Source organism: Perognathus longimembris, chromosome 4 (assembly GCF_023159225.1).
Source record: "Perognathus longimembris pacificus isolate PPM17 chromosome 4, ASM2315922v1, whole genome shotgun sequence".
In the NCBI taxonomy this organism is placed as follows: Eukaryota; Metazoa; Chordata; class Mammalia; order Rodentia; family Heteromyidae; genus Perognathus; species Perognathus longimembris.
In genome coordinates this window covers 53,306,911-53,418,305 of record NC_063164.1, presented here as the reverse complement: position 1 = coordinate 53,418,305, position 111,395 = coordinate 53,306,911, and the positions used below count along the sequence as shown (strand labels likewise).

At 41.6% G+C, this 111,395-nt stretch overlaps 4 protein-coding genes and 2 long non-coding RNA genes across 9 annotated transcripts in view; 3 read left to right on the top strand and 3 right to left on the bottom strand.

Moving 5' to 3' along the window:
- Positions 1–7,205: 7,205 nt before the first annotated feature.
- Positions 7,206–32,055, bottom strand: Cfap210 (cilia and flagella associated protein 210). The gene is made up of 9 exons (XM_048345280.1): positions 31,923–32,055; positions 25,623–25,849; positions 21,843–22,016; positions 21,554–21,747; positions 17,093–17,249; positions 14,126–14,265; positions 10,961–11,153; positions 8,972–9,136; positions 7,206–7,587 (listed from the first exon to the last, which is right to left on the bottom strand). The coding sequence occupies exons 1-9, from the start codon at positions 31,969–31,971 to the stop codon at positions 7,243–7,245; spliced, it is 1,644 nt and encodes a 547-aa protein (XP_048201237.1). The 5' UTR covers positions 31,972–32,055; the 3' UTR covers positions 7,206–7,242.
- Positions 32,056–32,141: 86 nt separating this feature from the next.
- Phospho2 (phosphatase, orphan 2) lies at positions 32,142–46,727 on the top strand. Of its 2 annotated transcripts, none has more exons than XM_048345274.1 (4): positions 32,142–32,402; positions 33,733–33,765; positions 37,608–37,793; positions 45,689–46,727. In XM_048345274.1, exon 4 carries the CDS (start codon positions 45,715–45,717, stop codon positions 46,438–46,440), a length of 726 nt encoding a protein of 241 aa, XP_048201231.1. In that variant the 5' UTR covers positions 32,142–32,402; positions 33,733–33,765; positions 37,608–37,793; positions 45,689–45,714; the 3' UTR covers positions 46,441–46,727. The 2 variants fall into 2 exon arrangements, with proteins under 2 accessions (XP_048201231.1, XP_048201232.1); XM_048345275.1 differs by having other exon boundaries at positions 32,143–32,283.
- On the bottom strand, positions 39,198–39,608 carry LOC125350580. The gene is made up of 2 exons (XR_007210771.1): positions 39,534–39,608; positions 39,198–39,306 (listed from the first exon to the last, which is right to left on the bottom strand). It is a non-coding gene; the product is annotated as an uncharacterized LOC125350580 (long non-coding RNA).
- Positions 46,728–57,118: 10,391 nt separating the features above from the next.
- Positions 57,119–78,756, bottom strand: LOC125350577. Its single transcript, XR_007210770.1, has 3 exons — positions 78,688–78,756; positions 64,697–64,702; positions 57,119–57,219 (listed from the first exon to the last, which is right to left on the bottom strand). It is a non-coding gene; the product is annotated as an uncharacterized LOC125350577 (long non-coding RNA).
- Positions 60,382–91,939, top strand: Klhl23 (kelch like family member 23). 2 transcript variants are annotated; one of them, XM_048345272.1, is made up of 5 exons: positions 60,382–60,522; positions 61,423–62,637; positions 67,435–67,587; positions 76,692–76,911; positions 91,634–91,939. In XM_048345272.1, exons 2-5 carry the CDS (start codon positions 61,425–61,427, stop codon positions 91,773–91,775), a joined length of 1,728 nt encoding a protein of 575 aa, XP_048201229.1. In that variant the 5' UTR covers positions 60,382–60,522; positions 61,423–61,424; the 3' UTR covers positions 91,776–91,939. The 2 variants fall into 2 exon arrangements, with proteins under 2 accessions (XP_048201229.1, XP_048201230.1); XM_048345273.1 differs by lacking the exon at positions 91,634–91,939 and having other exon boundaries at positions 76,692–77,539.
- An 11,448-nt stretch (positions 91,940–103,387) lies between these two features.
- Ssb (small RNA binding exonuclease protection factor La) overlaps positions 103,388–111,395 on the top strand; it is a 14,862-nt gene continuing 6,854 nt past the window's right edge. The window contains exons 1-6 of one of the 2 annotated variants that reach the window (XM_048345266.1): positions 103,388–103,512; positions 106,039–106,120; positions 109,292–109,395; positions 109,547–109,721; positions 110,768–110,875; positions 110,961–111,061. In XM_048345266.1, the coding sequence (XP_048201223.1) occupies positions 106,055–106,120; positions 109,292–109,395; positions 109,547–109,721; positions 110,768–110,875; positions 110,961–111,061 (554 nt within the window). In that variant the 5' untranslated portion in view covers positions 103,388–103,512; positions 106,039–106,054. The remainder of the gene's footprint in view (positions 103,513–106,038; positions 106,121–109,291; positions 109,396–109,546; positions 109,722–110,767; positions 110,876–110,960; positions 111,062–111,395) is intronic. The other variant, XM_048345265.1, reaches the window with a different exon arrangement.

The window sequence follows — 111,395 nt, the reverse complement described above, 5'->3', positions numbered from 1 at the left end:
GTTTGGAATTTATTAAATACCCACAATGGATTATTTTCAATTTTTTTCTGATGGTAAAATTTAGTAGATGTTTATTATAAACCAGAGCGATTACGTAAACACTGACCACAGACCCATATTAAGGTCTCAGTGTCCAAGCTGTGTCATCTGTTATATACCCTAAACAAATTATTTGTCATAAGTTCAATAAATTGCATTTTAAGATGTGTTAAATTCTTTGAGCCTCAACAAAACTTAAGAAAGGAATTTAATTTCTATATTTTTAAAGACCATGCTAAGTTAAAATACTTTGATGTTGTTGGTCTCGAAGGTCTAACTGGTTAGCATTATATAGGCAAGGACCTTCCAAATCTTAGAAGTTTTCAAAAAGTAATCACAGGACTGGGAATATGGCTTAGTGGCAGAGTGCTTGCCTAGCATGCATGAAGCCCTGGGTTTGATTCCTTAGTACCACATAAAAAGCTGAAAGTGGCTCAAGTGGCAGAGTGCTAGCTTTGAGCACATAGAGGCTCAGGGACAGAGCCCAGGCCCTGAGTTCAAGCCCCAGGACTGACAAAAAAAAAGTAATCACTGCGGGAAAATTAATTTCTATAGATCCTATTTTCTGGGTTATGAAGAAAGCAACTTTATGGTAAGCATTATTTATAGGCCTGTTTCTTTTTCGCCTTGGGAGCTGTTTTTCTAGAACAGCTGTGGTTAAACAGATGAGAGAGGACAATCAATTAAGACTATTTTCAGAGTATTTAAAGAACAGTTCGAAATTAAGCAGCATTAGTTGTATATTAAGACCCACTATTTCATTTTTATTCCCTTACATTTTAGTAGTTGTGCCATTTTTAGTTTTTCTTATATATTGTCCCAAAAGCCAGTTATTTGATTTTTCCCATCAAATTGATCTTAGGGTAATATCTTGAGTTTATGGTTCACTTGCAAGTGTCTGGGTGTGTGGGTGTGTCCAGTGTGGAGGCTTTGAACTTGTACTTTTGCTCAGCTTTTCCACTAACAACTCGCACTCTACCACTTGAGCAGTGCCTCCAGTTCTGGCTTTTTGCTGGAGATTAAAGACTCAGATTTGTCTGCCCAAACTGACTCCAACCCTTGATTCTCACTTATCTGTGTAAGCAGCACCCAGCTTTGACTTTTTAAAAGAAAAATCTTAGGCTCAAAAAAAAATACTGTTTTTATTGCTTAATTGGCAATAATTTTTTAGCATGTAGAATTTTCTTGACTGAATTGTTTTTCTGGGTAAGCTGTGGTGCAGAAATTGATACTATAAATTAATGGAGTAGACAAAATCTACTGCATTGCTCTAAATAACTTTAATTATAGTTGGTGGCCTCATAGAGCTATATAATTGCTCTTAAGTTACCCTCAGGTGTTAAAAAAGATTTAAGTTTGCAAAAATGAAGCTGATACATGTTGGCTTTGCTGAATCACCTTTGAAGATGTGAAACTAAAATGATTCTTGATACTACAGACATGCATACATTGGGTTTCTGATATTTTGGGTAATAGTATTAATGCTAATTTATTGTCTAGTTAGTATTTGGAGTGAGTTACTGTGGGTTTTACTAGTTTGTTGTACTTTGCGCCCAGTGGTCCTAGTTTTTATCACACTGATCTTACAGTAAATTTCTGCAGAAGCTGAATGGGTTTTTCTTCATAGGAGGGGACTTCTATTAATGGATACACAGACACAGTGGGTTTTGTTGTGTGTCTTGTTTGTTATGTTTACTACAATTATTCCACGTAGAGTTCATGCGTTTATAGTTTAACTCTCCTTTGTAGGATAATTGATTTATTGTAGAAAGATGAGTTTTGTTATAAGTGCTTGTTTAAAATAATAGTGGTAGGGGCTGGGAATGTGGCTTAGTGGTAGAGTGCTTGCCTTGCATGCATGAAGACCTGGGTTAAATTCCTCAGCACCACATAAACAGAAAAAGCCAAAAGTGGTGCTCTGGTTCAAGTGGTAGAGTGCTAGCCTTGAGCAAAAAGCCAGGGACAGTGCTCAGGCCCTGGGTCCAAGCCCCAGGACTGGCAAAAAAAAAAAAAAAAAAAAATACTAGTAAAGCCAGTCTCAGAAGTGCAGTGTTGCCTATGCATGTGCAGTGAGCCTTCATCTGCTTTGGAAGGATTTAGGCAAATGCAAACTCTAGCTTGTGTGTCAAAAAAGTTCTGTCAACAAGGTTGTTGAAAGCTGTTGAGAATGGTGGTGTTTGTCAGTGTGGAGGGTGTAGTAGGGTTGATTTATGTTTGTATTTTTTAATTATTATTTTTAAAGCAAATCTCTTGTTAGCAAAAGCACATGCTGTATATTTTTTCCCCTTTGTGTTTTTAGCATTGTGAGAAACGGACAAAAGAACTGGGGATTTCTATGTGGTGTGTGAAGCTGGGGCTGCTCTCTTGGAAGGGAAAGCATATTGAAGTTAATACACTTCTTTTCCCAGCTCAAAAGTCACTGTGATGTATATTTTTAAATGAAACTTAGAAATAAAATTGTTGTTGTCTCAATTGTAAAATTAGTTTTAAAATGCTGCTTCATTAGTAACTATTGAACTGTTTTCTGCAAACTGCATTTTACAAAATTTAAACTTCAAAACTGTATTAACTTTTATAGTTAAACATTGTATTAAATAAAGTATACTATAATAAACATATTGGGGTTGTCTTTTAATTATTCAAACTTTACTTAAAAGTAATAAAAAATAAAATATATTTGTATTTTAAGAAAACCAAATAGTTCAACAAAACCAAGCTTAAGACTTTATTCACTGTTGGTGATTTGTGGGAAATAAACTAAAGTACATGGTTTAAGGGGCTGGGAATGTGGCTTAGTGGTAGAGTGCTTGCCTAACAAGCATGAAGCCCTGGGTTTGATTCCTCAGTACCACATACACAGAAAAAGCCGCAAGTGGCTCTATGGTTCAAATGGTAGAGCATTAGCCTTGAGCACAGAAAGGCTCAGGTACAGTGCCCAGGCCCTGAGTTCAAGCCCCAGGACTGGCAAAAAAAAAAAAAAGATTATGCTTCAATTTACAATGTGGATTTTTTTTTTTTTTTTTGTCCCAGCTAACTTGGAATGTACATTACTATCTTTTTTTTTTTTTTTTTTTTTGGCCAGTCCTGGGCCTTGGACTCAGGGCCTGAGCACTGTCCCTGGCTTCTTCCCGCTCAAGGCTAGCACTCTGCCACTTGAGCCACAGCGCCGCTTCTGGCCGTTTTCTGTATATGTGGTGCTGGGGAATCGAACCTAGGGCCTCGTGTATCCGAGGCAGGCACTCTTGCCACTAGGCTATATCCCCAGCCCACTACATTACTATCTTAAAATACTACCACTTGCCTTTTACTCTACAGATTTTCTTATCACTATGAGTATGTCTTATGAGTATTTCTTATACCTCTCAGTTGTACTGTAACTTTTTTAATGAGTTGTAAAGCCATATAAAAATGACTTGGAAAATATCTTGGTTTTATTTGGTTTTTTATTTTAATTTATACATTTCAAGAAAATGTGCCTTTTAGTTATTGGAAAGATAAAACATTCTGGGCTAGGCACTGATGGCTTATACCTGTAATCTTAGCTTCTCAGGAGGCTGAACAGGATTTGGACCCAGCCCAGGCAGACAATCCATTAACCAACAAAAATCTGGAACTGGAGGCATGATTCAGTAGTAGAGCACAAGCTTATGAGCAAGAGTATGAGGTCCTGAGTTCAAGCTCCAGTACAGGATTACAGTACAGGTGTGAGCCACTAGTGCCTGGTTTAGAGGTAACATTTTTGTTTTTTCAATTACAATCCCAATTTATTTCTTTTTTCGGCTTTGGTTGGTCATAGAGCTTGAACTCGGGGCCTAGGCAATGGCTTGGAGCTTTCTTGCTCAAGACTAGGTTTGAGCCACATCTCCACTTCCTTGTATGACCTTTTCAAAGTGCTAATTCCATTTTCACATCTTTTTTCCTCTCACCTGAGACATCAAATTGGGAGAGTAAGCTTTTATGCTTTTGTTGGTCTATGTACTGTACTACTTAGCTCTTTTCACTTAAATTGTTTTGTAATTTTTAAACATTCACATAACGTTTTGTGAGTGTGGTGATTACCAACCAGTCCAGCCTGGTTTGCATAGACCTCCAGGGAGAGAGAGAGAGAGAGAGAGCCAACAGGAGAGAAGAAAATTGAGACCTACTCCCAGGCACATCTTGGTGAAGCTGCACAATTCCAGTAATAAACAGAATCATAAGAGCTTCCAGAGAGAGGAAAGTAGTAACCTATCTGGGAACAAGAATGTGGTTGACACAACCCAGATGCCCCTCGAGAAATGGATCAGGAAAATGTGGTACATATACAGAATGGAATTTTATGCTTCTATCAGAAAGAATGATATTGCCCCATTCGTAAGGAAATGGAAGAACTTGGAAAAAAATTACACTAAGTGAAGTGAGCCAGATCCAAAGAAACATGGACTCTACAGTTTCCCTCATAGGGAACAATTAGCACAGGTTTAGGCTAGTCACAGCAGAGTATCACAAGAGCCCAATAGCTATGCCCTTATGAACACATAAGATCATGCTAAGTGAAATGAACTCCATGCTATGGAAATGAGTGTTATATCACTGTTGTAATCAATTTCAACATGCCATGTGAAATCGTAGCTTTTTTTTTTTTTTGGTTCCTCTTGTATCCCCTTCCTGTGGTTGTGCCCGTACTATCACTGTATCCATCTCATCTGAGTACCCTGAATACTGTATATACTTGTATTAGAACTAGGGAAGGGAAAAGGAATATCAGAATCAAGAGACAAAGGATAAAAAGACGAACGACTCCAAAGCAATACTTACAAAACCATTTGGTGTAAACCAACTGAACAACTAATGGGGGGAGGGGAAGGAGGGGGAAATGAGGGAGGAGGTAACAAGTTATACAAGAAATGTACCCACTGCCTTACCTATGAAACTAACCCCTCTGTACATCACTTTGACAATTTTTTTTTAATGCAGTTGACAGCACACTTACCTCTGGGTACCTTAGATGCTAGAAGTCAGTGGACCAGTATCATTAAAGTTCTACAAGAGGAAGGCTTTGAACCTAGAATTAGGTATTCAGCCAAATTGGTGTTCAATTGAGAGTAAGACAAAGGTGTTTTTTGATACTGAAGAATTTAGGAGGTTTATTTCTTCTATCCCCTCTGAAGGAATCATTGGAGGATATACTTTACTTCTATAGAAGTTCTTTCCTCCCATTAAAACAGGTCCAAAAAGTCAAGACAAACATGAATCCCCCAAAGTTTTGAATTTTGTGATTCAGCAATTCTGCCTCTGGGTATATATTAAGAAAAAAACTATATAACAGCACTAGCCACCGGATGGAAGAGGAAGTGGACTGTATGAACACACATTTGGCAGACACATGCAAGGGGCTCTTCAGCCTTGAAACTAGAAGAACCTGGAGGATATTATGCAAAGCGAAATAGGTATGAAAAGACTGAAGCCAGGCATAGCAGAAGAGATCTGTAATCCTAACGGGATGCAGAGAGGCCATCACAAATCCAAGGCCAGGCTGCAGTACATTGCAAGCTTCTGTCTCAAAGTCTACTTCTAGAAGGTATCCAGAGTTGTCAAGTAGAGACAGAGAAAGGTAGTTGCCACAGTTGATGAGGAGGGGGATGTAGAGTACTTGTTTAGTGGATGCAGAGTTTTGAGTTGTGGAAGATGACTAAGCCCATAGATGACAAAGCAATGTGAGTATATTTAATATTGAATGGTACACGTGGAAATTAGCTTGAAAGTTAGCATATTAACTTGTTCTGTACATTTTGCCACTATTTTTTAAATGGGACAGAGGAATACAATCATAAAAACACTGAATTTGTATTGAGGTTACGAAACTATATACAAGCCAGGTGCCTGGATACTCATGAGGTTGGGATTTGAGGATTGAGATTCCAAGCCAGTTCCTGCAAGAAAGTCTGTGAGACTCTTATCTCTACTAAACTACCAAAATAAGCCAGAAGTGGTATTGTGACTCAAGTGGTAGAGTGCTATCCTGAGTGAAAGAAGCTCAGGGACAGCGCCCAGGCTCTGAGTTCGAGCCCTAGGACCAGGGGGGAAAAAACCCACCAAAACTCTACATACATATAGAATTATTTTAAATTACTTTAAAGCATAGTAATTTGCACATCTAAGTGAGGTACTCCACAAAAAACAAATTTCAACTGCTCAGTAATCACATTTCTTGGTAGTGAACTGGATGACACAGCAAACATGAATTTTTGTGGAGAAAATAAGTGGTGAAGCTACATGTCAGTGCCTCACACCTGTAATCCTACCTATTCAGGAGACTGAGATCTGAAGATCACAGTTCAAAAACAGCCCAGGTAGAAAAGTCCATGAGACTTTTATCTCCAATAAACCACTCAGAAAAGGCCAGAAATGACACTGTGGCTCAAATGCCAGAGCTCTAGCCTTGAGCACAAAGAGGCTTGGAGACAGTGCCCTGGCCCCGAGTTCAAGCTCCAGGACCGACAGAAAGAAAAGAAAGAAAGGGGGGTGGGGGAGAAAGAAAATAGTGGAATATTATTCCTCCATAAAACAAGTGAATTACTAGTATTAGTGCAGCATAGATGGACCTTGAAATTAAGTGAAGTAAAGGCAGATGCCAAAGCTGGCAGTGTGATTCCACTTTTATGAGGCAGGCAGAACAGAGACAAAGCGGTTTCATTGTTACCAGAGGGTATGTAGAGGGAGAATGAGGAGTGATGGCTTACTAGACTCAACATTTCCTCTTAGAGCAATGTGTAACGATGGCATAATACTGGGAATGTTCTTAGTACCTGTGGAAGTTTATTTTTTTCCCAAGATTAAAAAAAAATCTGAGGGGCTGGGGATATGGCCTAGTGGCAAGAGTGCCTGCCTCGGATACACGAGGCCCTAGGTTCGATTCCCCAGCACCACATATACAGAAAACGGCCAGAAGCGGCGCTGTGGCTCAAGCGGCAGAGTGCTAGCCTTGAGTGGGAAGAAGCCAGGGACAGTGCTCAGGCCCTGAGTCCAAGGCCCAGGACTGGCAAAAAAAAAAAAAAAATCTGAATCATGTAACCTTGGGCATTTATATATACTCAATGGAAATACCTGAAAAATCAAATCAGTCACAATTGTACTGAGATGTAAAGCAGCTCTTTATTAATAGAAATTATAAGCATATAATCCATTTATATTTGTATCTCACTGCAATAAATTTTGTCAATCTTAAAAATAAGTAAAACCTAGCCTTCCCTTACATTTCTGAAAATTATATTTTGTTCCTTGAGAGTTGTAAGAAGGAAGCTGGACTCCAGTAATATCATTTGTCTGATAGCTTGGTCTTAATCCTCCTCTTTCCACAAGAGCTGGTCCATGGCCGCCTCCAGGTCCTTTCTGTACAGCTTTCACAAGAGGATAAGTGAATTTATTTCCTGATTCCAATTCCAATTTAATCACTTCTCTGGCATAATCCTGAAAATCCTTCTCCTTTTCAGCCACAAGAGCATCGGCAGATCTGTAGTAATCAAGTTCTTCTTCTTTTGCTTGTTTTGCATTAAATTTATGTTTAGCCTATTTGGGGAAAAAAAGAAAATACAATGAGAAAAAAAGAATTGGAACTGGAGGCTTGGCTCAAGTGGTAGAGCACCAGCCTTCAGCAATAAAGCTGAGAACAAAAGCCCTGAGTTCAAGCCTCAGTACCAGCCAAAAAATAGATTAAAAAAAAACCCACAGTGGGCTGCCATTTTGCTTTTTAAGGGAAGCCATATTGAGGATTGAACCCAGGGCTTTCCTTGTACATACTAAGTAAATGCTGTACCACTAAGCTATGCTCCAAACCTGAAATGCCACTTGAAACTTTTTATGATGGCTATTTCTTAAAAGAAAGAAAAGCAAGTGTTTGGAAATTTAAAAAAAAGCTGTGCAGCTACAATGAAAAATAGCACAGACATTCATCAAAATGTTCCACAAAGAATTAGCATAGGACTCAGCAATTCTATTCTGTCTTAAGAATTGAAAGGATAGACTTGTGGATACCTACGGTTACAGAAGTACTATTCACAATAGCCACAAGGGGGAAACCCCTCACAGGTCTGTGGGCAGCTATACGGACAAAGAAAGCATGGGCCATTCAACAAGAAAATATGTACTGCCACATACATGAACTCTGAAACCAGTATGCTAAGTGAAATAAGCCACCCGCTAAAGATAAATACAGTATGATCTACTTAGATGAGGTCCCTAGAATAATAAAATACGTAAGATTCAGAAGGTAGAACAGAAGTAGGGCTGGAGGCATAGGGGCATAGAGGGGAAGTTAGTATTCAATGGGTCAGAGTTCAGTAAAGGATGAGGAACGTGCTGTAGAGATAGTGGTGATGGTCAACGTGCATGCACTCATACCTCTGAAGTGTACACTGAAAAAACTGGTCAACACGGGGCTGGAGGTGGAGCTCAGAGCAGGGTGCTTGCTTAGCATGGTCAAGGCCCTGGGTTCCATTCCTAGCACAAACACACACACACACACACACACACACACACACACACCCTGCACACACGTTAAGATGTTAAATTTATGTTATATTTAAACAATAAAAAGTTTAACAAAAATCCCTCAAATAACTGAGAAGACATTTAAATGGACTCAACAAAAGAAGTCACACGAACAGCTAAGGTGAACTTGAGAAGATGTTCCTTATCCTCGGTCATTGGGAAAATGTAAAGTGAAGCCATGAGATAGCACTACAGGAGAACAGCGGCCACAGGATAAGCATTTCTGTAAAGGAAAAACCTAACATGGAACCTCAGCGCAGATGACGCAAAGGCCAACCTTGTCTACTGTTGTAACCATAGCAACCATTCCTAACAAAGGAAACTGCTGCAGACAGGAAACTAGCATGAAAACTACATTACATATTTATCACAAAAATAAATGTATATTGACAGAAATAATTACCATTCGTTGAATATGGTCATCTTGAAGATCTTGGAGGTCCTTACTGACTTTGCTTTTTTTCTCTTTTTCCTGCTCCCTATAAATCTCATCTGCTTTTTTGACAGCCTGCAAGTACTCTTTAGATTCTATTTTTCGTTGTCTTTCTTCTTCCTCTTTCTTTTTCATCTAGACAATGAAAAGGAATTTTTTAAAAATGAAAAGTAATTTTAGCAACCAGCTCTGATTAAAGCAAAACAGAGCTAGAATTCTCCAAGTAGAAAGTCAGCCAGGAATGAAGCATGAGCAGAAAAATACATGCATGTGTTGATATGGCTGGTTTACTTTATTTGTTTTGTTTCCTGATTATTAGGAAATGCCTAATGAAAATATCAGTGAAATAGAATAACTCCTCTGGTTTAAGAAAGAAAATAAAGCTAGGTGTGGTGGTGCATGCCTGGAATCCCAGCACTAGGGAGGCCGGTGTGGGAGGATCTGACTCTGAGATCAGGATTACATAGCCAGTTTAGAGGGAATGATGGAGGAGAAGAATGAAGAGATCGAAGAAGAAAATGAGTGAGGGGGAAAAGGAAGGAAGGGGTGGATAGAGGGAGATGAGCAGAGTGGTGAGGAAAGAGGGAAGAAAGAAAGGAGGGAGAAAGGAAGGAAGAAAGGAGGGAGAAAAGAAGGAAGGAGGGAGAAAGGAAGGAAGGAAGGGCAAGAGGGAGGAAGGAGGGAATATAGGCCCAGAAAATCAAGATCTTCTTAAGGTAGGGAACTATTTGTAGGTAAAAAATTGCTAACATTTATCAATCTATAATTTAAATGTTATGACAGTCGTATAGACAGCTGATTTCTTTAAAAGAGTGCAACTGGATAATTTTTATTTGGTTTGTCAAAGATGTTTAAATTAAAAATACATTAAAGGGGCTGGGGATATGGCCTAGTGGCAAGAGTGCTTGCCTCGTATACAGGAGGCCCTGGGTTCAATTCCCCAGCACCACATATACAGAAAACGGCCAGAAGTGGCGCTGTGGCTCAAGTGGAAGAGTGCTAGCCTTGAGCAAGAAGAAGCCAGGGACAGTGCTCAGGCCCTGAGTCCAAGCCCCAGGACTGGCCAAAAACAAAACAAAAAACAAAAAACAAAAAAAACAAATAAAAATACATTAAATAAGTAACAGTCTTTGCACTTCAGCTGGTACTGAAGAAGATATTGCTACTTTACATCTACAAATATCTGTAACTGGGCTGGGAATATGGCCTAGTGGCAAGAGTGCTTGCCTCATATACATGAAGCCCTAGGTTCGATTCCCCAGCACCACATATATAGAAAACGGCCAGAAGTGGCGCTGTGGGTCAAGTGGTAGAGTGCTAGCCTTGAGCAAAAAGAAACCAGGGACAGTGCTCAGGCCCTGAGTCCAAGCCGAGGACTAGAAAAAAAAAAAATAGGGCTGGGGATATGGCCTAGTGGCAAGAGTGCTTGCCTCGTATACATGAGGCCCTGGGTTCAATTCCCCAGCACCACATATACAGAAAATGGCCAGAAGCGGTACTGTGGCTCAAGTGGCAGAGTGCTAGCCTTGAGCAAAAAGGAAGCCAGGGACAGTGCTCAGGCCCTGAGTCCAAGCCCCAGGACTGGCCAAAAAATAAATAAATAGTGGCTGGGGATATGGCCTAGTGGCAAGAGAGCTTGCCTCGTATACATGAGGCCCTGGGTTCGATTCCCCAGCACCACATATACAGAAAACGGCCAGAAGTGGGGCTGTGGCTCAAGTGGCAGAGTGCTAGCCTTGAGCAAAAGGAAGCCAGGGACAGTGCTCAGGCCCTGAGTCCAAGGCCCAGGACTGGCCGAAAACAAACAAACAAACAAACAAACAATAAATAAATAAATTATATATATATATATATGTAACTGGGTGTCATCCGATTCTAGTTGGAAGTCAACATTGGTTTCAAGAGCATAGAGCCTGAAGGGTGGCAAGATGCTGGAAAAGTCTTAGTTGAATTGTTTACCACAATGTCTCTATATTCTGCAATCGCTTTTAGTTCTGCTTGAGTTTTTTCCTTCTTTTCCTTTTCTCTTTTCTCCAACTCAGCTTCAGCTTCTGCAATATCTCTAGAAATAATCAAATCTTCATTATCAAGTTTCTCTTTCATTAGTTCACTCAGGAAGTTATTTATTTTTTCTCTCCGCTCCTCCATTACCCTATAACAAAAGAAGCAGATTTTTAACAACGCCAAAGAAACTTCATTACGAAGGCTGAGGTATTTTGCAATCTATAAAACGAAAAAGATGCTCTGCTTGCTTTACATTGTTTCAGGTGAATATTAATTTGTCACATATTTTAAATTTATTTAAGTGCCTGAGATGACAAGGAAATTTATTATGTGTGTAGCACATAATAAACTACATATGTATATAAATATATATTTTTGTGTGTGTGTGTGTGTGTGTGTGTGTGTGTGTGTATGCCAGTCCTATGGCTTGAACTCAAGGCCTGAGTGCTGTCCCCGAGGTGGTTTTTTTTTTTGCTCAAGGTGTAGCATCATTTTACCACTTGAGCCATAACCACTTCCAGCTTTTTTTTTTTTAGTAGTTTATTAGAGATAAGAATCTCACAGACTTTCCTGCCCAGGCTGGTTTCAAAGCTGACTTCAGCCCACTGAGTAGCTAGGATTGATTACAGGCATGAGCCACCAGCATGTGGCTAATAAATACATTTTATTAAAGGAATAGGGAAAGGTACCTGGGAAAACATATTTTAATTAGTCATGACAATTCACCAATTTATTCAGTGAGCAAAGTAATGTGCAAGAAATGATGAAAAGAACTAGTGCATAGCCCAAGTCTAAACTATGGAAGACATTTATGCAATAACTATCTAAAGCAAAGAGTGACACATGACATGACAGTTCTAAAAGTGCTATGGACAGAGGAGAAAAAAAGGAAGACTATAGAAAAGGAGGATTTCCAAGCCCTTTACAACTGTAAAGATGCACAGTATACAGACAACACTCCAGGTGCTGAGAACATAATAGTAAATAGAAGCATTAAAACAAAACAAAACAAAATCTATTCTCTTGTGGCAGTTTTATTGCTGCTGGGGAAGAAGGACTACAAACAAATTAGTAAAAAGCAAACCAGTGTTTCACACCTGTAATCTAGCTACTTGGGAAGCTGAGATTTGGAGGATCAAGGTGTGAGACCAGTTGGCAGAAAGGTTCCCAAGACCACCTTCTCAGCCCACAGCGGGAGGCAGTGGTGCATTCTTGTCATGTTCCAAGCCATCCTGGGCAGAAATGCCCACCAGTCTCCAGCTGAAGGTAAGAAGATGGACATGTGGCACATGTCTGTCATCCAAGCTACCACAGGAAACCTAAAATGGGAAGACTGCTGCCAGGAGTATAGCTTGGCAGGAAGCATGACTCTAGCTCTAAAATAAAATGAATGTAAAAAAGGGATAGAGACAAAGCTCAGCAGCAGAGCACCTGCCTACCAAGCACTAGGCTCTGCCTTCACACCTAGTATCACAATAAATTAAATAAATAAATTATAATATTGTATAGCTACCAAACAATGAAATAAAAGAAGGCAATTAAATGATAAATAAAGGAGTTCTGATTTGAATTGTACCCCTAAGGTTCAAGTCTTGAAAGCCTATCACCAGCCTATGTATAGGAGGAGGGGAGAATTGAACCCATAAGAAATGGGACCTAGTGAAGGGAAATTAGGTCACTGGGGTCATGTCCTTGAAGGGGATATTGGAATCCTGGCCCTTTCTCTCCCTCCTCTCTCTTCCTCTTTTTCCTCTCTCCTCTCTCCTTTGTCTCTCTCCCTACTGTCTCATCTCTCCCTCCCCCCATCTCTCTCGGTCTCTCTCTGTCACTGTCTTCAACTGCCATGAGAGCTTCTTCTACCCTGCAGCCCACCATGATGTACTGCAGCCTCACTGAAGAGACCCAAAGGCAACAGGGACTGAACCTCTGAAACTGAGAGCTAGAATAGCTCAGGTAGGGCTGGGGATATAGCCTAGTGGCAAGAGTGCCTGCCTCGGATACACGAGGCCCTAGGCTCGATTCCCCAGCACCACATATACAGAAAACGGCCAGAAGCGGCGTTTTGGCTCAAGCGGCAGAGTGCTAGCCTTGAGCTGGAAGAAGCCAGGGACAGTGCTCAGGCCCTGAGTCCAAGGCCCAGGACTGGCAAAAAAAAAAAAAAAAAAAAAAGAATAGCTCAGGTAATTCGCATGATGCAATTTTATGTTGTCTTACTTCCTCTTTTGTCTTTGATCTACAGGATATAATTTTAAATAAAGGGATTAGGAAAATCCTCAAGGAGAAGGTAATATTTAAGGGAGGATCTGAAAGAGGTAGTGAAAAAATTATATGTACTCTGGAGATGTCTGTTACCCAGACAGTGTACAGGAAGAGTCCAGAGTTGGTTAGAAGAAGTGAAGAGGAGAGTACAGTCGGAAATGAGGTATCAGGAAGGGTATGGAGTTTATGGGGCATTGTAAAGACTAAGGGAGAAATGAAGCCACAGAGGTTTTTGCACAGAGAAAATGCATGATCTAGACAAATACTGGGACTACAATCTGCCTTCCTCCCTTGTCTCTCCATCCATCCCATACTGCACACTAGGTAAAGAAATAACTTGCAAGTCTCATTTTATAAATGAGACACTTGTTTATAAAATCTTAGTCAATTCCTCTATTGATAAGATACTGATAACTGCTCTCCTCTCACTGAAGTGCTCTTCCTTGACATTTCTTTGGTTTTCCTCCAAACTCTGGAAACTATTCTCTCCATTTGATCATTAAATATGGAGTTCCCTGGGGACTAGGCCACCTTCATTTCCTAGCTGTCACCCTAAGTAAACTCACTTGTATACATGGCTGTCACTACCACTTAATGTTCTAATGGCTCACAGAGCCTTCTCCAGCTCATCTCCCCCTCAGAAGACCAAGATTTTCAACCATCCATCCAAGAGAGTCCTTGGAGAGTCAAAGGATAGTTTAACTCTTTTCATGTCCTAACTGAAACCATCATGTCACCACATACCCAATCATGTAAGTAGTGGTACTTTCATTCCTAAAGACCGCTTCCTTAATGCTTGACATACTGGACATAACTTCAGACAGCACTTCATTAATTATACAAGTTACTTTAAAATTCTACCTGTGCATTTCAGCTTCTTTGTCTTGTCCCATTTGCATAAGGCGCTTTTTTGCTATGATCATTTTTCTAATCTTTTCATCTTCTTCTTCCTGCTGCTGCTGTTCTACAGCTTTTATGATATTTTTATCACTCATATGTTCCTTGGAGAAATAAATACATTTTATCATCTCACATTAAAAAAATCTTTTTACTTGAACAAATAATGTTGAGTGAGACAAGCCTAGAACACAGAAAACAAAGGGGCATGATCTCCTTGATATATGACTGTTAAGGTGGTGGGAGACAGTAGAGACCAGGTCTGTGAAACCAAAACCTTCTTGTCAAATGGTATTTCCCTCAGGTTTGGGTCAGCGACACTACATTATGTAACTAAAACCAAACAACTACTCAACATATAAAGGTCAAAAATAGACCTCTCAGTGGATCACAATAGCTCAAAAGCTATGTATGTACGTTCATATAAGACAAGGCTAAGCAAACTCTATTGTTGACGTTACATTTAAAGTCCTAAGTGAATTTCCTTTGGTGTAGGCTATGTGGATACTATATATGTTTATGGTACACTGTGTATTATATATATCACTGTCTATCAAGAACCTTCAAACAGTCTTAGGTTCTAATACAGACATTGCTCTGCAGGAAATATATCCCAAATGAGCAGAACTGTGAATAAAGGAACCAAATACCTCATCTCAAAGTATTTACAATAGACAAAGTTGGAAACAATCTCTAAATGTTCAAAAATAGAAAAATGGTTAAATAAATCATAATTTCAATGACACAGAGAAGAGAGTAAAATATAAAATACTATGGGAGAATTTTCCAACTTCACATCTTGGGCCACAAGGTAACTTTGAGACTACACAGACCTTGTCTCAAAAAAGAAGAATAAACTAAAATAAAATTTTGTTAGTCATGGGACTTGAACTTGGGGCTTAGGGCACTTCCTCTAAGCTCAAGGATAGTGCTCTACCACTTTAAGCCACAGCACCACTTCTAAATTTCTTATGGTTAATTGGAGGTAAGAGTCTTACAGACTTTCCTGCCTGGGCTGGCTCTGAACCATTATCCTCAGATCTCTTCCTCCTGAGTAGCTAGGATTACAGTCATGAACCACCAGCAACCAGCTAAAAACAAATTATTATAGTCTTAAAGAAATCATAGCATATTACTTGTCTTGGAAAATAAAATATTTATTTTTTATTATTTATATATTTTATACCATATTATATCATATTGATATTATATTTATGTATAATTGATAATATTAATAATATAATAATATATTGTTTGTATTATATAAATCTATCTTGTAATTATGATAATGGGGATATGGCCTAGTGGCACGAGTGCCTGCCTCCTATACATGAAGCCCTGGGTCGATTCCCCAGCACCACATATACAGAAAATGGCCAGAAGTGGCGCTGTGGCTCAAGTGGCAGAGTGCTAGCCTTGAAACGAATCCAGGGACAGTGTTCAGGCCCTGAGTCCAAGCCCCAAGACTGGCAAAAAAAAAAAAAAAAAAAAAAAGCTGAAAGTGGAGACATGATTCAGAAGGTAGAGTGCCAGCCTTTAGCCAAAAAGCTAAGTGAGAGTGAGAGTGTGCGGCCCTGAGGTCAAGCCCCAGTACCGTGAACTTGAAAGTGGTTTCCTGCAGGAAGCAAAAGGGACAGTGAAAGAAACTGTTAATCTTCCTTTGAGCCTTTTTTGGTGTGTGGTGTTTTAACTCTGTACATGTACTATTTTAGAATAAGAAAACATTTAAAAGAAAACATAAAAGTTGGGGCTGGGAATATGGCCTAGTGGTAGAGTGCTTGCCTCATATACATGAAGCCCTGGGTTCGATTCCTCAGCACCACATATAAAGAAGCAGGAAGTGGCGCTGTGGCTCAAGTGGTAGAGTGTTAACCTTGAGCAAAAGAAATCAGGGACAGTGCTCAGGCCCTGAGTTCAAGCCCAGGACTGGCAAAAGGAAGGAAGGAAAGAAGGAAAGAAGGAAGGAAGGAAGGAAGGAAGGAAGGAAGGAAGGAAGGAAGGAAGGAAGGATGAAAGTTGTGAAATAAGGGTATGGGTGGCTCACCCCTGTATTCTTAGCTACTTGGGAGGTTGAGATCCAGAAGATTGAGGTTGGAAGCCAGTCAACCAGAATTTACTAGACTCTACCTCCAAAAAAACTTGAATAAAGTCGGGCTGCAGGCATGGCTCAAGCGGTAAATATCAGCCTAGCAAACATGAAACTCTTAAGTTCAAACCCAAGCACAAAAAAAAAAAATAATGATACAAAGTCTCATTTTAAGGAAACTCATTTGAAAAATAAATTTCATTCTTTTTATGCTTGAGAACACATAAACCATAGCAAATACACATTCTCTGAAAGCATATATTCTGTTAGCAACACAACTTAATAGCAACTGTTTTATCTTACACTATTATTTAATAAATTAAAAATTAGGTATTTGACTTTGGAGTTTTGTGTGTCTCTGTATGTCTGTGCGCATGAGTGGATGTATGCGCACACAGTCTTGGGGCTTGAAGTCAGGACCAGGATGTTGTCCCTGAGCTTTATTTGCTCAAGGCTAGTGTTCTACCACTTGAGCCACAGTTCCACTTGAAGCTTTTTTGGTGCTTAATTAGAAATAAGACTCCTACCTGGGCTGGCTTTTTGTTTTGTTTTGTTTTTTGGCTAGTCCTGGGGCCTGCGCTTCATTTTGCTCAAGGCTAACACTCTACCACTTGAGCCACAGCACCACTTCCAGCTTTTTTTGTATATGTGGTGCTGAGGAATCAAACCCAGGGCTTCATGTATATGAGGTGAGCACTTTACCACTAGGCCATATTCCCAGCCCCCCTAGGCTGGCTTTGAACCATGATCTTCAGATCTCAGCTACCTGAGTAGCTATGATTACATATGGGAGCTACTGGTACGTGACATGACATAATTTTTGAGCTCCTACACTTTCAACTTACCAAAAATAGTCTCCTGCTTTCATCTATCTCTTCTTTTCTCTTGTTTACTTTTTTTTTCATTTCTATTTCATACAATGAATTCTGTCTCTTTATCTCCTCAGCATCTTTTTCTTCATATTTTTTCCTTTCTTCTTCTTCTTTTTCCCGTTCCTTCATTCTAAAGCAAAAACAAGTATAACTGGAAGCAAAGCAGTGAACTAGATTCTAATCTAGAATGGACGAAGCTTAAGGTAGAATTTGTGAATGTCTTTGGGGAAAAGAAGAGACATCAAGTAGCAGTGACTAAAATCAAAACAATCCAGAGTTGCCAATACTTTCTTCAAAATGAGATCTACACCAGATTCAAGTGTTCCCTCTCTTTAGAAAGGTCCAGTTAAATAGTAAAGGAGGAAAGTTCCTAATCTCAATTTTGGTATTAGACAATGATGCAACAGATATTTAAACAGGCTTTTTGGTTTTTTATTTTGCTGAAAAGCAGAGTCTCTACTTGGGCCCCTGAGTTAACTAAATATAGGAGAAAAGCTTGGTATGCCTGTTTCCATTTTTCTCTTTCTTTGTCTAAGTCACTCTATAGTCACTTTGCAATCTCCTGGGGATCCAGAAGGACATATTCGTTGATGATCTTTAAGACAAGGAATCAACAATAGCCCTCAGGAACATCAGAGTCTTGCCTCCCCCATAGAACAATTGCCTAAAATGATGAGACTGTCCTCTGGGGCAGGAGTAATATTATAGGTGATTTAGATTGCTCCTATCATATGATGAAAGCAATAATAACCTCTAGAGAATCACAACTGATAATGACCAATCAGGCCATAGACTGGGACTCTTTAAGTATTCCTCTCTCCCCCTACTCTCAGTTCTTTGTCTACTTAAATCTGAAGCTCATGTCTATATCTTGAAATTGGCTGAAGTGCTTACTTTGCCTCTTCCCGAGGCTGCCCATGCCATGCAATAAATTTCCTTTCTCCGCCCTTCACCATTACTGTCTGTTTTGCATATTAGAGCAAGTGACTGGATCTGAGATGTGGAACTCAGAGAGCTGGGTTTGAGGCATACAGTTGTAGTTTCAATGCTATATAAGCTATGGACTTAGGCCCTTAAGAGAATGGTTTTGATGGAAAAAGAAACAAAGGTCTTCTTAACCCAAATGGCCATCTTAGTTGCCATTCTCTCTGTAGCTGCCATTGGCCAGCCATTAATGCCCCCTGAACCACTAGTAACCAAATGCTGGTTGTTCCTGTGGGCTCACAGCATCACCTCTTCAACTTACCTCCTGAACTCCACATCCATCACAAGGAGCTCCTGTTAAAACAGACTCTGGATCCTAAGAACCCCTTACACAGCAGCCAGCTCTCTGCCCAGATAAACATGAAGAGAACTGCAAGGTTTCTGGTTTGGATACCTCTGTGGAAAGGGATGCCATTGGATAGTCCGCTGCATGGGTGGGACTCAGTAATTCTCCAGTATCAGAGATACCTCGAGCCATGGCCTGGAGATGTCCTGGAGGGGGCTGCATATGTGAGGCAGGGCTGGAGGGAATCATATATGGTTACCACATTTAAAGTGGCATTTAAGGGGCTGGGAATATGGCCTAGTGGTAAAGTGCTCACCTTGTATACATGAAGCCCTGGGTTTGATTCCTCAGCACCACATATATAGAAAAGGCCGGAAGTGGCGCTGAAGCTCAAGTGGCAGAGTGCTAGCCTTGAGCAAAAAAGAAACCAGGAACAGTGCTCAGGCCCTGAGTTCAAGCCCCAGGACTGGCAACAAAACAAAACCAAATAATAAAGTGGCATTTAAGTCTGTAAAAGGGCCACAAATCACTTAAGCCTTCCATATGTGATCTACTCCAAGGCAAATGATGGAAAGTTATCCTATAGGGATTTTTTTCCCCTTCTTTTGGGAAGCTGATGGGATTAATAGGCTGGAATTAGTGAGGGTTTTTTTTGTTTTGTTTTGTTTTGTTTTTAAACGCAAGGTCTATGAGCCTCTTCCTAGATGAGAAACTTAACCATCTATAGAGGAATAAGAGTGATGACAATAGTCACTCTGCAACATTTCTTTCCAACCTGTATAAGATTCTTGATCAAAGGTCCCTGTATGGTAGTTGTAATGTCACTATAAATACTATTTATTTCTTCCTGAACTCACACTGGTCAAAGTGCTACAGTGGAATGGGCTGGGTGGGTCTGGAGCCTAGAGACTGTTTAGGAGTTGTGAAAAATCTCACTTTCTTCCAGGCATGGTGGGTCACACTTGTAATCCTAGCTATTCAGAATGCTGAGGATCAAGGTGCGAAGCCAGCTCAGGCAGGAAAGTCCATGAAACTTATTTTCAGTTAACTAGCAAAAAGCCAGAAGTGGAAGTGAAGTTCTTTCAAGTGGTAGAATGCTAGACTTGAGTGAAAAAGCTAAGGGACAATGCTCAGACTCTGACTTTAAGTCCTAGTACTGGCACACACACACACACACACACACACACACACACATACAAAATCATGTTCAGGCAAAGGGCCAAAAATTGTGCAGTGAGTTCAGTAACTGCTAAGTACAGTAAGTTAGTGATAAGAATACTATCAGTGGTTGGGAATGTGGCTTAGTGATAGAGTACTTGCCTAGCATGCATGAAGGCCTCAGTTCGATTCCTCAGGAAGTGGTGCTGTGGTGCAAGTGGTTAAACACAGAGAGGCTTGAACACAGAGAAGCTCAGGGACAAAGCCCAGGCCCTGAGTTCAAGCCCCAGGACCAGCAAAAAAAGAAATACTATGGGGGGCGGCAACTGAGAAGGTGGCTTAGTGGTAGAGTGCTTACCTAGCATACATGAAGACCTAGGTTCAATTCCTCAGTGCCACATAAACAGGAAAAGCTCAAAGTGGAGCTGTAGTGGTAGAGCGCTAGCCTTGAGCAAAAGCAGCTCAGGGACAGTGCTCTGGTCCTGAGTTCAAGCCCCAGGAATGGCAGGAAAAAATACTAGCAGTCAGGTGCCAGTGGCTCATGCCTATAATCCTAGCTACAAGAGTCTGAAATCTGATAATTGCAGGGCAGGAAAGTCTGTGGGACTCTTCTCCCCAATTAACCACTCAAAAACCATCAATGGAGATATGGCTTAAAGCACTAGACTTAAGCACAAAAGCTCAAGGAGAACACCCAGGCCCTGGGCTGGGGATATAGCCTAGTGGCAAGAGTGCCTGCCTCGGATACATGAGGCCCTAGGTTCGATTCCCCAGCACCACATATACAGAAAACGGCCAGAAGCGGTGCTGTGGCTCAAGTGGCAGAGTGCTAGCCTTGAGCGGGAAGAAGCCAGGGACAGTGCTCAGGCCCTGAGTCCAAGGCCCAGGACTGGCCAAAAAAAAAAAAAAAAAAAAAAAAAAAAAAAAAAAAAAAGAACACCCAGGCCCTGAGTTTAAGCCCCACAATAGACAAAAAGAAGAAAAATCTCACCATCCACAGTCACTATCAGTCACTCCCCTGACAGGAACCAGAGAGTGGCTTGCATGGGCAGTTCTCAAGAGGTTGCCCTCAAGGTATAGGGCTGTAGTGTGAAGGCTTTGCTAAGGCTGGATAATCTATTTTCACAACCTGCTGGAAGAGTTTACTTCCTTACCATAGCAAAGCTGCTCTACAGAGTCGAGCCAAGATCAGCCTACCAAGAGATGCAAGAGAAATAAACACTGACAGCTAACTGCCATTATGCTGTGGTTGTTTGTTACACCATTATTACAGCAATAGTAACAACCACATAATCTCTGGGTGAGGAAGCAAAAGTGTTTGCTTTGTTTGTGAGACAGGGTCTTGGCTATATAATACAGGCTGGCCTCCTGCCTGCATCTCTGAGTTCTGGGACTATAGGAGTGCATCACCACCTACAGATCTAACAGTGAGTTCTAACTTGTTTGTACTTTTTGTGTGCCAGTCCTGGGGGGTTGAACTCAGGGCCTAAGTGCTATCTCTGAGTTTCTTTGCTCAATGCTATCACTCTGCCACTTGAGCCACAGCTCCACTTTCTAGCTTTTTTTGGTGGTTAATCAGAGATAAGAGTCTCACAAACTTTCCTCCCAGGCTGGCTTGGATTTGTGATCCTCAGTTCTCAGCCTTCTGAGTAGCTAAGATTACCGGTCGAAGCCATTAGCAAGTGGCCTCTTTATACTTTTTTTTTTGGCCAGTCCTGGGACTTGAACTCAGGGCCTGAGCACTGTCCTGGGCTTCCTTTTGCTCAACACTAGCACTCTACCACTTGAGCCACAGCACCACTTCCAGCTTTTTCTGTTTATGTGGTGCTGAGGAATCGAACCCAGGGCTTCATGCATGCTAGGCAAGCACCCTGCTGCTAAGCCACATTCCCAGCCCCTGTACTTTTTTAACTATTTTAGCATGATGCTTTTATAATCAGAAAACAAAGCGCTACATCAATAATGAGAAAAAGAAGGTACAGAAAAGGTAATTTCTATATACATACTGTTTTAGGTGATCTTTGGCAAGAGCTATTCTTTCTCTATGCTGTCTGTCTACTTTTTCTTGCTCTTCTTTAAAAGCTTTTTCAACACTGAGTTTCAATTGTTCCTCCCATTTTTTATCTGATTTTATGTTATTCTTTTGGAATTCAATCTGGGCCGCACGTTCAGACATAACTCTACTGAGAAGCAGTCCTGACTACAAAAAAAAGTGCAGTATTTTAAGAAAATGAAGCATAAATATTCATAGCTATAATTAATTATGCACGTGAAACACATATAAAAGAAAAGTACATGAAATTTTTTCATTCTTTCTATCTGATACAACTGAGTTTGCTTTGCTTTTTCAATGGCCTTTTTCCTTTCTCCTTGTTTGTATATTTCTTCTTCTACATCAAGGATTTGTCTTTCTGCTTCAATTTCTTCCTCACGCTTCTTTTTGGCTTTAAGTTTCTGTTCTCTCATCCCCTATAAAAAGACAAAAGCACTTTGTTTCTGAGGATCAAACCCAAGGCTTTGTGCATGCGAGGCAAGCACTCTAGCATTGCAGTATACCACTAATCCAAAAGCCTTGTTTTTTGTGTGCCAGTACAGGGGCTTGGATGCTGTACCTTATCTATTTTGCTCAAGGTTGTACCACTGGAGAAACACCTCCACTTCTGGCTTTATGCTGGCTAGTTGGAAATAAGAATCAATTGGACGGGCTGGGGATATGGCCTAGTGGCAAGAAGGCCTAGTGGCAAGAGTGCCTGCTTCATATACATGAGGCCCTGGGTTCCATTCCCCAGCACCACATATACAGAAAATGGCCAGAAGTGGCGCTGTGGCTCAAGTGGCAGAGTGCTAGCCTTGAGCAAAAAGAAGCCAGGGACAGTGCTCAGGCCCTGAGTCCAAGCCCCAGGACTGGCCAAAAAAAAAAAAAAAAATCAATTGGACTTTTCTGGTTAGGTTGGCTTTGAACTATGATCCTTATATCTCAGCCTCCTGATTATAGCCGCCAGGATTACAGCCTTGATTCACCAGCACCTGGCTCAAAAACACTCCTTTGTTTTCATTTTCCAATTTAATTTTGCCAAAACTGAACACTGTTATGCAATCATTTGAACTTCCATTATTGACTTGTGTCATTTTTTGTGTAATTCAATGAGGTTACATTGTGTGTGTGTGTGTGTGTGTGTGTGTGTGTGTGTGTATGCTGGTATTAAAGCTTGGGCTCAAAGCTGGCACTCTGCCACTTGAGCCCCAGCTCTACTTCCAGCTTTTTGATGGTTAACTGGAGATGAGTCTTAACTCATTTCCTTGACTGACTTCAAACCAAAATTTTCAGATCTCAGCCTCCTCAGTACCTAGGATTAAAGACATGAGGCACTGGCACCCAGTCAAGGTTATATATTGTTGTTGTGGGGCTTGAACTCTTGGGCCTGGGTACTGTCCCTGAGCTCTTCAGCTCAAGGCTAGAGCTCTACCACTTGAGCCACAGCACCACTTGTTGTTTTCTGGTGGTTAATTGGAGATAAGAGTCTCACAGACTTTCCTTCCCAGGATGGCTTTGAACCCATTGATTCTTAATCTTTTCTTAGGTCTAATAGTTTCCTTCCATTAGCATTTAAAAAAATTATTCTTGGTTTAACATACTTTAATGATATCCTCAGATCTCAGCTTCCTGAGTAGCTAGGATTACAGGTGCCCAGCATAAAGTTACATTTTTGAGTTAACTTTTTAATTGAATTACTTAGGGAGGTAGTATATCTACACAGTCAAGATGCAAACATATCATAGAAGAACACAATGTGTTTTTCCCCTACAGTTTTAACTTTCATCTGCAACATCCCCTCACTATAATTACTATGGCTAGTTCCTATTTATTTCCAAAGTTCCTTTCTATAGTTATATAATACCCAATTATCTGCTTTTGCTTATCTAAAAACAACACCAACTTATTTTATGTTTTCCTACACTTCGGAGGATTTTATTCAATGAATCATGTCATGAGGTCTTTCTTTTCCTTTATTAGTTATTTGTCTTATTTACCTTGGTATCCTGAAGAGATTCTATGATTTATGTTAAAATATTTCCTGTTTAAATTTAGGTCTTTAAACTTACTAAAATGCTTTTTTTTTCGGCCAGTCCTGGGGCTTGCGACTCAAGCCTGGGTGCTGTCCCTGAGCTCTTCTGCTCAAGGCTAGTGTTCTACCACTTTGAGCCACAGCTCCACTTCTGCCTTTTTGGTGGTTAACTGTAGCTAAGAGTCAGACTTTCCTGCGAAGATTGACTATGAACCATGATCCTTAGCCTCCTGAGTAGCTAGGATTATAGGTATGAGCCACCAGCTCCTGGCTAGAGGGGTTTTTGGGAAAAAAAAGATTTTTTTAATAAAAATTATAATTCTAGGTTGGGAACGTGGCTTAGTGGTAGAGTGCTTGCCTAGCATACATGAAGACCTGGGTTTGATTCCTCAGTACCGCATAAACAGAAAAAGCCAGAAGTAGCACTGTGGCTCAAGTGGTAGAGTGCTAGCCTTGAGCAAAAGAAGCTCAGGGACAGTACTCAGTCCCTGAGTTCAAGCCCCAGGACTGACAAAGAAAAAAATTATCATTCTAGTGCTGGGAATATGGCCTAGAACCAAGAGTGCTTGCCTCGTATACATGAAGCCCTGGGTTCGATTCCCCAGCACCACATATATAGAAAATGACCAGAAGTGGCGCTGTGGCTCAAGTGGCAGAGTGCTAGCCTTGAGCAAAAAAAAATAAAAAGCCAGGGACGGTGCTCAGGCCCTGAGTCCAAGGCCCAGGACAGGCAAAAACAACAACAACAACAACAAAAAAAAATCTTAATAATAATAAAATCATGTTTTAAAAATTATATATATATATATCTTTTCAGTTGCAAGTATTACAAATGCATGCAGTCACTTGTAATAGTTTCACCCTCCCTAATGTTTTCTTCATGCTATAAAAGCCTGTCTAGAACTGTCAACAAGGGGGAGAGGGGAGGGAGGGAAATGAGGGAGGAGGTAACAAATTGTACAAGAAATGTATAGCACTGCCTTACGTATGAAACTGTAACCCTTCTGTACATCACTTTGACAATAAATAATTGTTCAGAATAAAAACTGTCAACAGAGTCAGGTACCAGTGGCTCATGATCCTAGGTACTCAGGGGGCGGAAACCTGGATGACTGAGGTTCAAAGACTGCCTGCCAAGTTTGAAAAGTCTAAGAGACTCTATTTCCAATTAACTAATAAAAAGCAGGGCTGGATGCATGGCTCAAGTGATAAAGTGCTAGCCATGAGCAAACAAGCCAAAGAAGTACAAGATCCTGAGTTCAGGACTTGGCACAAGCAAGGAAGAAAACCAGAACGGTCACAAGAACAAAATGATAAGCAAGACTTATTATAAAGTTCTGCTATTGTTGGTGGCTCATGTCTGTAATTCTAGCTACTCGGGAAGTTGAAATGTAAGGATCCCAGTTTGAAGCCAGCCTAAGCAGAAAAGTCCATGTGACTCTTACCTCCAATTAAAAAGCTGGAGGTGGAGCTGTAGTTCAAGTGGCAGGGCACTAGCTTGGGCTGAGTTCAAGCCCTCCCCGCCCCCCCCAAAAACGAACAAAGAAAAAAAAAAAGAATAACAAATATATTCAACATGAATGAATTTCTCATTGTTCTGAGTAAAACCTATAATATAGTAAAAATAGAAAACTCTGGTGTGATCCATATTCATTATCTTAATTGTAATGATCGTTTTTGAAGTGTATTCACTGTCAAATTGCCAAAAGTTACACTTTGTTTGTTGTTTTTGTTGATCATGGGGCTTGAACTCTGGACCTGAGCATTGTCCCTGAGCTCTTCAGGTCAAGGATAGTGCTCTACCACTTTGAGCCACAGTGCCACTTCAAGTTACACTTTAAATATTGTTATTGTTATCACTACTTATACCCAAATGAAGATATTGAAAATGTGTTACAGTGCATTTTATGGCACTTTAAGCATAAAAGTACAAAAGAGATATAAGGGAATATTAAAATACAAGAGTAGGTCTTCAATATATGTATAGCCCCAGAAGATTAATACTTACTGCATATGTGTTAGTCCAGTGTTTTACTACATTTTGGGATTGTAAGTGCATATCTTTCTTTGCCTTTCTTGCTGCACGAAGAGCTGCTGCTTCCCTTGTCAAACCGTCAAGACTATCCTGAATTCTTTCCCATTCATTGTGTGGAATTATGGTCACCTGCTGAAGATCTACCTTGCTAGGTAAAAGAGGCGGGTAGGAAATTCCATCTTCTCCAGAGTTCTTTATATCTAATAAAATTTAAAACATCACGTTATTAAGATTTTCAAGAGTGCAAATTATTTTTCTTCAGAAATTTCTATATTAGCAGGATACCTGGAATTGGTTTGAGTATTTAATTTACTTGTGTGTGCGTGTGTGTGTGTGTGTGTGTTTGCTGGACCTGGGGCTTGAACTCAAGCCTGGGCACTGTCCCTAGCACTCTACCAGTTGAGCCACAGCTCTACTTCCGGCTTTTGGGTGGTTAAGTGGAGAGAAGAGTCTCACAGACTTTTCTGCCCACACTGGCTTTGAACAGTTATCCTCAGATCTCAGACTCCTGAATAGCTAAGATTACAGGTGTAAGCCACCAGCTGCCAGCTTTAGTCTTATTGTCTTAAGAACAGTTTAGATAAAGTGGAAAAAAATAAGGCCTTGAAGTCAAAGAACCTAGACTCTTTACTTGGTCATTTCCTTCCTATGCAAATTTGGACAGTCATTCAACTTCTTGGAACCCTGATACCCTCACCTTTCTTCTTCTTTTTTTTTTTTTTCTCATACTGGGGTTTGAACTCAGAGCCTTGGCATTTTTGCTCAAAACTAGCACTCTAGCATTGTAGCCACACCTCCACTTCCAACTTTTTTCTGGTTAGTTGAAGATAACAGTCTAACAGACTTTAAAAATTATTAATTTACTTTATTGTTATTGTACAGAGGGATTACCATTACATGAGCCAGGTAAAGAGTACATTTCCTTTCATACAGTGTCTTCTGTTCCTTCATTCTCTCCCAAGCCCTCCCTCTCGTCTCCATCCACAGGTTGGATAGTTCACTTTCATCAGTGTCCAGTGAGCTCCACTGCTGCACTTTTCAGCCTTTTTCCCTTGAGTTCTGTGCCCTACCTCAACCCTCCCAAAGTTGTACTCTTGAATACACCATACATAAAGGATGGCTGAATTTTCAAAAACTAAAACTTTAAAAAAGTCTCTTGTTTCCATGTCTTGGAGTTTGTTTCTGTATGTATATTGTTATTAAATAAATATGAAGAGTCACTTAGGCATAGTGCCTTTTTCATAGACTTTTCTGCCCAGGCTAGTTTCAAACCTCTGTCTTCAGATCTCAGCTTCCCGAGTAGCTAGGATGCCAGGTGTCAGCCACCAGCACTCACCTGGAACCTACATCTTTAAAGTTGATAGCTAACTACCCTCCAGTAGGTCAGTATAAAGGATTTTTAACGTTAACTTTGTGGAAATTCATTAATGAATAACCTTGAGAATATCTATCTTTGGATATTCTTTAGACATTGTGATGTATTCCTACTCTTTCATCAACTGTATTCTTAATTACTAACAAACTCAGTCTCCCTTATTTAATCAGGAATGGAATTCATTATAGAAGATTAGGTGTCCTGTGGAAGACCAGATTCATCCTTGGGAACTGTACATACAAAACTCCATACAAGCCACACGATGAGGTCCCAGCAGAGGCCTATGGGAATGGGCAATGGGGGGAGACCTCGCTCTGCTCAATTTATAAATCACCCACTGGATATCAATACTGTCGCCAGTAATATTGGTACAATATTGCTGCCATTCTCTCAAAAAAATGGAGTCAATATGCTGTTTGCTTCTTTATATTGTTATTTGCAGAATACAGATCTAGCATATATCAAACTAACGGCTGAGTCTTAGGTCTATGTTTGCAGTCTAGTTACAAGGGACGCTGGATAAATGAATTCTGCCTCCTACCTTAAGGAGGTAGGGTTTATAAGTTACGAAATTCACTAAAACCAGATAAGAGATTTGAACATTGATGGGTGGACCAAAGATAATAAAAGTGCAGTGATACTATGGGTAACGTTAGGGACACTGGACTTTTTCTGAGCAGCCTACATACTAACTATATAAATCTAGAGAAAATTGTTTAACCTTTCTGAACATGTTTCCTTCATTGCAAAATGATTATTGGCAGTACCAGTTTTACAGAGTTGGTATGATAATTAAAGTAATATACATAAACAATTTAGAATAGTACCTGGTATATAGCATGCTTGCAACAAATATTTGCTATTAATACTTTCATTATTTTAGTTGAGAGAAGAATGAAACAAGCAGAGAGAAAATCAGGGACAAGGAATATCAAGGCTCTACATGAGAGAAAGATTACTGAAAGAAAAGCTGCTAGGATTGGTTAGTCATCTCAGGGTTTTAATTAAGATTGATGGGAATGAGAAGTAGTTGCTAAACTGAACTGAGTTTAGAACAAGACACTATCTTGCCTACCTGCCTACTTCCCAAGCCTCAATATGCAGAATAAAGCCAATCAAAACTCGAAAGAAGGACTGGAAATGTGGCTTGGTGGTAGAGTGCTTGCCAAGCATGCATGAAGCCCTGGGTTCGATTCCTCCACACCACATAAACAGAAAAAGCCAGACATGGCCCTGTGGTACAGTGCTAGTCTTGAGCAAAAGAAGCTCAGAGAAGTGCCCAGGCCCTGAGCTCAAGCTCCAAGACTGGTTAAAACAAAGAAACAAAAAATAGGCCAGGCACCAATGGCTCACACCTATAGCCCTAGCTACTCAGGAGGTTGAGATCTGAGGATCTCAGTTCAAAGCCAGCCGGAGCAGGAAAGTCCATGAGACTCTTATCTCAAGTTAACCACCAGAAAACCAGAAGTGGTGCTGTGGCTTAAGAGTGGTAGAGCACTAGCCTTGAACTAAAGAGTTCAAGGACAACATCCAGGCCCAGAGTTCAAGCCCCATGACCGACAAAAAAAAAGAAGAAAAAAGAAAACCACTGAAGAGCAGTACAGCGAGTTAATCACTTGCAACCAAAAAGACCCAATCAAAATACATACTTGTAGCATTGAAGAAAATCTCTCTTATTTTACAAAATTGGCAAAACTTTGTGTTATTTTTGTTTTTGTTTTTTGGCCAGTCCTGGGCCTTGGATTCAGGGCCTGAGCACCATCCCTGGCTTCTTCCCGCTCAAGGCTAGCACTCTGCCACCTGAGCCACAGCGCCCCTTCTGGCCGTTTTCCATATATGTGGTGCTGGGGAATCGAACCGAGAGCTTCATGTATAGGAAGCAAGCACTCTTGCCACTAGGCCATATTCCCAGCCCTTTGTGTTATTTTTAAAGAGGCTAATCAAACAGAAATCTCTTACATTAAAACATCTGCCTTTTAATTAATATATCCTTGGGTATATTAACATTTTCCTCTGACTTGAGTTCTTTGTTTAATTATTTCTTTCTTGGCAGTACTGGGAACTAAACTCAGGATCTCATGCTTACAAGACAAGTGACCTACCACTTAAGCCATACTTCCACCTCCTATGTTGGTTATTTTCGAAGTAGAAAATAACCAGTTTTGCTGGCTTCTGGTGGCTCCTATCTGTAATCCCTGCTTACTCAGGAAGCTGAGATATGAGGACTATTGTTTGAAGCCAGCCTGGGTAGAAAGTCCCTGTAAGACTCGTACAATTAACCACTTAAAAATAAAAAAACAGGGGCTGGGGATATGGCCTAGTGGCAAGAGTGCTTGCCTCGTATACATGAGGCCCTGGGTTCGATTCCCCAGCACCACATATACAGAAAACGGCCAGAAGTGGTGGCGCTGTGGCTCAAGTGGCAGAGTGCTAGCCTTGAGCAAAAAGAAGCCAGGGACAGTGCTCAGGCCCTGAGTCCAAGCCCCAGGACTGGCCAATAAATAAATAAATAAATAAATAAAAATAAAAATAAAAATAAAAATAAAAAAACAAACAAACAAAAACCAGAAGTAGAGCTATGGCTTAAAGTGGCAGAGGGATAGCCTTGTGCAAAAGAGTTCAAGGACAGCACCCAAGCTCTGAGTTCAAGCCTCACAAACTTTTTTGCTCAGGTTTGCCTCCAATATCTGCCTCCCAAGGAGCTAGAATTACAGATTTCAACCACCAGACCTGGCTTTTAAAATATATTTTTGTTTGTTTGCCAGTCCTGGGGCTTGAACTCAGGCCCTGAGCACTCTCCATGGCTTTTTTTTTTTTTTCTCAAGACTACTAGCAGTCTACCACTTGAGCCACAGTGCCATTTCCGGCTTTTTCTATATATGTGGTGCTAAGGAATTGAACCCAGGGCTTCATGTATATGAAACAAGCACTCTACCACTAGGCCATATTACCAGCTCCAAAATATATTTTTAATTGACACATAGTGATTGAGCATATTTATAAGGCACAGTGCCTTTTGTTGTTGTTGTTGTTGGTTTGTTGGTCCTGGGGCTTAAACTTAGGGCCTGGGCACTGTCCCTGAGATTTTTCACTCAAGGCTAGCACTCTACTGCTTCGAGCCACAATGTCACTTCCAGTTTTCTGATGCTTAAGTGGAGATGAGTCTCTCACTGACTTTCCTGCCCTGGCTGGCTTTGAACCAGGATCCTCTGATCTCAGTCTCCAGAGTAGCTAGGATTACAGTTGTGAGCCACTGGCACCCAGATCAGTGTCATCTTTTGATCCAGTTCTTGAAGATATGAAATAAAGTGGAAGTGGCACTGTGGCTCAAGTGGTAAAGTGCTAGCCTTGAGCTGAAGAGCTCAGGGACAGCACCCAGGCCCAGAGTTCAAGCCCCATGACAGACAAAAACAAAACAAAACAAAAAACCATGTTATTGAAATAAAATGGAGAAAACTTAATTCACCAACATGAAGGGCTTTGTAGAGCAAACAACCTATACTTGTAGGACAATCCCTATAAAGAATAAAGTAGGGGGCTGGGGATATGGCCTAGTGGCAAGAGAGCTTGCCTCTTATACATGAAGCCCTGGGTTCTATTCCCCAGCACCACATATACAGAAAATGGCCAGAAGTGGCGCTGTGGCTCAAGTGGCTCAAGTGGCAGAGTGCTAGCCTTGAGCAAAGAGAAGCCAGGGACAGTGCTCAGGCCCTGAGTCCAAGGCCCAGGACTGGCAAAAAAAAAAGAATAAAGTGGGGGCTGGGAATATGGCCTAGTGGAAGAGAGCAAAAAGAAGCCAGGGACAGTGCTCAGGCCCTGAGTCCAAGGCCCAGATGCAATCTATGTAGTCCACAATGTTATCCCTCCTCTTGGATATCTGAAGATTAACAAAATTGCTGTATAGTTTTGAGGACCAGAGAAAACTTAGTGGATAATACTACTTAACAATGTGTTTTGTTTTTTAAGTAGCCAGGCAGACCTCTGTATTAATATGGTCACACCCTCTAGAACAGATTTAATTATATGAGTACTGGGTAGGTTCTTTTTGTTTTTAACATTTTCATTCTTCATTTGGTCTTCCACAAGCTGGTCACAAGGCAGTGGCTCAAACACAAAGACTATAACGTGTGTACTCTACAGTAGGCAGTGGAGGAGAATAGTTATACCTTCACTTCACAGTGGACAGAATTGAGTCATTTCCTTTAGAGACATTATTAAGGCTACGAAGGCTGGAAAGTTTGCAACAGACCCAAGTTATTGGCATTTCCAAAAGATATCGCCATCAACTCGGTAAATAACAAAACTTAGGTTTTCACTCTCCACATCTGGATGTAGAAACACCAGTCCGGAAAGTGGAAGTGGCTTGTTAGTTAGGGTTATCTAATTTCTCTCCTTCCTTCCTTCCTTCCTTCCTTCCTTCCTTCCTTTCTTTCTTTCTTTTTCTTTCTTCCTTTCTTTCCTTCTTTCTTTCTTTCTTTCTTCCTTCCTTTCTTTCTTTTTTCCTTCCTTCCTTCCTTCCTTCCTTCCTTCCTTCCTTTCTTCCTTCCTTTTTTTTTTTTTTTTTGTCAGTCGTGGGTCTTGAGCTTTTTTGCTTAAGGCTAGCACTCTACCACTGAGCCTCAGAGCCACTTCAAGCTTTTTGGTGGTTAATTTGAGATGAGTCTCACAGACTTTACTGCCTAGGCTGGCTTTGAATCACGATCCTCAAATCTCAGCCTCCCGAATAGCTAGGATTACAGACCAGAGCCACTGGCGCCCAGCATGGACTTTTTTTTCTTTTCTTTTCTGTTCCTGTTTCTGTAGACTTTGTGTAACTTTCTCGCTTGTCTTCCCAAGGCGAGACGGTCTAACTTCCACAAACTCCGAGGATGCTTTGAATTTAGGACAGATCAGCTTACCAAGCATTTCTCTGGCTTGTCCAGAGCGTCTTCCAAACCGCACCAGCATCTTGCTCCCGAAGCATCCAGATTAGGATATCAAACTATGGCCCAGCGGACTCCAGCCGCTTAAAAGTTTATGGGAACATTTGCTTAGCAACGCCGCCGGAAATAACGTAAGCCGTCGCCGAGGAACGAAGAACGCTCCTTCGTGGGCGGGAGTAGGACTGGACAGCAAGACTGCGCCTGCGCAGAACGTGGGCGCGGGGCGGGTGCTGCGGAGCGGCGTTGGCGGGCCGGCGTGGGAGCGAGGCTGGGGGGACCTAACCCGCCGAAGCCGCGCGGACATCGGAACGGCTAGGGGCGCTGACGCCAGGACCGGGTCAGTGAGGAGCTTTCGGCCGCATCCCAATCTGCTGCTCCCATTCCGGCCTGGGAGTCGCCTCCCGGGGGTCGAACCCCATGTAGGTCCCGACGCCCACCTTCCTGTGGACCCGGCAGGTGTGTGAGCAGGCGAGGCCGAGCCCCGGTGTGTGTGGACCACTGTTGCCCTCCCGGGCGAAAGGTTGGAGCCTTAACTGTAGAAAACTGAGGGCTAATTCAGTTTGGGGGCTTTATTTTCTATTTTATTTTTTTATTTTTGGCCAGTTCTGGGCCTTCAACTCAGGGCCTGAGCATTGTCCCTTCTTTTTGCTCAAGGCTAGCACTCTGCCACTTCTGGCCGTTTTCTGTATATATGGTGCTGGGGAATCGAACCCAGGGCCTCATGTATACGAGGCAAGCACTCTTGCCACTAGGCTATATTCCAAGCCCCACTAATTCAGTTTTAGATTTATTTTTTTGATAACTGAGGCATGGTCAGGATTAAAATGGGCCTGAAGGTTTTGGTTTTGTCGGTCCTGGGGCTTGAACTCGGGGCCTGGGCACTGCCCCTGAGCTTCTTTTGCTCAAGACTAGCACTCTACCACTTGAGCCACAGCGCCACTTCCAGCTTTTTCTGTATATGTGGTGCTGAAGAATTGAGCCCAGGGCTTCATGCATGCTAGGCAAGCACTCTACAACCAAGCCACATTCCTAGCCATTTTGTTTTAATAGCAATATTAAAACTTGAGTGTTGTCCTGAAAACATTCAAGTTAGGACTTTTATGATATTTTAAACTGCTTGATAGTGAGTTGAATGTGTTTGGGGTTCTGTCAGGTCCCTAATGACACAAATCTGTTAAATAGATATAGCACTTGATTTCAAAAGGCTTACGTATGTGTGGACTGGAACTTGAACTCAGGACCTGGTGTGTGTATTTGAGGGAGGGGGCTCCTAAGACTTGAACTGAAGACCTGGATGCAGTCCCTGAACATTTTTGCTCAAGGCAAGTACTCTACCATTTGAGCCACAACTCTACTGCCTTTTTGGTAGTTAGAACTCAGTCTCCTGAATATATGGTTTTAGGCATAAGCCACAGATCCAGATTTTTTTTTTTTTTTGCCAGTCCTGGGGCTTGAACTCAGGGCCAGTACACTGTCCCTGGCTTCTTTTTGCTCAAGGCTAGCTCAAGGAGCCAGAGCGCCACTCCTGACTTTTCTATATATGTGGTGCTGAGGAATCTAACCCATGGCTTCATGTATGCTAGGCAAGTACTCTACCACTAGGCCATATTCCTACCCCCCAAAGATCATTTTTAAACACATTATTGTACAGATGTCTTCATTATTAACTACTTGGTTCTGAGGGTACTATATTTAGTCGCCAAGTTGAAATCACTCAAAATGAAAGCAAGTAATAAGATTTTGAACAATGGAAGTTCTAACACATAGTTGTGCTATTTTTCTTTAGGTTTCTATCAGATGTTCCACTGTAACAATGCTGGTAAGTACAAAAATACCTATAGGCAAAAAATACCTATAGACAGAATTTTATGTATGTATAACATTGTTGGCTCATTGGAAGTAGCTTGAAACATGCCCAAGTACTGGGAGGAGTATAAGATTTGACTGTATTTGCAGGCTAACAACAATCTCATGGATTGCTAGGTCAGACATTATACCAGTGTCCAGAATACCAGCAATTTTGCCTCAGCTCCCCCAAGATGATGCAAATTAAGGCTTAAGTCATGTAGACATGGAGTGTATTGCATTACAGGACAGGGACCCTGAGCTGAGGAACCTGAATATTGTAATGGACAGCAAACAGCCTGTGGAGATTGTTCCTTATATTTGAATCAATAGTCCTGAGCTATGGGCAGTGAGTGCATTGCTTGTTATTGATGCATTGCTTCTAGAAGCCATAGAGAATAGTTCCTCTACATAAAACTTGCTATCAATAATTTGCCAACTTGATAGCGTCAGACATCATTTGACTTCAGATCCTGTAATCATAAAACATAGACATCTACAGACTAGTTGATCTAGAGTTTTTGTTCTTTGCCTACCAGTCCTACTTTTTGTTGTAAATTTAAAAGGTAGAACTTTCATCCAGATCTAGAACAATTTAAGTTATTTTATGGCTTTATTTTCCTTGTTTTACCAAAATCACCAGAAAAATTACAAACTGTAATTGAACCTGTTTTTAAGACCCTACCACTGCACATAAAAACATTCTATGTATGTAAGTGCTCATACTGAGCTTGAAATGTTCAAAAGTTAAGCTCTCACTTTTATTCTGAAGGTTGGTGCTCTACCACTGTAGCCATACCCACTTTATAATTTTTGCTGAGTGTCTTGGGCTCTTAACTGGTTAATTAGAAATCATATATGTGTGTGTGTGTGTGTGTGTATGCACAGTTATAGTGTAAATTCTTTGTTTGTTTGTTTTTTGCTAGTCGTGGGGCTTGGACTTAGGGCCTAAGCACTGTCCCTGGCTTCTTTTTGCTTAAGGCTAGCACTATACCTCTTGAGCCACAGTACCTCTTCTGGCCTTTTCTGTTTATGTGGTGCTAAGGAATTGAACCCAGGGCTTTGTGTATGATAGGCAGCACTCTACCACTAAGCCACATTCCCAGCCCTTTTGTTATGTCTTTGTTTCACCCAAACGGAATGTCTTAGCTTTTATTGGCTGAATAAATGTTCTCTCATGTATGCCCATGCTGAGACTTGAACTTGGGGCCTTATGTTCTCCTTCAGCTTTCTTTTTTGTGCCTGAGCTTTTACACTCAAGGCTAGCACTGCACCACTTTGAGTCACAGGCCCACTTCTGGTTTTCTGGTGATTGATTGCAGGTAAGAGTCTCAGGAACTTTACTGCCCAGACTGGCCTTTTAATGTGATCCTCCGATCTCAACCCCCTGAGTAGCTAGGATTACAAGTGTCAGCTGCTGGCTCCTGACTCCTTCAAGTTTCTTGCTTTGTTTTTTTGCTCTGAGCTGGCACAGTACCACTTGAGCCTCAACTGCTGTCTTGCATTTTGCTGATTAATTGGAGATGAAATCTCTCAAACTGGCTTCAAACTGTTATCCTCCTCCTCTTAGTCTTCTGAGTAACTAGGATTATAGTCATAGCATCCAGCTAAAGAGTTGGCTATTGCACACATACTTTATTTAATCAATCTCCAATGCTTGAATGTATTTTTTTTTTTTAGTTTTTATACTTGTGAGAAGCACATAGTCTGCTCTTACGTTATGGAAACATCTCAGACATACCAGATAGACATTGCTTATAGTTTGGGAGAGAACAGTTAATAGCTGTTTTTGTAATTTTGACAACAGGTTTCAAGATGGATTCACATTCCTTAATTTTTGGAGAATGTTATTTCAAGTATATTACTAAAATCTTTTATTTATTTATTTTTGTTTTGAGAGTTATTTTGTAGCTCAGATTAGCCTCAAAACAAGTCAGCCTCTTGCCTCAGCCTCCTGAGTGCTAGGATTATAGGCATACTCCACCACACTTTACTTGAATGTTTACTGACAGTATAATACAGTATTTCCCCATTAACAAGTTAAAAATAACAACATGAACTAAACATGAGACTACCCCATAATCCAGCAATACCACTCTTGGGCATCTGCCCAGAGCACTACAAGTCAGGATCTTTACTCACCCATTAGAAAATAGTTTGTCATTTGCAAGGAAATGGTTGGCCCTTGAATAAATAATGCTAAGTAAATTAAGGTTCAGAGAGACAGTGTGTTTTCTCATATGTGGAAGCTAGATTTAAAATACAAACACATTATATCCAGGGCTCTGTTCATAGACACACAAACTTATAAAGAGCAGTACACTTACGGGAGGAGTCCAAAGATGTAGCTCCTCTAAACAGCTAATGAACTGTTTATCAAAATGAATACCAGTAAATGGAAAGATGTTTTGAGGGGAGAGCAAAGGGGAGCACAAGAATAGAAGGTGGGTGAGTAAATACAGTCATTGTATTTAGTGGACATTATGGAAAAACTGAACTATGTAACTTGAGGGTAGGGGTTGAAGGGGGAAAATCAGAGAGAATGATAGAAGGGGTAACACTGATCAAGAAGCATTATACTCTTGACTTACGGAATTGTAACACCTTGTCCAACTACATAATTTAAAAAAAGAAAAAAAAAGTCAGCACCGGTTGCTCGTATCTGTAATCATAGCTGCTCAGGAGGCTGAGATCTGAGGATCGAAGTTTTTTGGTTTTTGCCAGTCCTGGGGTTTGACCTCAGGGTCTGGCACTGTCCCTGAGCTTCTTTTGCTCAGGGCCAGCACTCTACCACTTCTGGCTTTTTCTGTGTATGTGATATTGAGGAATCAAATCCAGGGCCTTGTGCATGCTTGGCAAGTATTCTACTACGAAGCCACATTCCCAGCCTAAGAATCACAGTTTGAAACCGGAAAAGTCCATGAGATGCTTATATAAATAAACTACTCAGAAGAAGCCAGATGTACGTTCAAATAAAACTATTGTCGACATACTGTCTATTGTAGACATTACATTTAAAGACCTAAGCGAATTTTCTTGGGCATAGGCCACGTGGCTACTGTATATGTTCTTGGTACATTGTGTATTGTATATATGTCTACCTGACCTAGGAAAGGGAAAGAAAAACACGGTGTAAGATAGCACAAGAAATGTACATACTGCCCTGCTATGTAACTGTACCCCTTTTGCACAACACCTTGTCAAAAAATTTTTGTTTAATAAATAAATAAATTTAAAAAAAAAAGAAGAAGCCAGAAGTAGCACTGTGGCTCAAATGGTAGAGTGCTAAACTTGAGCAAAAGAAGCTCAGGAACAATGCCAGGCCCCAGGACTAGCACAAAAGAAAAGAAAAATGTAATTATAGGAGCAACCTCAAAAAAAGCTTTGAACCTGGAAATCTCAATCAGCTTAACATTTATGTTTTTTTTTTTTTTTTTTTTTTTTTTTGGCCAGTCCTGGGCCTTGGACTCAGGGCCTGAACACTGTCCCTGGCTTCTTCCCGCTCAAGGCTAGCACTCCGCCACTTGAGCCACAGTGCCGCTTCTGGCCGTTTTCTGTATATGTGGTGCTGGGGAATCGAACCTAGGGCCTCGTGTATCCGAGGCAGACACTCTTGCCACTAGGCTATATCCCCAGCCCAGCTTAACATTTATGACTTTACCCACTGAATTAAAAGCTTAGTTTCATATAACATTCCTTGTTTTATATTTCAGGTTATTTGTATTATCATTTTGTTTCTCCCATTGTCAATAGATGCTTTTGATATAAGAAAAAAACCTACATAATTAAACTTCTAAATACTTTTATTAATTTTAGGAGTTAAGAAGTTTCCATTCCTTTGCTTCAAACCAGAAGATTTTATTCCCTGCATACAGAACTAGAGTGATGTTATTTAAAAACAACTGACAACTGGCTGATGTTTAAAACTGAAGATTGTCATGACTGTTTAACTTAAACTCTATGCTGAAACAAGATTGATTATATGGAAAGTAACTAATTTGGGTAAGTATTTTATTATTATTATTAAGTAGTTGTACCAAGGGTTACAATTCCACAAATCAAGTTATGAGTACACTGCTTTTTGATCAGGATCACACCTTTCTTTGTTCTTCCCATTTCCCCCCTTCCATCCCCACTCTAAAGTTTTGTTTTGTTTTTTTTAACATAATTGGGTAAGGCTTTTGTTTGTTTGTTTGTTTGTTTTAAATGGAAAAGATGCTGTGGATGGCGGTCTTATATGTTCATGTTTTTAGCACATCTCTGAGTTTTTCCTTAAGATACATTTCTAAAATTGCAATTTTTAGTTAAAGCAATGAACATTTTTTTCTGTGTACTTGAGTAGGTCCTGGGGCTTGAAGATGGGCCTTGAGCATTTTTCATTCAAGGCTAGAGCTTTTCCACTTGAGCTACAGCTGCACTTCTCTACTTCTGGCTTTTTTTTTTTTTTTTTGTAGTTAGATAAAGATGAGTCTCGCAGAATTTCCTGTCCCATCTGGCTTTGAACTTTGATGCTTAGATATCTGTCTCCTACAAAGAGGAGTAGTAGTTGCTGTTTTGGTGGTTGTGGGGCTTGAATTCGGGGCCTGGGTGCTGTCTTTAAGCTCTTTGTGCTTGAGACTAGTGCTCTGCCATTTGTACCACAGCGCCATTTCCACTTCTGGCTTTTTCTGTTTATGTCATACTGAGGAATCGAACCCTGGACTTCATGCCTGCTAGGCAAGTACTCTACCACTAAGCCACATTCCCAGCCCTCAGTAAGTATTTTTTTTTAATAATTTAGAAGCACTTTATTTATTTATTTATTTTTTGGCCAGTCCTGGGCCTTGGACTCATGGCCTGAGCACTGTCCCTGGCTTCCTTTTGCTCAAGGCTAGCACTCTGCCACTTGAGCCACAGCTCCACTTCTGGCCATTTTCTGTATATGTTTTCTGCTGGGGAATTGAACCCAGGGCCTCTTGTATACGAGGCAAGCTCTCTTGCCACTAGGCCATATCCCCAGCCCCTCAGTAAGTATTTTTAATAAGAGTATGGAATGAATGGTGAGCAAATACTAATAGGAAAAGTTATAAAATTAGTAAAGAGGCTAATGTCCAGAGGACGTTTACTAGAGTCTTGTCTCCAAATAACCCAGCAAAAAGTACAGCCAAGTAGCTCAATTAGAGCTCCAGCTGAGCAAGTAAAACAAGCAAACACAAGGCTTTGAGCCTTTGTGCTAAAGGCTAGCACTTTATCACTTGAATCAACAGCTTCACTTCTGGCTTTTTGGTGGTTAATTGGAAATAAGGATCTCACAGACTTTCCTGATCAGGCTGGCTTTGAACTACAATTCTCAGATCTCAGCTTCCTGAGTTGCTAGGATTTATGGGTGTGAGCCAACTGGCCCAGCCTCAAAAAACTTTTTAAAAGAAAATCTAAAATTAAAATGAAGGGAAACACAGAAGACCCATGATTCCAAGGAAACTGATGCTTAAGAAATACTGCAAATGTTTTGAATTCGTAGAGTTTAGTTCTGCTTCTTTTGTTGTTGTTTTTTTGGCTAGTCTTGGGGCTTGAACTCAGGGCCTGAGCACTGTCCCTGGCTTCTTTTTGCTCAAGGCTAGCACTCTCCACTTGAGCCACAGCGCCACTTCTGGCCATTTTCTATATATGTGGTGCTGAGGAATCGAACCCAGGGCTTCACATATACGAAGCAAGCATTCTTGCCACTAGGCCATATTACCAGCCTAGAGTTTAGTTCTGTACTGCTTGATTCTACTAGATATTCCGCCTTTCAACACACCTAAAATTTTTACCATCGATACTTACATTGAACACATTAGCTTTTACCTTGCTTTTTAGACACTGTTTTTGGGGGTGGAGGGGGCGGCTCAGGGGAAGATATATTTTCACAAAATTAAGGACAGGGTGGACTGGGAATAAAGTGCTTGCCTCGCATACATAAAGCCCTGGGTTCAATTCCTCAGCACCACATATATAGAAAAAGGCAGAAGTGGCACTGTGGCTCAAGTGGCAGAGTGCTAGCCTTGAGCAAAAAGACATGGACAGTGCTCAGGCCCTGCGTTCAAGCCCCAACACTGGCCAAAGAAAAAAAAGAAGGGCAGGGAAACATGACATGACAATAACATGGTAAGGACTGAGAGCTCCACTGTATCAACTGGGCTGCACCATATGTGTGTAAGAATTTAATTTTTTTGTTTTTGAAAAAAAAATTTCTTTGGTGCTGATACTGGGGCTGGAACTCAGGGCCTGGACACTGTCCCTGAGCTTTGTTTTGTTCAGGGCCAGCATTCCACTATTGAGCCACAGTTCTGTTTCTTGCTGTTTTGGTGGATAATTGGCTAGGCTGGCTTCAAAGTGCAATCCTCAGATCAGAGTATCTACGATTATTGACGTGAACCACCAGCCCCTGGCTGAAATTTCTTTTGATTTTTTTTAAGGAGATACTGTTTTTTGAACATGCTTGGTCAAAATGATGTGTAATAAAAATAAGATGGGCATAGTAATGTAGTCTTAAATCATTATGAAGGCTGTATTGTGCTGTTTTAAGATTAATAGCTCAAGAATTTTAGTAATTTGTGGCAAATTAAATCTATACTTCAGGCAGTTTTCAATCAACAATGAGTTACATTAGGAGAAAAAAGTAAACTTTATAATTGAAAAAATTGTAGTGTTGGAGGGTATCAAACTCAAATCCTCACATAATCCAGGCAAGCATTCTACTTCTGAGATACAACTGTAGATAAGGTTTAGAAAAAGAGTTTTCAATTATAAGTTAAAAATGCTCATAAAGCATGCAACTTAAAATGTGCCTGGCTATAGCACTAAAATGATCATCTGTTGTGCTTTACCACTGTTTACTACATTGTTTCCATAGTAAAGTGAAATTTGCACATTTATGTGGGAGCCAGTGAGAAATACCGTTATAGAAGTTTTTTGTTGTGGTTTTTTTTTGGCCAGTCCTAGGCTGTGAACTCAGGGCCTGAGCACTGTCCCTGGCTTCTTTTTTGCTCAAGGCTAGCACTCTACCATTTGAGCCACAGCGCCACTTCTGGCCGTTTTCTGTATATGTGGTGCTGAGGAATCGAACCCAGGGCCTCATGTATACGAGGCAAGCACTCTTGCCACTAGGCCATATTCCCAGCCCCCGTTATAGAAGTTTTTGCAACACAAGGATCCAAAATATTATATACCATCTAAACTCACACAACTAGAGATATCCCTCTAGGTTATTCTCAAGATAGTCTAAATTGAGGTACACAGAATACTTGTTACTATTTGTATCAAGGGCAATATTCTTTTTTATTTTTAATTTATTTGTTTATTAATTGAACACATTTTTTGACAAGGTGTTGTGCAAAAAGGGTACAGTTACATAGTAGGGCAGTGTGTACATTTCTTGTGATATCTTACGTCCTTTTTTTCTCTCTTCTCTAGGTCAGGTAGACATATATACAATATACAATGTATCAAGAACATATACAGTAGCCAGGTGGCCACGAAGGGCAATATTCTGAATTCACTACTACTTATCTTTAGTAATAAACTGGGAAATACATTTGGTTTAATGCCATGGTATTCTTTTCCTTCTAATCTCTTTTTTTTTTTTTTTTGCCAGTCCTGGGCCCTGAACTCAGGACCTGAGCACTGTCCCTGGCTTCTTTTTGCTCAAGGCTAGCACTCTGCCACTTGAGCCACAGTGCCACTTGAGCCACAGTGCCACTTCTGGCTTTTTCTATATATGTGGTGCTGGGGAATCGAACCCAGGGTTTCATGTATGCAAGGCACTCTTGCCACTAGGCCACATTCCCAGCCCCTTCTAATCTCTTTATCTTATTTTATTTTTAGAATTTCTGGCTATTTTCTTATAAAAGTATAAAGTGATCACAAATGTACTGTCATAGCTGTTATATATTTTATTTTGTTCTTAGGCGAGTACCAAGGCTTGAACCCAGAGCCTCACTGGCGCTGGCTTACTATTTAAGTAATGAGTAGTCTTTTAATGTCCTATTTCTTAGGCACTGGAATATTGTACTTAAAATTATGAATTGAAGCTGGGCATCAGTGGCTTAGGCCTGTAATCTTAGCTACTCAGGAGGTTGAGATCTAAGGATCTGATTCAAAGCCAGAAACAAACAACAACAACAAAAAACACACACACACAAAAGCATGAACTTTGGAATCAGCCTGCGTCCAAAATTTAAGCTTGAGCAACTTACCCACTTTAATTCTAACTCATACATTCTTAAGATGGGGATAATAATTATGTTTATTTAATAGTACACGAAAATTAAGCTTAGCTTAACCTAAGCTTTTAGTTTAGTGCCTGGCAAATAATGACCTCTCAAATATATTTGTTATTCTTTTTTTGTTCATGTCCTTCCCCTGTATTCTGTGTAATTGCTAAGGTTCTATATAATAATTTTCATCCATATCATCTCTTGTCCAGCCTGATTTTTCCTTTTCTCTTTATATTTACAGTTAATGACCTTTATTTTCTTCTAGTGAAAACAAAAACTTACTTGTTGCATCATTAGCAATGTGTATTCAGATGATTTGGTACCTCAAAGCTAAACTATCTAGAGATTAAACTACTAGAAAAAAACAAACATGAGAAGTCCTTAACAGAAGTTACCGGGTTCAGGGGCTGGAAATATGGCTGAGTGGTAAAGTGCTTGCCTTGTATACATGAAGCCCTGGGTTCAATTCCTCAGCACCACATATATAGAAAAAAGCCGGAAGTGGCACTGTGGCTCAAGAGGTAGAGTGCTAGCCTTGAGCAAAAAGAAGCCAGGGACAGTGCTCAGGCCCTAAGTCCACGCCCTAGGACTGGCAACAAAAACAAAACAAATAAACAAAAGTTACCAGGTTCAGACTATTTGGGGGAGGAGAGAGTTTAATATTGGTACTAGAGCTTGAATTTATATCCTTTATGGGCTTTCTTGCTCATGGCTGGCACTCTACAACTTCAGCCATGTCTCTAGTCCAGTAAAATCTTCACTTAGTTAATTAGTTGTGCTAGAGATTTGAACCTAGGGCCTCATACATATTCAGCAAGTGCTTTACTAATGAATTCCATCTTCAGCCAAATTATTACACTTTACAAGAACTGGATTGCCCCTAGTTCTTAAGTAGTTTTAGAATTTCAAGTACAACATTAATCAGTTATAAAATTGGCATTTAAACATTAATATCAGGCTAAATATATTTTAAGATACATTATACTATATATTATATATGATATATATCATATAATATATATTTATATAATATATCAATAAAATGTATAAGATTATATACAATATAACTTATAATAAATATAATATGGTATATTGTATGTAATTATATATTATAACAATACAAAATATATACACACACATATATACTTAAATTTTTTTTTTTTTTTTTACCAGTTCTGGGGCTTTAACTGTGCCTAGGCACTGTCCTGAGCTGCTTCTTTTTTTTTTTTTTTTTTTGCCAGTCCTGGGGCTTGGACTCAGGGCCTGAGCACTGCCCCTGGCTTCTTTTTGCTCAAGGATAACACTCTGCCACTTGAGCCACAGCGCCACTTCTGTCCGTTTTCTGTATATGTGGTGCTGAGGAATCAAACCCAGGGCTTCATGTATAGGAGGCAAGCACTCTTGCCACTAGGCCATATTCCCAGCTCCCTGAGCTTCTTTTGCTCAAGGCTACCACTCTACTACTTGAGCCACAGAGCTACTTCTGGATTTTTCTGTTTATGTGGTACTTAGGTTTATGTGGAATCCAGGGCTTTATGCCTGCTAGGCAAGCACTCTACCACTTAGCCACATTCCCAGTACCTTAGGTCATATTTTATAGCTGGGCATCAGTTGCTCACATCTATAATCGTAACAACTCGGGTGGCCAAGATTTTAAGATTAAGGTTCAATGCCAGCTCATGCAGGAAAGTCCCTGAGACTCTTAGCTCCAATTAACTACCAAAAGCCAGAAATGGATGTGTGGCTTAAATGGTAGAGCCTTGAGTGAAAAAGGGATAAGACACAGATCAGAGTTCAAGCTCCGTGTGTGTGTGATAAGTGCTAGTGTCTCATGCCTGGAATCCTAGCTATTCCGGAGGCTGAGATCTGGAGGATTACAGTTCAAAGCCATCCCAACTAAAAAGTTCATGAAAGCATCTCCAATTAGCCAGCTAAACCAAAACAGGGCTGGTAGTAGGTTTAGTGCTATGAGCAAGAAAGCCAAGCCAATTTAAGACCCTAAAACCAAGCTCCAATTCTTGCAAAAAAAAAAAAAAAGATTACATGTATCAAATCGGTTCAGAATTTTGGTTATTATACAGAGTATTATTACTATATATGACCTGTTACTTAATATTCATATATGGTAAAATTATATGGCTGTGCTATGATTGTCCTGTGTTTTTTCTGTCATGTAACACACCTGCAATACTGGCTACTCAAGAGGCTGTAATCTGAGGATCTCAGTTTAAAGCCAGCCCGCATAGGAAAGTCTGTGAGATTCAAAACCAGAAGTGGAGCTGTATCTCAAAGTGGTAGAGTGCTAGCCTTGAGCAAAAGAGCTCAGGGAGGGTTGGAAATGTGCCTTGGTGGCAGAGTGCTTGCCTAGCTAGCATGCATGGGGCCCTGGGTTCATTTCCTCAGTGCCACATTAAAAGAAGAAGAGTGGGACCTAGACAAGGGATGGAAAAACAGGTTGTAAGATATCACAAGAAATGTACACACTGCCCTACTATGTAACTGTACCCTCGTTGCACAACACCTTGTAAAAAATTTTTTTTTTGCTTAATCAATAATAAAAAAATTAAAAAAATAAAAAAATAAAAGAAGAAGAGTGGGAGGAAACCCAGGATAGCACCCAGGCTCTGAGTTCAAGCCCCATGATTTAAAAAAAAAAAAAAAAAGTCACAGACTTTCCTGCCCAAGCTGGCTTTGTACTGCAATCCTCAGATCTCAGCCTCCTAAGTAACTAGGATGCAGGGTGGACCACCAGTGCTTAGCTCACTTATAAATTTGACTGCAAGAGATTGTTTCATGGGGCTGGTAATATGGCCTAGTGTCAGGAGTGCTTGCCTGGTATATATGAAGCCCTAGGTTCGATTCCTCAGCACCACTTATATAGAAAAGGCCAGAAGTGGTGCTGTGCTCAAGTGGCAGAGTGCTAGCCTTGAGGAAAAAAAAAAAAAAAAGCCAGGGACAGTGCTCAGGCCCTGAGTTCAAGCCCCAGGAGTGGGGAAAAAAAAAAAAAAGAGAGAGATTGTTTGATTACTTTTCTTTCTGTCTAGGTCTATAGTTTCATTGTAAATACTCTTAAAGAATTATCCTTATAGCAACATAATGATACAATTTTTTTTGGATACTGTTCTTCAATTCACTTGAAATACTCAAATATAAACTTTGCTTCTTTAAACTAAGAGTTCATAATCTTAAACTACTTAGTGATTAGGTTATAGTTCTTTTAATAAGATAACTTTTACTTCTAGTTTTAGCTAAGTATAAACACCGACTGTTTAGGGAATAATATTCTTTTTGTCCAGGTAACCCAAAGCTATTTCTGTGACAATGAAAATGTTGTTGGTGTTTGACTTCAATAATAAAATCATAGATGACAATAGTGACAGTTGGATTTTACAGTGTCTTTTAATAAGTTAACATTTACTTCTAGATTTAGACAAGTATAAACACAGAATATTTAGGGAATAATATTTCCTTTCCAGGGTAACCCAAAGGTATTTTTAGAACAATGAAGATTTTGTTGGTGTTTGACTTCAATAATAAAATTATAGATGACAATATTGATACTTGGATTGTACAATGTCTTTTAATAAGTTAACCTTTACTTCTAGGTTTAGATAAATATAAACACAGAATGTTTAGGGAATAATACTTCTTTTTTTTCAGGGTAACCCAAAGCTATTTCTGGAACAATGAAAATTTTGTTGGTGTTTGACTTCGATAATACAATCATAGATGACAATAGTGACACGTGGATTGTACAGTGTGCTCCAGACCAAAAGCTTCCCATTGAACTACAAGATTCTTATCAAAACGGATTTTGGACAGAATTTATGGGCAGAGTCTTTAAGTATTTGGGAAATGAAGGCATAGGAGAAGATGAAATGAAAAGCACAATGATATCAATGCCTTTCACTCCAGGGGTGGTGGAACTTTTCAACTTCATAAGAGAGAATAAGAATACATTTGACTGCATCATTATTTCAGATTCAAATTCAGTCTTTATAGATTGGATTTTAGAAGCTGCTAATTTCCATGATGTGTTTGATAATGTGTTTACAAATCCAGCAGCTTTTGATAGCAATGGTCATCTCACTGTGGAAAATTATCATGCCCATTCTTGTGATAGGTGCCCAAAGAATCTTTGCAAAAATGTAGTTTTGGTAGAATTTGTAGATAAACAGTTAAAGCAAGGAGTTAATTATACACGAATTGTTTATGTAGGTGATGGTGGAAATGATCTCTGTCCAGTAACCTTTTTAAAGAAGAATGATGTTGCCATGCCACGGAAAGGATATACTTTACATAAAACTCTTTCCAAAATGACTCAAAATCTTCAGCCCATAGAATCTTCTGTTGTAGTTTGGTCTTCAGGTGTCGAAATAATTTCTCATTTACAGTCTCTAATAAAGGAGTAATGCCAGCAACTGAAATGTGTGTTAGTTAAGGTTAGATTCAGCAACAAAAACTCATTTGCTAGATGGTAGAGGCTTAAAAAGGTGGGGGGAGGGTTCCTCTCACTTCAAAAGAATTCCAGAAGTATCCCAACACTGCTAGGCACTTAGCTTCCAACTCATGAACTGAACTTCCTGTTAAAGCTTCAACCCTCACAGCAACATTCTGGCCATCATGGAAGGCAGTGAGTACCATTAGCTAAAATAGTTAATGCCCCATCTACTTCAAGGGAAGATGGAAAATAATAGCTTTCACCTTATGGAAGTTGGGAAAAGACAGAACTTGGGCAGGTACAACTGCTAGTCTATGCTAAAAGTAGTGATGAGTATATTTTAAATTTTATTCCCATAGAGGTCATGTTTACTCTCAGATATTTATTCCAGAAACATATAGTAGTTGCAGATCTTACAAATAAGCTTTCAAATGTATATAATGTTTTCCTAAGTCAGTATATTTTAAAGATAGGGATGTAGATTGGGAGGGTTTTTTTTATCAGTTTCACTATTTCATTTAAAAAATAGCAAATATTTAAGTTTATACCATAGTAGTGATAGCATATTGTTTTTGTTTTGAGATTGTCTCACTAGGTAGCTTAGGTGGGCCTCAAGCCTATAATTCTTCTGCTTCAGCTCCCTGAGTGCTGGGTACCACCACATCTAGGTTCAATATGCTAATTTAATCAGTGTTGAAAACAGAAGTACAATACTATTGTCATGGGTAATACAACATACAATTTATAGGAATAGTAGTGTTTAGTAGACTTTGATATATTAGTGAAGTATCAACTGGCCTAGAAATTTTTCTCTTTTTTTTTTTTGCCAGTCCTGGGGCTTAAACTCGGGTTCTGGGCACTGTCCCTGATCTCAGCCTCCTAGTAGCTAGGATTACAGGCATGAACCACTAGCGCCTGGCAATATTAAAGCATTTTTTTTTTTTTTGCCAGTCTTGGGCCTTGGACTCAGGGCCTGAGCACTGTCTCCAGCTTCTTTTTGCTCACTTGAGCTAAAGTGCCCCTTCCAGCCATTTTCTATATATGTGGTGCTGAGGAATCGAACCCAGGGTTTCATGTATACGAGGCGAGCACTCTTGCCACTAGGCCATATTCCTAGCCCTGGCCTAGAAATTTTTATAAAGTAATACTGATTTAGGGCTAGATGTATGGCTCAGACTTAGCACTTGTTCAGCAAGCACAAAATCCTGAGCTCAAACCCCAGTACCACCAATTTTTTTTTCTGAAAATTGCTAATTTCTATGCTTATATTTTAGTTATAAATATTCAATATATTTCTGTTAGGATTTTCTTTCCTAAATTATGGAAATCTCCAAAAATAGAAATAGTATAATTTAGTAAGAGGAAAATTGTACTTTTAATTTTTTTAAGTTGTGGATCTTTATTTTGCATTAATAGACTTGATTATGTTGAAATCCATGTACTTTGCTTAAGGACCAAAAGTGATTGTCAATTAGATATAAGAATGGTCCGGAAGTAAACAAGACTTTAAAGGGATGGCAGCTCAGCCTTGAATACTCTGTCTCTGAAATCTAAGGTTTTTAGGGTTCCACTTTGCTTCTCAAGAGAGTAAACTTCTAGGTATGAGAAATAGACACTGTTCTGTGACTCCTCAAACCCCAAGGTATGAGGACAGACTGAACAAACTTCTTTTCTGCCTTGGTATTTTTTTTTTGGGGGGGGGTGCTGTTCAGAAGACAGCTAGGCTTTGCTTCAAATCAATAGAATACCATGTAGATGAGAGAATAGCCTAATTATGATATATTACATCAAACTCTTAAGAGGCTCATTAATTTCAAAGAATTATATTGCTGTTGTGAGCTGGTTTGGGGAGAAGTAGCAAGTACTGAGGATGATCTCTCCTCAGTAGTCAGCAAGAAATACTCCCTTATTCCAGTCAGTGATTGTAAGGAACTGATGTTGCCAACCACCATATGATTTTGGAAATGGATCCTGATACTAATAACTATAATTGCAACCTTAGAACATAGCTAAATAAATAGACCCATCTAAATAAGCTGTGCTTGTACTCTGACCCACAGAACCTGAAATAATAAATGTGTGTTAATATACTTAATGTTTAGGAATATTGTTACCCAGCAGGATAAAAACTATTCCTCCAACTCTGTTCAAAGTTCTGCAAAAGGTCTAGAGTAATAGCTTAAGCAGTACCAGCCTAGCAAGCACAAAGGCCCTGAATTCAAACCCCAGCACCACAAAGAAAAAATGATTTTACAAGTATATTGTAGGGCACCCCTAGGAAGCAACCAGCCACAAAAAGACACATGAAAACCATTAGATACTATTTAAATAGAAATGCAGGATCTACAGTTACTGGAATTTTCAGAGACAAATTACATTTCTGAGGACTTTGGCAAAGAAGTAAAAATTACACTTAATAAAAGTGCAATTTGGAAGTGGCACTGTGGCTCAAGTGGTAGAGCACTAGCCTTGAGTTGAAGAGCTCAGGGACAGCACCCAGGCCCAGAGTTCAAGTCCCACGACCAACCAAAAAACAAAAGTGCAATCAGAGGGGCAACAATGTCTCTCTGCCTCTAATCATATATTTATCTAAATGAACTCTAGGAAATGGGGGGAAAAAGTGGAAGCCAGGGATGGTAGTTTATGCTTGTAATTCCAGCACTTGGGAGAGTGAGATAGATCATAAGTTTGAGGCCAATCTGGTTATGTAACAAAACTCTGAGCCTGTAATTCTAGCTACTTAGGGAGCTGAGATCTGAGGATCATGGTTCAAAATCAGCTGAAAAGACCTGTGAGATTCATCTCTAGCCACCAGAAAACCAGAACTAGAGCACAGGGACAGTGCCTGAGTTCAAGCCCCATGACTGGAAAAAAAAAAAAAAAAAAAGATTCCATCTCAAAACAATAAAATAGAAATACGAGAACTAGAAATCAATTTTTTTTAAAAACCCAGGCTGATCTTGGCCTTGTAGTCCTGCCTCAAGCCTCTGAGTGCTGAAATTGTAGACACTATATTGAGCTTGAAATTACCATCTTAATGGATAGATTCAATAGAACACACATAGCTGAAGTAGTAATTAGTGAATGGACACAAGTCAGAAAAAAATATCCATAATGATAGAGACATAAAATACAGAAGAAAGTTGGGACATAAAGAGTAAGAGGAACTAACATAGAAAATTAGTACCCCCCAGGGGGAGGAAAGATGAGTAATAGTCTGTGAGATGGTAATAGAACTTTACAGATGGAAGAAGACATCAAACTAGAGATTAAAGAACATTAATCAACTAGGCATTTGCAAAGCCCTGAGTTAAACCCCTAGCACCAAATGTCCAATTTTTTTCATTGCATATTTATTTATCCCTTTAATATCAGCCTTTTAGAAAAAAACCTATTAACATGAGCATTATTCTTCCTTTTTCCTTTGTCTCCAGTGTATTAAATTGGTGCTTCAGGGGATGATAGAACCTGTGTCTTTCAGCTACAGGTGAGCTCTGAAACTGGTTTATAGTTCTGGGGTCATTCTATCTAGGCTTACAAAGTTACACCCTACACATGTATGGCTTAGCAGTATTCAACCACAGATTTAAAGAGACAGATTTCCCCTACAGATTTCTGGAACTTTCCCACGTTGTTCCTTTTTTATACCCTGCCATCCAGTATAGGCATCAACCAGTGCAAATGGATTGAAACCAGAAACACTCATAACAGGGTGTTTGGCAATCCTACACTTGCCCTAGATCTTTGTGGGCCAGCCTTATTAATGTCATTTCCATTTCTTCTTTTAGGGCTGGGGATATAGCCTAGTGGCAAGCGTGCCTGCCTCGGATACACGAGGCCCTAGGTTCGATTCCCCAGCACCACATATACAGAAAACGGCCAGAAGCGGCGCTATGGCTCAAGTGGCAGAGTGCTAGCCTTGAGCGGGAAGAAGCCAGGGACAGTGCTCAGGCCCTGAGTCCAAGGCCCAGGACTGGCCAAAAAAACAAAACAAAACATTTCTTCTTTTAAATATCACTGTATGTCCTTTGTTCATTTATCCATAGAGTCTTGTGTTCTGCTTACCTATTTGGAGGATACTAGCAATGCCATATTTGTGATATTTTTTGTATTGTGGAGAAGTTTTATGTCAACTCTTTTTCCATCTGAAGTAACTTTTGTCTATGAAATAAACGGGCAACAGATGCAACAAGAAAAAAGCCATACAAATTTTGTTTTGTTTTGTTTTTTGCCAGTCCTGGGCCTTGGACTCGGCCTGAGCACTGTCCCTGGCTTTTTTTTTTGCTCAAGGCTAGCACTCTGCCACTTGAGCTGTTTTCTATATATGTGGTGCTGGGGAATCGAACCCAGGGCTTCAAGTATACGAGGCAAGTACTCTTGCCACTAGGCCATATCTCCAGCCCAAACCATACAAATTTTATTACATGCCTAAGACATTGGAATGTGAGACTCGGGAGAGGGAAGTTGGTTGAGCCTTATTTAGATCTTTGCAAAGGGACAGTTGTACTTCTGGAGAGAAGGGAGGGGGTGCAGGTTTGGGAGGTTGGGGGAAGAATGTGCACAGTAAACAAGGGTTCTCCACATAAGAACTACCTGGGGGAGGTGTCAAAATCCCCAACTTATTTTTTTTCCCCCAGTCCTGGGGCTTGGACTCAGGGCCTGAGCACTGTCCCTGGCTTCTTTTTGCTCAAGGCTAGCACTCTGCCACTTGAGCCACAGCACCACTTATGGCCATTTTCTATATAAGTGGTGCTGGGGAATTGAACCCAGGGCTTCATGTATACAAGTCAAGCACTCTTGCCACTAGGCCATATTCCCAGCCCCCCCAACTTCTTTTTCCTGTGGAAAGACGTTTCCTAGATGTCAGGGGAGTGCAGGAAGGGAAGCAGGTGAGAAAAGTCTCTGTTTGCATCTGCTGTTGACTTTACTAATGTAGATATATATGTAAATGACTTTTGAAGATGGACAGCCTTTTAGAGCTATTCCTGTTTCTGAAGATGTCTGCAGTTTCTTTAAATACACCAAAGAAATATATATATATTTCAGGTGGGACATTTTACTTTCACAGGATTATATTATGTTAATATAAAATGGTCTTAGTCTTCACTATAAAATATAATCATCTGAATTGAATGTATATCTTTTTATCTCACTATATTGCATTAAAATTAAATACTTGATATACACTAGGCTAAAAAAATGTAAGATTCTTTTTCTTTAAAATTTTAGCCAAAGAACCTTTGTTTCTCCCCCAGAGAGAAGCAGATTCTTTTTTTTTTTTTTGCCAGTCTTGAGGCTTGGACTCAGGGCCTGAGCACTGTCCCTGGCTTCTTTCTGCTCAAGGCTAGCTCTCTGCCACCTGAGCCACAGTGCCACTTCTGGCCATTTTCTATATATGTGGTGCTGGGGAATCGAACCCAGGGCCTCATGTATATGAGGCAAGCACTCTTGCCACTAGGCCATATTCCCAGCCCTTGGCTTTTGTTTTTATTTGATTTGATTTGATTGCCAGTCCTGGGGCTTGAACTCAGGGCCTGAGCACTGTCCCTGGCTTCTTTCTGCTCAAGGCTAGCTCTCTGCCACCTGAGCCACAGTGCCACTTCTGGCCATTTTCTATATATGTGGTGCTGGGGAATCGAACCCAGGGCCTCATGTATATGAGTCAAGCACTCTTGCCACTAGGCCATATTCCCAGCCCCCCCAACTTCTTTTTCCTGTGGAAAGACGTTTCCTAGATGTCAGGGGAGTGCAGGAAGGGAAGCAGGTGAGAAAAGTCTCTGTTTGCATCTGCTGTTGACTTTACTAATGTAGATATATATGTAAATGACTTTTGAAGATGGACAGCCTTTTAGAGCTATTCCTGTTTCTGAAGATGTCTGCAGTTTCTTTAAATACACCAAAGAAATATATATATATTTCAGGTGGGACATTTTACTTTCACAGGATTATATTATGTTAATATAAAATGGTCTTAGTCTTCACTATAAAATATAATCATCTGAATTGAATGTATATCTTTTTATCTCACTATATTGCATTAAAATTAAATACTTGATATACACTAGGCTAAAAAAATGTAAGATTCTTTTTCTTTAAAATTTTAGCCAAAGAACCTTTGTTTCTCCCCCAGAGAGAAGCAGATTCTTTTTTTTTTTTTTTGCCAGTCTTGAGGCTTGGACTCAGGGCCTGAGCACTGTCCCTGGCTTCTTTCTGCTCAAGGCTAGCTCTCTGCCACCTGAGCCACAGTGCCACTTCTGGCCATTTTCTATATATGTGGTGCTGGGGAATCGAACCCAGGGCTTCATGTATGGGAGGCAAGCATTCTTGCCTCTAGGCCATATTCCCAGCCCGAGAAGCAAATTCTTTATGGTCACTTTTCATTGTGCTTAAGTATATAATTAGGATGTTGATGTTAGTTCAATGTCAGTTGAGACGACTATGAAAATCACAACAGAATTGAACCAAAAGTAGAATAGGGAAATGAACTTGTTTTCCACATGAGTTTCTTATAGTTGTCAGAGACACAATCCTAAAATGGTCCCCTGGTTGCTATGTCCTATGTGATCCTAGCAACTTCACACATTTAGGACAATTATTAGCTTGTATTTTACAGCACAGTTGACCTAAAACCAAGATGAGTGGGTCTGACCTAAACATATGGAGCCTTTCAAAATGGAGAGTTTTCTTGGTTGTTTGCTGTTATGACTTAGATATGAACCACCTCATGTGTCGAACACTTTCCTCAGCTGGTGGCGCTATTTTGGGAAGTGGTGAAACTTTAGGAGGTTGCCTCGATGGAAGAAGTAGGTCACAGGGGGACCTGCTTTGAAGGTTATATCTGACCCTCTCTAGCCCTTTTCTTGTCTGCCAAGAGGGGAGCAGCTGCCTCTGCCACCGGCTCCTGCTGCAATGTTCAGTCTCATCTCAGGCCCAAGTAAAGGGAGTCACTGAATGGACTGAAACCTCTGAGACTGTAAGCCCTCAGCCTTCCTACCTAGTCTATGGCAAGTACTCTGTCACAACAGTACAAAAGAAACAACACAGCTAGATAAAAGAAAGTTTGAGAATCAAGGAACAAGAAGAGCTTTAATGTGCCGTTGCTGGTTTAACGTTGGAAGGAGGGATACAGTAAGGAATGTAGGAACATTATCAGGGTGGGAACTTTTTTTCTGCTAAGGACTATTTGGATATTTGTCTTAATTTTTCTTGTTATTGTTTAAACGTGTGTGTGTGTGTGTGTGTGTGTGTGTGTGTGTGTGTGTGTGTGTACTGGAGCTTGAATACAAGGCCCTTCACTGAACATTTTTACTCAAGGCTGTTGCTCTACCACTTGAGCCACAACTCCACTTCTAGCATTTTGCTGGCTATTTGGAAGATAAGGGTCTCTCATATTTGTCTGCCAGGGCTGGATTTAAATACAATTCTCAATTGTCAGCCTTCAAAATAGATAGGATTATAGTCACACAAGCATCATAAGAACCACAAGCACCAAGACCATTTAGGGATACACACACACACACACACACACACACACACACACACACACTGTAAAGAGCCTTATATTGTCATTGGACCAGACATTACTACCCCTGCAAGATTTTGAAAGCAGCTCTGGCTGACAACCAGAAAAAAAGGAGATATCAGTTCTATAAATGCAAAGAAGTGAATTCTGCCAACAACCACATGACTGACAGGCTCCCAGCCCCATATATGAAAAGCCCAGATTGACACCCTGCTTTAAGCCTGATAAGACCCTGAATGGAGAAGCCAGTCATGCCCAATCTTGTAACCATAGAAACTGTATGATACTAAATTTGTGTTTTAAATTACTAAATTCCTGGCAGGTTTTTACATGGCAATGGAAAACTAGTAGGATAGCTAATTCCATCCTCAAGTAGAGGTAGTTTAACATTTACACACATACCTTTTTAAAAATTACATTTTGCTAATCATAAAATAGCAAATCATTTTTATCCTTCTGCCTAAATATTAATGGAAAACAGTTCAGCCAGATCACATGGACTGTATTAAGAGGGGGGAGGCTGAGGGGAGGGAGAAGGGAGGGAGGAGAGGGAGAGAGAGTGAGTGTGTGCCCTGGGGTTTAAAATCAGGACTTGGGTACTGTCCCTGAGCTTGTGTGTTTCTAGTACTCTACCACTTCAGCCATAGCTCTACTTCTAGCTTTTTTGGTGGTTAATTGGAGATAAGAGTCTCATGGATTTTTACTGCCTCAGTTGGCTTCAAAAACAATGATCATCAGATCTCGGCCTCCAGAATAGCTAGAATTACAGGCCTGAGCCACCAGCACTAGGCAAACTACATAATTTTTTGAGGCCTAGAGCAATGAAAATGCAGCACCACTTGTTCAAAAATTCATTAAAGATTCAGGCAGGTGACATATGCCTATAATCTCAACATTTGGGAGGTCTTTATGAGGATGTTGCTAAAGAAGACCTGAGAACAGAACCAACCTCACAGGCTTGTCAGTTATATAGGCCCAATCTTTGAAGTATGCCACTGTCAATTTAAAACTGCTATTTGGGGTTTTTTTTTTTGTTTATTTATTTTGGTCAGTAATGGGGCTTGAATTCATGGTCTGGCCACTTCCCCTCAGCTTTTTTGCTCAAGGGTAGCCTCTACCACTTTGAGCCACAGTTCCACTTCTGGTTTTCTGGTGGAGATAAATTTCACAGACTTCTTACCCAAGCTGGCTTTAAACCTTGATCCTCAGATCTCAGCCTTCTGAGTAGCTAGGACTACAGGTGTGAGCCAACAGCACCTGGCCGCTCTGCTGTCCTTTTTTTGTTTTTTTTTTTTCTTCCAGTCAAGGGGCTTGAACTCAGTGCCTGAGCACTGTCCCTGGCTTCTTTTTTTTTTTTTTTTTTTTTTTTTTTTTGCCAGTCCTGGGCCTTGGACTCAGGGCCTGAGCACTGTCCCTGGCTTCTTTTTGCTCAAGGCTAGCACTCTGCCTCTTGAGTCACAGCACCACTTCTGGCCATTTTCTGTATATGTGGTGCTGGGGAATCGAACCCAGGGCTTCAACTATACGAGGCAAGTGCTCTTGCCACTAGGCCATATCCCCAGCCCCTGTCCCTGGCTTCTTTTTGCTCAGGCTAGCACTCTACCACTTGAGCCACAGCGCCACTTCTGGCTTTTTTTCTGTGATACTGAGGAATCAAACCCAGGGCTTTATGTATGTGAGGCAAGCACTCTACCACTAAGCCATATTCCTAAACCTCTTCTGCTCTTATTTTGAAATTCTTATCACTCTGTGTGTGTGTGTGTGTGTGTGTGTACGGTGTTGCATTTCATTTTTAGGTGGAGATTGAAATATTCTGTTAAAGACAGATGTTTACATGTCCTCTATATGAGCTTATAGGATAACATGTCCGGGCCAAAAATTAAATCTGTTCTATTTGAGTCTATCATACAGACTGGGTGTCTGCATGGTGACAGTTCATATGGAAACAAAATATTACCATGGATGTTTCCTAACAAATTCTTAGAATCTCCCACTGTTTGTACATTACTTAGCAAAAAAAATAGTTTCTCTTTTATATTTAAATGATACTTTTTTCAGTCATGTAAACAACGAGCAAAAATTATTTACAATTAAGTAAAATGCTAGTTACCACATAGAATTTTATAATCCGTACACAATGGAAACTTAGCTCATTCCTACTTTCCTACCACTCTACATCACAATGGGTTTTTTTGTGTGTGGGTTTTTTTTTTTTTTTTGCGTCAATCATGGGGGTTAGACTCGGGTCCTGGACACTACCCCTGAGCTCTTTTGCTCAAGGCTAGCACTTTACCACTTTGAGCCACAGCTCCACTTCTGGTTTTCTGGTGGTTAATTGGAGACAGAGTCTCACACTTTCCTACCTGGCCTTGCTTTGAACCATGATCCTCAAATCTTACCCTCCGAAGTAGCTAGGATTATAGTTGTGAGCCATCAGCACCCGGCAATCACAATGTTGGGTTTTTTTTTTTCATTTTTTGTTTTTGTTTTTGTTTTTTTTTGTTGTTGTTGTTTGCCAGTCCTGGGCTTAGACTCAGGGCCTGAGCACTGTCTCTGGCTTCTTTTTGCTCAAGGCTAGCACTCTGACACTTGAGCCACAGTGTATATGAGGCAAGTACTCTTGCCACTAGGCCATATTCCCAGCCCAATCACAATGTTTTTTACAACCAGTTCCAAACCACTTTTTTTTTATCCTTGGCTCAATAAAGTATATTTTCTTTTGAGACTGGGTCTCACTCCTTAGCCTAGGCTGACTTGGAACTTGAAATCATCCTGTGTTCAGCTTTGAGTGCTGGGATTACAGGCCATGTCAATATGAAATTATATTCTTTGAAAGATCAGTTGAAAAGTTGGCTATTTTTACATTTAAGTCTAGAAAAATATTTTATTCCACAATTTTTGTTGCTAAAAATACTTCATTCACCAAATACTTTTGGGGTACTTACTATATGTGTATTTAACAAAACAATGACCAGTAGAGATATAAGGGATATAGGACTATATCTTACAAAGATTAATAACCTACAAAACATTTCAAATTAGGGGCTGGGGATATGGCCTAGTGGCTAGAGTGCCTGCCTCGTATTCATGAGGCCCTGGGTTCAATTCCCCAGCACCACATATACAGAAAATGGCCAGAAGTGGCGCTGTGGCTCAACTGGCAGAGTGCTAGCCTTGAGCAAAAAGAAGCCAGGGACAGTGCTCAGGCCCTGAGTCCAAGCCCCAGGACTGGCCAAAAGAACAAAAAAACCCCAAAACATTTCAAATTTGATAGAGAAGGTAGGATGTACATATAGGTAATACATAACACTCAGTAGTCAAAAAGAAGTAATTAAGTTGGATTGGTGGTGTAATTCAGTGGTAAAGTACTTGCTGAGCATATACTATGGTCCTGGATTTTATCTATAGCATCAAAAAACAAAACCAAACCCAAAACCTTCCATAGCTCATCTGGTAATCATAGCTACTCAAGAGGCTGAGGTCTAAGAATTGTGGTCTGCAGTCAGCCTGGACAGGAAAGTCTGCCAAATTCTTTTTTTTTTTTTTTTTGCCAGTCCTGGGGCTTGAACTCAGGGCCTGAGCACTGTCCCTGGCTTCTTTTTGCTCAAGGCTAGCACTCTGCCACTTGAGCCACAGTGCCACTTCTGGCCATTTTCTGTATATGTGGTTCTGGGGAATTTGAACCCAGGGCCTCATGTATACAAGGCAAGCTCTCTTGCCACTAGGCCATATCCCCAGCCCTGTCAAATTCTTATCTCCACCAAAAATACATAACTGGAGCTGTGGCTCAAGTGGTAGATCACTAGCTGTGAGTGAAAAAGCTAAGGTACAGTGCAGAGGTCCTAAGTTCAATGTGCTCACATACACAATCATTGCCTTCATGGAATTTATATTCTGTTGGAAGAAATCACATAATGAAATGATAAACAAGCAAAATAGACTATACATGGTTTTCTACTTCTGTGGCAAAATTTGGGGTTTTTTTTGAGACAACTTTTCACTCTAGCAGTGACTGGTCTCAAACAAGCTCATGACATTCTTGCTTTAACATCCCAAGTGCAGGTTTTACAGATTTACCATGTAACATCTTGATTGGAAACAAAAGTGTCTCTCCCTCTCCCCCCTCTCTTTCTCCCTTTCCTTCTCCCTCTCTCTCTCTCTCCCTCTCCCTCTCCTTCTCTCCCCTTTTTTGGTCCTGGGGCTTAAATTCAGGGCCTGGGCTCTGTCCCTGAGCCTTTCTATGCTCAAGGCTAGCACTCTACTACTGGAGCCACACCACCACTTCTGGCCTTTTCTGTTTATGTGGTACTGAGGAATTGAACCCAGGGCTACCTTAATGCTAGGCAAGCACTCTACCACTAAGCCACCTTCCCAGCCCCGGAAACAAAAGTTTTAATTAGTTCCTGAAATAATCTGAAATAAATCTGCACAGGTAACAATATAGCACATTTTATTCAAGAATTATTGTGTATTGTTATGATTTTAGAAGCCCTGGACCTAAATTATGCAGAATCTATGTTCTATGCATTAAACTTGGTATATAACAACTATAACCACAAATAGCTACTCCTGTGCTTTAGAGTCTAATCCTCCATCAGTCACAATTGTGCACTTGCATGGCAACATTGGCATTACCATTATTATCAGGTGTAAAGGATTACTATAATTACAATTTTACAATTAACTAGACTTTATCTTAAGATGAAACCCAGGGCCTTGTGCAAGCTCTCTGTCATTGAGCCTCCACATTCAGAGTTCAAATTTGTTTTGAAAAAATATTAGGCACTAATTCCCAAAACGTGGTTGTGATAGGGAATTAAGTGTAAATATCTTCCACTTTAATGTCCTGTTCTGAGAGCTTTCACATAGATTTATCTTTACAATAACTTGGGTTGAGAAGGTATTTATATTGCCTGTGTTTTACAGACCAGAAATCTTAGGCCTGAAGAAGTTTAGTAATTTATTCAAGGCTAAAAAATAAGTGTCAGAGATGAAACAGGACTGAATCTTAACTCTTTGGCTTTCCTTCTGTAGTACTTAGCTGTTGACCAGATACTGATATGTTAAACCTTTCGTTTTTCCTCCATTTTGCGTCCAACACACAGTCCCTTAACTGTTCATAGCTTTTGATTAGAATGCATACTTTCCAGGTCTGCACTCCAGAGATTGCAAAGTTCTACATAACCAGCATCCCATCTAATTCAATTAAGATGGTCTGATATGTGGAACTAAATACAACCACCCCAAGAAGAACAAACATGCTATTTGTTCAGAACTTGATTTAGCCAAAGAGTCAGTCATCATCACTTGTCTTTGGCAGAGCTTCAAAGGCAGCCAAGGAAGCGAGAAGACTATAAAAATGGAAGTGGGACACAGAGAAAGGGGGTGGGGGGAGAGAACGTTCTGATTGGAGCTTCTTGGCAGGGGAAATAGGAAAGCTAGGGGTGGCTATTATAGGTGACAGGGTTGGATAATGAGTTTGGCTTTCTCTGGTTGTTCCTGGGGTGAAAATAGGGATAAAAAACAAAAGTTGGCAGTAGCTGACCTCTTGCTAATTGTTCTGGTGCACTTGCTACTGAGGTTATGGCTGGGTATTGCATGTTTCTTAGGCAGTTCAGATTTGTGCCATCACTCAGGGTCTGCCCACTGTCATCAGTACATTCTGGCTTTCAACCACACTTGGAGACACCCTGACTTCTTCAGGGAAGGTGCTGGGCTGTAAGCTCCAAGCGGGCTGAGGGTCTTGTTTCAGCACTGTTAACAATATCCCAAACCGCTAGTGAGTGCGCCACGGCTTTGGTGGGGACAAGAAAACGAACTTTCTGGTGTAGACACTGACATATTTTATGTGAACAAAGCAGCTCCTCCCAGCCACTTGTATTGGAGTACGGTCACCTGAAGCCTGGCGTGAGGACTTGGCCTTGACCCTGGCTGTCCTCAGTTTCCCTCAAATCTTCCTGGACGTGCCCAACAGCCCCGGGGCTCTCTCCGCACAGCGCTCTGGCGGGGCAACGAAGGTCCTTCTGACATTTTGAAGTCCTGCCTCGCTTCCCGACACTGGTTTCTGCGCTGGAGGGCGAAGGAGCCCGCACGGATGCGCGCGAGACCGACACGACGCCGGCCTGAGACGCAGAGGTGTGAGACGGCTGGGGGCGGGGAGGGGGGTGTCCGCGGGTGGGCGGCCGCGGGATGGGTTGGCCCCCGCCCCACCTGCTGCGGGGGACCCTTGGAGCTCCGCCCCCGCCGGCGGTTGGCTCGGCGGCCCGCCGCGAGGGGGTGTGTTCGCGCGCGTGGCCCGGTGCCAGGCCGCGCGGGGGGCTGCCGGGCCTAGGCGAGCGCGGGGGCGCGGCTGAGCACCCGAATAGGAGCCGCCTGGGGGCCGGCGCCGCACTCGCAGGCAGCCTCCGCCGCGCCGCGCCGCTTCCAAAGATGGTCAGAGGGTCGGGAGGCGCCCCCGGCCCCGCCCGCCGCTAGCCCGGGCCTGCACCGCTTCCACCGTCGCCGCCGCCGCCTCCGCTGCCGCCGCCGGAGGTGAGTGCGAGGCGGGCCCGCCGCCCGGGGCTTCGAGCGGGGCCGGGAGCCGGAGAGCGAGGCCGCGCCGCCTCCGGAGCCCGCCCGCCTGTTCGCGGCAGCGGCCCCGGCTCTCAGACAATGGGCCGCGCGGGCACAGGGCGGGCGGAGCGCGGGACTGGGGGTGTCCGTGGCGTCCTTCCACACCTGTGCGTGGTGCGGAGCGCGGGAACGCGGGCGCCGGGAGGGCGGGCAGCGCGGCGCACGGGAGTGGGACACCCCCCACCCCGCCGCCGCCGAGGCCCCCGGGCGGGACGGACTCCGGGCGGGAACGGGGGCTCGGGGCCCAGGGCGCGGGGCGCACGGAAGCCCAGCGCTGCGCTCGAAGCCGCTCTCGCTTCTACCCGTCCCGGAGCCCGAAGGCGCAGAGCTTCCCGTGCCCGAGATTTGTCTTCCCTTGGCTTTCCACCCTCCGTTTCGCGGCATCTCCATGTGACTGGAAAGGGGGACGGGGCTAGCGAAAGGGGTTGAAGTGGGGCCGAACCGAGGCATCCAAGATCTGGTGATCGGGATGACCCCTCGGCGCCCCCGGCCCGGCGTGGGGTCGCCTCTGGCACCGCCAGCCGAGCGCGGATTACAGAGATTGGGTCCCGGTGGTAGCTGATCCTTTCAGACGGACAGCTGAGAAATCCGGGGGCCTCATTTCCGGCTCCCAGTTACCCGGGTTTAAAAGGACCACCACTAACGTCACCGAACAAGCCGAACAGGCTTTGTCTTTGTTATTTAGGCACTGAACTTAAGAATAGTTTTGGGGTACCTGTGATGCTAGCCCAGTTCTCATGGTTGGAATATTTAGTATTGATTATTTGAGGTAATGTGCAAAATTGAAAAAAAAAGTTTGTGTTTTTATATTTATTTCAGCCATGGCTCTAAAAGGACAAGAAGATTATATTTATCTTTTCAAGGATTCATCGCATCCAGTGGATTTTTTGGGTGCATTCCGCACATTTTACGTGGATGGGTTATTCACTGATATTACCCTTCAGTGTCCTTCAGGCATAATCTTTCATTGTCACCGAGCTGTTTTAGCTGCTTGCAGCAATTACTTTAAGGCAATGTTCACAGCTGACATGAAAGAAAAATTTAAAAATAAAATAAAACTCTCTGGCATCCACCACGATATTCTGGAAGGCCTTGTAAATTATGCATACACTTCCCAAATTGAGATAACGAAAAGAAACGTTCAGAGCTTGCTTGAAGCAGCAGATCAGCTACAGTTCCTTTCAGTAAAGAAGGCTTGCGAGCTGTTTTTGGTGAGGCACCTGGACATTGATAACTGTATTGGAATGCACTCCTTTGCAGAGTTTCATATGTGTCCAGAACTTGAGAAGGAATCTCGAAGAATTCTGTGTTCCAGGTTTAAGGAGGTGTGGCAACAAGAAGAATTTCTGGAAATCAGCCTTGAAAAGTTTCTCTTTATCTTGTCCAGAAAGAATCTGAGTGTGTGGAAAGAAGAAGCTGTCATAGAGCCAGTGATTAAGTGGACTGCTCATGATGTAGAAAATCGAATTGAATGCCTATATAATTTGCTAAGCTATATCAACATAGATATAGATCCAGTGTACTTAAAAACAGCACTAGGGCTTCAGAGAAGCTGCCTACTAACTGAAAATAAGATCCGCTCTCTGATATACAGTGCCTTGAATCCTGTGCATAAAGAGATTTCCCAGAGGCCCACAGCCACAATGTATATCATTGGAGGCTATTATTGGCATCCTCTATCAGAGGTTCACATATGGGATCCTCTGACAAATGTTTGGATTCAGGGAGCAGAGATACCAGATTATACCAGGGAAAGCTATGGTGTTACCTGTTTAGGACCCAATATTTATGTGACTGGAGGCTACAGGACAGATAACATAGAAGCTCTTGACACAGTGTGGATCTATAACAGCGAAAGTGATGAATGGACAGAAGGTTTGCCTATGCTCAATGCCAGGTATTACCACTGTGCAGTCACCTTGGGTGGCTGTGTCTATGCCTTAGGTGGTTATAGAAAAGGAGCTCCTGCAGAAGAGGCAGAATTCTATGATCCACTGAAAGAAAAATGGCTTCCTATCGCAAACATGATTAAAGGTAAGAGGGGATTTTGTTCTGTGTCTTTTAAGATGTCTGGGCTTAAGCCAGCAGTCTTACTTCTCTGGAAAGGAAGGAAGCTTTTTTTTTTTTTCCTTTTTTTTTTTTGTAGTCCAAAGATTTGTACTCAGAGCCTGGCTCCTTACTAGGCAAGCATTCTACTACTTGAGCTACAGTACACCTCTAGCCCTCTCATAGGTAATTTTATTTTTATTTATTTATTTTTTTTTGCCAGTCCTGGGCCTCAGACTCAGGGCCTGAGCACTGTCCTGGGCTTCTTTTTGCTCAAGGCTAGCACTCTGCCACTTGAGCCACAGTGCCACTTCTGGCCATTTTCTATGTATGTAGTGCTGAGGAATTGAACCCAGGGCTTCATGGATACGAGGCAAGCACTCTTGCCACTAGGCCATATTCCCAGCCCCTCATAGGTAATTTTTAAAGGAATCCATGGAGAAAAAAAAAAAAAGGAATCCATGGAGCTGGGCCTAGTGAACCCAGCTACTTAGGAAGTGGAGGTAGGGCAATGGCAGCTAGAGAACAAACTGAGACCCTATTTGAAAACCTGTAAAAACAAGAATTTAGGGATGTGGCTTGTGTGGTAGAATGTTTGCCTTTTGGCCCTGAGTTCAATCCCCAGTACTGCAATAGATAAAGAAATAAAGAGAATTCATCACTTTGGGATGTCCTCCAGAAATTATAATAATGTTGCACACAGTGTTCCATGTGGGCAGAATAGTCCTTAACTTGTCTGAAAATCATATAATTAAGTACTCAAGCTACAAAAGAAATATAACTCTCTACTTACTCTATGTCCTTAATCCAGATCTTTCTCTAGATATTGCTTCTAGTTTTAGGAATTATTTAATTCAGAGATCAGAAAAGAAGAAAAAAGTGAAGAAACAAATTTGGCTAGTTTTGTCAATTTAATATCTTTAAACACACACACAATTTTTTCAGTTTGATCTAGTGCTTTTCAATTCTGATTTTTTCCCTTTTTTTTTTTTTTTTTTTTTTTTGGCCAGTCCTGGGCCTTGGGCTCAGGGCCTGAGCACTGTCCCTGGCTTCTTCCCGCTCAAGGCTAGCACTCTGCCACTTGAGCCACAGCGCCGCTTCTGGCCGTTTTCTGTATATGTGTTGCTGGGGAATCGAACCTAGGGCCTCGTGTATCTGAGGCAGGCACTCTTGCCACTAGGCTATATCCCCAGCCCTTTTTCCCCTATTTTTAAAAATTCTTTGTTGTTGTTCTTTTTAGACAGGGTCTCACTATGTATCGTAGGCTGGCTTTGAATTCCTGACCTTCCTGTTAGCTTCCTGAGTGCTGGGATTACAGATTAGAGGCATGTTTTAGTATGCTTGGTCTTTTCAGTTCTAATTTTTTTAAATTAAGTAGGTGTTACAATTCCATAAATCAGGTTATCAGTACAATGCTTCTTGGTCAATGTCACTCTTTCCTTCATTTTTCCCCTTTCATCCGTATCCTCAAGTTACACAGTTCATTTTTTACATAGTGTATTTTGAATATAATGACTACATCTGCTTACCCCATTCCTCTCTCCCTTTTTGTGCCCTCTTTGCCCACCCCCCACACCATATTTTTTCTTCCTGATGTTCCTTTTGATAAACAATATATTAGTTGTTCAGACAATTTGGATTCCTCCCCTAAGTATATCCTCCTTTAGTCTGTTCATGTGTAAATGCATTGAGCTCAATATATGTTGTCATGCATAGTTGTGTTTTAGATCTTTTTTAGTAAGAAAAAGAATTTTGGGAGCTGGGAATATGGTAGTGGTAGAGTGCTAGCTTTGAGCAAAAAGAAGCCAGGTACAGTGCTCAGGCCCTGAGTTCAAGCCCCTGGACTGGCAAAAAAACAAAAAAGGATTTTTATTTAAATATTTGTTGTTCTTAAAACACACTGGTCTTGCAAGAAGATCTCATTAAAACTATGCAAAATTTAGTCCCTATGGGATGTAACAAAGTGCATTCTCCCAAGGAACAGAGAAATAACCTCTGCTCTTATCTTATTGCTGCTGGTGTCAGCCCTGGCCCTTGAACTCAGGACCTGGCACTGTCCCTGAGCTTTTTTGCTCAAGGCTAGCACTCAACCAATTGAGCCATAGCTCCATTTACGTCTCTTATTTCTGGTGGTTAACTGGAGATGAGTCTCTCAGGTTTGTCTGCCTGGCTGGCTTTGAACAACAATCTTCAGATCTCAGCCTCCTAAGTAGCTAGGATTCCAGGTGTGAGCCACTTTGCTCAGCCAACCTCTGCTCTTTTTGATGCAGGCTTGTCCCTTGGAACAAAGGAGAGGGCCCCACAGAAACAAGCACAGGCTAGCTCCCAGTATCAGCCTGATAAACACTGTTTTTTCTGTAGTATGTGGTGATGCATTGGCCTTGCTCTCCTTGACTCCCACTGGAATAAAAAAGTTACACTGAAATCTTACTCCATTACATTTATTTATTGGTGCTTGGGAGTTGTATGAAAACAGCTGTAGGTTGTTACCAAATTTGTGTCCTTTTCTTCCAAATGTTTCTTCCCAGGCCTTTCTGTTTCTTTTTTAACACTAGTGAGGGTGTGGGAATTTGACCTGGCCTGGAAATGTGACCTGCTGTGATCCCTGAACGACAAGCAGGAAGCAAGAGGCGGATTGGTCTTGGGATCAGGCACAGTGCTTCAGAAGTTAGACGACCAGGGTCCAAATCCTAGCTTTCCACCTGCTTACTGGTTAGCCAGGTGGAATTGTTCAACCTTTCCAGGCCCTAGTTTTATCATCTGTATTGTGAGGATGACTACACCACATAGCTTAGGGTCATTGAGAGGTGAAAATGAGTTGGTGTTTGTGAAGTGTCTGGCACAGAGTAGGTGCTCAGTAAATGCCAAGACCATCATCCTAGAGGACACGCCAGCCGTGACAAGTCAGAAACCCCTTTCATGCTAAGTCAGGACTGCTCTCATGCATGCTGGCAGGTGCAGCCATGGTGAATAGGTGAGAGAAGGCAGTAGGAACCCCTTGTCATATGCGTTTTGGCTTTGCCTAAGTGTCACTGAGAACTAATTAGGGAGGGGAGTGCTGAATGTCTTGACACCTCTCCTACACAAGAAACACAAAAAGCCAAATATCTTAGCAGCTATTATAAACCTGGCTGTTCTTCTGGATCTCAATGATGAGATGTTTCAATGGTTTTTGTAGTAGTTTAGATTGGTAGATTTTTGTAGAGATGGAAGTATATCACTTCAATAAAATTTTTAAAAATTACATCTGGAAGCCTATTAAAAAAGAAAACTACTGTACTGGTATGTGTACTGTGAAAGAAAGCCATAAGGGTTTTTTGCCTTAGTGTTGATGGAATGGGGGGACCCCACCTCTTTGTCCCAAATCCTTCATCCATCAGCTGGCTCTGCAATCCAGACGTTTATTCTTTTGACTTGAATTTCTCATTCTTGCTTATACCCTGGTGGGCCTAGAAAAGAATATCACTTTGCCAGTGGTTTAGGCTTGTACTGTTCTGATGTGTAGACTCATCCCCAAATTTCAGTTTCTCATTTCTCTCAGTTTGTTTTATTTTGTCATGATGAGGTAAATTAGCAACTTCCCCTGGTGATGAGAGCTTAATTTGGGTAGAGTCAAATTCATTTCCTTTTTTGGTTTAGGGATATGATGTACAAAGAAGAAATAAACACTTGGCCTTTTGGGACCTGACAAGGCTCTCCTTTTCCTAACTGTCCTGTTTATAAACATACTTTTGCTTTGAAGTCAAAATGGACTAGGAGATTAAACAAAACAGGCACATAACAGTGCTCATGAAGGGGCTGGGGAATATGGCCTAGTGGCAAGAGAGCTTGCCTTGTATACATGAGGCCCTGGGTTCGATTCCCCAGCACCACATATACAGAAAACGGCCAGAAGTGGCGCTGTGGCTCAAGTGGCAGAGTGCTAGCCTTGAGCAAAAAGGAAGCCAGGGGCAGGGCTCAGGCCCTGAGTCCAAGGCCCAGGACTGGCAAAACAAAACAAAACAGTGCTCATGAAAGTTGGTTGAAAGACTAAACTGCACATTTTCCACTGCAATGAGCTTCATTGTCCCTCTTCCTCTCCGCTTTCCTGCTCACCTCCTTTCCTCCTCCAGACTTCTCTGCGGCTTCAGGGTCTTCCAGCTCCTTCTCAAGATGCACAATCACACTGATTTATCTTGGACTCAATCTCACCAAGGCTTGTCCCACCAGCATCTGTTGCCTCTGCAGCCTTCCTTTCCTACTCGAAGCCCCTTCTAAATCTGACGCTTGATAGCTCTCACCTGGCTGGCACCCACATCTTTCTGACTCCCTTCCCCCTCCTCCTCCTTCATTATGCCCTCCCTCCCTGTTTAAAAATCCTGACAATTTGGGGGTGATTAAACCTAGACTTCCAGCTGAGCATCAAGGACTTTTGTCTTGTAACTTGCCATGCCAGTCTTAATTTCCTGTGACTACCCCCAGTGTGTCTTTTGCCCGGGAAGCGCTTCTTCTGCCTTTCTGGGAATGCTCTCCTCATCTGCCTGCCTGGGCCTACCAGGGCCCAGGTCCAGTACCCCCACCACCTGCTGCCATTTCTCTCATTGCTCTGACCATTTACAGCACTTTGTCTCCTCCTGTGGTATCATGCTCTGGTTATTTTTCACCTTTATAAGAGACTAAGGAGTCTGCCTCTCATCCCTCACAGTGCCTGTTGTCTACCATCAGTAACAACCACAACAAGCTTGCTCCATATTCATTGGAGAGAAGAATGAATGGCCTAAAGATGTGATTTTAATTGACTTGCAGGTGTGGGAAATGCTACTGCCTGTGTCTTACACGAAGTCATCTATGTCATTGGCGGCCACTGCGGTTACAGAGGAAGCTGTACCTATGACAAGGTGCAGAGCTACAATTCTGACATCAACGAGTGGAGCCTCATCACCTCCAGTCCACACCCAGGTAATGAAACTCGGTCTGCAGTTGTGTATGTTCTGGTGCAGTTGAGAATGGGATGAAAATGTTCATTTGCTTTTCCTGGACTATAGTTTGAACTTAGGGCCTTGTGCTAGCTAAGCAGGTACACTCCCACTTGAACCACACACCTAGCCTTATTTTTCAGGCAGGGTCTCAATTGTTTTCCTCAGACCAGTCTCAGTCAGCAGTCTTCCTATTTGTAGCCTAGTGGGTAGGACCATAGTGGATATCACCATGCCCAGCTTATTGATTGAGATGGGGGGAGAGTGTGTCTTTTTTGCTTAGGCAGTCCTCAAACTGTGATTCTCCTCATCTCTAGGAACTAGGTTTATAGACATGAACCACTGCACCTTGCTATAAATGCTAATTTTATAGTAGATTACATATGAGTATATTTTGAAAGCTCAAAATATTCATATATTGATTTAACAAAAATCATGATTAATTCTGATTAGGTCATATCAGATTTTTTTCTTCATTGTTCTTATACAACATGTTTTAAGCCTGTGTGCTTAAAAGCAGTAGGTTCATTTGCTTTTCACATTCTTTTTTGTGCTTTTCCTTTTCCATAGGGAACAGTTAAAGGCATTAGTCTGTCCATCAGGCAGTCAGGAATTGTACCTGAAAACTGAGGTTCAGCAGGAGATCCTTTTCATCTTTTGGAAGCTTGGTCTTTGTAGACTTCATTTACTAGTAAGCACAATTCCGAGGCTCTGTAGAGCCCTGGGTTGATGTTACCCAGCAATCATAAAGGGGAAATGTTCCTTTGTGATTTCTTGTCTCACTTGTCTCTTTGTGAAGAACCCAGAGGGAAACATAATTTTAGCCTGGTAATGGGTTGGGCTCAGTGGTTGAGTATGTGTATTAGAATGTGTAAGGCCCAAGATGAGAAGAAAAAAGTCTATGCCTTTAAAGTTATAACATATGGTTAAGATTTTGAACCATGTTCCATAGAGACTGGAGTTGGCAATGAAAATCCACAGGTATGCACCACTTGGGAATAGTGGTTGTAGTGAGTATTCATGAGCACATGCAGATAGGTCATGTTTAGGCTTAGCACTTTGAATGAAAAACTATCTTAGATTCTCACTGAAACTCTGCGAGCAGGTATTGTCTATCACTAATTTATATATTTGGAAGAGGAGGTTTGCAAGTTAAAGTGGATAAGTAACTTGCCCAAGGCCACAAATTTGGAAAGTGCTGGGCCAGGATCTCCATTCTAGCACTCTTGAATAACCTGTGCTGTGACCACTGAGCGGTCTGCCTCTCCTTAAGTGAGTGGACTCTTCTGCTTTCAACCCAAGTGGCTACCTCCACCTCCACAATGTCTTTCTCATTTGTGGTGCTGCTGGAACATACCTGGATCTGGTAGTGCACCCCATGTACCACAGGCTTTGCATTGGAGGAAACTTTATCCACAGACTGGCCTGGCTCTAAAAACTTTATAGAATGTATAGACAGCCTACACATTCTAGTTGTCCACATGTGTCATCCTAGACTCTCTGCCACTTACTTATGTGATTTATGAAGTTACAGTGGAAAGTAATCATTATAGGCACACTGAGTAGTAAGTAGCATTTACTCAGGATATGCTAGGCACTACTATTCCAGTAATTTTTTTGGTGGGGGGGGCCTGGGGACTTGAACTGAGAAAGATAGCATTCTACCACTTGATCTATAGCTCCGCTTCTGGCTTTTTTTTTTTTTTTTGGATGGGAAGCTACTTAATCGGAAATAAGATTCTCATAGACTTTTCCTGCCTGGGCTGGCTTTGAACCATGATCCTCATATCTCAGCTTCCTGAGTAGCTAGGATTACAGGCATGAGCCACTGGTGCCTGACTCTATTCCAGTAATTTTACATGCATTCATTTGTTTGTCAGGTTCATGTTACTCCAACAAAATAGCTGCAGCAACTATATTAAAAGAAGAAAATGCTGCCTGGTGCTGGTGGCTCATGCCTGTAATCCTAGCTACTCTGGAGGCTGATTGCTGAGGATCGTGGTTCAAAGCCAGCTGAGGCAACAAAGTCCATGAGACTTATCTCCAATTAACCAGCTGAAAACCAGAAGTTAAGGGGGCTGGGAATATGGCCTAGTGGCAAGAGTGCTTGCCTTGTATACATGAAGCCCTGGGTTCGATTCCTCAGCACCACATATATAGGAAAAAAAGCCGGAAGTGGCGCTGTGGCTCAAGAGGTAGGGTGCTGGCCTTGAGCAAAAAGAAGCCAGGGACAGTGCTCCGGCCCTGAGTCCATGCCCCAGGACTGGCAACAAAAACAAAACAAATAAAAACCAGGAGTGGAGCTATGGCCCTTGTGCAAAAATGCTCCAGCACCCAGGCCCTGAGTTCAAGCCCCATCATCATCAACAAGAACAACAAAAGGCTTATTTAATTCACATTTTAGAGGCCCAAATCCAAGATTGGGTAGTCTATTGGCTTTGCCTCTCAAAATAAAGGAATGGCAATGTTAGAGAACAAGGAAGCAGAATGAAAGAGAACTGGTTAGAGTCCCACAATCTTTCTCTCCCCTCAACTGACCTCTTATAAAGCCCCACCTCTTAAAGGACCATAGCTCCTCCCAGTGCCAGTACTCTTAGGACTAAGTGTTTATATATAGTCTTTGGGGAAACACTACCCATATTCAAACCATAGCAATCTTGTGAACTATGCAAGACTGTTACTAACTCCTTTTGCAGGCCACAGCCATAAAGAAACATTAAATAGATTGCCTAAGGTCATCCAGCTACTGATTGAGGTTCAGCTTCCGGCAGTCTGGCTTAGAGCCCTGGTTCTCAACTTCACTTATCCAACCCTCATGTTATAACGTGTGTGTGGGGGGGGGGGTTAGATAATATTTTGTGGGCAGACTTAGCTTTTTTGCTAGTCAGGTGCTTTACCATTGAGTCACATCTTCACTGCTTTTTGCACTGGTTATTTTGAATTAGGTCTAGGTTGTTGTATGTGAGCACATCTAAACCACAGCTTTTTACACTTTTTACTGTAGCTGGGATAACAGGTAGATACCATCCCGTTTTCTTCCTTTGAGGTACAGGATCTTAGGATCTTTTTGCCCAGGCTTTCCTGGACTATGATCCTCCTAACCTCACCCTCCTTCATAGCTGGGATACCAGGCATGTACCACCGTACACACTATGTTTTGCTGGGCTGGCCTTGAAACTTGATTCTCTCCATCTCAGCCTCCTGAGTAGCTAGGATGACAGGCATAAGATACCACACTAGAGTGTGGTCAGATTTATCTTTCCAAAGGAAATCAAATACGTGAAAGTTCAGAGTGACAAACTAGAGAACAGTGCCTTACACTGTAAATTTAGTATGTGTTTTCCTAAGAGGATTCCTTTAAAAATAAGTCACCTATAACATGGATAAGTTGCATAGAGCTTATTAACTGGAAACAAGTGTGACTTAAGACTAGTATTAGGCTGGGCATATGGCCTAGTGGCAAGCATGCTTGCCTTGTATATATGAAGCCCTGGGTTCGATTCCTCAGCATCACATATATAGAAAATGGCCAGAAGTGGTGCTGTGGTTCAAGTGGCAGAGTGCTAGCCTTGAGCAAAGAGAAGCCAGGGACAGTGCTCAGGCCCTGAGTTCAAGGCCCAGGACTGGCAAAAAAAAAAAAAGACTAGTATTAGAAGCCATGGAAAATTAAAAATCAATGTAAAACATTACATCACAGCATAAATCAATTGGAACATACATTACACATGTAAACTTTTCATTTATATTGAACTTTTTTTTCCAGATGAAATATTTGAAAACAATCAGATATTATAGCCCCTTATATGATATGTTCTAGTTGGCTTTTGCACTGTTAAGAAATTTTTTAATTGTCTCATTAGTAATATTTAAAATTCAGAGATTTAAAATAAAAATCATAGCTTCTGGCCTTTAAAAATGTATTGGTGGGGCTGCCTAGCATGCATGAAGCCCTGGGTTCGATTCATCAGCACCACATAAAAAGAAAAAACCAGAAGTGGTGCTGTGGCTCAAGTGGTAGAGTGCTAGCCTTGAGCAAAAAAGAAGCTCAGAGACAGTGCCCAGGCCCAGTCAAGCCAAGGACTGGCAAAAAAAAAAAAAAGTGTTGATGGCAGCAGTGTGTCAGCAGAGCCCAGTAGTAGTTGTTCTTGTAGATAGGGCTTCCAGTCTCCATTGTGTTTCAGTGTCTCCAGTTCTGCTCCATCACAGATGGCTTAGGCCTGCGCTGTTTTTTCCTGGCCTGCTCCTCTCAGCTGCCTTGCTGTCTCCTTGAACTATTGAAGGCATTTGCTTCTGCATTTGTTCAGTTGTAGTCAGGCATTTTTCCCCCACATTGTTTTAATTAGCATCAATTAATTATAAACAGGTGGAGAATCATTTAACAATTTCCATATATGCATACAGTGTACCCTAATCACAAACTCCTTCACTTCACACTCCCTCATCCTCTTTCCTCCCTCCTAAAATCTCAATGAGTGTAAGTGTTCCATTTTCACACATATACATAAAGTATTTTGGTCATATCTACCCTTCTTCCCACTTCCATTTGCCCTCTCCCCTTCTGCTATTACCCACACCCCTTGTTTTACAATCCTATCCTTCTTTTTAAATTTTGTCGTGTATGTTGATTTTTTTAGAGGCTTTTCATTGTGGTTTCGTATGTAATACTTTTTGGTACTTGGGACTTTTTGGGGGGAGGGTCTGAGGTTGATGTACTGTAGTTTGAACCCAGAGTCTCACACTTGTTAGGAAAATCTACCACTCAATCATTCCCCACTGTGTTACGATATTATATTGTTTCCCTACTCTGGTGATGATAGTATTCTAGTAATTATGTAAGACACAAAAATAATTAAGGAATTCAGGACTTAATAAGAATTGCCTTATACTTAAGAGAAATACAGGACAATCCTTAGAAAATGTCTGTATAAATGTTGAAATTGTTACAGGGTTCGAGGGAGGAGATTCCACGTCCCTCCAAGAGTCCACCACTCAGAGACAGCCTCAAGCAAAAAGATGGATTTATTGGGGAAGCAAAAAGCACAGACCCGGGAGCTGAAACTGCAACCCTAAAAAAGCGGGCTGACTGGCCAGGGACACAGTGCAGACTCAGGAGCTAACACTGTGACCCTGCAGCAGTCCTCGAGCTGGGGTCTATAAAGGCAAAAGCATAGCACAGATGTAGGAAGTTGACATATGGGGTAGAGCAAGCAACAAACAAGTTAAGCAAGCATGGAACAGAAGCAGAATTTTGGGGTCAGGTTGACCCAATATTTAACTTCATTTTAACAATTGTTACCATGTTTCCTTAATCAAGATTGAGTCAGCTCTACTCCCCCCAATATTTATTAACATGTTTTCCTAATCAAGATGAAGTCAGCTCTACTCCCCCCAATATTTGCTACCATGTTTCCTTAATCAAGATGGAGTCATCTCTACTTCCTACAATAGAAATTTAGAATATAGACTGAGCACAATGGTTTATGCCTGTAATCCATCTACTTGGGAGTCAGAAATCAGAAGGATCATGGTTTGTGTCAAGCCCTGGTAAAAAGTTGAGACTGTAGTAACCAATGAGCTAAGCATGGTGGCACACTCTATAATCCCAGCTTTATGGAGATTTAGGTGTAGACTGGCCCTGGGCAAAAAGCATAAGACCTTACCTAGAAATAACTAAAAAAGGGCTGGAGATGTGCTTGGTTTGAGTGGTAAAGCACTTGCTTAACAAACAGGAGGCCCTGAATTCAAAGTCCAGATAAGAAAAGAGAAAAGAAGCCATGTACACACAGTCACATGCATGTGTATACACACACACACACACACACACACACACACACAAACACACAAACATAGGCACATCTATCTAGCTGGAAAATAAGAAATGAGTTTTCAAAAGGTAGGCAAAGACTATTTTATTTTGGGGGCCTTGAACTCTGAACCTGAGTGCTGTCCCTAAGCTCCTTTTGCTCAAGGATAGAACTCTACCACTTGAGTCACAACACTACTTCTGGCTTTTTCTATGACTAACTGGAAATAAGAGTCTCATGGATTTTCCTGCCCAGGCTGGCTTTGAACCATGATCCTCAGATCTCAGCATCCTGAGCAGATGGGATTACAGATGTGAGCCACCAGTGCCTGGCTGACTTTTTTTTTTTTAATGTCAGAAACTTGAGAACATTATGTGAAGTCAAAGCAATAATGCCTATCTTCTGAGACTTCCCAGAAACCTGTATAGCAGGCACTTTACAATAAGATACTATCTTTTTAATGAGAACATATTTTCAATCATGCATTCTTTCTAAAGAGGGGCTTGGCTATCAGCTCTTCCCCCACTGGGTAGTGTAGACACACTGGTGCACAGGAAGGTAGGAGATAAAATTCACTGGTTGATCAAACAAGCATGTCAAGTCCTCACAAGTGGCCGAAACTTGCTGTTCTCCCACGGCGTAGGAGTGCGGGGGGGGACAGAGGTGGGGGGAGGGAGAGAGTTACAGCCCCTGCAATGCTAGAAGTGGGAAGGACAAGAAACATGAAATGTTCTAGATGATAAGATGTGCTGCGGAGAAAATTAAAAAATGGTGATGTGGTAGAGATGTGATGCCTGATTGGCCACTGCCTATTAGACAGCCAGGAAAGGCCTTCTGAGGTGGCAGGAAGATAAGACCTCAGTAGTAAGAAGGTGACAGCCATGCCAAGCTTCAGGAAAAAGTCAGGAAGAGCAGTGTGTGACAGAAAGCTAAGTCTTAATTGTAAACAGTAATGATCAATCACACTGACAAACGTGCCTCTTCCTTAAGGCTGCAGTTGCAAGCATAATTATGGCTGATACTCCAAGGATGGGCTAAGAGTGATGTTAGAGGGAAGGGCTTGAAGAACAGGACTGAGGACTAGGATGAGGTGTGTAAGATGCTTGAGGCTCACAGTGACTCCTGTCTGCGCTCTCCCTCATCACAGCCTTGGGAAGAAGGTAGGGAAAATGAAGTCTTGAAGCATCCTGGCACCTTGAAAAGCAGCAGGTTTTGACAGTAAAGGAAATGCAAATAAAAACAACCCTGAGATACCACCTCACTCCAGTTAGAATAGCCTATATTCTGAACTGAGGCAACAACAAATGCTGGAAGGGATGCAGAGAAAGAGGAACCGTTCTCCACTGTTGGTGAGTGTGTAAACTAGTACAACCACTCTGAAGAACAGTATGGAGGTTCCTCAAAAAACTCAGCCTAGACATACCCTACGACCCAGCCATACCACTCCTAGGCATCTATCCTGAACAACAGGCTCCAGGATACCATAAAGACACCTGCACATCCATGTTTATTGCTGCACAATTTAAAATAGCCAAAATATGGAGACAACCCAGATGCCCCACTACAGATGAATGAATCAAAAAAGTGGGGTACCCGTACACAATGGAATACTACATAGCGATTCGAAATTATAAAATAATGGCATTCTCAGGGAAATGGTCACATCTTGAACAAATAATGTTGAGAGAGACAAGCCTAGAGCACAGAGAACAAAGGTGCATGGTCTCCCTGACATGTGGATGTTGGGGGATGGGGGAGATCATGTCTGTAAAATAACAAACTTCATTTCAAATGGTTTTTCCACATGATTTGGTCAGCAATGTTACATTATGTCTCTAAAACCAAACAATTACTAAATAAACATAAAAAGGTCTAGGATAGACTTATCAGAGGATCACAAGAGCTCAACAGTACGTACATATGATTATACAAGATGAGGCTAAGCAAAATGAACTCCAAGAGATGGAAACAGGAGGATTCCATCCTTGTCATTAGGTTTAATGTACTAGGTGAATTTCCTGTGTTGTACCCCCTGTGGTTACCATATATGATTTTGGTGCACTGGATATTGTATATATGCGTATCTGAACTAGAGAAGGGAAAGAAAAATGAGGGAGGGTGTAACCAATATGACAAGAAACGTACTCACAGGCTGGGAATATGGCCTAGTGGCAAGAATGCTTGCCTCGTACACATGAAGCCCTGGGTTCGATTCCTCAGCACCACATATATAGAAAACGGCCAGAAGTGGCACTGTGGCAGAGTGCTAGCCTTGAGCAAAAAGAAGCCAAGGACAGTGCTCAGACCCTGAGTTCAAGCCCCAGGACTGGCCAAAAAAAAAAAAAAAAAAAGAAATGTACTCATTACCTTATTAAGTAACTGTACCCCCCCTTTGTCAATAAAAATTAATTAAAAGAAAAAAAGAAAAGCAGCAGGTTTGAGTGGAGGGGATATCGATAAGTGGCAAACACTAAGACAGTCTGGGAGATGGGACCCAGATCTCCACAGCAGCCCTCATCTCTCAGGTGCCTTTCATTGTGCTTTCAGACTGAAGATGGAGTGCTACAGGAACCTGAGCATGTGCTTCTCTTGCTTTTTATGACCCAAACTAGATCAGCAGAGTGATAGAAGCTAAGCAAGCTACCCTGTGGTGGCTGACACTGGGGATTGCCTGCCCCTGGTTACAGGGACAGCTGCTGAGACTCAGAGGAACGTACACCAATTATCTTTTACTGATGGGGATCAAATAAAAGCTACCATTCTGGGCTGGGAAATGCGGCTTAGTGGTAGAATGCTTGCCTAGCACGCATGAAGCCCTAGGCTTGATTCCTCAGTAGCACATACACAGAACAAGTCAGAAGTGGGCGCTGTGGTTCAAGTGGTAGAGTGCTAGCCTTGAGCAAAAAAGAAGCCAGAGACAGTGCTCAGGCCCTGAGTTCAAGCCCTAGGACTGGCAAAAAAAAAAAAAAAAAGCTACCATTCTGTATTGGCAGTTCCCAGAAGGGTAGTTGTCTGAGAGATGTGTGTTTCTTTTGTCTTACAGAGCTAGCTTAAAAATTACCAGGGATAATGGTAATTACGCCCCCTATAGGCTCATGGCTGAGTAGCAGGAACAGGTCCGGAGTCAGATGATTGGGCGGGATTTTAACCTTCAGTGTGCAATAACCCATGGCTGAATCAAAACAGCACCACATTGTATTTGTGAGTGTTAGGCATTGTGGCAGCAACTCTTCTGCTTGTTATCTTAGTGAATATTTGCTCTCTTCTTTGTTCTTTTTAAAAGAATATGGATTGTGCTCAGTTCCATTTGAAAATAAGCTCTACCTAGTTGGTGGACAGACCACGATCACAGAGTGCTATGATCCTGAACAAAATGCCTGGAGAGAGACAGCTCCCATGATGGAGAGGAGGATGGAGTGTGGCGCCGTCATCATGAATGGCTGCATCTATGTCACCGGAGGCTACTCCTACTCAAAGGGGACATATCTTCAGAGCATCGAGAAGTATGATCCAGATCTTAATAAGTGGGAAATAGTGGGCAGTCTTCCAAGTGCCATGCGGTCTCATGGATGTGTTTGTGTGTACAATGTCTGATTGAGCCACAGGATTGACCAGGTGATCACTCTGGGGATGGGGGGATCCTAATGAAAGAATACAGGGCTCAGAATCCCTTACTTGTTTTTGTGGTCTGGCACTGTGATTGGAGATTGGTAAATTTCAGTTCCTAACCCTACCAGTGATGAATGGTCAAAACCTTATGTATAAATAGAGTTGAAGCAGTAGAGTTAAGCTCCTAAAATTTCTGTTTTTCTAAGGCAGTATGGAATAGTTAACACTTGGTAAAAACCTTCATAATGAATCTTTTATGCCTGGTAGTATCAACACTGGGAACAAGTCAAAATCATTCTGTGTAATGAAATGCCCTTTAAGAGCCTGTGATATAATAGATAGCTCTGTTTAGCAGAATATTTGAAATTTAAAGAGGGACTCTTTCCTACCTCTACAAAAATCAGTGCTTAAAAAATATTTCTTCCAGCTGAATACTAGTGGCTTATGCCTGTAATCCTAGCTACACAGGAAGCTAAGATCAGAGGATCAGAGTTCAAAGACAGCCAGGGCAGAAAATTCCCCATGAGACTCTTATCTCCAATTAATCACTCAGAAAAAACAACAACAACAAAAAAATAAAACCACAGTAGTGGAGCTATGTTTTAAAATGGTGTGGTAGAACAGAATGCTAGCCTTGAGCAGAAGATCTCAGGGAAGCTGGGCACTGGTCCCCATGCCTGTAATTCTAGCTACTCAGGAGGCTGAGATCTGAGGATTGTGTTTCAAAGCCATCTGGGGCAGGAAAGTCTGTGAGACTCTTTTCTCCAATTAACCACCAGAAACCGGAAGTGGCTCTGTGGCTCAAAGTGATAGAACGCTGGCCTTGAGTAAATAGCTCCGGAGACAGCATTTAGGCCTCAGGGCCTCAAGCCCCACAACCATCACTAACAACAAAAAGAGCTCAGGGACAGTGCCCAGGCCCTGAGTTCAAGCCCCATGACCAAAAAAAATTTTTTTTCCCCTTAGAATTATCTAGATGTGGACTTAAAGTATAAATATAGTTCCTTTGTAAATTTATATAATTTATTGTTAATACTCTATTTACTACCAATGATATGCAAAATACTGTGGAAAAGATTTTTACTGTTGAGAGTTTACAGACTAAATTTTAAAAGAATAGGTATAAAAGTTATAGAGAAAATAGTCAAGTATTTGGTGATGCTAAGGGCTATTTTAAATTTTCAACTTTGATACCAGTTGCTAGTTTAGATATCTAAGCATGTTGAAAAACTTCTCTTTTTAAAAGTATAGTTAGGGGCTGGGAATATGGCCTAGGGCCAAGAGTGCTTGCCTTGTATACATGAAGCCCAGGATTCAATTCCTCAGCACCATATATAGAGAAAATGGCCAGAAGTGGCGCTGTGGCTCAAGTGATAGAGTGCTAGCCTTGAGCAAAAAAAAAAAAAAAAAATTCAGGGACACTGTTCAGGCCCTGAGTCCAAGGCCCAGGACTGGCCAAAAAAAGGTGTAGTTAGGGGCTGGGAATATGGCTTAGTGTTAGAGTGCTTGCCTAGCATGCACATAGTTCTGGGTTTAATTCCTCAGTACCACATAAACAGAAAAAGCCAGAAGTGGTGCTGTGGATCAAGAGGCAGAGTGGTAGCCTTGAGCAAAAAGAAGCCAGGGACAGTGCTCAGATCCCTGAGCCCAAGCCCTAGGACTTGCAAAACAAACAAACAAACAAAAAACAAGTATAGTTATACATCTGCATGTAAAGTTGAAATTTAGAGCCAACAGGCACGTAGAGCAATCATGATGAGAACACATTGATAAGAAGAAATGTATGTTCATTTCCCAGCTCTGTCAATAGCTAGATTTTTGTCACTTGGTCATTGAAGCTACCAGTGGCTCGTGTTACCTGACTGTGCACAGGGCCCTGACCCAGGCACTGTAGACCTCAGATGGTTCTGGATCCTGGTAGCCAGAATCTGATTGGCCTCTGAGCTGGGAACGCCTTTATCCATCTTTCTCTGTGTGCCTTCAGGGTCACTGCTCACGTGTGCTGTGACGTGAGGGAAGTTGGGAAGCGCTGCTTCAGTTGGCTCATCTGAACTTTTCATTCTCTCTATGAGACCAGCTGTTCCACACTTTTTTTTTTAATACTTATTTTTCACTTTAAATACTGAAGTTTAAAACTACTTCGGATTTTTAAAACTTTTAGACACTGTTTAATACACTTATTTCAGATGGCATTTTAAATAAATACAACTTTTTGTGGATGCAACATGTTACTATATAGCAAGGCCATAAAACAACTGTACCCTTTGGCCCATAAATTCTACATATATATTTTAAAGTAAAAGAAGAAAAAGTCAATGCATGGGAATGTTTATGTCTGAATCATTAATAATAGCAAAAGAATGGAGAAGAAAATATACATATCAAAGAAAGTGGTTTGATGACAATAATGATGTATATTGTCATGAAAATAATAATAATTTGCAAGCTGGGCACTACTGGCTCACGCCTGTAATCCTAGCTACTCAAGAGGCTGACTTGAGGATCATGATTCGAAGCCAGTCTGGGCAGCAAAGTCCCTGAAATTCATTTCGACAATTAGCCACCAAAAAGCTGGAATAGAGATATGGCTTAAGTAGTAAAACACCAGCCTTGAACAAAAAGTCAAGTAAAAACGTGAAGTCTTGAGTCCAAGACCCCATGACTGGCACAATAATAATATTTTTGAAGACTATGTAGAAACATGGGTGTGTCTGTATGCTAAAGAAGCACAACATGAAATCATGTGTCCACTATGACTGCAGCAGCTATGCATGTGGAAGGTAAATTTGCGAAATACATTTGTTGTGTTAATGTAAGGGATATGGAATAGTTTTTAATTTATTTAAATCTTTTCTTTAATAGTACTTTGTATTTCCAATAAAAATAAATCACACATGGTGAAGATTGCGTTTGGGTAAATTAGCTTGAAGGACAAGACTTACTTTAATGTAAAATTAAATTACAGATATTTATTGTTCAAAGGACATTAGCAATTAATGCTGAACTAATAATATGCTGCCTGTACTGTTGCCATATTTGAGCACTTGGACCACATATTAGTCTCAGTAGTCTCAAGGCACAGCTGCTTCATAGGTAGGTATCGTGTACTTTTTGAAGGACAATGGTATCAATTATTTGTTTTTACAAGAAAGCCTTGTGGAAGTGCTTGAAAGACCTTGAAAATAGTCTGTGATCTGAGTTATTTCTTTTTTACTATTGATTTGTACACAGAAGAAAGGATAACTTGTCAGTTATCCTACATCCATGCACTGCATCATGAGCACAAAATTTCAGTGTGTTTAAACTGAAAAGCTATGGTTTTGAGAAGGCAAACACTCATTTTGCAAAGTAAAATTGTGGCACTGACTTTTAGCACAAATTAATTAAGATGACTTTATCTAAATTTTACATGCTGTTTCTCAGGTTTTCTTTTTTGTTGTTTAGCTGAAACTGAAAGAGAATCAACATTTAGGGAGCTTTACTTAAGGGTACTTAATCTTTGTTTTGAAACTCACATAAGTATAATCAATCATGTGTCATAAACTCAGTTTTATTTTGTTTTTTGTTTTTGTTTTGTTTTTTTTGTTTTTGCCAGTCCTGGGGCTTGGACTCAGGGCCTGAGCACTGTCCCTGGCTTCTTTTTGCTCAAGGCTAGCACTCTGCCACTTGAGCCACAGCGCCACTTCTGGCCGTTTTCTGTATATGTGGTGCTGGGGAATTGAACCCAGGGCCTCATGTATACGAGGCAAGCACTCTTGCCACTAGGCCATATCTCCAGCCCCATAAACTCAGTTTTATATTTTCCCAAAATTTATATAGGCCCCCAAGCCCCCATTGTGACTATATTTAGAGATAGGGCAAATATTCTAGAAGTAAAGTTACATGAGGACGGCACCTCATCTGAGAGAAGGTGAGTGTCTTTATAGGTACATATTGCCTGCTTGTGCTCTTGTGCTGCCACTTCCCATCTCTGCTGCCCACTCTGAACTCAACAGACTCAGACTTTCAGCTTCCAGAACTGCAAGAAAACCTGTCTGTCCCCAAACCCCCCTGTTTCTGGTAGCTCCTTCGGAGGCCTGTGTTGACAAGTATAGCTTGAAAGGGTACATAAGGAGTCAGCCCTTCGTTCATTTTAGATGCTAGATCAGACAGTACTATGTCATCGTTCCTCCCCCATCACATATACAAAACAATCACAACTACCTATTTTATTCTGAAAATGAAACATTAGAAATACAACTTTATTTCTTAAGGTATAGTAGACCCAGTGTTGAGTTTCTGTCTCCCTCAGCCATCCTTCCCAAAGATGGTGTCTGCCAATGCTCTAATTCTCCTGGACCGTGGTGTCCAGAGTTATGGTTAGCTAGGTGTCCTGATGTTTGCATGATGAGAATCGATAAGAGAAGCTCCCATGACCAGACACGGAGAGTGGTGATGTCTTGCTGCTAGACCTGCCTGAAGTTCATCCATGTCATTTCCACAGTTCGGTTATGAGAATCAGTGGGGTCATTTTTGTTTTGAGTTGGGATCTCCTCTTGCACTTAACCAAAAAATGCACAGACTAGCTGGGTGATGGTGGCTCATGTCTATAATCCTCAAGAGGCTGGGACCCAGATGATCAAGATTCAAAGCCAGGGGCTGGGGATATGGCCTAGTGTCAAGAGTGCTTGCCTTGTACACATGAGGCCCTGGGTTCAATTCCCCAGCACCATATATACAGAAAATGGCCAGAAGTGGCGCTGTGGCTCAAGTGGCAGAGTGCTAGCCTTGAGCAAAAAGAAGCCAGGGACAGTGCTCAGGTCCTGAGTCCAAGCCCCAGGACTGGCAAAAAAAAGATTCTGCCCAACCTGGGCAGAAAAGTCTGTAAGACTCCATTTCCAATTAACCAACAAAATGCTGGCCTGGAGGTATGGTACAGTGCCAGTCATGAGCAAGAAAGTGAGTGTGAAGTCCTGAATTCAAGCCTCATAACCAGCACCAAACAAAAAAAAAAATGCATGATGGGAGCCAGGGCTGGGACCCAATGAGTCCCAGGTAGTTCCTGAGCATTGAAACACCAAACAGGTTTTTGTTTTTTAAAAAAATGAAACAAGGGGCTGGGGATATAGCCTAGTGGCAAGAGTGCCTGCCTCGGATACACGAGGCCCTAGGTTCGATTCCCCAGCACCACATATACAGAAAACGGCCAGAAGCGGCGCTGTGGCTCAAGAAGCAGAGTGCTAGCCTTGAGCGGGAAGAAGCCAGGGACAGTGCTCAGGCCCTGAGCCCAAGGCCCAGGACTGGCCAAAAAAAAAAAAAAAGAAACAAAACACTTTTAATATCATAGCAATATCGACAACATTTGTCAAACATTCAAATGACAGTTTGAGTTTACACAAATTAATCCACTCAGATGATCAGCATTCAGATCAATAAACACAGTGCTTGTGCCTTTTCTCAGGTCTCCTTTCTCCTTCTTTTCCCATTAAAATTACTTAGCCACTTTTCTCATTTGAACACGGTCAAGGCTTGTTTTGTGTGTGTGCGGGGGTGGGGGGGCGTGGAGGTGTTTTTTTTTTATTGTCAAGATAATGTACGGAGGTGAAACACCAAACAGGTTTAACAAAAAAGTTGGTGGTGGGCTTATTCACTATTAGACCTTTCAAGGCTCACCTTTCTGTCCTGCAAATGAATACAGTGCAAGCAAAGTCATTCGAATTGCGTCAAGGGTCTGCACTAACACCCTGCAGCCCTTCTTTGTGAGCAGGGAGGAGCCCCACTGCTCCTTTTTATATATTAAGATGTTGTGCCATGAACCTTTTTAAAAAAAAAAGTTTAATTAGCACATACAATATCTTGAATCTTAATGAGTCTGAGTGGATCATAACTATTCAATATTTGATTTAGGAATTGTGTGAAGGATTTCTAACTTAAAATACTTGAGAAGAGGGTTCCTTGAGGTCTTCTAGCAGGAACAGATAAAACTTTGGACAGGCACCAGGAGCTGACACCTGTAATCCTAGCTACTCAGGAGGCTGATATCTGAGGATCATGGCTTGAAATCAACCCAGGCAGGAAAAAATCTTTTGAGATTCTTATCTCAACTGGCAAAATCCAGATGTAGACCTGTGGCTCTAGTGGTAGAACATACAAGTCTTAAGCAAAACAGGTAAGGGTCAACACTTAGGCCACTAGTCCAAGCTCCGGTGCCAGCAAAAACAAACAAAAGTCCATAAACTTTATTTACAGACTCAATATGGTAAAGAGCTCTTTTTTTTCTTTTTGCCAGTCCTGGCCTTGAACTCAGGGCCTGGGCACTGTTCCTAAGCTTCTTTTGCTCAAGGCTACCACTCTGCCACTTGAGCCACAGCACCACTTCTGGCTTTTTGTGTTTTATGTGGTGCTGAGGAATCCAGGATTTCATGCGTGCTAGGCAAGCCCTCTGCCACTCTGCCACATTCCCAGCCCTGACAGTTCATCTTAAGGTTAATGTACTATGCTTGTTACAATTTGTTTTTCTATTTTTAAGTGTCACTCTGGGTAGGACAACCCGAAAACTTCAGAGTATCAAGTATCTCATAGCAGTAACAGTTGAACAGTGGAAAAAATAGAGGAATATAAGAGGAGAAAATTGGTTTTTATAAAATTATAAGGTATTACTATTGATATGAAACCTTCATTATCAAATAGTAAAGAACACAACTAACTAATGAAACTAATTGCATTTCTAAGAAATGAAATATCCTAATTTTTATTGCTCCTAACTGTATAATTAAAATCATGTGTTATAGATCTTAAAAAGGTAAGAAAAGAGCATTTGGAATCCCAAGTTCATGGGAGTATGCAGCAATAACCACACAACTTTCAGTGAAGCTATCTTTCACCAGGGGCATCATACAGTGTTTATGTCTGAAGTTTAGTGATATTTTGAAGGTGAGTCATGAACTGTCAACCCTTGCTTTAGTCCTGTGGCTCAACACAATATTCCCTTTGGGGTGATCTTGAGCCTGTTGCTCCAACTCTTGGCAAATGGTATAGATTCCTTCTCATCTTAAGGATGTTGGGTATTTGTTTAGGAACTGTAAATTGTGCCCTTTTGTCTAAGCAAGATTGCCAGCATTTCAACTTCTACCTTTGAAATGCAAACCAGACTACATGTTATAATACCTACAAGTGCCTACCTGTTGTTAAGGAATCTGAAATACCAATGCTATGGAAATAAGTCTTAATGGGATATAGCCAATTATTATCCCTCGCCCACAACCTTTACTCACCAGTAATTGTAAGGCCAGTTGGGCACTTGTAATCTGTAATGTTTAGCAAAGCCTGTCAGATGCAGAGTATATCTTTCATTAGAAATCCCACAGATACTCTTTCCACTTCTTTCCTGGACAGATAGATACACAAAAGGGCTATTTGTGGTTTCCTGAACCACCAGGTATTTCTGCAGCCCTCTTCCATCTGTTAGCACCTCCCTCATCGCGGAACTGAGTCATATTCTCCCTAGTTAGGAGATTACAGGGCCTTATGCACAGGCAGATGTCTGAACTGTGACCTTTGTTAGTTTTGGGGTCGGTTTTTTATTTTAAACATTACTGCTAAATATAATACACATACAGAAATCCATGTGACACAAACATACAGCTTAATGTACTAAAAGACCCTACCCCCATAATCTTGTTAGTCACCCTCCACATATACCCAACATTTATGGATAGCCTCAGTTTTCACTGTTTTCAGCGTTTTCTTTGTCCTCCTGAACATTTTCACCTGTATCACTTGCTTCCTGTGACTGCTGTTAAACAACGTACTATAAATTGGATGGCTTCAGATTACAAAAATTTACTCATATAAGTTCTGGAGGCCAGAAGTGTGTGAAAGTGAGGCTCCAGCAAGGCCGCCCCTGCAGACCCTGGGCATAGTCCATTCTTTTCCTGAATCTGGCAGTTGTCAGCAGTCTTTCATTTGTGTCCATATCACTCCAGTCTCTTGTCTCCTTGACCATATGGTCTCTTTCAGTGTGTGTCAACTTTCCCTCTTTCCCACTTTTACTAGGAAGACTATCATTGGATTTAGGGCCACAGTCATCCAGGATGACCTTCCTATCTCCAAGTCCTTAGCTATTTTTCCATTGTAATGTTTATAGGTTCCAGGGGATAGGACCTGGACATAGTGGGGACACCACTCAACCTACTATGACACTCAAATATAACCCCTAAACAACTATATTTAGGGCTGGGGATATGGCCTAGTGGCAAGAGTGCTTGCCTCGTATACATGAGGCCCTAGGTTTGATTCCCCAGCACCACATATACAGAAAATGGCCAGAAGTGGCGCTGTGGCTCAAGTGGCAGAGTGCTAGCCTTGAGCAAGAAGAAGCCAGGGACAGTGCTCAGGCCCTGAGTCCAAGCCCCAGGACTGGCCAAAAAAAAAACACAAAAAAAAAAAACTATATTTAGCTTTGCCTTTGTTTTGTCTTTTAGCTCTCTTACTCTGTTTCTTATCTATCCTTTTACAATCCCTGTGGGAGAAGACTACTGATTATATTCTGATTATATTCCTGTTGTATATTTTTGTAAGTGTGTGTGTGTGCCAGTCCTGGGGCTTGAACTCAGGGCCTGGATCTTGTTTCTGAGCCTTTTTGCTCAAGTCTAGTGCTCTATTACTTGAGCCACAGCTCCATTTCTGCCCAGCCCAGGCAGGAAAGTCCATGAGACTCTTATCTCCAACTAACCATTAAAAAGCCAGTAGTGGAGCTCTCGGCACTAAGGGACAGTGCCCAGGCCCTGAGTTCAAGCTCCAGAACACACACATATACACATACACATACACAGAGATGTCGGTTGTTGTAAATGTGTGTGGAAATGTAACCATGAAATCCCTTCTATATAACTTATTAAACTAATAAAAAATAAATACGAAAAAGAAGTTTGGAACAGGAAGTGTTGACTTTAGATCCTAAAGCTCCTTGAACAAGAACAAGGTTCTTTTTTCTTTCTTGATAACTTCCCCCAGGCAGATCTCAAATTCAAAATCCTTCTGCCTTTTCCTTCTGAATAGCTAGAATTAGAAGCATACATCACCAGGTCCCGCCTAGAAAGACATTTCTTTAAGAAGATGTAGGGGGTTGGGAATGTGGCTTAGTGGTAGAGTGCTTGCCTCGTATACATGAAGCCCTGGGTTCGATTCCCCAGCACCACATATATAGAAAACGGCCAGAAGTGGCGCTGTGGCTCAAGTGGCAGAATGCTAGCCTTGAGCAAAAAGAAGTCAGGGACAGTGTTCAGGCCCTGAGTCCAAGGCCCAGGACTGGTAAAAAAAACAAAAAAACAAAAAAAAAACACATCAAAACAAAAAAGTTTGGAACAGGAAGTATTGACTTTAGATCCTAAAGCTCCTTGAACAAGAACAAGGTTTTTTTTTTCTTCTTGATAACTTCCCCCAGGCAGATCTCAAATTCAAAATCCTTCTGCCTTTTCCTTCTGAATAGCTAGAATTAGAAGCATACATCACCAGGTCCCACCTATAAAGACATTTCTTTAAGAAGATGTAGGGCGTTGGGAATGTGGCTTAGTGGTAGAGTGCTTGCCTAGCATGAACGAAGCCCTAGGTTCGATTTCTCAGCCCCACATAAACAGAAAAAGCCAGAAGTGGCGTTGTGGCCCAAGTGGAAGAGTGCTAACCTTGAGCAAAAAACAAGCTAGGGACAGTGCTCAGGCCCTGAGTCCAAGCCCCAGGACTGGCAAAAAAAAAAAAAGCTACCATTCTGTGTTGGCAGGAAAAAAGATATGGGCAGGAATCACACTCCATTCAGAAGCCCCAGGTATGCAAATACTTAACTTGCCTTCATCAAAATCATAGTGGGAAAATTATAGGCCACAAGTGTTTTATAAATTATTAGAAAATGTTGATGCGCTCTGATAGTTCATGACTGTAATCTTAGCTACTTAGGAGGCTGAGATTTAAGGATTGCAGCTCAAAGCCAGTCTGGGCAGGAAAATCTGTAAACCTATTATCTTCAACAATCAGTGTTGGGAAAACTGGGCATCCAAATGCAGAAAACTAAAGTGGATCCCTGCTTGTCACCGTGCACTAATATCAATTTTAAGTGGGTCAAAGACCACAATGTCCGAAACCTTGAAGATACTATACTGCAAAAGAGAGTAGGAGAAACATTAGAATTTATAGGTAAAGGTAGAAACCTCTTGAATAGAGCTTCCTAGGAGCACAACAGATAAAAGAGACTTGACAAGTGGGACTACGTCAAAATAAAAAGATTTTACACAGCTAATGACATAGTTACTAAACTAGAAAGACAGCCAACAAACTGGGAAAAGATCTTTACCAGCAATACATCAGACAAAGGCAACATATACAAGGAACTCAGGAAACTAACCCCTCCCAAACCTAATAAAACAATCACAAAATGGGAAGGGAGCTAAGGAGAGACTTCTCAGAAAAAGAGGTAAGAATGGCAAAGAAATACATGAGGAAATGTTCATCATCCCTGCCCATAAAGGAAATGTAATTCAAAACAACTCAGGTTCTATCTCACCCTGGTAAGATTGGCCAATATCATGAATTTGAACACCAACAATTATTGGTGGGGATGTGGGGATGTAGGAACCCTACTGCAGTATTGGTGGGAATATAAGCTAGTTCAACCACTCTGGACAGAAGTCTGGAGGTTCATCAAAAAATTAAACACAGACATTCCCTACAACCCAGGCACACCACTCCTGGGCATCTACCCTTCACATCGTGAGCCAGGATATAATAGGGACACCTGCACATCCATGTTCATTGCCACACTATTCACAATAGCCAAGACATGGAAACAGCCCAGAGACCCCACAGTAGATGAGTGGATCCCAAAATGTAATTATACACAATGGAATTTTACACAGCCATTAGAAAGAATAATGTCATTTGCAGGGAAATGGATAGAACTAGAACAAATCATGGCAAATGAGGTAAGCCAAGCTCGGAGAGACAAATGGCACTCTCTGAGACAAATGTTCTCTCTGAAATGTGGAAATTAGATCTAAAAATGCACTGCGATGTGATAAATTATACAGGATCCTAGATACAGTGAAACCAAAAGAAGATATTCTTAGGAGAAAAACACAAAGGCTCAATGCCTAAGTGCCTCTTCAGATTTATATATAATATCATACATACTGAAACAATCACCCAAAATATGGAAGCAAGAGACCTATTTTTCTTTCCTTTATTTTTTTTAACTTTTTGATGATTCTGTCTACCTTATGTATGGTGTGCACAAGAGTACATCTTCAGAGGGTTGGGAGGGTACGGAACTCGAGGGGGAAGGGGGAAAGTGCAGCAGTAGAGCTCACTGGACAATGAGGGAAGTGAACCCGTGGGTGGAGACGGGGTGGGTGGGGGGAGGAAGTGGGAGAGAGTGAGGGAACAGAAGACAGAGTACAAAAAGAAATGTACTCATTACCTGACTCATATAATTGTAATCCCTCTGTACATCACTTCTATAACAACAATAAAGTAAATTTTTTAAAACGCTACCCTCAAATTATATATGCTTCAAGTTCCACAAGTCCTGTATGTGTCCATCAGATGTTGGGTGCTATGAAAAAAAAAAAACCTGAATGAAGATAATGGAGTGATATCATTGTAGGGAAAATATTATTTATATTGGTTGAGAAGGCCTTATCCCTAGAACAGTAAATGTGAAGGCCCTGAGGCATATATACTTTGAACTCTACTGCATACTTGTTACCCAAAAGATCTTTTTCCTAAATTGATTTTTTTTTTTTTTTGCATGTGTATGCCGGTACTAGTGCTTAAACTCAGAGCCCAGGCAGCGTCTCTTGGCTTTTTTTTTTTTTTTTTTTTTTTTGTTGTTGTTGTTTTGCCAGTCCTGGGCCTTGGTCTCAGGGCCTGAGCACTGTCCCTGGCTTCCTTTCTTTTTGCTCAAGGCTAGCACTCTGCCACTTGAGCCACAGCGCCACTTCTGGCCATTTTCTATATATGTGGTGCTGGGGAATCGAACCCAGGGCTTTATGTATATGAGGCAAGCACTCTTGCCACTAGGCCATATTCCCAGCCCTTGGCTTTTGTTTTTATTTGATTTGATTTGATTGCCAGTCCTGGGGCTTGAACTCAGGGCCTGAGCACTGTCCCTGGATTCTTTTTGCTCAAGGCTAGCACTCTACCACTTGAGCCACAGCGCCACTTCTGGCTGTTTTCTATATATGTGGTGCTGAGGATTCAAACCCAGGCTTCATGTATGGGAGGCAAAGCACTCTTGTCAATAGGCCATATTCCAAGCCTACCTCTTGGCTTTTCTTCTCTCAAAACTGGCACTCTACCACTTGAACCATACCTCCACTTCCAGCATTTTGTTGGTTGATTGAAATGTAAAGTCTTTGAGATTTGTCTGCCGGAGCTGGCTTCAAACCAGAATCCTCAGATCTCAACTTCCTAAGTAGCAAAGATTACAGGCATGAGCCACCCAGCCCTAAATTAATAAGATTAGAATAGTTTTAAGTCCACATTTTTTTTTTGCCAGTCCTGGGGCTTGAACTCCTGAGCACTGTCCCTGGCTTCTTTTTTTTTTCGGCCAGTCCTGGGGTTTGGACTCAGGGCCTGAGCACTGTCCCTGGCTTCTTTTTTTGCTCAAGGCTAGCACTCTGCCACTTGAGCCACAGCGCCACTTCTGGCCGTTTTCTGTATATGTGGTGCTGGGGAATTGAACCCAGGGCCTCATGTATACGAGGCAAGCACTCTTGCCACTAGGCCATATTCCCAGCCCCCACAAATTTGAGGGGCAAGTTTAATAAATGCATGTGCTTGTGAAGCAATCCAGTCCCAGCAAAGGCCAAAAGTGAATTATCATGTAGAACTTTTCATTTTCTTCAGATGAATCTAGAATTGCACAGACTATAAACTGACCCACATCCACACCTGGTCTGTGATATTCCTACAGTTCCAGAATGATTAAGCTCTCTATTTCTGTCATGCCCTTCCCAGCTCTCTGCCTCTGAGAATCAGAACAAACTTCTTTAAGTAAATAGTCTGCAAGTCATGTGCAGTTTGTATTGCCCAGAGACAAAGAAGACCTGAGCAGGAAGAATCTTCCAGCTCTGTTTTTATAGTAAACATGCCCATTTAATGAAAACAGTATTGGTGTGTTGTGTATTATTTTAAGAGAAACAGCATAAAGGGGAGGAAAGGGGGAGGTGGAAAGAGATCAAAGGGATGTTAAACAATCAGGAATGAATAACAATATGGGTTTTTTGTTTGTGTGTTGTGTGTCTGTCAGTTGTGGGGCTTGAACTCAGGGCCTGGGTGCTGTCCTTGAGCTTTCTGGTTTTTGTTGTGTTGTGCTTTCTGCCAGTTCTGGGGCTTGAACTCAGGGCCTGAGCACTGTCCCAATCCTTTTTGCTCAAGGCTAGTACTCAGTCACAGCACCACTTCTGGCTTTTTCTATATATGTGGTGCTGAGGAATCGAGCCCAGGGCTTCATGTATATGAGGCAAGCACTTTACCACTAGGCCATATTCGCAGCCCTGTCCCTGAGCTTTCTTACTCAGGGCTAGCACTCTACTACTTTGACCCACAGCGTCACTTTCGGTTTTCTGGTGATTAATTGGAGATAAAGAGTCTCACAGAGGGGCTGGGAATATGGCCTAGTGGCAGGAGTGCTTGCCTCCTACACATGAAGCTCTTGGTTCGATTCCCCAGCACCACATATATGGAAAACGGCCAGAAGGGGCGCTGTGGCTCAGGTGGCAGAGTGCTAGCCTTGAGCGGGAAGAAGCCAGGGATGGTGCTCAGGCCCTGAGTCCAAGGCCCAGGACTGGCCAAAAAAAAAAAAAAAAAGAGTCTCACAGACTTTTCTGCCTGGCAATTCTCAGATCTCAGCCTCCTAAGTAGTTGGGATTACAGGTGTGAGCCACAGGTGCCCAGCAACAATATGGTTTTTAAGAAGTTTCAAGCCAGTGCATCCTGTTTATTTCTTACCTTCTGTAAAGAAATGTTCATTAGAGAAGAGATATAATGAATTTAACCATACTATGAGCTAACTTGAGGCAGAAGGTAGAGGCTGTTTTACTTTTTAAATTTTTTTATTTTATGGTCAAGTACATAGTAGATCCACCATACAAGTTTGTGGAGTGAAAATTTTACATTAATGCTGGGTGTTGGTGGCTCACACCCATAATCCAGGCTACTCAAGAGGCTGAGATTTGAGGATTGAGATCCAAAGCCAGCCTGGACAGAAAAGTCTATGAGACTCTAATCTCCAATTAATCACACACACAAAAAAATATAAAAAGATATAAAGAGCCAGAAGATGGGCTGTGGCTCAAATGATAGAGTGCCAGCCCTGAACAAAACACTGGCTCTGACTCAGGCCCCAGCGTGGGCACACACACACACACACACACACACACACACACACACACATTAATGTTAAACTCAGCAAAAGCTACTGGAGTGGTTGGGGATTTAGTTTGGCAGAAGAGCACTTGCCTGGCAAGGCCCTGAGTTCTGTTCTCAGCTCTGAAAATTTTTTTTAAAAAGCTACTATAATTCCTTTATACTGTCTGGTGATATTTAAGTTCTGTCTCCTATATATATTCCTCATTGCTTTTCCAGGTCCTGCTCACAACAAAACCATAAAGAATGGAATGGAGAGAAAATGGGAGATTGCCTGTGGGCATTGCAGAACTCCAAAGACTCAGGACTGGCTGTAAGGCATGGAGTGCTCCCCTGCTATCGTGGAAGAAATTGTGGCTGAGCTGGGAAAATTGAAGCAGGGAGGCTGGCATTCCATGCTTCTTTGACTTGATGGATCTCACACTCTGCACAATTGGCAAGAAAAGCAGACTGTGTGAGTACTTCACAGAGGCAATGGAAAGCTGTGTTCCCCTTCCTGCCTCTCTGGCTTGTTTCTATTCTTTGCTCTGTTTCTTAGTTCATCCAGAACTGAATAAAAACAACTTGAAAGAAATCCAAGTCTTTATTCTATTTCCAAACTCAGACCAGATTTCAATTTTCAGCTTACATAATATTGCCCTTTTCCGTTTTTATAGAAAACACATAATGAAAGATGATAATCTGTGCATATTATTACTTTTAAAGGAGCACAGGAATATGCCCTTGGTTACAGATCAAGTAAGGGAACCAGAAGCTATAAAAACCATTACTACTGAAAGCAATGGCAGTTATAAAGTGTTAGACCTGCAGTAAATGCACTGGACATTCACTTCACCTGCATGGGTATTTGGGTGTTTTTTTTTAATTCTATCATTACAGAATTTAAAAACATAACAAAAGATTATTCAATATGAAATTATTTAGTCTAACCCAATCTATTTTTCTTTCTCTCTGTCTGTCTTTCTCTCTTCCTCCCTCCTTCCTTCCCTCCCTATTTCTCTTTATGTCTGTATTTCTCTTTCCCTCCCTTCCTCTCTCTGTCTATCCATCTTTCTTTTTTTTTCTTTGTTGGTGGTACTGGTGTAAATCTCTATGCTTACAGCCAGGTGCTGGTGGCTCACACCTGTAATCCTAGTAAATCAGGAGACTGATATCCCAGGTTCACAGTTCAAAGCTAGCCCAGAAATAAAAGTCCCTGAGACTTATCACCAATTAACCACCAGAAAACCAGAAGTGGGTCTGTGGCTCAAAGTGATAGAACACTAGCCTTGAGTGAAAGAGCTCAGAGACAGTTCCCAGGCTCTCAGTTCAAGCCCAACAACCAAATAAGTCTCAGGGGTTTACATTTACTATTCTAGTATACTATGGCTTGAGCTACATCTCCTGCCTGACTTTTTGCTGGTTAATTAGAAATGGAGTCTTGTGGGCTTTTCTTTTTCTTTTTTTTTTTGCCAGTCCTGGGCCTTGGACTCAGGGCCCGAGCACTGTCCCTGGCTTCTTTTTTTTTGCTCAAGGCTAGCACTCTGCCACTTGAGCCACAGCGCCGCTTCTGGCCATTTTCTGTATATGTGGTGCTGAGGAATCGAACCCAGGGCTCAAGTGGTAGAGCACTAGTCTTGAGCAAAAAAAAAACCAAAACACCAGCAACATTGTCTTGTGAGTATTACTGTCAAATTGGTTCACCCTTTATCCTTTGTCTCACCACTTTGATGTTCCCCTTCTCTTCCCTAATTCAGATAAAGGTATATACAATACTCAAGGTACCAAATTCAAATACAATGACAACAGGGGATAAACCATAGGAAAGAAAAACGAAATAATTTCACATCGCACATTAAAAACAACAACAAAGTGGCTGGGAATATGGCCTAGTGGCAAGAGTGCTTGCCTCCTACACATGAAGCTCACGGTTCAATTCCCCAGCACCACATATATGGAAAACGGCCAGAAGGGGCACTGTGGCTCAGGTGGCAGAGTGCTAGCCTTGAGTGGGAAGAAGCCAGGGACAGTGCTCAGGCCCTGAGTCCAAAACAAAAAAAAAAACCTCTTGTAAAAAAATAAAAATAAAGGGGCTGGGGATATAGCCTAGTGGCAAGAGTGCCTGCCTCAGATACACGAGGCCCTAGGTTCGATTCCCCAGCACCACATATACAGAAAACGGCCAGAAGCGGCGCTGTGGCTCAAGTGGCAGAGTGCTAGCCTTGAGCGGGAAGAAGCCAGGGACAGTGCTCAGGCCCTGAGTCCAAGGCCCAGGACTGGCAAAAAAAAAATAAATAAATAAATAAATAAAAATAAAAATAAAAACCAATCTCCTGAGTAGTTAGGATTACATGTTTGAGCCTACAGCACCTTGCTCCAAGTCATCTTAATACACCACACATTTGTGGTTTCTTTGTATTGTTGAATTCAGGGTTTTGTGTTTGCACAAACACATGTTTTTGAGCTTTGGTAGACGGCTACACATAACTTTAATTTCTAGGTAGTGTCTGTGATGGCTCTTTAAGTCACTTGTAGATGTAGGTGTTTGATTGTCTGGCAGCTAAGCTGTCAAGGAGGTCTAGGATGTAGTGTGAGGGTGTCATCCAGGTGACCAAGTAAAGCTCAGAGTGTCTGACCCAAATCTCAGTCTCCAAGGGGAAGGTGCACATGCCTGAGTCACTAGAGCTGTGAAAGCTTTAGGGGTTGCACTGACATACTTAGTGTTACTCCTGGATATGATGTAGAGACACTGAGCAGATGTACAAAGCACTTCGAAGTTGGCTCTAATAACACCTGAAGGCCAGATCTGGGACTTAGAAGTCTTTTCTTTTCTGGTTGTGGGGCTTAAACTCAGGACCTGGGCACTTTTTCACTTAAGGCTAGCATTCTGCCACTTTGAGCCACAACTCCACTTCCAGGTTTCTGTTGGTTAATTGGAGAGAAGAGTCTCTTTTCTGCCCAGGGCTGACTTTGAACCTTTTCCCTCAGATCTGTCTCCTGAGTAGCTAGGATTACAGGCATGAGCCACTGGCACCTAGCAATATGAGTCTTAATTCTCACAAAAGTATAGGGTGGGTGCTCACATCTCACACCAGAAATCCTAATTAACTCAGGAAGCTGAAGTCTGAAGATCATGGTTCAAATCCAGCCTAGGCAGTAAAGTTATGAGCCTCTTAGCTCCAATTAATAACACAAAATACCAGAAGTGGAGCTGTGTCTCTTAAGTGGTAGTGTGGTAGCCTTGAGGGGAAAGGGCTCAGGGACAGTGTTCAGGCCCTGAGTTCAAGTCCCAACACTGGCATGTGTGTGTGCATACTTACACACACAGTAAATGTTATAGTCTGAGAAGGAGGGGGAAACTACAGGAACATAGAAGATGATTCACTTTCCACTGAAATAAGGCCTGGAAATAACTTGGGCTCACCCTGTTTTCTCACCACCCAGTAATTCCACGGTTTCACCTTCCTGTCTGCAGTCAGCAGCAGCTCAGGTTTTCGCGTCCTCTCATCTCATTCTCTTTGGTGCCCCACCTTGCCAGGTCCTCTAAAGCCTTTCTCAGCACCTTCTAGAACACCTCACCCCCACCCCTTGAGTTCCAGATGTGTGCAAACACGTTCTCCTGTCCGTAATCTCTCTCATCACACTTCCTGTGGCCCCTGGACCTCAGGTGTGTGACCTGTTACTCTCCTGAGGACATTAACTTCCCTATAGCCTTTTTTTTTTTTTTTTTTGTCAGTCCTGGGGCTTGAATTCTGGGCCTAGGCACAGTCCCTGAGCATCTTCTGCTCAAGGCTAGCACTGTACCACTTGGGCCACAGTGCCACTTCCAGTTTTTTCTGTAAATAATTCGAGATAAGAGTCTTAGACTTTTAAGAGTCTTAGCCTAGCCAGGCTGGCTTCAAACTGTGATCCTCAGATCTCAGCCTCCTGAGTAGCTCCGATTACAGGCAGAAGCCAGGAGCACTCAGCTTCCCTGTAGCCTTTAAAGTGATCTTAGATCTCCTCCCAGGAACATTCCATTTCTTTGTTCTCTTTCATGGAAACACATTTTTATTTTGGCAGTACTGGTGTTTGAATTCAGAACTTCAAGCTTGCAAGGCAGGCACTTTACCATTTGATCCACACTCCTAGTTCTTTTTGCTTTGGTTATTTTTTAGGCCAGGGTCTCATGTTTTTGCCTGATCAGTCAGGACCATGACCTTTCTACTTTTATGCCCCTCCTATTATGTGAGATGAAAGGTATGAACCACCATGCCTAACTTTTTGTTGAGATGAGGTCTGGCCTAGAACTGTAATTCTCTGATCTTCATCACTCAAATAGCTGAGATCTGCAACTGGCCTAGGAAAACTTCTCAAAAAATATTTTTCAGCCTCATATCTAAAATATATGCAGAACTAAAAAAATTACATTCCTCCAAAACAAATCCTCAAAGAACCAATAGCCCCCTCATCAAGTGGGCTAAAGACTTAAAAAGAGAGACTTCTTTGAGGAGGAAATGAGAATGGCCAAGAGACATATGAAAAAGTGCTCTACATCACTGGCCATAAAAGAAATGCAAAACAACACTGAGATTCCATCTCACCCCAGTAAGAATGCCCTATATCAAGAAAACCAACAATAACAATTGTTGGACGGGATGTGGCCAAAAGGGAACCCTACTTCATTGTTGGTGGGAATGTAAACTGGTTCAGTCACTCTGGCAAGCGGTATGGAGATTCCTCAGAAGGCTAAACATAGAGCTTCCCTATGACCCAGCAGCCCCACTTTTGGGTATCTATCCAAAAGACCACAAACAAAATCACACTAAAGTCACCAGCACAACAATGTTCATTGCAGCACAATTTGTCATAGCTAAAATCTGGAACCAACCCAGATGCCCCTCAGTAGACGAATGGATCAGGAAAATGTGGTACATATACACAATGGAATTTTATGCCTCTATCAGAAAGAATGACATTGCCCCATTTGTAAGGAAATGGAAGGACTTGGAAAAAATTATACTAAGTGAAGTGAGCCAGACCCAAAGAAACATGGACTCTATGGTCTCCCTTATAGGGAATAATTAGCACATGTTTAGGCAAGTCACAGCAGAGGATCACAAGAGCCTAATAGCTATGCCCTTATGAACACATAAGATGATGCTGAGTGAAATGAACTCCATGTTATGGAAATGATTTTTATATCACTGTTGTAACTAAGGTCAACGTGCTATGTGTAACTGTAGCTTCTATTATTGATGATCCTCTTGTATCCCCTTCCTGTGGTTGTACCTACACTATCTCTGTATTTTATCTGAGTATATTGGAAACCATGTATACTGGTAAGCAGTGGTATATAGGGTAAAAAAAATACAAACAACTACAAAAGCAATACTTGCAAAACTGTTTGGTGTAAATGAACTGAACAACTCATAGGGGGAAAGGGAAAAGGGGAGGGGGGAGGGGGAATGAGGGACGAGGTAACAAACAGTACAAGAAATGTAACCAATGCTTAGCGTATGAGACTGTAACCTCTCTGTACATGAGTTTGATAATAAAAATTTGAAGAAAAAATATCTTTCAGGAGGGCAAGATAAGATGGTGAAGGTCTGAGGCTAGCCTGTACAAGAGTAAGTGACTTATCTCAAAACAATTCAGGTGTGGTAGTTCACATCTAAAATTCCAGCTACTTGGAGATGGAGATACGAGGATCAAGGTTGAAGCCTGCCCCTTTTAAAAACTAGAAACCTTATCTGAAAAATAAGCTAAGAAAAGGAAATAAAAGAAATGGAGAGACAGAGGGTTAACAAATGTATCAGTGGTACTGACCGAACACTGTTGAAAATGAACTATGCAACTTACTTGTGGGGACAGGAGGGAAAATCTGGGAGACAGTGAAGGAAGGGGTGACACTGTCCAAAAAGAAATGTTCTCATTACCTGACATATAAATGTAACCCTCTGTACATCACCTTTACAATAACAATTGTTTTTAAAGCAGCAGGACTGGGACATGCATTAAGGCAGAGTACTTACCTAGGAAACCCAAGTTCAATGAATTAAATCTCTAGTCAAATAATTAAAAAAGGAATTATGAATTATCAGTCCTTTTCTGTTTCTATCTCTTACCTAATCTTCAATCTACTCTAGGGCATCCTTTCTTTTTTCTTCTTTTTTTGGTGCCAGGCTTGGGACTTGAACTCAATGCCTGGGTACTGTCCCTGAACTTTACTGCTCAAGGCTACCTGTCCCTGAACTTTACTGCTCAATGTCTACCACTTGAGCCACAGCTCCACTTCTGGCTTTTTCAGTGGTTAATTGCAGATAAGAACCTCACAGACTTTTCTGCCTAGACTGGCTTTGAATGAGATACTCAGATCTCAGCATCCTGAATAGCTAGTATCACAGGCAGGGGACTGAGTCATCATTTCTTAGTGTTAGGAATGTAGATGGGAGTTTTCATTGTCAAAGTGACTGCAGGTGCTATTATTATTTCTTTAGAAGCCATTTCCCCATTTAGCATGTATTTTATCTATATCAGTGCATGCAAACCCAAGTGTGTGTGTGTGTGTGTGTGTGTGTATATATATATATATATATATATATATATATATATATATATATATATACCAGTTCTGTGGCTAGAACTCAGAGAGCTATGGTGCTATACCTTAGGGTTTTGTGTTTTGTTTTCTTTTGTTTTGCTCAAAAAAGGCCCATTTAGGCCACCTCCACTTCTGGCTTTTTCTTTTTCTTTTTAAACCAGTCCTGGGCCTTGAACTCAGGGCCTAAGCACTGTCCCTGGCTTCTTTTTGCTCAAGGCTAGCACTCTGCCACTTGAGCCACAGCGCCCTTTTGGCCATTTTCTATATATGTTGTGCTGAGGAATCAAACCCAGGGCTTCATGTATATGAGGCAAGCACTCTTGCCACTAGGCCATATTCCCAGCCCTACTTCTGGCTTTTTCATGGACTTTCCTGACCCTTGACCCTTGCTGGTTTTGAATTTCAATCATCAGATCTTAGGCTCCTGAGTTGCTAGGATTAGAGGCATGAACCACCAGTGCCCATTTTATTACTGTATAGTATTTTATTGTCTAATTTCACCATGATTTACCCTTTTTTGTGGTGAACATTGATTTTCAATTTACAGCATTTGTATAGTAGGTTGCTATGAATATTCTTCAATATGTTTTCTTGTATATAGACCGGAACATTTCCCTAGAAGATATTCTGATATTGCTGGGCTGTTCGCTATGCATATCTTAAAGATTAGTGAGGATTATCGATTTGATAACATGATTGTACCAAGTGTATACTGAGAAAGATGGCACCTGAGTATATTGGTCTACCAAGTTATGCTGAGAGAGATGGATATCAGCATACTCAAGTCTTCTCCTGTTGCTCTAATTGAAACATGAAGCTTCCTTATATGTTGCCAGAACCCCATTTTCCCCTGAAAGAGTGTGGCTGCATGGAGGTTAGCCTCTGAAGGCCAAGACAAGGAAGATGAAGGGAACAAAATGTTCCTGAGGAAGTTGGCTTCTGGTAATAAATTCTACTTGCAGTAATACTTGGACATTGTCAAGCACAAAAGGAGTTGCATTTGTTTTTGTGGCTTGTTGCTAGGCAATCTGGGTCTTCTCCCTGTTCTAAACTCAAGCTACATATCAAGACTTTAATAGATACAAAATCAACAGTTTGCTTAATGGATGAGTGGGAGTGCTACAAACCAGCTGTCTTGGGGGGCCAGGAGTGTAATTTGCTCTACCCAGATGGAAACCATGGGTAGGTGAGCAGACACTCCTCCAGTTATTCTATGCCCTTGTAGGCAGCAGAGTGGATAACTGGGCATGGCCAATCACCTCCGGGCCTTTGACAGATAGAGCAGATAGAGCAGTGGCAGGGAGTCCCAGGCTGCCTCAGTTACAGCTCCTGCAAAGCAGGGTCCCTCCCACAGCTAATAACCAGCTACTAGCGTTGGTATTCTCTGCTGCCAGCCACTGTTCAGTTTACTGGCTTCTTCCCTGCCACCCCTGCTCAGAAATAGTTGGCAAGACCACTGGAGAGAATGTCTTCATTGGGGCCCAATGTGGGAGGGAGTGGCCAGGAAACTGTCTCTCAGCTGTTCACAAAGTATGGAAGACTGCTTAGATAGCCAGAAGTGAGAAGAGGTAAGCATTTCTGCACCAACCCGAGCAGTCACGTAATACCAATCATACCTTCATCTGCTATGCAAATGAAGGACTGTGATGATTATAGCAGAGCCTATTATGCAAATATAGAATTGTGTCTACACCAATCCTAGTTCTTCTGTTGAGCCCAACACTGATACAAGTTGCTTGCTGGGACAAGGTCTTCTGGATGTAGAGTCATCCTTTGGGCATTATCATGTGCTAGTGGGCGGGCAGCCAGGTCCCAGCTAAGGAAGGGTCTAGCAGCTTCCAATTAAGAAGTTAAGCCTCCCCTCTGGGATCATTTCCGCACATTTGAAAGAAAAAGAATAAATCAGGCTGGGAATGTGGTCTACTGGCAAAAAGTGCTTGCCTTGTATACATTAAGCCCTGGGTTCAATTCCCCAGCATCATATATATAGAAAACAGCCAGAAGTGGTGCTGTGATTCCGGTGGCAGAGTGCTAGCCTTGAGCAAAAGGAAGCCAGGGACAGTGCTCAGGTCCTGAGTCCAAGGCCCAGGACTGGCAAAAAAAAAAAAAAAATGCATGTATTCAATCTATAACTCCCTTTTTTTTCCCTTAAAATTTCTTGACCTGGAGGCTGGGAATATGGCCTAGTGGCAAGAGTGCTTGCCTCATATATTTGAAGCCCTGGGTTCGATTCCTCAGCACCACATATATAGAAAATGGCCAGAAGTGGCGCTGTGGCTCAAGTGGCAGAGTGCTAGCCTTGAGCAAAAAGAAGCCAGGGACAGTGCTCAGGCCCTGAGTCCAAGCCCAAGGACTGGCAATAAATAAATAAATAAATAAATAAATAAATAAATAAATAAATAAATAAATTCTTGCCCTGTTTTGAGGCTGCTAAAAAATACCAACCTCTTAGGTAATTTAGTAGGTCATTTAACCAAAAATGATTTAAAATTTCAGGAAAGTTGAAGAAGTAAAATACTGTGCTACTAGAGGAAAGTATTGGAAAAACCTTAAATGATTAAAATTTCTGCAAAAATGTGTTCTAATAGGGAATGGCTCTAGAAGGGACACTAACACGTTACTACACTAGATGGTTTTTCACTTTCCAAGTAATATTTTTCATTTGTTTTAAAAAAAACCAAACATGTGGTGCTCCCTTTACAATATGCCAGTTATATTCCACACCAATGCACATATTGTATCACATTTAATGCTCAGAACTGCATTAAGAGTTATCACTACTCAACATAAAAAGGTCTAAAATAGACCTTTCAGTGGATCACAATAGCTCAACAGCTATGTATATATGATCATATAAGACAAGGACGAACAAACTTTATTGTTGACGTTATATTTAAAGTTCTAGGTGAATTTCCTTTGGCGTACGCCACGTGGCTACTGTATATGATTTTGGTACACTGGGTATTGTATATATGCCTACCTGATCTAGGAAAGGGAAAGAAAAACGAGGGTGTAAGATATCATAAGAAATATACTCACTGCCCTATTATGTAACTGAACCTCTTTTGAAAAAAAATGAACTATTGTATCATCAAACAATTGCACCACTAGGAATGTATCCAAAGGAAATAAAATCAGTATGTCAAAGAAAAAAAAAGAGTTATCACTGGCCCGACTCTATACACAAAGGACAGAGAAGTGGAGAAGTTTGCCTATGGTCAAATTTGCATTCAGAAGAACAGTTATGTGGATGCAGTCATCTGGTTTCAGGGTTCAGCTCTTACATATACCATTCTATTGTTTTCTCAACTCTAGGATTCCATGAAACTTCAGCTTTTAAAACTGGCCTAGTGGCAAGAGTGCTTGCCTCGTATACATGAGGCCCTGGGCTCAATTCCCCAGCACCACATATACAGAAAATGGCCAGAAGTGGCGCTGTGGCTCAAGTGGTAGAGTGCTAGCCTTGAGCAAGAAGAAGCCAGGGACAGTGCTCAGGCCCAGAGTCCAAGCCCCAGGACTGGCAAAAAAAAAAAGGGGGGGGGCTGGGAATATGGCCTAGTGGTAAAGTGCTTGCCTCGTACACATGAAGCCCCGGGTTCGATTCCTCAGCACCACATATATAGAAAAAAAGCCAGAAGTGGAGCTGTGGCTCAAGAGGTAGAGTACTAGCCTTGAGCAAAAAGAAGCCAGGGACAGTGCTCAGGCCCTGAGTCCATGCCCCAGGTCTGGCAACAAAAACAAAACAAATAAACAAAAATAAAACTTTACCAGGTTGGGAATATGGCTTAGTGGTAGAGTGCTTGCCAACCTACCTGAAGCCCTGAGTTCAATTCCTCAGCACCACATACACAGAAAAAGCCGGAAGTGGGGCTATGGTTCAAGTGGTAGAGTGCTAGCCTTGAGCAAAATGAAGCCAAGAACAGTGCTCAGGCCCTCAGTCCAGTCCCCAGGACTAGCAAAAAGAAACAGACTTTGTTTATCCATAATCCCAGGGCTTGGGAGGCCAAAAGCAAGAGGATCACATTAGAGGTCGGACTGGGACATATAAAGACCCTGCCTCAAAAACCCATACAAAAATAAATAAAAGTTATTCTGGTGTGCACAATTAAGAACTAACACAACACAATGTAGCTTAGATATATTATGATTCTTCATATACATACATAGGTGTACATGTATATACATACATAGGTGTACATGTATATACATATGTGTATATATAATATATGTGTGTGTATATATACACACACACACACACACACACACACACACACAGTGATACCTCATCTTTTGGGAGAGTTACGTTCCAGAGAATCCTCCTCCAATCCATTAGGTGAAAATCTTTGAAGTAGCAGCACTACTTATCCACTCCCTGTATGGTAGTTCACTTATTGCTACTTGCTGATACAGGTAGATGTTGAATGACAGGCCTGGGCACTGTTCCCATGCTTTTGTGCTCAATGCTAGTGTTCCACCATTTCAGTCACAACTCTAATTCTGGCTTTTTGGTAGGTAGTTGTAGAAAGAGTGTCACGAGCCGGGAGCTGGTGGCTTACACCTGTAATCCTAGCTACTCAGAAGGCTGAGATCTGAGGATCTTAATTCGAAGCCAGCCGAGGCAGGGGCATCTGTAAGACTCTTTTCTTCAATTAACCACCAGAAAATTGGAAGTGGTACTGTTTGTTGCTCAAAGTGGTAGAATCTTGGACAAGAGAACTCAGGGAGGGCTGGGAATGTGGCTTAGTGGTAGAGTGCTTGCCTAGCATGCATGAAACCCTGGGTTTGATTCCTCAGTACCACATAAACAGAAAAAGCCAGAAGTGGTGCTGTGGCTCAAGTGGTAGAGTGCTAGCCTTGAGCAGAAAGAAACCAGGGTCAGTGCTCAGGTCCAGAGTCCCAAGACCCAGGACTGGCAAAACAAAAACAACAACAACAACAACAACAACAACAAAAACCGAGCTCAGGGACAACGCCTTAGCTCTGAGTTCAAGCACCATAAGGATGACCACCGCCAACAACAAAGGAATGTCACGGACTTTCCAGCCTTTGCTGGCCTTGACTCGCGGTCCTCAGATCTCAGCCTCCTCAACAGCTAGGATTGTAGGCTTATGCCACCGGCGCTGGGCTAAATTTCTTTTTTTTTTTTTCATGGAAAACTCATCATCTGTAATAGTGAGCCAGAAGAAAGTGTGAGGAACAAATGCCTCAAGAATACTTACAAAAAAAAAAAAAAAAAGTTTATCCTAACACCAGCTACCACCCACCCCTGCATCATCCTGCGGGAGATTTTCACCCAATCTTCTCCGAGTGAGGGCGGGACTCCCGAGGTTGTGGGAGCCTGTGATCACTGCGCAGGCGCAGAACTCTACGTCGGCTCCGACCCGCCCTCGGCCCCGCCCTCTCAGCCCGCAAGGGCTGCCGGGAAGCCCCCATCTTTGAGCGCGTTAGGCCCGCCGACTACGCAGGGAAGTGGAGGCATTTCCGTCGTCGTTACGGAACCTGTGCACCGCGCGTCCGCGCAACCGGGGCCTTGAAGGTGAGCCTCCCGGAACAGATCCGGAAGAGCCGGCGGCGCCTTCCCCTCCGTGCAGTCCCCGCAGGGCTCGTTGCCGGTCTTCCGGGCATGTTGGCCCCACGCCGCGTGGACCGAGGCGGCCGGGGCGCGCGGGCCGGGCCGCGGAGCCAGGCCCTGCACGGAATGCGGGCGCCTGGGGCTCCCCACGTGTCTTGGGCTCGGGGGAGCCGAGCTTGCCAGTGCTCGCGGCTCTGCGGGGTCTTGGTTCGGGGCCCCCTCGCATCCCACCGCGTCCTTTAGTTTCTAACCTCCGCCGCTGTCCAGTCTCGCCGAGGCCAGGTGTGCTGGGTCCCATCCGTTTTTAGTTTCGGAGGAGGTCCGTGCGCTGGTAAGCGCCAGACCACCTGGGGCCTGTGCGGCCTGACTGCAGGCCAAGGAAGTTGGAGCCGAAGATGTCCCTCCATCTCCCTAGGACTTCTAAAATGCTGCCATCAAAGCTGCTTCTGTGTGAAATGTTTGAGTGTGAATAACATCTCACTTTTAGTTCCACGTTCTGGGGAAGTATTTGATGAAACGAAGTTCCTACATTGGGTAGGCCAAAGAAGTCTTGGAAGGACCAAATAGTTGGTTCATGTGCTTTATAAAGCAACATCCGGATGTAGATGGTGGTAGACAAACTAGTGCAAGAGTTGGAGTCAGTTCCATAGGAGAATGTGTCCGGAGTAGACTTCCATTTGCCAGAACTTCAGTGGGTATCTGGGTTATTGAAAGTAGTTTCAGAGTATTAAGCGCAGCCTCCAAGAAGAGTACCAACAAGGAATGTAATTCATCTTTAGATGTATCGGCAGGTATTCTCCATGAATTAATAAACTGTACAATGTAGATGATTGAGTGGCTTAGTGGAGCTCTGGAAACAAATATCTTTGAAGTCAGAAGACTTGGTTTGTGCATTCTAATAAACGGATATCCTAGCCTCCTTTTCGTCTTGCAATGCCCATGTTCCTGCTCTGAAACTGGAAATTAGCTAGATGGTTAACTAATGTATCAGCGAGTCAGTCACATCCTTTCACTTCCAGATTAAAGTGATTTAAGTGTAATGGTGCTCCCAAATGTTCGTTTTAAAATTGATCGCTTAAAACACTGTGTCTAATGTAAACTACAACCTTCCCCTCCCCCCCCCCCCCCAGTCCTGGGGCTTGCTCTCAGGGCCTGGGCGCTGCTGCTCCTGGCCACCGTTTGCTCAAGGCTAGAGCTCTACCACTTGGGTCTCAGTGCCACTTCTGGCTTTATCTGAGTAGTTTGTAAGAGAAGAATCTTAGACACTTTCTTCTCTGGACTGGTTTTGAACCAGAGTCCTCAGATCTCAGTCTCCTGAGTACCTAGGATTACAAGCATAAGCCACAGGTACCTGACTCTACACCTTTTTTTTTTTTTTAAATAAGTACTTATTTATTGTCAGAGTGGTGTACAGAGGGGTTACAGATTCATATCTAAGACAGTGGGTACATTTCTTGTACAATTTGTTACCTCCCTCATTTCCCCCCTCTCCCAACTTTTTGGTTGTGGGCTTGAACTCTGGGCCTGGGTGCTGCCCCTTAGCTCTTCAGCTCAAGGCTAGCACTCTACCACTTGACCCACAGCACCATTTCCCATTTTATGGTGGTTAGTTGGAGCTAAGAGTCTGGGGAACCCAGGGCTTCATGTATATGAGGCAAGCACTCTTGCCACTAGGCTATATTCCCAGCCCCCTTTTATTTTTATTTTTTTGCCAGTCACGATGCTTGTACTTGGAGCCTGAGCACTGTCCCTGGCTTCTTTTTGCTCAAGACTAAGTGCTCTACCACTTGAGCCACAAAACCACTTCTGGCTTTTTCTGTTTATGTTGTGCTGAGGAATGGAACACAGGGTTTCATGTGTGCTAGGTAAGTACTCTACATGTAGCCACATTTCCAGCCCCAGCTACAACTTTTAATATTACATTTAAAAAATCCTTTGATGGGGTTGGGAATATGACCTAGTGGTAGAGTGCTTGTTTTGTATACATAAAGTCCTAGGTTTGATTCCTTCACACTACATGTATAGAAAAAGCCAGAAGTGGCGCTGTAGTTCAAGTGGTAGAGTGCTAGCCTTGAGCAAAAAGAAGCCAGGGACAGTGCCCAGGCCCTGAGTTCAAGCCCCAGGATTGGCAAAAAATAAATCTTTTGCTGACTAGTTTTTGGTTAAGTCAGCAGTGGCCAAAATTTGAGGAGACCTGACAACCCACACTGTATAGTGCTGACAGCCATCCGCATATATTTGTTTAAAGCTGGAAGTCAAGTCTTTCCACTAAAGCTTCCTTTAGCAATGAAATAAGCAGTTGCTTTGTTATAGATAGGCAGTTATTTACTGAAGGAGGGGAGCATGTTGTTGATCTTCAGCTTTGTGTCACTTAATTCATAATGCTTTGTTGAAATATTTGAGACTGAGTAGAGAAATTGAACTTGTAAAATCAGAGATTCACCTAGAAAAGTAAAATAACCTCTTTTACCAATTTGGGACAATATTTACTTTACAGTTAGCCACGATGGCTGAAAATGGTGATAATGAAAAAATGGCTGCTCTGGAGACCAAAATCTGTCATCAAATTGAGGTATGATTCTTGTGCTATTAAACTGCAAAGCAAAGTCTTGAAAGGAGATTGAGGACCTCAAAACAGCAAAAGAACCTATAGTTTCAATATAGGAAATATTTGGCTTGTTTTTGATTCTTAGAATTAGTTGAACATAGTTTTATGTAAGTTGGAGCCAGGTTAAGAAACTCAAAGAACTTACAAACATTTGACAGATAACATTTGAAAGACTATTATTGTTTATTAACTTATTTTTTGGTCAGTCATGGGATTTCAGCTTGGCCTGGGTGCTGTCACTGAGCTTTCTTTTTTCCCTTCAAGGATAGCATTCTACCACTTGAGCCACTGTTCCAGGAACTTCTGTTTTTTGGTGGTTAATTGGAGATAAGAGTCTCAGGGACTTGTCTGCTAGGGCTGGCCTTGAGTTTTGATCTTCAGATTTCAGCCTCCAGAGTAGCTAGGATGGGCTGGGAATATAGCCTAGTGGCAAGAGTGCTTGACTCGTATACATGAAGCCTTGGGTTCGATTCCCCAGCACCACATATATAGAGAATGGCCAGAAGTGGCGCTGTGGCTCAAGTGGCAGAGTGCTAGACTTAAGCAAAAAGAAGCCAGGGACAGTGCTCAGGCCCTGAGTCTAAGGCCCAGGACTGGCAAAAAAAAAAAAAAAAAAAAAAAAAACCAGAGTAGCTAGGATTACAGATATGAACCACCAGCTCTTCCCCCCCCCCACCCCTTTTCAAGGTCTCAGTAGGTAGCACAGGCTGGCCTCTGCCTCCTGAGTCCTAAGACCATAGGTGGGCAGTACAAAGAACTTGAGTTTACCTTAGTTTTCTAGTCTGTAAAATGAAGATAATAATATAATCATTGTAAAGTTGTTTGTAAAATCAAGTTAGTTGGTAAGATGTAAAATAGAAAATGCCTGGCACTTAATAAGATGATAGAGAAGCCCATGGTAAATAATTTCCCTATTAAATGATATTTTGTATCCTTGAAAGTCCTACTAGGTTTATCTGCCTAATTAGTCCCTGTTAAATGATACTTTGTTGAAAGTCCTTATTTGGTTATTCTGTCCAATTCTTCTCAACCATTGTAACTTTAACAATATTTTCATTGTCCTCCTAGTGTTTCAAATTTAGATAATATGGGTAGGTTGAAACTTCATTGGAATTAATGGCTAGATGGGAAATTAACCCTAAGTATGATTGTTGAGAAATATATTATTTATTCTGTGTTTAATGATTAGAGCAATGTAACCTTGTATATATGGAAAGAGTTGTGATGTCCCTCTCACAATCTGCCACCTCTCAAATACCCCTCTTGATGTAATCAGGGTTAAAAAATCAGTATAGAGGGCCTGGGAATATGGCCTAGTGGCAAGAGTGCTTGCCTTGTATACATAAAACCATGGGTTCGATTCCCCAGCACCACATGTATAGAAAATGTCCAGAAGTAGCGCTGTGGCTCAAGTGGCAGAGTGCTAGCCTTGAGCAAAAAGAAGCCAGGGACAGTGCTCAGGCCCTGAGTCCAAGACCCAGAACTGGCAAAAAAAAAAAAAAATCAGTATAGGGGTGCATGTCTGAGATCCCTACTTCGGAGGAGGGAGGGGATCAGGAGGTTTGAGGCCAGCCTGGGCAAAAATGTTAGTGAGACCTCATTACCAAGAAGCTGGATGTGGTGGTAAACATCTAAGGCCAAGCTCCATAGAAACCACCCACATGTGGGAGGCCTACATGGGACTGAGACCTTGGTCCTGATCCAGGAGACCTTATCTGAAAAATAAAGCAAAAGGGGTTAGGAATGTGGCTCAGATAGAGTGCCGGGTCAGCTGGAGGTCCTGAATTTAAATGCTGCTACTGCCAAAGTATTAAAAACTGAGAATCCTTTCATACTTTGCTCTATGCTCCCACTAATAAAGTATTTTCTCTCTCTCTCTCTCTCTCTCTCTCTCTTGTCAGTCCTGGGGCTTGAACTCAGGACCTGAGCACTGTACCTGGCTTCTTTTTGCTCAAGGCTAGCACTCTACCACTTGAGCCACAGCGCCACTTCTGGCTTTTTTCTATATATGTGGTGCTGAGGAATCGAACCCAGGGCTTCATGTATATGAGGCAAGCACTCTTGCCACTAGGCCATATCCCCAGCCTATAAAGTATTTTTTAAACAGGCTTTATTTTTTTAGAGCAGCATTAAGTCCACACCACAATTATGGAGAACTATGTAACTATAACTTATTTTCTCTCCCACTAAGCCACTTTTCCAGCCCTTGCCCTTTTCATTTTATGATGCTTTTATATGTGTGTGCTGGTCATGGGGCTTGAACTCTGGATTTAGGTGCTATCTCTATCTAAGCTTGTTTTGTGCACAGCTAGTGCTCTCCTACTTGAGCCACAGCACCACTTCCAGCTTTTCGGTGGTTAATTGGCGATAAGAGTCTCACAGACTTTCCTTATCAGTTTGGCTTTGAACCACAATTCACAAATCTCAGCCTTCTGAGTAGCTAGGATATAGGCATGAGCCATCAGTAAGTACCTGGCTGCTTTTGACATTTCAAATAGTTCTACTTGGATTATACTTGGCCTTTTGGGGGTAGAGTAGATTTGTGGATTGAGTCCAGAGCCTCTGTGTAGTCTTTCCACTCTGATTAAGATGTTTTTCTTCATTCAGTACATTTTATGTTTCCCACTACCCCCAATATTGGGGATTGAACTCCAGGCCTCACGATCTTGCTTGGCATTTTCTTTCAAGGCTGTCATTACCATCTGAGTAAGCCATGCTTCTACTTCCAATTTGTTGCTGCTTAATTGGAGACTCTTAGCTTCCTGAGTAGGATTATAGACATGTAATCTGGTGCCTGGTGTTAATATTGTTTATATTTTAAGATTTTGTTCTTGACACATACATTAGTAGTTAACATTTTAGTTTTATCTTTTTGTTAATTATAGATTTATATTTATAGATATTATGTATTTATATAATATTTATAGATATAGTATTTATAAATTATTATGTATAAATATAATATTTGTAGATATTATAGTAAGTTTGAGGAAAATATCTTTTGCTTTTTGTAAGCTGCAACATGTATTTATAGAGAGTAGAACTTTGTGATGTAGAGATAGTTGTTTGTTTTTTAATTCCAAGATAGGCCTAGTATTATACAGTTCTCTGAAATACATTGTAATTATCTTACAGTATTATTTTGGAGACTTCAATTTGCCACGGGACAAATTTTTAAAAGAACAGATCAAGTTGGATGAAGGCTGGGTTCCTCTGGAAATTATGATAAAATTTAATAGGTAAAAACCTTTTTTTGTTTCTTTTGGTTTTGAGGATTGTGCATGTGCTCTTCCATTGAGCTGCACTCAGCCCAAAACATCATCTAGGTTTTCTGTAGGTAATATGCTTGACTTTTGAGTCTTACAATGTTTCTGTATATAATTTCCTTAGGTTAAACCGCCTAACAACCGACTTTAATTTAATAGTGGAAGCATTAAGCAAATCGGAGGCAAAACTTATGGAAATCAGTGAAGATAAAACTAAAATCAGAAGATCTCCAAGCAAACCCCTCCCTGAAGTGACTGATGAGTATAAAAATGATGTGAAAAACAGATCTGTTTACATTGTAAGTGAATATTTTAGGCACTGGATATTGGGTCTATTTATAAAGAAAATATATGGAGTAAAAATAAGATCTCAGGATAGATTTTCTTTTTTTTGGCCAGTCCTGGGGCTTGGACTCAGGGCCTGAGCACTGTCCCTGGCTTCTTCCCGCTCAAGGCTAGCACTCTGCCACTTGAGCCACAGCGCTGCTTCTGGCCGTTTTCTGTATATGTGGTGCTGGGGAATCGAACCTAGGGCCTCGTGTATCCGAGGCAGGCACTCTTGCCACTAGGCTATATCCCCAGCCCCGTCAGGATAGATTTTGATACTTTTATATCTTGTGGCAGTGTGGGGTTTTTGTTGTTTTTGTTTTGGTCAGTCATGGAGCTTGAACTCAGGCATAGTCACTGTCCCTGCCTGAGAGCCTTTGCTCGAGGCTAGTGCTTTAACACTTTGAGCCACATCTCCCTTCTAGTTTTCTAGTGGCTAATTGGAGATAAGATTCACAGGGACTTTCCTGCCCGGAATGGCTTGGAATGGCTTTGAGTCATAATCCTCAGATCTCAGCCTCCCGTTAGTATTACAGGCGTGAGCCACCAGTGGCCTGGCTTGTGGTAGTGTTCATAATTTTTGTAACTTTTATCTTGGACTGTTTGGAGATTTAAGTGAAAAAACTCATCTATTATTTGAAAAAATTCTTTACAGTTTTAAGTACCTGAAATGCATATCAGTTGTATCAACAGCTAAACTGTCAATTGATATACTATTTACTTATAAATAGAAATCTATTATGGAATGGTTCAGACATACAGTAGATTGAATATCATAATTTCCCATTGCCAAATTTTAAGTTTTTAGTATGTAAGTATCTCTGTTCTAACTGAATTACTTTGAACCAAAGTAAGTATGAGTCATTTTTATTTCACTTGAGAATAATACTTAAATATTAAGAGATGAAAAGATAAAAATGTATATTGTGGTTTCCTCGAGAGATGAAAAAATAAAAATCTATATTGTGGTTTCATCGTTTTCATTTCAATTAGCATTGTTTGTACATTTTTTTTACAGAAAGGCTTCCCAACTGATGCAACCCTTGATGACATAAAAGAATGGCTAGAAGGTAAAGGTCAAATATTAAATATTCAGATGAGAAGAACATTGCACAAAGCATTTAAGGTATGATTGTATTATAATACAAACTTTAGTTACAACATATCAAGAACATTACTTTAAAAAAAAAACATTCCCTCCCTTTTTATAGGGATCAATATTTGCTGTATTTGATAGCATTGAATCTGCTAAGAAGTTTGTACAGACCCCTGGCCAGAAGTACAAAGACACAGAACTGCTAATACTTTTTAAGTAAGTCTTTTTGCTAAAGTTTCTTTCAGACAGTTATTTGGCACTGACTGTAGGGTAAGGTGTATGAGATAACACATTCCCCCTTATAGAGTGTTTTTAGTCTCCTCAGTTATACTTTGAGGCCTGAAATTTGTTGAGTCAGAACAGTACTAGTCCTTCTAAGTTTATAAGAAAGTACTTACTATACTTTTCACTACTAGTAACTAAGAAAAGTTTTAGTACTTATTTTGTAACTAAAACATCTATTCTGGTTTTTGTGGGGCACATAGATCACTATTTTCAATAACTTTCAGTCTATACAGGCACTAATTTATATAGTACAAAGGATTCAGCT

What these genes read in the sequence shown, in the direction of transcription:
- Cfap210 (XM_048345280.1), bottom strand. Translation starts at nt 31,971, where the DNA reads ATGCTGGTGCGGTTTGGAAGACGCTCTGGACAAGCCAGAGAAATGCTT. An exon ending in AAAGCAGGAGACTATTTTTG is followed by an intron (nt 14,266 to 17,092) that starts GTAAGTTGAAAG and finishes TATTTCTCCAAG; the next exon opens with GAACATATGAGTGATAAAAA. An exon ending in ATGACCATATTCAACGAATG is followed by an intron (nt 7,588 to 8,971) that starts GTAATTATTTCT and finishes TTCCCCAAATAG; the next exon opens with GCTAAACATAAATTTAATGC.
- Phospho2 (XM_048345274.1), top strand. Translation starts at nt 45,715, where the DNA reads ATGAAAATTTTGTTGGTGTTTGACTTCGATAATACAATCATAGATGAC.
- Klhl23 (XM_048345272.1), top strand. Translation starts at nt 61,425, where the DNA reads ATGGCTCTAAAAGGACAAGAAGATTATATTTATCTTTTCAAGGATTCA. An exon ending in TATCGCAAACATGATTAAAG is followed by an intron (nt 62,638 to 67,434) that starts GTAAGAGGGGAT and finishes ATTGACTTGCAG; the next exon opens with GTGTGGGAAATGCTACTGCC. An exon ending in CACCTCCAGTCCACACCCAG is followed by an intron (nt 67,588 to 76,691) that starts GTAATGAAACTC and finishes TCTTTTTAAAAG; the next exon opens with AATATGGATTGTGCTCAGTT.